General features: G+C 38.2%; 2 protein-coding genes across 2 annotated transcripts; both read left to right on the top strand.

Annotated features, from left to right (window-relative positions):
* Positions 1-29,082: 29,082 nt before the first annotated feature.
* Positions 29,083-31,307, top strand: LOC137247928 (glucose dehydrogenase [FAD, quinone]-like). The gene is made up of 2 exons (XM_067778854.1): positions 29,083-29,414; positions 29,483-31,307. Exons 1-2 carry the CDS (start codon positions 29,118-29,120, stop codon positions 31,010-31,012), a joined length of 1,827 nt encoding a protein of 608 aa, XP_067634955.1. The 5' UTR covers positions 29,083-29,117; the 3' UTR covers positions 31,013-31,307.
* A 32,253-nt stretch (positions 31,308-63,560) lies between these two features.
* LOC137249818 (glucose dehydrogenase [FAD, quinone]) lies at positions 63,561-123,523 on the top strand. The gene is made up of 3 exons (XM_067781771.1): positions 63,561-64,544; positions 121,686-121,936; positions 122,004-123,523. The coding sequence occupies exons 1-3, from the start codon at positions 64,105-64,107 to the stop codon at positions 123,371-123,373; spliced, it is 2,061 nt and encodes a 686-aa protein (XP_067637872.1). The 5' UTR covers positions 63,561-64,104; the 3' UTR covers positions 123,374-123,523.
* The last annotated feature ends 13,077 nt before the right edge of the window (positions 123,524-136,600 follow it).

The following is a 136,600-nucleotide window of genomic DNA, read 5'->3' as shown; positions in this document are numbered from 1 at the left end:
ACTCTCTAAAACCCAATCAGTGTATTTTGTGTGCTTAAATTATATTAAAACCTGTGTTAAAGTTTGTGGTGTGGTGGAAGTGACCTACTAGAATTTTGTGAAGCTCCGCTTCTTTCCACCGAAGTTCGCGCATGCAACATCTTAGTGTTTCAAAAATCTGTGGTGCCAACTAAATGATAGCTCATTGACGCAATGACTCGAAGTTTTTACGCTGCGCAGTAGCAAAGTTGATCGAAGAGTAAAGACAAAGATTATCGAAAATATATTTCGATAATCTTTGGTAAAGATGTTGCAGGCGCAAACTTCGGTGGAAAGCAGCGGATCGTAACAAAATGCTAGTAGGTCACTTCCACCACACCAAAAACTTTAACACAATTTTTAACATAATTTAAGCACAGAAATACTCTGATTGGAGTTTTGGAGTGTAAAAATTTGAATTCTGAACACTTTAGCTGAATAAAAAGTGTACAAATATTTATTAAATAACAAATACAGACAGTGGTAGTTTAACAAATTCTGCTGTGGTAAGTGGTGAATGTGACCTACTGGAATTTTTTGAAGCTTGCTTCACACGATTTTTCGTCCCTGCAACTTCTTTACTCTTCGATCAATCTTTGGTATATATTACTTGCGCTACTGAGCGAAACGATTTTTGTGTCACTGTTGATGGAGTTGATGACGGTAGTTCAGCTTTTAAACCAGAAAAAACAATGATGGTCTAAGTTGTATGTAATATAATATGGCTTTTGCTATTATTGGTTGTGACTTTGAATATTATCGAGTATTTAGTCCCTAGCTGGATGCCAATAAGAATACCTCCGGGAAGGAGCATCTTAATTAAATGGCATAACATTACCTAGGTAGGGTTTTAAATTGCTGAATTATGTCGGTCCTAATAAATCTTCTTCGTTACTCGCAGCGTGAAGGTATATTGATTGTGGCTACAATTTCTGAGAGGATTGCCCGAACAAAAACGTCCGTAATCTTTGCTTCATCTTAGCAGGCACTTAGTCTTTTTATTGTTTACTACGAAAAATATTATTCTCGTGAAATTTTTAATTTAAAGTAAGCTTGAGAGCTTATACGGGGATTTTAAGATCAATGTAAACGTGCATGACTCGATGAAGTGCACATTTAAGAGGTAAGGTTAGGCTGAATTGGTCGGTCAGTAAGAACCTCACATAGACTGAATAAGTTCGATCTAACTAAAATATACTATCAAGAAGCAGGACCTATGTCATAAAAAAAGACAGTGTCAATTTCTATACGTTTTTTAAGCGCCAACCATCATATGTATATATTATTTCTAATTGCTATTTTTATGTACGGGTCCCTTTTTTGCTCTTATTTGGAGTCCAAATCTATAAATAAAGTTTTGGTTGTAAAGATGGAGATTCGGGCTATTAGCGAGCGTTGGGCAATTTTGGTCGTAGTGCCTTTGTTTAGCTATATTTTATTAAAATAATTTCTTAAAAATAAACGATTGAGAGTACACAAAGAAATCTATTTGTACTATGGCACTATTGTGAATATTTGCACTGCATTACCAACAGTTTCTACCATACGACCGATGGCAGCGCAAGCTGTAAGTTTTAATTGATTGATAGAACAACTGATTTCTGTTGATAATTGATAAGAGACTTTTATATTGGTTGCGCAAGATACGCACGGGTCCGGCTCGTACTTGCTTATTCCTTAATTTTTATTTGTTTAAAATACTGTTTCCTCGATAGTATAGCGATTAGTATTCGCCCATTTTAGCAAATTAATTTTTCAATCTTGAAACTGCTACCAGCGTCCACGTCTCGACCACTCTAATGATGAATGACCTATTAAACCGTATTGCCAGTTTTAGTTCAAAACGCTCACCTGAAATGAAAAAAACAAAGGGGAATCGTCCGTTTTAAAGAATAAAAATGTTTAATTTAACAACACTTAACATTATAAATACACAATAATAGTATAGCAAGGATGAAATCAAATATACGACAATCCAAAAGTATTGTGCGAATATTAGCAGTTTGATTCGTCACTATGCTGCTAGTAAACAAATGCACAACAACAAAGCTAAGAGCGAAAATAATATTTCACGTAGAGCGAAGAAGAAAGAGAAATAGTCACATATAAATATAATCAGCTAAGAGCGAAGATAACATTACTCACACATATACATGTATACAGTTAAATAACCAACGATGTGATACACAAACGAGAAATAAACAAGCCAGTGTTCGAAGCGGCTGTCCGCGAAAGGTCTGGACCCCAAGAGAAATAGGCGAAAGAGGAAAATGAAATTATAAAAGCGGCGCAAGCTGAGGAATAATGAATCCGTTTTATTTTAACACGTTATAAGTGAAATACGCGGGTAATTTTATTGTGAAGCACTATTACATTAGAGCTGTACATAACGAACATTTTGGAATACTGAATATTTTAGTTATTTATTCGACAATTCAACGATTCGAACGATAACAGAAGGTGCAAAATAGTTAAGAATTCTGAAAACTCGCTGCAGTGTAAAGAGTACTGACCAAAATAATAAGAAGCACTGGCTTGAATATATTCCCAACAGTTATAAAGACCTATTATCCTACGCATTGCGCATATGCAGTCTATCTTTTGACGACAAAAGTTTCTACCTCACATTCAATCAGTGGATTTAGGGGCTTAGGATATTGCAGCGGTAATGTATGAGTGTTGTAAGAGTATATTTAAATACACAGACACAAGGGTTCTCGAAAAAGAACTGACGATATCCGTAACACTCCCCTTAATCATCATCCAGTGTTCTAGACGTTGCAACGACAACATTCTCATTCACTGTTATAAAATAAGCTGGAATATCAACTAAGAAGTCGTAAAATTTCTTTGGCTTAAACCCCAGTAATACCTAAACCAGGGCCCGTACGGTGTTATACGATCACGTATCGAAAACTAATTTCACTCAAAAGATAAGTATGATCTGTCAAGCCTTTCGTAGAACATTATGAGGCTAATAAGTACTTATATCCCAAGCACTGTTTTAGTGCTATGGCGATTTAAATAATCGAATTCGTGGATCTTAGAACACGACACAGGCCCAGTTTTTTTTCTCTCTTTTTTTAAATTGCCAATATTTACTCAAATAAAGCTGTTAGTACTAATAAATATACCAACAATTGAGTAAAAAAAGCTATTTTTGAATTGATAAAGTTCACCGACATCCGGCACACGTTCGCTCTTCTTTACTTTAGCTTAGTTGATTTTGTCAAGTGTTCTTAATGAATTGACATTGTTATGAGTGCATCGTCCCTGTTAGCAAATCTTGACTGAAAGTAAAACGGGCAAGCCCGAATTTTTTATTTCCTTTATATTACGTCGGTTGAATATTTGCCCGCATTTTCAATACAAATCTTGCAATCGATTTTTAAGTAACTTCTCATTGAACTACAAACATGAAACTTCACAGATAGGTTAAGACACCGGGACAATGCAACAAAAAGTAAAAAAAATTCCGTTAGGTGGCGCACTGATCGAAATAATTAGATGAGAATTTTGAAATTTGAATTTGATGAACTAGAGACTTGAAACTTCAAACTTAATTCAGAGGCCGATGACAGTATAAAACATCATACAAAAAGTTTCGATTGGGTGCGCGCGAATTGTGATATTAAGAAAAATCGTAAGGAACGGGGTTGCGATCAATTTTCAAGAGAGCCACAATCTTGGAACTTTATCCATATACTCACTTATAGTAATTCAAGCTTGGCATATATGAACAATTTTCAAGTAGCTTAAAAACTAATGTAGTTTGACGTATTTTTCTCATATGTACTATATTGTATACATACAAGTATTGTATGCATTCAGAATTAATGAAAGTAAGTTTTTCCCCTTGTGATAAATAAGGTACCACTCTTTTCCACCTAGAACTACAAATTGGATAATAAAAAGAAAATAAAAAAATTTAAGCATATCCTTTATATAAATGGACAAAATCAGCTAAAAATGTTTCCTTATAAAAACACATATTCTTGCTGAACTATGGTTTTAAAATTTTGACACAGAAATTGTAAAAATATTTATGACGAATAAAAATATAAAGGTGGAGCGCAAATCATTGACTATAAATTGATCAGTTCACTCCTTTTCTGCCAACTCCAATCCAATTAATGTGCGCTCCACTTTTATATTTTTATTTCTGATAAACTTCTATATGAAAATTTTAAAATCATAGTTCAACAAGATATGTCTTTATTTAATGACACATTTTTCGCTGATTTTGTCCATTTATATAAAGGAAATGCTTAAAATTTTTTTATTTCAAGTCAATCTTAATCTGTAAAATAGACAGATACATAAACTGTTATCTAAAATCTTACGAGTGAAAATTAAAGAAAACATCACACATAACGAGAGAGTGTGCTTTCTCAATGGAGGTGGCTATATTTTGCCCGACCTTCTCACAAAACTAACCAAGTCTGCCGTGTGGCTCTTAACCAAGTTATAGTCAAGTGTGTCAGTTTTGAAACTAATTAATAAATCCGTAGTATTCTTACTGGGTTGGTTGAACCTTAAAAAATAAACCCATGAAAGCAACATGTAGCATGCAAACAAAGCTAAAACAAGTCCAGGGGATGAATTTACTGTGGAACGTTACCTAATATGTTGAAAGTGTGGTGTAGTGCAGGGAACTGATTTGAGTACTAAAAAAGTTATTGCACTTAGTCATGAGCCAAAAAATTGTGTCTAAATGTGTACTTAGTCAAGTACAGAAAAATACTAGCACATAAAATAGAAAATACATACGAGTGCCCCGCAACACATATGCCCCATACATATATGACATTGTTGAGTATAAACTGAAACCATAGTCGCTTTAACTCAGTAGCACGTTGGTTTCGTGTGTAATACACTGTATACTTCTTTTATTATCGGTTTTTTTAGCGCTGTATTCAGTTTAGTTTCGTGTACATCGTTGTGTTGCTAGCATCAGAAGACTGATATGACTATATTCATTTTATTGCACTGTTAGTCTTATTTATTCCAATTAGTGTTTTCGTATAACACAGTTGACTTTCTTGCTCAATAAGACAATTGAGTACTGAACTGCTTCGTGGCTTATGAGCGGTTATTCATTTTACGAAGCATGACTATGTAAATGTGTTTTAGTGGATATAAGTTCTTAATATTCTTTGTTTTGTACGTACTAATACTAATTTTTCAGTTAGTTCACTAATAGCCTTAAAAGATGAATAATTGCAGCTCACTGGTGTAGTGTCGCAAATCACCTACCCAGATTGCGCATTCACGAGTTCAAAATTGCTTCGTTCTGCGCATCTACGTCACTGTTGACCCTTGAGCGCACAGCTGATAAGCTGTTCTATAGTTTTTCATACAAAATAAAAAAAAAAAATAAATGTAAGGCGCGATAACCTCCGAAGAGAACTAAGGCCGAGCTTCTCTTCCAATTTGCGTCGTCCTCCTCTTGATTTTCCCTACAAATTGGCCGGACGGGACCTACATGTTTTATGCCGACTCCGAACGGCATCTGCAAGGCAGATGAGTTTTCACTGAGAGCTTTTCATGGCATAAATACACCCGGAGCGCTTGCCAAACACTGCCGAGGGGCGACCCCGCTTAGACAAATTTTCTTCTAATTGAAAATCCTTATTTCTAAAATTTTGATTTTGCTTTGCCCGGGAGTTGAACCCAGGGCATACGGTGTGATAGGCGGAGCACGCTACCATCACACCACGGTGGCCGCCAAAATATACATACAAAATACAAGAGCATATTTTGTGAGATGAGTGTAAAACCAGGAAAGTATTGGAATCCAGCTATAGTCGTAAAGCTATCGAAGAGGCTGCAAAATGACTAAAGCTTGATCATGAAGATGGAGACAAAATTCTGCCACAGCTGCACGTCCATTCACGTCGAAAGTATTTGGAGAAACGTAAAAAGGACAAAGTTGCTGAATTAGAGGAAGACAGTTTAGATGATGAATGTTCATTTGATGATAAAATGTAAGCCTTAATAATTGTACATTTATTCAATCCATTTACTATACCATGTTACAGAATATCCACACGAGAACGGGAATACAAAAAAGTTGCCCTTTTCATCATACTACATATTTATTTTTCAGCCGACTATTAGGAGAAGCGTTAAACAATATGTCGTGGACGTATTTCCTCCGCCACAACTAATGAATTTACATACAACATCAAAAATTACTCGTGAGTAAGACGCGTCGTGTTTGGACCCTATAAGATATCTATGATAAAAATATTGATATTAAAAATAAATTATATAATAAAACTATTCATTTGAATAAATGTATTTAAACTTTTTAGTTATTTTTTTTAAATTAAAATAAATAATATCTAAGTACTTTTCTCGAAGCTGAGTCACTTTCACTGGAATGGGAAGCTATTTCTTAGCCACTATTGCATCCTTCGGAAAATGCAAAAATCTCCATTTGTTTTCTCTGGTTTTATTGTTGTTGTTATTACACCCAAACACAGCACAACACATTATTTATATCATTATTTAATTAAAACTCTCAGAAATAATACCAAATATGTGTACATAAAAGCGCGGCTAAATGAAAAGGGTCAATTCATACGTCATGAAAACAGCTGATCTAATGTTTACATGCGCATTGCGTAATCTTCTTTGTGATTTGTGGTGTAGTGTGTTTAACTATTATACCGAAAAATGGCAGATTTTAGCATCCGGAACGAAAATTCTTCAAAAAAGGCTGTTGAACCAGTGTATACAAAAATCTACAAACGCTAAGTTAATATGTAGTTTTTGATTACAAATCGACTTTGTTGGTAAATAATTGTGTTTCTGAACGGCTCGGGCTTCGATGGTAAGTTAGTGGTAAATGAAATATCTCATACTCTTTGTCAATATTTTCTTTCTGACTATACATATGTACATGCGATTGGTGTGTTACTAGTGAAATTATTCCCGCAATATTTTCTTGGAATACAAGGAATTTGGGGTTCGATAAACAGTAATCCTTTCCGTGGATCTAGCTGATTGTCGAGCAGCGGCCACGTTAGCCTTGCGCTTAAGGCAGTTGCATATTGAAACAACAAGACCACAGGCAGAGGTTTCAGCCATCATGGAAGCCGCAGTTTGGATCGAGATATACAATGTCGGCAAAGCAATCTTTATTTTCAGCAGAAGACAGGCTGCCGTCAAAATCTCTTGGCTCCTACTCCTTTAATTCTGAACTCACACTTAACTGTCGCCGATTTCTTCAAGATATGGCCCAACAGAATCATGTATACCTCACATGGGTCCCGAGACTTCGAGGGAAACGCATTGTAGATGAGCTCGATAGGCAGGGTACAACCAGGATGACCAAGAACGCTTAGTCAAATAAGAAATACTCGCATCCGTAGGACCCTAGCGGGCTAGAGGGCTTAGGATATACACACCTGCCCATGGCGAATCCTGTTTATTTAGCAGGCGAGTCTGAGGCAACCCAAAGTTTCTCACGGAAGGAGGAGGTTACACGACCTATAAAGTTTAACGGGACCATATCAATATCGTTCCAAAGATGGTCGGGTTCCTTTTCGAAACGTACAAGATCTATAAATAAGGAACCGTCAAAATCGCTAAAACTCCCCAAAACCGTCGGATGTCTCTTTATCGCTACTAGAAGAAGAAGATGAAGTGCGCGAACAGGGGATGAGCGAAGTACATTAAGTGAGCCAGTACCACTGACTGCGAGGACGAAACGTCACCACAGTTTAAATTATTTTGACCATCGTGAGCTCAAGGTTGAGGGAGGCTCACCGCGTCATGGCAACGAAACGCCTTCTCCTAAGCCCTAGCTTTCGTCATATTTCGTTGAGTATTTAGGTCTTTTGCTATGGAACAAAAAATAGATTTTTACACCCGAAAGACCGATAATACCGAAATAATGATTGATCTGCTCTTTACGAACAGTGAATCCATTTCATGTGAAAAATTGGAAGAGCATCAGATTTCTGATCACGAAACCATACAGTTCAAAATCAAGTTAGACAGAGAATTTCAAATGAGAGCTAAAAGAACCATAACTTCTTGGGAATATTATGCATGTGATAGTCTTGTCAGCCAATTACGACAGGTTAACTACTCTGGCTTTGAGAATCTCAGTGTCGAAAACAAGGTCTCATTCCTAAACAATACATTATCGAATGCAATGACTACATTAACATACTCAAAAGAAATTTCTGTGAAACTTATGAACAAGTGGTACGACTCTGAAATAGCGAATCTGCGCAAATATAAATTCAATCTATACAAAATAGCTCAAAGAACAGGTCAATGGAACGAATACAACCTTATAAAGCATAGGTAAAAACGTCTTATAAAGATTAAAAAGCCAAGTATATGGAACAAAGAATCACACATAATGTTGGGGTTAGTAAGGCAATGTAGAAGCATTTGAAGAAAAGCATATGTATGTCCAACGAAAATAATGAAATCAATAAAATATTGATAAACGACCAACTTATACTCAGGAGAATAAAATAGCCCATTCCCTCAATAACTATTTCATTGACAGTATAGTCGAAATCAGCTCGAATATTCCAGTTAATCACAATAACGTAGCATTTTCGGCTGTATCCCTCTTACTTTCAAATTTCAGAAGGTATCTGCAAGCGATATACTACAAATAGTAAGTAAATCCAAAAATAAAATAGGAGGAAAAAACTTATAACTGAAGGAGTCATAAGGGACTCTATAAGATACACGGGAAACTTTTATACTCAAATTTTAAATGAAAGGCTAGACAAAGGGGTAGTTTCCAAACTATGGAAAACTTCAATTGTGGTGCCAATAGAGAAAGTCTTATAGTAGCTCATGAGATAATACCAATTAACACGTTAGCGTGTGATGAAAAGATACTGGAAACTGTAGTTAAAAACCAGCTAGTGAAGTACCTAGATGATAATAAAGTTATTATACCGCAGAAATCAGGTTTTCGGAAAAAACATTCTTGTGAAAGAGCCTTGAACCTTGTTTTAGCTAACTGGAAAGAAGATCTGAGCAGAAATAAACATATGTATAATAGCTGTATTCCTAGACTTAAAACGTGCTTTTGAGACTATTGATCAAAATTTATTGCTAAAAAAACTTTATAGCATAGATGTTACTGACGGAGCTAAAATGGTTCCAAGACTTTATCATGAAGAGAAGTCAAAGAACTGTAATTGGATCATCCCTGTCAGAAAAAAGAGAGGTGCCTGTTGGACTTCCGCGAGGGTCTGTCCTGGCACCTATATTGTTTAATATCTATATTAATGATATAACCAAATCTCTAAAGTACTGCGATATTAAACTTTTTGCTGGCGATACATTGCTGATGCTTAGTGGAGATAATATCACTTAAATATATAAAAAAAAGACTTAAATAGAGTATATGATTCTCTTCTCCAGTCCAATATTATAATAATGGCCGCCTTTTTTTTGCCGACCTCCCCGTTTCCAACTTTTTTCAACACCTGTTGTCCATTCACAATAGACAACAGGGTTGCACCAAGTGGGAAACAGGGTAAGATCATAAGGCTGCTGTTACACCATCCCCCTTTTCGAAAAAAGGTTGAAGTTGACAAGTTGATCAGGTTTTGTTATGATTTTTTTTCGATTTTGCCAATTCTACTCAGTAAAATAAAAGTTTATCCTAAGATACAGCTTTTTGCTTTGTTTACAAAATATGTACTCCTAATATACATAAGGATAACCTTCGTCGACATTGCGAGCGACGCACACAATCGCTGTTGCTGCACCAAATCCTCAGCTACTACCAAATATTATCAAAAATAAAGATGTTGCAGGGACGAAAAATCGTGTGAAGCAAGCTTCACAAAATTCTAGTAGGTCACATTCACCACTTACCACAGCAGAATTTGTTAAACTACCACTGTCAGTATTGTATAATGTGTTCAGAATTTTAACTTTTACTCTCTAAAACCCAATCAGTGTATTTTGTGTGCTTAAATTATATTAAAACCTGTGTTAAAGTTTGTGGTGTGGTGGAAGTGACCTACTAGAATTTTGTGAAGCTCCGCTTCTTTCCACCGAAGTTCGCGCATGCAACATCTTAGTGTTTCAAAAATCTGTGGTGCCAACTAAATGATAGCTCATTGACGCAATGACTCGAAGTTTTTACGCTGCGCAGTAGCAAAGTTGATCGAAGAGTAAAGACAAAGATTATCGAAAATATATTTCGATAATCTTTGGTAAAGATGTTGCAGGCGCAAACTTCGGTGGAAAGCAGCGGATCGTAACAAAATGCTAGTAGGTCACTTCCACCACACCAAAAACTTTAACACAATTTTTAACATAATTTAAGCACAGAAATACTCTGATTGGAGTTTTGGAGTGTAAAAATTTGAATTCTGAACACTTTAGCTGAATAAAAAGTGTACAAATATTTATTAAATAACAAATACAGACAGTGGTAGTTTAACAAATTCTGCTGTGGTAAGTGGTGAATGTGACCTACTGGAATTTTTTGAAGCTTGCTTCACACGATTTTTCGTCCCTGCAACTTCTTTACTCTTCGATCAATCTTTGGTATATATTACTTGCGCTACTGAGCGAAACGATTTTTGTGTCACTGTTGATGGAGTTGATGACGGTAGTTCAGCTTTTAAACCAGAAAAAACAATGATGGTCTAAGTTGTATGTAATATAATATGGCTTTTGCTATTATTGGTTGTGACTTTGAATATTATCGAGTATTTAGTCCCTAGCTGGATGCCAATAAGAATACCTCCGGGAAGGAGCATCTTAATTAAATGGCATAACATTACCTAGGTAGGGTTTTAAATTGCTGAATTATGTCGGTCCTAATAAATCTTCTTCGTTACTCGCAGCGTGAAGGTATATTGATTGTGGCTACAATTTCTGAGAGGATTGCCCGAACAAAAACGTCCGTAATCTTTGCTTCATCTTAGCAGGCACTTAGTCTTTTTATTGTTTACTACGAAAAATATTATTCTCGTGAAATTTTTAATTTAAAGTAAGCTTGAGAGCTTATACGGGGATTTTAAGATCAATGTAAACGTGCATGACTCGATGAAGTGCACATTTAAGAGGTAAGGTTAGGCTGAATTGGTCGGTCAGTAAGAACCTCACATAGACTGAATAAGTTCGATCTAACTAAAATATACTATCAAGAAGCAGGACCTATGTCATAAAAAAAGACAGTGTCAATTTCTATACGTTTTTTAAGCGCCAACCATCATATGTATATATTATTTCTAATTGCTATTTTTATGTACGGGTCCCTTTTTTGCTCTTATTTGGAGTCCAAATCTATAAATAAAGTTTTGGTTGTAAAGATGGAGATTCGGGCTATTAGCGAGCGTTGGGCAATTTTGGTCGTAGTGCCTTTGTTTAGCTATATTTTATTAAAATAATTTCTTAAAAATAAACGATTGAGAGTACACAAAGAAATCTATTTGTACTATGGCACTATTGTGAATATTTGCACTGCATTACCGACAGTTTCTACCATACGACCGATGGCAGCGCAAGCTGTAAGTTTTAATTGATTGATAGAACAACTGATTTCTGTTGATAATTGATAAGAGACTTTTATATTGGTTGCGCAAGATACGCACGGGTCCGGCTCGTACTTGCTTATTCCTTAATTTTTATTTGTTTAAAATACTGTTTCCTCGATAGTATAGCGATTAGTATTCGCCCATTTTAGCAAATTAATTTTTCAATCTTGAAACTGCTACCAGCGTCCACGTCTCGACCACTCTAATGATGAATGACCTATTAAACCGTATTGCCAGTTTTAGTTCAAAACGCTCACCTGAAATGAAAAAAACAAAGGGGAATCGTCCGTTTTAAAGAATAAAAATGTTTAATTTAACAACACTTAACATTATAAATACACAATAATAGTATAGCAAGGATGAAATCAAATATACGACAATCCAAAAGTATTGTGCGAATATTAGCAGTTTGATTCGTCACTATGCTGCTAGTAAACAAATGCACAACAACAAAGCTAAGAGCGAAAATAATATTTCACGTAGAGCGAAGAAGAAAGAGAAATAGTCACATATAAATATAATCAGCTAAGAGCGAAGATAACATTACTCACACATATACATGTATACAGTTAAATAACCAACGATGTGATACACAAACGAGAAATAAACAAGCCAGTGTTCGAAGCGGCTGTCCGCGAAAGGTCTGGACCCCAAGAGAAATAGGCGAAAGAGGAAAATGAAATTATAAAAGCGGCGCAAGCTGAGGAATAATGAATCCGTTTTATTTTAACACGTTATAAGTGAAATACGCGGGTAATTTTATTGTGAAGCACTATTACATTAGAGCTGTACATAACGAACATTTTGGAATACTGAATATTTTAGTTATTTATTCGACAATTCAACGATTCGAACGATAACAGAAGGTGCAAAATAGTTAAGAATTCTGAAAACTCGCTGCAGTGTAAAGAGTACTGACCAAAATAATAAGAAGCACTGGCTTGAATATATTCCCAACAGTTATAAAGACCTATTATCCTACGCATTGCGCATATGCAGTCTATCTTTTGACGACAAAAGTTTCTACCTCACATTCAATCAGTGGATTTAGGGGCTTAGGATATTGCAGCGGTAATGTATGAGTGTTGTAAGAGTATATTTAAATACACAGACACAAGGGTTCTCGAAAAAGAACTGACGATATCCGTAACACTCCCCTTAATCATCATCGAGTGTTCTAGACGTTGCAACGACAACATTCTCATTCACTGTTATAAAATAAGCTGGAATATCAACTAAGAAGTCGTAAAATTTCTTTGGCTTAAACCCCAGTAATACCTAAACCAGGGCCCGTACGGTGTTATACGATCACGTATCGAAAACTAATTTCACTCAAAAGATAAGTATGATCTGTCAAGCCTTTCGTAGAACATTATGAGGCTAATAAGTACTTATATCCCAAGCACTGTTTCAGTGCTATGGCGATTTAAATAATCGAATTCGTGGATCTTAGAACACGACACAGGCCCAGTTTTTTTTCTCTCTTTTTTTAAATTGCCAATATTTACTCAAATAAAGCTGTTAGTACTAATAAATATACCAACAATTGAGTAAAAAAAGCTATTTTTGAATTGATAAAGTTCACCGACATCCGGCACACGTTCGCTCTTCTTTACTTTAGCTTAGTTGATTTTGTCAAGTGTTCTTAATGAATTGACATTGTTATGAGTGCATCGTCCCTGTTAGCAAATCTTGACTGAAAGTAAAACGGGCAAGCCCGAATTTTTTATTTCCTTTATATTACGTCGGTTGAATATTTGCCCGCATTTTCAATACAAATCTTGCAATCGATTTTTAAGTAACTTCTCATTGAACTACAAACATGAAACTTCACAGATAGGTTAAGACACCGGGACAATGCAACAAAAAGTAAAAAAAATTCCGTTAGGTGGCGCACTGATCGAAATAATTAGATGAGAATTTTGAAATTTGAATTTGATGAACTAGAGACTTGAAACTTCAAACTTAATTCAGAGGCCGATGACAGTATAAAACATCATACAAAAAGTTTCGATTGGGTGCGCGCGAATTGTGATATTAAGAAAAATCGTAAGGAACGGGGTTGCGATCAATTTTCAAGAGAGCCACAATCTTGGAACTTTATCCATATACTCACTTATAGTAATTCAAGCTTGGCATATATGAACAATTTTCAAGTAGCTTAAAAACTAATGTAGTTTGACGTATTTTTCTCATATGTACTATATTGTATACATACAAGTATTGTATGCATTCAGAATTAATGAAAGTAAGTTTTTCCCCTTGTGATAAATAAGGTACCACTCTTTTCCACCTAGAACTACAAATTGGATAATAAAAAGAAAATAAAAAAATTTAAGCATATCCTTTATATAAATGGACAAAATCAGCTAAAAATGTTTCCTTATAAAAACACATATTCTTGCTGAACTATGGTTTTAAAATTTTGACACAGAAATTGTAAAAATATTTATGACGAATAAAAATATAAAGGTGGAGCGCAAATCATTGACTATAAATTGATCAGTTCACTCCTTTTCTGCCAACTCCAATCCAATTAATGTGCGCTCCACTTTTATATTTTTATTTCTGATAAACTTCTATATGAAAATTTTAAAATCATAGTTCAACAAGATATGTCTTTATTTAATGACACATTTTTCGCTGATTTTGTCCATTTATATAAAGGAAATGCTTAAAATTTTTTTATTTCAAGTCAATCTTAATCTGTAAAATAGACAGATACATAAACTGTTATCTAAAATCTTACGAGTGAAAATTAAAGAAAACATCACACATAACGAGAGAGTGTGCTTTCTCAATGGAGGTGGCTATATTTTGCCCGACCTTCTCACAAAACTAACCAAGTCTGCCGTGTGGCTCTTAACCAAGTTATAGTCAAGTGTGTCAGTTTTGAAACTAATTAATAAATCCGTAGTATTCTTACTGGGTTGGTTGAACCTTAAAAAATAAACCCATGAAAGCAACATGTAGCATGCAAACAAAGCTAAAACAAGTCCAGGGGATGAATTTACTGTGGAACGTTACCTAATATGTTGAAAGTGTGGTGTAGTGCAGGGAACTGATTTGAGTACTAAAAAAGTTATTGCACTTAGTCATGAGCCAAAAAATTGTGTCTAAATGTGTACTTAGTCAAGTACAGAAAAATACTAGCACATAAAATAGAAAATACATACGAGTGCCCCGCAACACATATGCCCCATACAAATAAACTGAAACCATAGTCGCTTTAACTCAGTAGCACGTTGGTTTCGTGTGTAATACACTGTATACTTCTTTTATTATCGGTTTTTTTAGCGCTGTATTCAGTTTAGTTTCGTGTACATCGTTGTGTTGCTAGCATCAGAAGACTGATATGACTATATTCATTTTATTGCACTGTTAGTCTTATTTATTCCAATTAGTGTTTTCGTATAACACAGTTGACTTTCTTGCTCAATAAGACAATTGAGTACTGAACTGCTTCGTGGCTTATGAGCGGTTATTCATTTTACGAAGCATGACTATGTAAATGTGTTTTAGTGGATATAAGTTCTTAATATTCTTTGTTTTGTACGTACTAATACTAATTTTTCAGTTAGTTCACTAATAGCCTTAAAAGATGAATAATTGCAGCTCACTGGTGTAGTGTCGCAAATCACCTACCCAGATTGCGCATTCACGAGTTCAAAATTGCTTCGTTCTGCGCATCTACGTCACTGTTGACACTTGAGCGCACAGCTGATAAGCTGTTCTATAGTTTTTCATACAAAATAAAAAAAAAAAAATAAATGTAAGGCGCGATAACCTCCGAAGAGAACTAAGGCCGAGCTTCTCTTCCAATTTGCGTCGTCCTCCTCTTGATTTTCCCTACAAATTGGCCGGACGGGACCTACATGTTTTATGCCGACTCCGAACGGCATCTGCAAGGCAGATGAGTTTTCACTGAGAGCTTTTCATGGCATAAATACACCCGGAGCGCTTGCCAAACACTGCCGAGGGGCGACCCCGCTTAGACAAATTTTCTTCTAATTGAAAAACCTTATTTCTAAAATTTTGATTTTGCTTTGCCCGGGAGTTGAACCCAGGGCATACGGTGTGATAGGCGGAGCACGCTACCATCACACCACGGTGGCCGCCAAAATATACATACAAAATACAAGAGCATATTTTGTGAGATGAGTGTAAAACCAGGAAAGTATTGGAATCCAGCTATAGTCGTAAAGCTATCGAAGAGGCTGCAAAATGACTAAAGCTTGATCATGAAGATGGAGACAAAATTCTGCCACAGCTGCACGTCCATTCACGTCGAAAGTATTTGGAGAAACGTAAAAAGGACAAAGTTGCTGAATTAGAGGAAGACAGTTTAGATGATGAATGTTCATTTGATGATAAAATGTAAGCCTTAATAATTGTACATTTATTCAATCCATTTACTATACCATGTTACAGAATATCCACACGAGAACGGGAATACAAAAAAGTTGCCCTTTTCATCATACTACATATTTATTTTTCAGCCGACTATTAGGAGAAGCGTTAAACAATATGTCGTGGACGTATTTCCTCCGCCACAACTAATGAATTTACATACAACATCAAAAATTACTCGTGAGTAAGACGCGTCGTGTTTGGACCCTATAAGATATCTATGATAAAAATATTGATATTAAAAATAAATTATATAATAAAACTATTCATTTGAATAAATGTATTTAAACTTTTTAGTTATTTTTTTTAAATTAAAATAAATAATATCTAAGTACTTTTCTCGAAGCTGAGTCACTTTCACTGGAATGGGAAGCTATTTCTTAGCCACTATTGCATCCTTCGGAAAATGCAAAAATCTCCATTTGTTTTCTCTGGTTTTATTGTTGTTGTTATTACACCCAAACACAGCACAACACATTATTTATATCATTATTTAATTAAAACTCTCAGAAATAATACCAAATATGTGTACATAAAAGCGCGGCTAAATGAAAAGGGTCAATTCATACGTCATGAAAACAGCTGAACTAATGTTTACATGCGCATTGCGTAATCTTCTTTGTGATTTGTGGTGTAGTGTGTTTAACTATTATACCGAAAAATGGCAGATTTTAGCATCCGGAACGAAAATTCTTCAAAAAAGGCTGTTGAACCAGTGTATACAAAAATCTACAAACGCTAAGTTAATATGTAGTTTTTGATTACAAATCGACTTTGTTGGTAAATAATTGTGTTTCTGAACGGCTCGGGCTTCGATGGTAAGTTAGTGGTAAATGAAATATCTCATACTCTTTGTCAATATTTTCTTTCTGACTATACATATGTACATGCGATTGGTGTGTTACTAGTGAAATTATTCCCGCAATATTTTCTTGGAATACAAGGAATTTGGGGTTCGATAAACAGTAATCCTTTCCGTGGATCTAGCTGATTGTCGAGCAGCGGCCACGTTAGCCTTGCGCTTAAGGCAGTTGCATATTGAAACAACAAGACCACAGGCAGAGGTTTCAGCCATCATGGAAGCCGCAGTTTGGATCGAGATATACAATGTCGGCAAAGCAATCTTTATTTTCAGCAGAAGACAGGCTGCCGTCAAAATCTCTTGGCTCCTACTCCTTTAATTCTGAACTCACACTTAACTGTCGCCGATTTCTTCAAGATATGTACCAACAGAATCATGTATACCTCACATGGGTCCCGAGACTTCGAGGGAAACGCATTGTAGATGAGCTCGATAGGCAGGGTACAACCAGGATGACCAAGAACGCTTAGTCAAATAAGAAATACTCGCATCCGTAGGACCCTAGCGGGCTAGAGGGCTTAGGATATACACACCTGCCCATGGCGAATCCTGTTTATTTAGCAGGCGAGTCTGAGGCAACCCAAAGTTTCTCACGGAAGGAGGAGGTTACACGACCTATAAAGTTTAACGGGACCATATCAATATCGTTCCAAAGATGGTCGGGTTCCTTTTCGAAACGTACAAGATCTATAAATAAGGAACCGTCAAAATCGCTAAAACTCCCCAAAACCGTCGGATGTCTCTTTATCGCTACTAGAAGAAGAAGATGAAGTGCGCGAACAGGGGATGAGCGAAGTACATTAAGTGAGCCAGTACCACTGACTGCGAGGACGAAACGTCACCACAGTTTAAATTATTTTGACCATCGTGAGCTCAAGGTTGAGGGAGGCTCACCGCGTCATGGCAACGAAACGCCTTCTCCTAAGCCCTAGCTTTCGTCATATTTCGTTGAGTATTTAGGTCTTTTGCTATGGAACAAAAAATAGATTTTTACACCCGAAAGACCGATAATACCGAAATAATGATTGATCTGCTCTTTACGAACAGTGAATCCATTTCATGTGAAAAATTGGAAGAGCATCAGATTTCTGATCACGAAACCATACAGTTCAAAATCAAGTTAGACAGAGAATTTCAAATGAGAGCTAAAAGAACCATAACTTCTTGGGAATATTATGCATGTGATAGTCTTGTCAGCCAATTACGACAGGTTAACTACTCTGGCTTTGAGAATCTCAGTGTCGAAAACAAGGTCTCATTCCTAAACAATACATTATCGAATGCAATGACTACATTAACATACTCAAAAGAAATCTCTGTGAAACTTATGAACAAGTGGTACGACTCTGAAATAGCGAATCTGCGCAAATATAAATTCAATCTATACAAAATAGCTCAAAGAACAGGTCAATGGAACGAATACAACCTTATAAAGCATAGGTAAAAACGTCTTATAAAGATTAAAAAGCCAAGTATATGGAACAAAGAATCACACATAATGTTGGGGTTAGTAAGGCAATGTAGAAGCATTTGAAGAAAAGCATATGTATGTCCAACGAAAATAATGAAATCAATAAAATATTGATAAACGACCAACTTATACTCAGGAGAATAAAATAGCCCATTCCCTCAATAACTATTTCATTGACAGTATAGTCGAAATCAGCTCGAATATTCCAGTTAATCACAATAACGTAGCATTTTCGGCTGTATCCCTCTTACTTTCAAATTTCAGAAGGTATCTGCAAGCGATATACTACAAATAGTAAGTAAATCCAAAAATAAAATAGGAGGAAAAAACTTATAACTGAAGGAGTCATAAGGGACTCTATAAGATACACGGGAAACTTTTATACTCAAATTTTAAATGAAAGGCTAGACAAAGGGGTAGTTTCCAAACTATGGAAAACTTCAATTGTGGTGCCAATAGAGAAAGTCTTATAGTAGCTCATGAGATAATACCAATTAACACGTTAGCGTGTGATGAAAAGATACTGGAAACTGTAGTTAAAAACCAGCTAGTGAAGTACCTAGATGATAATAAAGTTATTATACCGCAGAAATCAGGTTTTCGGAAAAAACATTCTTGTGAAAGAGCCTTGAACCTTGTTTTAGCTAACTGGAAAGAAGATCTGAGCAGAAATAAACATATGTATAATAGCTGTATTCCTAGACTTAAAACGTGCTTTTGAGACTATTGATCAAAATTTATTGCTAAAAAAACTTTATAGCATAGATGTTACTGACGGAGCTAAAATGGTTCCAAGACTTTATCATGAAGAGAAGTCAAAGAACTGTAATTGGATCATCCCTGTCAGAAAAAAGAGAGGTGCCTGTTGGACTTCCGCGAGGGTCTGTCCTGGCACCTATATTGTTTAATATCTATATTAATGATATAACCAAATCTCTAAAGTACTGCGATATTAAACTTTTTGCTGGCGATACATTGCTGATGCTTAGTGGAGATAATATCACTTAAATATATAAAAAAAAGACTTAAATAGAGTATATGATTCTCTTCTCCAGTCCAATATTATAATAATGGCCGCCTTTTTTTTGCCGACCTCCCCGTTTCCAACTTTTTTCAACACCTGTTGTCCATTCACAATAGACAACAGGGTTGCACCAAGTGGGAAACAGGGTAAGATCATAAGGCTGCTGTTACACCATCCCCCTTTTCGAAAAAAGGTTGAAGTTGACAAGTTGATCAGGTTTGTCGGCTTCAAACCTTTTTGGATGGTGAATGAAAAATGAACAAAATGGTAAAAATATGGACTTTGATGCCGGTATATCTAAGTTATATTATTTGATTTAGTTACATTTATTTATATTTTAACCTACATATTTACGTATATGAATAGTAGTAGTTTAAATATTTTTTTCGTGTGTAAGTTAACTTAGTTAATTTAATTGCATTTAATGGTATTTACATTTATTATGCTTATTTATTCATTTATCGTAAGCCTACCTATTTACATATATGAATATTAATAACTAAAAAAGTTTGCCTGTTTGTAATTCAAATTCATTTTAATAGGTTTTTGTATTAACTTATGCGTACATTTTCTTTTTGTTTATTTTACTTACATTTTTATTTATTTTACTTACATTAAATATTGTTTTTACAGTGTGACATATTTTTATATAAATTTGCTTTTACTTAAATTAAGTATGGTTTTAGAGTATGATAAATGTTTATTTGCTTTATTAGCGCAATGAAATAGTAAAAAAAATTTGTTTGACTATCTCAAAATGAAACTGGGTACATCCGATTTTATTTATCTAGGTACTCCTCTTATGCGGTTTCTATGTACCGTTTTGTATATTTTGTTTTCATTATCAAAAATGGTTACATTTACACCGTCTATATTTGTTACTAGGTATGGACCCTGATATATGTTTTTATGTTTTTCCCGTGGTTCTTTTTGAACTAAAACCATATCGTTTATGTTTATTATTATTGGTTGTGCATTTTTGTCGTATGCATCTTTATTTCGCATTTTGTGTTTTTCTACTAACTCTTTAGCCAAGGCGTGGCATTTTTGCATTCGGTACTTTACTTCTTTTGAATAATTTTCGATATTATAAATGGGTTCGATTGTTTCGTTCTTCAATTCCGATGGCACAATGGCCTTTTTAGTTCAAAAGGAGTAAGTTTATTATCGAATACCGTATTTGGCGTTGTGTTGTGCCAAAACGTAAAGTATTTCAAATATGTATCCCAATCATCAAAGGAATCATTTAAGTACGCACGTAGGTACTCGTTAAAAACTCTATGGTTTCTTTCGACAGTTCCTACGGTTTCATGATGATAAGGTGTAGAAAAGTTGTGATGAATATTTAATAAACTGGTTGAATTTGCAAAAATTTCATTTTTGAATTCAGTGCCTAAATCCGATTTAATGGATTTCATAGCACCGTATATTAAAATAAAGCCTTCGAATAGTGCTGACGCGATGGTTTTTGCACTTTTATCAGGTATTGATATTGTAACTAAGTATTTTGTCAGATCGCAGATTATGGTAAGTGCGAACTTATTACCATATCTCGATTCTGGCAATGGGCCAATGGTATCAATTACAACAATGTCAAAAGGTTTATTAGGAGTAGGAGTTAGAACGAGTTCTTCTTTATGTCCTATTTTGACTTTGTTCAAAAGACATTTTTCGCATTTCCTGATATAACTAGCTATGTCTTTTGTCATGTTTTTCCAGTAAAATTTGTTTCGTAATTTGGCGTATAATTTTTTCGTTCCACAGTGACCTCCAGTGATGGGATCATTGTGATAAATTGCTAATAATTTTGATTTTTGTTCCTGATCAGTGATTGTTTCAATTGGATCCATTAAAAAAATGTTTAAAAATTGTAGAAGCTTATTTCCTCTTTCTTTAAAATTTGTAATTGTAATGTATTAGAAAATTAAATCGTTTTTTGGTCATTCTATTTTCTTAATATTAAGTTTTCCGGCTTCTTTTTCTAGCCTCGAAAGTAAAGTATCGAAATTCTTTATTTCGTTGGAAAATTCAAAATCAAGTGAAATTGTTCTTTTATGCTTTATATGCGCGCATATTCTTAAAAATTGTTTACTGTTTTTATCATGAAATATTTCTGATCTAATACGAGGAATTGTTTTTGAAAAGTTATGAGTGAATTTATCATAAACGTTTAATGTTTGTATATTTTCACATAAGTCTATATTTTCGATAGAACTACATTTATCGGCAATACCTTCCATCGATACGCTCCGCGATCAGTAGAAAATGAGGTTATATCGCGTGAATTTACGTGTAATGGTATTTGGTGAAATCCAGAAAAAAGGTCTAAGTTTGAGAAAAATTTGGCTCTGTCAAGATTGTCTAAAATATCATCGATTCGTGCTAATGGAAAATTGTCTGCTATTAGCTTCTTGTTAACTTCGCGAAAGTCAACGCACATTCTGTAGGCTTTTTTCCCATTTATTTTCATTTTAGGAACTAGGATAAGGGGACTGTTGTAGTTAGAATAGCTTTCTCCGATTAAATCATTTTCTAGTAATTTTGTAACTTGGCTGTTAATTTCTTCCCGCTGCGAATAGGGTAGACGATAATTCTTTATATACACTGGTTGGTTGCCAGTTAACCGCAATTTCTGCTCATAAAAATTATTTAACGTCATTTTATCGTTGTCAAGCGCGAATATGTCGGCATACTGTATGCATAAATCTAAAAGTTCAGATGGTGCATCATTGGTAATTTGATTTTTTAAGATTGAAGTTATTTCATTAATTCGCTTCTCATCTGACTTTGTTTTGTCGATTACATATACGTGATAATTTGATAGATTTTCTGTCTTAATAGAGGTTTTGTTTACGAATTGCACATCACTTGTGGTATTGATTAATTTTATGACTGGGTTATTGGAGTTTGTAATGCATCTTGCGGTAAATACGCCTTTTTGTATTTCTTGAGATTCAACGAAAAGTGGAGTTGTTGAGTGACCTAAGTCGAAAATTCGAAAAACTTCGCATTTTGGTGGTATAATACACATATCTCTTTCTGTTCCGTGTAGGATTGGCATAATGACTTCCTTTATTTGCCCAGAATGAGATGCTACTATTTGAATAATTCATTACACATTTGTTATAATGAAGAAAATCTTTACCCAATATACCGTCTGATGGGATATTGAAGTCATCTTTTACCACATGCAAGCTGTGTTCGACTAGATTATTAGAAAAATTTAGGTCTATGTTTATTTTGCCTATGGTAGGAACAGAATTTGCTGTAACGCCAGTGATATTAACTATATCGTCAGAATTAATTGGAATTTGCTTATTTAAGCTTGAAATTTTAATCAGAGAAATATCAGCTTGTGTATCTAGTAAAAATGTACGTAATTTTTTAGATCCGGTTATATAAATTTCGATAAAATCTGAGTAATTTAGGTTTAGACAAAAAATATTTTTAATATCTATTCGCTTATCTCCTTGTCCCTCAGTGTTCGCTGCTGAGGGGCGTCCAGGTTTAAAGAGCGAACGTTTAGTATTGGTTCTGTTTTCTAGCCTATTTTGACTGTTGCTAGTGTTACGCGAGTTACTATTGTTTCGATTGTCGTTGTTATGCCTATTTTAATTGTTATTATTGTATCTACCGTTATTATTGTTGTTGTACCTATTGAAATTATTATTGTTATTAAACCTATTGAAATTACTATTGTTGTTGTAGTAGTTATTGCGAAAGCTGGTTTGATTGTTAAACCTTGATCGAAAAGCTAATACCTGTCTTTCTTTAGCCTGATTGTTTTGTTCGACTATCATTTTTGCTACGACGTCTTTTGCGTCACTAAAAGAGGTTGATGCGAGAATTGCTTTGACTAAGTCTGAGCGCGTATTTAGGCTACAAACGTTTACTGACTGTTCGACTGCCATCTCGTGCGCTTTGGCTTTTGATATGCCCTTGATAATTAGAGACCTCTCTAAAGCATCAGATAATTCCTCTACTCGTTTAGCAAACTCGGTTAAATTATTGTTTGTAACTTTTAGTGAAGCTTTTTTCCCTGCAACGACTTTTGAATTGTCTGGCTGTGTTCGACTCTTAAGTGCATCTTTAATTTCTTGAATAGATGTTATATTTGTCGGAATTGCTTCTCTTGCTTTCCCTTCGATTTAACCAATGAAATGAAAGTTGGCATAAGATCTAGATCTATACAACCTTCTACTAGTTCAATTTTATCTATGAAGGAGTCTAGCGCTAAGGGGTCACCGTTATAGTTTTCCCTAAATAAGGGCGCCCACGACCCAATAAACTGTCTCTTTTGCTCTGGTGTAGCCATTATTGTTGGTTCTAGAAAATTAGTACGAGATTGGTTGGAATTTGAGAAAGTTGTTAAAAGCCCTAAAGAATTGTTTGATGTAACAACTGGGTTATCGAAATCACAGAAGTTTTCTTGCAATGAAATATTTTCAGTATGAGGTAAAGAACAACTTTTTTCACCGATACGACTGTCGAGTGTTTTCGGCTTTGATGAGTCAGAGAGTTCTTCTTCCTCAGATTCGATTTTGTATGCGTCGAAGGACTCTTTTTCTTTTTCACAGCAATTGGCCTAGGTCGGTTTTCAAAATGACCATTACCTCTACTAAAATGTTATTAAAAAAAAATAAATGTAAGGCGCGATAACCTCCGAAGAGATCTAAGGCCGAGCTTCTCTTCCAATTTGCATCGTGCTCCTCTTGATTTTCCCTACAAATTGGCCGTACGGGACCTACATGTTTTATGCCGACTCCGAACGGCATCTGCAAGGCAGATGAGTTTTCACTGAGAGCTTTTCATGGCAGAAATACACCCGGAGCGCTTGCCAAACACTGCCGAGGGGCGACCCCGCTTAGAAAAATTTTCTTCTAATTTAAAAACCTTATTTCTAAAATTTTGATGTTGCTTTGCCCGGGGTGCGAACCCAGGGCATACGGTGTGGTAGGCGGAGCACGCTACCATCACACCACGGTGGCCGCCGAATGTTATTATATGCCTCAATTAAAGAATTTTTATATTCATCTAACTTGTCTTGCCTTGTCGGTAAGGAACGACCTGTATGCGAAACACGTTTTTTAATTTTAAAGAAATTTTCTCTCAATTCTTTGAATTTTGTTTCGATATTTGACATTAGCAGAAGAAAGACTCATACACTTGCAGCTTTGTATGCTTGGATATTAAGAAATTTGAATGAAAAAGAAGGTTGAAATGATTTTATAATCTAAATCGAATTGTGAAAAAGTTGCAAGTTTGAGGTATGAATATGAACGATTTTGAATGAAAAAGAACCTAAATTGTTTTAGTTACGAATATGAACAAATTTGAATGGAAGAGAGATATCAAATGGTTTTGTAACCTGAATTGTATTACCCTAAATTGAACTGTTGCTGAAGATTTGAGACATGAATTTGAACAAGTTTGAATTGAAAGGGAATTTGAAATGATTTTATCACCTAAGTTGAATGAGAGAAAGTGGCGAGTTTGTGTTATGAATGTGAAAAAAAAAAAAATTTTATTGAAAAGAAATTTAAAATGATTTTATAATCTAATTTGAAACCGCTCTACTTGAACTGTGTATTGAATTATGGAATAAATTTGTTAGGGTTATTTGAAGTAAGAATTGCTTGAAAGTGGATTGAATTGTATTCCAGATGAACCGTCAATTGAGTTTTGTCTTTGAAAAATTTTGTTTTGTACCGGATGTGCTACCATATACGACCTACAATGGAAGACTGATCTATTTTTTCCAATTACCGCAAGGCGATATTAATTTTAAACGGGAGATGTTTATTGCAATTTAGTATTTATTTCAATATTGTTTAATGTGACGGCCACACCGTTGCACAAAAAAAAGAATTAATTTTAGAATTTTTACGGACGCACCGTTTTTATCAAGAAATATATATTCATTGTTTAACGTGTCGGCCGCACCGTTTCACAGCAAAATGTTTTTTTTTTTTGTGTTAAAATTTTTTGTATTAAATTTTATTTTGTTTTATCATTTTCTTTTTTTTTGATTTTTTCCAAAGTGTAGAACGTATTACGAATTTTATAAAGTTTTAAATGAAGTAAGTTTTTAAATTTTTTAAAAGTAAATAGCTTGTAGTACTTTAGCACTAAGTTATACTTTAGTTTGTACAAATCAATTAGGTATTTTTGTTTTTCACACGAACTGAGTGTTTTTCTTCTCCAGTCCAATATTATAATAATGGCCGCCTTTTCTTTTTTTGCCGACCTCCCCGTTTCCAACTTGTTTTAACATCTGTTGTTCATTCACAATAGACAACAGGGTTGCACCAAGTGGGAAACAGGCTAAGATCATAAGGCTGCTGTTACAACTCAACTTTAGTGAGCACATCGATTACACGGTTGGGAAAATAGCCAAAAAGATATATTTCATGCAAAGAACCTACAAGTACTTAAGCAGACGGTACAAGGTAATGGTTTACAGATCGATAATCGAACCTCAATTCATATATTGTCCAACATTATTCTTCATTATGAGAGATAACCAAATTTACAAGTTGCAAGAGCAACAGAACCAAGCTATGCGATTTATTCTTAGGAAACGCTATGACACACCTATCAGAGATATGCTCGCCACTCTAAATTGGCTAAGCATTAAACAGATACTGTTTTATCATACGATGAAGTTTATTAGAAACATAATAGAAGGAATGCCTGATTATTTGAAAAGTAACATAAAATATGTATGAAATGTTCATTCCGTAAACACAAGAAGAAGAAATTATTTTACTTTAGCCGCTTATAGAACAGAAGCAGACAAATGTAATTTGTATTATAAAGGATTAAAATTCTACAATGAATTACCAAATGATGTTAAATCTAGTAACATAAGGGAATTTAAACACAAATTGTACAATTACTGTAGAACACTGCCATTCTAGTGCAAGATGGGCAAACTTTCGAATCATCAATATCATTTCATACATCCCGATTACTCTACGCTGGCACTAGGAAGCTTTCCCACGTACGCAAAAAACAGCCGAAGCTCATACTGTAACGCATCACTCAACCTAATAAGTGCATCGCCGTTCAGATGTTGCCTTCGCACTTTAAATACGTTAACAGCTTCAGATACAACTGGCAAAATCCTTGCATTGGTGTCATTCGTCTGCTTCCCATCCCTCACTCCATTTGGGCAGTCAATAGATGCATATAAATTACTTTAATTACATTATATATTAATTACTATATAAAGGTATAAGCTGTAAGAAATAAATAAATAAATAAGCGATATTAAGAAGGTACCGCTGTGCCTGTAGGGTGCTCTTCCCTCAGTAGAAAGATCGGAAACCAGAGAGGCGGTGTTATCTAGCGAGCAATAAATCAATCTCCGTGACGCCCCTTTCATCTTCCCAGCTTCGTTACTGTTACTCACTCCGTAGCGTATTGCCGCCACTGACATCAATCATCTTTTTAATGGTAATTTGGAGCCAATGTTTCTAACAGCAACATCACTACAACCCCACCCTGTTGAAACTGGAGTTTCTTTGGACTCCCGTTAGAGAACTTGTGATTACAATTTCTGAGAGGTCGCCGGATGAAGCAATGTTAGCTGTTTTTAACAAAATACGTGCAGTGCGACAGTCACATGACTTACCAAAACTTTTGTCAATAAATACCAACTGGTAAAGCTCACTGCTATTCAATAAACCCTGCGTTCGGATAATGAGTTTCCATAAACAAATGCTGTTTACGTGTGATAAATATTGGTTAAGTAAATAAAGCTAAGTAAACATAACTGCGCCAGTGATGGAATTTTTGATACACTCGTACTTTTCCTAATACAGGCGTTTTTTCAGATGGTGCGGATATGTTTGCGAGCAATTAGTTGTTTTTTAATAAAACATCTTAAATGTTAAGTTTTCCGTTTACGATTTCACCCGAAATCACCTTGGGCATTCTTCTAGCTGGATTACATTCAGATCAAAGCTTCGTTATGTTAGGTTAGGTGGTAGCTGCCCTGGTAGGGGACTTCACAGCCATTTGCTCATACGCCATCGCCATGCTGATGCTCAAGCACATTAGCTGTGATGGTTATTAGCCTGCCGTATCCACCTGTTTCAATGCCGATGTATGCAATCGTTGATAATGACAACCCTTTTCAAACTTTCCAAATAGGAGTAACAAATAACAAGCTATATCAAATATTTTTGTCTCTTCTCTTCCTTGTCACGAACCTGAGACTAAGTAAGCATCATGATGGCTTTTGCAAAATTCATAACATCATCACCGTGTTAAATGCCGTAAATTAATACTAAAAGCCCCTAACGACAAGAAGGCCTTGGGAGTACTTTATCTTTCAAAGACTTTCGACAACGGGCTCAATCGTTACCTCATCCAACCCGCACTTCCTATATCTGCTATCTCTGACCAATCCTGATTTAAAGGCATGTGAAGCTGGAAGGCAGTGTCCAGTCAGAATACCCGTCATGAGTCTACAGTCCTTTTTTAAGTAGAATAGAAGTAACTTTGTTAGTCCAAGGTTGTAAGGCCTAAACATGATCTTCGACACTTTGCAGCACTTGGGCCTTTTCCGCTTGGCCGATCATGTGCACCTCTCGCCTTCTCTTAATCTCGCCCACTCTAATTGGGACGTATACGGAGCTACTTTTAAGCTACTTCATCCGCTATTTCATTCCCATCTTTCCCATCCTTAATTGCTGCTTGGTTGTCAATATTAAATGCGCGGTTGCAGTTTAAACTATTTTCGACGAGTGCATCAACTGATTTGGTTACAGCTACAACTTCCACCTGAAAAACACTACAGTGATCTGGCAGCTTGTAGTATCTGTTTATTTCCAGATCAACGCAGTATACCTCAAACCCTAATCCTTCCGCTACTTTGGAGTAATCGGTGTACACGTGTACCGCCTCGACCGCCACTTGGGCACCCTTGCGCCAACCAACCATCGTTATTCTGGATCTAAGAGCCCCTTCGAAGCTCAGATACGAAATCACGTAGTCGGCTCGTCCTGTAATTAATTACGCTATACTATTATGACCGTATGGACTGCGCTCAAGCTGCCCGAGGCAGTGAGCCTCGTTGCAGTTTTTAACGCGATGTTCTTTGCCACCAGGTCTGCAGGTGGAATGTACAGAAGGGCATAAGGGCATGCAGCCATCGGGGTTGTTTTCAGGGCTCACGCAATGCTAAGCATTGATAGCCTGAAATTAGAGCCAATTTTATGATGTAGGTTCTTTTGTTTGGCTGTCCACCAAACAAGAACTCCATAGTATGGGACAGGCTTTACAATCGATATAATAACTCAATGGAATAGAGAGGGCCGCAATATCAATTCAATCAGTAACTTAAATATTTTAAACACGGTTGCCGATTCAATTACGGAAAACACGATTCGAGCCCAGGTCTAAGATGGAGTTTGCGAGACTTTTGCACCATAGACGTATAGCAGTATTTATGCACCAAAACCTATTAATCTGACAGTCCTAGTACAGGTGGGTTCTGTTAGCTCCATTTTTGAGGTCCAGCCATTCTGGTCAACTAGTACTGAATACAATACGTAAGTATCCAGCTAGAATTTTTAAATTAGTACAGCGTGGACGTATACTTAGCACATACATATTCTAATTTCTATACCTTACTTTAGAGAGCGAGTCCCAACACTGATCTGAATGATAAGAAATGACGTATATGCTAATATATAAAAAATGCCGAAAAATGCGGACACATAAATAAAAGCGCTCAGACGTTGTAGGCACTTTACAGTTCATGTCGTGTGGGCAACTAAAATGTCTACTACCATAGGAGTATTTCCCACGTGTGCCGCACCAAGTGTAGGCCCAGCTAACTTATTGTTCACTAATTTGCTACAGACTCTGTTTGTGGCTAGATGCGCGCTCTCTCCGGATGATAACTGGCCTGAGGATTATGCCGATCAAGCGATCAAGAACGGCCTCGATACTTATGACTTCGTTGTGGTTGGTGCGGGTACAGCAGGATCTGTGATTGCCTCACGTTTAAGTGAAAATCCTGAGTGGAAAGTTTTACTTTTGGAAGCTGGTGCCAATCCACCGCAGGAATCAACGGTAAACTTACTACGCATGAGTTACAAAAGCTATGTAAATTGAGTGCTCGCTTTTTTATTTATTTGCAGATACCAGAGTTGTACGTTACCCTGCAGCACACAAACTATACATGGAACTACCAAACCGTTTACACGGATAAGGCCTGCTTGGCACAAGCAAACCAGCGCTGTTATTGGCCGCGTGGTAAGATGATCGGTGGCTCCAACGGTATAAATACATTGCTGCATATACCAGGTCTTCCAAGAGACTACGACTCATGGATGGAACAAGGAAACACAGATTGGGGCTGGAAATATGTAAAGCCTTATTTTGAGGGTCTGCTATACCCGAAAGGACCATTGAAAGTAAGCCATTTTTTGAACGGCACCGAAGAGGAATATAAAGAGTTGATCACTGCTGCAGCTGAAGAATTGGGCATACCACGTGTAGATGCTATTACAGAGGGCACAGAGATAGGATTCACACGCTTACTGCGTGCTATTGATCATGGGCGACGTCAAAGTACTGCTGTAGCTTACTTGGGTAAGGCATTGAAAAGAAAAAATTTGCACGTGATTAAAAACGCTCAAGTCAAAGAATTGAATTTTGATGAATCCAATAAAAAAATACAATCAGCAACATTTGTCGTGCGTAATCAACAAGAGCTTACGGTAAACGTAGGCAAGGAGTTGATACTCACTGCTGGGTCGCTTGATTCGCCCAAATTGTTATTGCTGTCTGGTGTGGGACCTTCGCAGCACTTGCAGTCACTAAATATCACTGTAAGACACGATTTGCCTGTAGGTGAGAATCTGCAGGACCATGTATTTTCAATAATTTTCTTTAAACTTGACGAAGGTTTGGCATCAATTGCTGAGACAGCAGACTTGGACATAATTTATAACTATTTGATACACTCAAGTGGTGAACTCACTGGTGATGGTCTACCCTCTTTATCTGGATTTTTTAATACACGCAACGATTCTAGCCAACATCCGGAAATACAAACTCTACATTCCATTTTTCAGCGTAATAATACCGCCGGATTTCAAACATTTCTCGATACATACGCCATACAGGAACCGTACCGCACAACTTTACAAAATCAAATCCTAAAATCAAAGATTTTATGTGTTGGTGTAATATTATTAAAACCCGAATCCAGAGGTCAGGTACAGTTGCAAAGCAACGATTATAATGATCCACCAAAACTTATTTCGAACTACTTTGAACGTCCAGGTGATCTGAAGACACTTGTACGCGGTGTACAAGTGAAGCAAAGTTTTACTCAGACTGCATCATATCGTGCTCGCAATGTTCAGATGCTGCATGTGCCCATCAAAGAATGTGATGCCTATCAGCTTTGGAGTGATGATTATTGGCGCTGCTATGTGAAATATTTTAGTTTCACATTGTATCATCCAGTAGGCACAGTGAAAATGGGTCCTACTGCGAACAAAACAGGCTGTGTGAGCACACGTCTAAAGCTCAAAGGTGTTGATAATTTGCGTGTTGCTGATGCAAGTATTATGCCAGTCATTCCTGGTGCAAATACGAATGCAGCCACTATGATGATTGCTGAGCGTGCCGCTGAATTCGTTAAGGCAGATTGGGCCTAAAAATCGAAATAACCGAATTCCCAATACAGCAGTTTTACAAAATTATCTTAATAAAAGAGCAGTTAGCCAGACTATGGTTATCCCACACGGCCTAACTGATATATTTGCCAGTCTGAACGTGTGCTTTTTTAACTTTTTTGCAGTCTTTGCTAGAATACAACAACCCAGGAATGATGAATATTATTTTTAAAAACGATATTTTGTGTTCTTGTAAATAAAAAATTTGATTCAAGTCATGTTAATAATAATGAGCTTAAGGGCCGTGGTTAAATAAAACACAATGTTTGAAATTGCATTGGTTTTTTTAATTTGTCAATATTTCGGCTTCAATCTGACTGATCATATGTTCGAAAAGCAAAAGTAAAATAAACATCAAAAACGTCAGGCATGCTTAACCATCGAACCGATATCATTTCGTTACGATAATTAATGTTAATAAACGAAACAAAGTCATTTCGTTTCGTTTATTAACGTTAAAAATGTCAAATTAACGTTAATTTGACGTTCTTAACGTTAACAAGCGAAACGAAATGACTTATTATTAACGTTAATTTGACGTTCTTAACGTTAATAAACGAAACTAAATGACTTTGTTTACGTTAATTATCGTAATGAAATGATATCGGTTCGTTGGTTAAGCATGCCTGAAAAATGTATACAACATTGTGAATCAAACTATGTGTGATATCTTATCTGTCAACTGCTTGACAGGATGTTCAATATGGCTATTTTTTAGCGTTTTGACAGGGTGTTCAATATGGCGGCGCCTATCTTCAGCGGGTTATAGAAAGAGATACAGAATGAATCAGTGATAGACAATTACAAATCAGGTGATCCAATCACTTTGGAATTTTGACGTCTACGCAGAAGATATCACACTTAGTTTGATTCACAATGGTATATAATTTAAAGTACCGTAAGTGTAAACAAAAATATGCACAAACAAATATATAGGGATACAAACAATAGAACAAAGAATATGTCGTCATCCAACATTATGATTTGTTGATCCTAAATATGCTGCTAGCGGAATAATTTCTGAACGCTGCTTTCTTTCATGTGCGCTGTGAGATTTGCATTTTGTGTTGTTGTTGCTTAAGCAATAAATTGCTATATGCATATGCGCATTGGTCTGTGTCACTTTTAAAATTAATTCTCTTATCATTAGGCGTGTTCATAATGTGGAGCATTTCCATGGTGAAGCGCTTATTATATTGTTTCTCTATGTCAAATATAGTGCATTCTGGAAATCGGGATAGTGGCCCGTATCCTTACAGTGGGCCGTTAAAGCCGTTTTATTTTCCGAAGCGTTGTTCCTAAATTTAATATTTGACTTATGGCCGGAAATCCTTGTCTTTAATTTTAATTTCGTTGTCCCCACATATACCTTCTAGCATTAGTGAGACCCGTCACCGTTGCATGGGATTCTGTATATTACGTTGGATTTCTCATCCTTTGGAATTCTGTCCTTTGTATTGCTGTAAATATGTTTCAATGTATTGTTGTATGTGAACGCTATTTTGACCTTTGGAAACTCATTTTCCTCTAGAGTTTTTTTGATGATCGTGATATTCTTCTTGTGGTACATCCTGTCCCTTATTGTAAGTACCCGTCTTATGAAGCTTTTGGCGGTATTTAATATTGTACTTTTTTCAAGTTTTGAATAAAAGTTAATTAGCCTTCCCGAAGCTGTGGGTTTTCTGCACCAGTCAATATATATTTTGTTGTTTCTCCTATTGATTAACGTGTCCAAGTACGGTAGCTGACAATCTTTTTCAACCTCTATTGTAAATTTAATGCTTCTGCTGTAGCTGTTGAGTTCAGGAGAACGTTTTCAATTTATTCAGTTTTTACAATGGCAAATAAGTCATCTACATACTTTGTAAGTAGGAGTGGTTTGCTAGTAGCTTCCTTTTCGAATCTTGTTAGCAGCTCCTCCATGACAATTTCAGCTATGACTGGGGAGGCTGGTGAGCCCATGGGCATTCCTGTACCTTGATCGTATATACCTTTCATGAAAATGAAATGGTATATTAATTTCGTTACGAAACCCAAAATTGTAAGTCCTTAAAGGAAAATAGATAGACCCACCATTAAGTACACCGAAATAATCAGGATGAAGTGCTGGGTTGATTTAGCCATGTCCGTCTGTCCGTCTGTCTGCTTGTATGCAAACTAGTCCCTCAATTTTTTAGATATCTTGATAGAATTTGGTGAGCGGGTGTATTTGGGTGTCCGATTAGACATTTGTCGGAACCGGCCGGATCGGACCACTATAGCATATATCCTCCATAAAACCGATTTTTCAGAAAAAGAGGACTTTTGTCATATCTTCCTCAATTTAACAGATTGAAGCTTCAAACTTCACCATATACTTTCGTATATTGAACATATTGTTGTCTGAAAAAATTGATGAGATCGGTCGTATATATAGTATATATCCCCCACAACCGATTGTTCAGATAAGAAACTTTTCGCAATTTCTACCCCATTTTAACAGCTATAAGCTTCAAATTTCACCCATTGCTAACGTATATAGTATATATTGTTGTGTAAAAAAATCATAGATATCGGTGATATATATAATATATATATGATGGTATATATAGTATATATATATTTTTTTTTTGCAATTTCAACCCCATTTTAATAGCTAGAAGCTTCAAATTTCACCAAATGCTTACGTGTATAGCATATATTGATGTCTGAAAAAATCATAGAGATCGGTTGTATATATAGTATATATCTCATTCAACCGATTGTTCAGATAAGAAACTTTTCGCAATTTCTACCACATTTTAACAGCTAGACGCTTCAAATTTCACCCATTTCTTACGTATATAGTATATATTGTTGTGTAAAAAAATCATAGAGATCGGTGATATATATATAATATATATATGATGGTATATATGGTATATATATTTTTTTTTTGCAATTTCAGCCCCATTTTAATAGCTATAAGCTTCAAATTTCACCAAATGCTTACGTGTATAGCATATATTGTTGTCTGAAGAAATCATAGAGATCGGTTGTATATATAGTATATATCTCATACAACCGATTGTTCAGATAAGAAACTTTTCGCAATTTCTACCCCATTTTAACAGCTATAAGCTTCAAATTTCACCCATTGCTTACGTATATAGTATATATTGTTTTATAAAAAAATCATAGAGATCGGTGATATAAATAATATATATATGATGGTATATATAGTATATATATATTTCTTTTGCAATTTCAGCCCCATTTTAATAGCTAGAAGCTTCAAATTTCACCAAATACTTACGTGTATAGCATATATTGTTGTCTGAAAAAATCATAGAGATCGGTTGTATATATAGTATATATCTCATACAACCGATTGTTCAGATAAGAAACTTTTCGCAATTTCTACCCCATTTTAACAGCTATAAGCTTCAAATTTCACCCATTGCTTACGTATATAGTATATATTGTTGTGTAAAAAAATCATAGAGATCGGTGATATATATAATATACATATGATGGTATATATAGTATATATATATTTTTTTTTGCAATTTCAGCCCCATTTTAATAGCTAGAAGCGAGACGCCTTTTCAGGAAGAAAAAAGCAGAAGCAGAAAGGCGTGAGTGCGAGGAGCTTGAGCTGCTAGCCACCAGGAATAACGCCCGAAAATTCTACCAAAAAATACGGCGACAGACGGAAGGTTTTAAGACCGGGGCAAACTCCTGTAGGAATGAAAACGGCGACCTTGTAACTGATGTCCAGAGAGTGCTTAGATTATGGAGGGAACACTTCTCTGCTCTCCTAAATGGAGGCAGCAATTCACCGCGCAGAGATGAAGAACCCGATCCCGCAATCGATGATGATGGAATATATGTCCCCCCGCCCGATTATGACGAAGTTAGAATAGCAATAACCAGATTGAAAAACAACAAGGCCGTGGGCGCTGATGGATTGCCTGCGGAGCTATTCAAGTTCGGCGGCGAGGAGTTGGTAAGGCGCATGCAGCAGCTTCTTAGCAAAATATGGGCGGACGAAAGCATGCCCGACGGTTGGAATCTAAGTGTTCTTTGCCCAGTCCACAAGAAGGCGGATACTGCAAAATGCACCAACTATCGTGGAATCAGCCTTCTTAATATCGCATATAAGGTCCTTTCAAGTGTATTGTGCGAAAGATTGAAGCCCACCGTGAACCGGCTGATTGGACCTTATCAGTGCGGCTTCAGACCTGGTAAATCTACCATCGACCAGATTTTCACAATGCGCCAAATCTTGGAAAAAACCTGTGAAAAGAGAATCGACACACATCACCTCTTCGTCGACTTTAAAGCCGCCTTCGACAGCACGAAAAGGAGCTGCCTATATGCCGCTATGTCTGAATTTGGTTTCCCCGCAAAACTTATACGGCTGTGCAAAATGACGTTGAGCAACACCATCAGCTCAGTCAGAATTGGGAAGGACCTCTCCGAGCCGTTCGAAACTAAACGAGGTTTCAGACAGGGTGACCCCCTATTGTGCGATTTCTTTAATTTGATGCTGGAGAAAATTATACTAGCTGCAGAACTTAACCGCACTGGAACAATATACTATAAAAGCGTGCAATTACTGGCATATGCTGATGACATTGATATCATCGGCCTAAACACCCGCGCTGTTAGTTCTGCTTACTCCAAGCTGGAAAAAGAAGCGGTAAAGATGGGTTTGATGGTGAATGAGGACAAAACGAAGTACCTGCTGTCATCGAGCAAAGAGTCAGCGCATATGCGCCTTGGCAACCACGCTACTGTTGGCAGCCATAATTTCGAAATAGTAAAAGACTTCGTTTATTTGGGAACCAGCATCAACACTAGCAACAACATCAGCACTGAAATCCAGCGAAGAATCAATCTTGCCAATAAATGCTACTTTGGACTAGGTAGGCAATTGAAAAGTAAAGTCCTCTCTCGGCGAACGAAAATCATACTCTACAAGTCACTTATCGTACCCGTCCTGCTATATGGGGCAGAAGCATGGACCATGACAACAGCAGATGAAGCGGCTTTGGGAGTGTTCGAGAGAAAAGTTCTTCGAAAGATTTATGGACCTCTACGCGTTGGCGATGGCGAGTACCGAAGAAGATTTAATGATGAGCTGTACGAGCTATACGCAGACATCAACATAGTCCAGCGAATTAAAACGCAGCGGCTGCGCTGGCTAGGCCATGTTATGCGAATGAAAGATGATGCTCCGGCCAAGAAAGTGTTTCTATCGGAACCCGCCTATGGAAGCAGAGGTAGAGGGCGGCCCCCACTCCGTTGGAAGGACCAGGTGGAAAACGATTTAAACTCCCTTGGTGTGACCAATTGGCGCCGGTTGGCGGAGCGAAGGAGCGACTGGCGCGCCTTGTTGGACGGCCATAACCGTTTAGACGGTTAAGCGCCAATTAAGTAAGTAAGTAAGTAAGTAAGTAAGTAAGCTTCAAATTTCACCCATTGCTTACGTATATAGTATGTATTGTTGTGTAAAAAAATCATAGACATCGGTGATATATATAATATATATATGATGGTATATATAGTATATATATATTTTTTTTTGCAATTTCAGCCCCATCTTAATAGCTAGAAGCTTCAAATTTCACCAAATGCTTAGCATATATTGTTGTCTGAAAAAATCATAGAGATCGGTTGTATATATAGTATATATCTCATACAACCGATTGTTCAGATAATAAACTTTTCGCAATTTCTACCCCATTTTAACAGCTATAAGCTTCAATTTTCACCCATTGCTTACGTATATAGTATATATTGTTGTGTAAAAAAATCATAGAGATCGGTGATATATATAATATATATATGATGGTATATATGGTATATATATATTTTTTTTGCAATTTCATCCCCATTTTAACAGCTATAAGCTTCAAATTTCACCCATTGCTTACGTATATAGTATATAAAAAAATAAAAATATATAATATATAAATGATGGTATATATGGTATATATATATTTTTTTTTTGCAATTTCAGCCCCATTTTAATAGCTAGAAGCTTCAAATTTCACCAAATGCTTACGTGTATAGCATATATTGTTGTCTGAAAAAATCATAGAGATCGGCTGTATGTATAGTATATATCTCATACAACCGATTGTTCAGATAAGAAACTTTTCGCAATTTCTACCCCATTTTAACAGCTATAAGCTTCAAATTTCACCCATTGCTTACGTATATAGTATATATTGTTGTGTAAAAAAATCATAGAGATCGGTGATATATATAATATACATATGATGGTATATATAGTATATATATATTTTTTTTTGCAATTTCAGCCCCATTTTAATAGCTAGAAGCTTCAAATTTCACCAAATGCTTAAGTGTATAGCATATATTGCTGTCTGAAAAAATCATAGAGATCGGTTGTATATATAGTATATATCTCATACAACCGATTGTTCAGATAAGAAACTACGCAATTTCTACCCCATTTTAATAGCTATAAGCTTCAAATTTCACCCATTGCTTACGTATATAGTATATATTGTTGTGTAAAAAAATCATAGAGATCGGTGATATATATAATATATATATGATGGTACATATAGTATATATATATATTTTTTTTTGCAATTTCAGCCCCATTTTAATAGCTAGAAGCTTCAAATTTCACCAAATGCTTACGTGTATAGCATATATTGTTGTCTGAAAAATCATAGAGATCGATTGTATATATAGTATATATCTCATACAACCGATTGTTCAGATAAGAAACTTTTCGCAATTTCTACCCCATTTTAACAGCTATAAGCTTCAAATTTCACCCATTGCTTACGTATATAGTATATATTGTTGTGTAAAAAAATCATAGAGATCGGTGATATATATAATATATATAGGATGGTATATATAGTATATACATATATATTTTTTTTTTGCAATTTCTGCCCCATTTTAATAGCTAGAAGCTTCAAATTTCACCAAATGCTTACCTGTATAGCATATATTGTTGTCCGAGAAAATCATAGAGACCGGTGGTATATATAGTATATATCTTATAAAACCGATTGTTCTGATAAGAAACTTTGCGCAATTTCTGCCCCATTTTAACGGCTAGAAGCTTCAAATTTCACCAAATAGTTGCGTTTACGTCATATATTGTTGAAATACGTGATTCTTAGTCATAGTTTTTACATGCAGACCACAAAAAACCTGAAACTTTGCATCCTCAGACAAAGTACCTACCTACTTTTTATTTTATATTTATCTTAAAAATCGTTTAGGTATGTACATCTGTTCACTATATATTTCTTATCTTATACATCCGATTATTTGGAGATTACGAACGGGATAAGATTATTGTTCAGCCCCAATCATGAAAGGTATGAAGTTTTCGGCACAGACGAAGACAGTCCCTTCCTTACTTGTTTTTCATGGTATTTAAAATATCAATTCTCTTTTATGCAAAATTTCACCATTGTGATAAATAGTTCCCTTGTTAAGGATGTATATTCTTTTATGTTTTCCCACTTTGCGGATATGATTTCAATGGCTAAGTCAACCGAAATGCTTGGGAACAAGGAGACTACGTCCAAGGAATCAAGGCTTTCGTCATCATAAATATATGTGCCACTGACCTTACTCTTAAACTCTGTTGAGTTCTTGACATTATATTTAGAAGAACAAGTGATATTTTTGAGTATTCTCACGACACATTTACAGAGGCTCTATGACGGGAGTCGATAGATGAATAAATAGGTCGAAGTATACCTTCTCTATGAAGTTTTGGTAATCCATAGATTCTGGGAGTAATAGCGTTTTTACACAGTAGGTTGTTATTTTCCTGGATATCTACGGCACCGCTGTTGAACATTCTTTGAATTAAACACCAACCAGTTACACGGAACTATATCCGCACCCCTGAAAATGTGAGTGCCGCTGCGTAATTATTACGTATAAACAAATAAAAACATTTGGAATAAAATAATATTGCGACTATAAACTGAGATATAACCTATCCTATATTTCAAGTTAGATCAAACTACACACGGAGTGCAAAACAAATTCAAAATCGGTTCAGTAGTTTAGGAGTTCATTGGCCCCAAACATAGTGACACGTGATTTTTATATATTAAAATAAGCCAGAAGTTTTGGAACAAGTTCTGCGCAACGAAAAATATATGACTGTTTAATTTTATCCTTATGTAAAAAATGTTCCATTCACGAAACCTAGTACGAGTATATAAACATACATAGGTAGTGCAATTAGTAGTACTTAGGCTATGAATAAGCTTAGGCAAAGATAGTATTCTTTGACACCACTCAACTGTATTGCAGAACAGTCGATTGGTCTGCATCGGAACAACACCTCACAAGTGAAAAAACGTATGTTACTTATTCAAGCATGAAAAATGCTAACTTACCCTGCAAAAATCGTGTGACCAAAAACGGCACGATCACATTAATAGGAAAGAAACAGAAAATTTGATCAAAAATCTACTCTCGCCAATGCAAATGTGACTATGAATATGACTATTACAATGACCGTAAAGTACTACTTAGTCAGATGACGTGGAGGGGTTTTGCAGGGTATGAACATTGACACTTCAAGCCAAGTATAGTACGTTAAAGGCTCCAAAAATAGTACTACAATGTATAAATGATGTTAAATATATCGCAAAAAACCCAATACAACAGCTCCCACACAGACTTTTCAGTTACCTTTTCTGAATATAGCCCTCTCAAATATTTTCTGATAACATTTTGTTCACAGATACCTTTAAAATAAGATAGCGCTAGACAATGCCATTGAGGAGAATTAAACGGATCTACAATTTATGTAAGGACCACTCAAGCTTTGGTTGTACATTTCTGTTATAACACCCTACTAGTCAAAACTTTAACTGAGATGCCTTCTCGAAAATTAGGCTAAATCGGCAAGGAAGACTAGGGTGACATTGAGAAAGACGTTAATAAATTAGCATTTTACGGTAAATGCGGCGATTAAACCTAAATCTCACACTTTACTTCTTAAAGAAGTGTCGTAGAATGCAAACATGCATTGGGGAGACTTCGCTCAGGTCGGACCTTACTTTTGTGCTGTGTTCCTCGTCATAAAAGGACAGAAGGTAACGAAATGGCCAACAGGTTGACAATGGACGGTGCAGCACTCGATAAATCTTCGGTAGACGTCAGAATCTGTTTGGGAGAAATGAAGAGAAAAAAGGAGTTGCACATGATGCATCAAGTTGGAAGTGCTTGGATAGAAGCGCGTGCCTGTAAAATATCTTAGATCATGTCAAATCCGATGATATTAGACTTAGATTAGTTGCTCATATACTTAGAGAGAGAAGACTTAAAGAAAGTGATAGGCATACTAACTGGACACTGCCTTCTGGCGTCAAATGCTTATAAACTAGGCCCCGTCAGTAACAGCAGATGTAGGAAGTGCGGGTTGCGGGAAGAAACGGTTGAGTAGGTTCTATATTCGTGTCCAGCACTCATGAGGCCAAGGCTTCATCTACTATGGACGACAAAGTTCCCAGATCTTCGAGCATTTGCCAAGGTGACGGAGTTATTTTAAAGCATAAGTCCTCGTCCGTTTGGTTGTCAAACACATTGTGGTAATATTTCATATTGTCACGGATATTAACATCACTAAGTTATACCATCACTAAGGCGATGCCAAGGCCACGATAAGCAGTATTTACGTCAATAATCAAATCATGTATACACATATATAAGGCAGCCGAAAGATGTCACACACAGATGCATTTACTTATACGCCTATGTGCGCGCGAGAGACTGTAAACTACAAACATTCACATCAATAATTCAATCTTTATGTATCTACATAAACGAATAAATAATTGCGTCTACACATATGTACCATGTACGAATACGAGCAGCGGAGAGTCAATGCGCAAACACATGCATATAGCTGAGAAGTTTGAGCCTAGAAGTATGCAGCGTAAACTATAAAAGCGGGACAGGCGAGTAAGAAGTGATTCAGTTTGAGTTGAGCTATCAATCAGTTGATTAAGCACGCGATCTGGCGGCCAATAGTAGAGTTTCATTTGAGTTATCAATCAGTTTGGTTATTAAGCCAGCGAGTAGCAAAGTATAAGTGTTATTGTGAAGTACTTAATAAAGGCCATTTTTCCATCATTCAATTTGGAGTACAGTTTAGTGATTCGAACTTAGCAGAGGATTGCAAATAAGAGGATTTGCAGCAAATTCGTTACAATTGGTGTCAGAAGAGGAATTGTTGAATAAATTCCAAAGGACAACAAGGACATGGCAAAGTTCAGTGAATTGAAGATCCAGCAACTAAAGAAGGAGTTTGAGACCCGTGGATTGAATACAAGCGGCGTTAAACTTGAACTTCAGGCACGGCTACGAGAGGCAATGGAAGCAGAAGGAATTGATGTGGAAGAGCATGTCTTTCATCTTGATGGTGAGGAGACAACAAAAATTGAAGAGAAAAACGAAACGTCGCAAACGGTTACCAGCACAGACTTGAACGTGATATTGGCTGCAATATCTGCACAAACGTCGACAGTAACATCGAAAATTGAAGCACAAGAAACACGTATTTCAGAAATGTCGACACAGATTACATCCAAGATGGAAACGCAATTGGAAGAACAGAAGACATATATGGCATCCCAACTGGAATCGCAGGAGACACGCATAACATCAAAGATGGAAGAACAAGAAGAGCGCTTATCATTACAGGTGGCACAAATGGCTTCACAGTTAGAAGCACAGGAAGCAAGGGTAGCATCAAAGCTGGAAGCGCAGGATGCAAAAATCGCTCAATTTCAGCCAGAAGTCGATGATTTGAAGGGTCGTATGGAGCAGTTACAATTAAATCGTCCAGCAGTTTCAGCGAGTAATCCAAAGGTAAAAACACCATCCTTTGACGGTTCTGTTCCTTTCCAGGTCTTTAAGCTACAGTTTGGAAAGACCGCAACAGTGAACCACTGGAATGCTGAAGATAAAGTTGCTGCACTGTTCATGGCACTGGAAGGGCCTGCAGCTGAGATTTTACAAACCATTCCAGAGGGCGAACGGAACTGTTATGAAGCATTGATGGGCGCTCTAGAGAGACGATACGGAACTGAGTATAGGAGGCAGATATACCAAATGGAGTTGGTGAACCGCTTCCAGAGGCCTGGTGAAACATTGCAAGAGTTTGCGTCGGATATTGAAAGGCTAGCACATTTAGCGAATGCGGACGCACCCGTGGAGTACACCGAGAGGGTAAAAATCCAGAGTTTTATAAACGGCATACGGGACGTAGAAACGAAGCGAGCGACATATGCAAACCCAAAACCCACATTCGCAGAAACGGTATCGCATGCTCTGATTCAGGAAACAGCGTCGCTTCTGTGTAAGCCAGTTTTCAAAGCACGCCGTGTGGAAGTACAAAGGCCAGAGTGGGTAGAAACAATTTTGGAAGCACTGAAGGGATCTCAACAGAAGAATGCCGGAGTTATTAAATGTTTCAAGTGCGGCAACCCAGGTCACATTGCACGTCATTGCAATCTTGGTCCTAATAGTTCCAACAATGTGGGTGGCCATAAACGCAAAGCTGGAGGAGTTGAGCAAGAGCAAGTAAGATGTAGAGAGCTAGATCCAGCTATTGAATGCCCTGTGATATCTGTGTCGCAAATTGGTAGAAAATCGAGCAGTCTTACCGTCAGAGGGAATGTGGATGACAAAGAACGAGTACTGACTGTAGATACGGGCGCATCTCATTCCTTGATCCGATCTGACTTGGTCAACAGGAGAGTAAAACCGTTACCTGGAGCAAAGTTGCGTACGGTCACTGGCGAGTATAACCAAGTTCAGGGAGAAGTGATATGTGAAGTATTGATTGGGAAGGTCATGGTTCTACACAAATTTGTTGTGGCGGAGATTGTTGATGAAGTTATATTGGGAGTGGATTTCTTGGTTGACCATGACATCAAGATCGATATGCAGAGAAGGGTGATGCGTTATGAGAACCAACATGTGCCACTTAACTTTAGTTTGGAAAAAGGGTTCAGCAGTAATCGGGTACTGGTGGAGAAGACTCGACGAAGGCCACGAAATTCAAAGGTAAAGGTTGATGGAACAAATGGGCCAAACAAATCAAAACCGAAGGTACCTGTGAGAGAAACACTGGCATTGAAAAGCCCTAACGGACGTACTAAAACGAAGAAAGAATGCAAGGGTGGTTTCAAGCCAAGGCACACTACTGTTGTGAAGCGTCGGAACGATACTGATTATGCAAAGCAAATCCGTCCAGCGCAAGCTCTGCGAAGTAGTTCTTCATTGGCCGAGCAACAGAGTGCGAGGGAACGATCGAGCATAATGAGTAGTAAGATGAAACCCAGGTACGACAACGAAAATAATTCGGAAGGTTTCCGGCAGGGAAATTTGGTACTGTTATACAACCCTCACCGGCGGAAAGGTGTTCCATCCAAATTTCGGTGTAGTTGGGAAGGCCCGTACAAGGTTGTGAAGAAGATCAGTGATATCATCTACCGCATACAAAGCATTGAGAAACCACGGAGTAGAAGAGTGGTACATATGGCGATGCTAGCAGCGTTTAGATCGAGAGATTTGTCTGATCGGGACGATCAGACTTAGGTGGAGGGCAGTGTCACGGATATTAACATCACTAAGTTATACCATCACTAAGGCGATGCTAAGGCCACGATAAGCAGTATTTACGTCAATAATCAAATCATGTATACACATATATAAGGCAGCCGAAAGATGTCACACACAGATGCATTTACGTATACGCGCGAGAGACTGTAAACTACAAACATTCACATCAATAATTCAATCTTTATGTATCTACCTAAACGAATAAATAATTGCGTCTACACATATGTACCATGTACGAATACGAGCAGCGGAGAGTCAATGCGCAAACACATGCATATAGCTGAGAAGTTTGAGAGCTCATGGACAATGCTAGTAAGTTCTGGAAATCGAAGAGCCTAGAAGTATGCAGCGTAAACTATAAAAGCGGGGCAGGCGAGTAAGAAGTGATCAGTTGATCAGTTGATTAAGCACGCGATCTGGCGGCCAATAGTAGAGTTTCATTTGAGTTATCAATCAGTTTGGTTATTAAGCCAGCGAGTAGCAAAGTATAAGTGTTATTGTGAAGTACTTAATAAAGGCCATTTTTCCATCATTCAATATTGGAGTTATTTATTCAACAGTTTAGTGATTCGAACTTAGCAGAGGATTGCAAATAAGAGGATTTGCAGCAAATTCGTTACAATATGTTAGGTCGCTATTGGCCGGCCAAATGAACGTAAGCTAACCTATTTGGCAGTTAACCATTTCAAAGATCCTGCTCGTCTACCGAATCGTGCAAGCTACTCTTTTTTCTGTCATCTGGTATTAATTGGGGTTCCCAATGGATCGTTCGATCGTTCTCGATTTGGTCCATAGGCGAATTCGATAAGACTACCTTTTAGTCCAAAGCATCTTCACCCTTTCACACAACATGGCCTAGCTAACTCAGCTGCATTGATAATGTTAACGTTATGCTCATACAGCTCATCGTCGTTTCCAGATACACGAGGTCCGTTACTATTTCGAAACAGTGCGTGGGGGATGATAGCTCATTGACGCAATGACTCGAAGTTTTTACGCTGCTCAGTAGCAAAGACTGATCGAAGAGTAAAGATGTTGCAGGCGCAAACTTGGGTGGAAAGCAGCGGAGCGTAACAAAATTCTAGTAGGTCACTTCTACCACACCAAAAACTTTAACACAATTTTTAACATAATTTAAGCACACAAAATACACTGATTGGGTTTTAGAGAGTAAAAATGTGAATTCTGAACTCATTAGCTGAATAAAAAGTGTACAAATAATTATTAAATAACAAATACAGACAGTGGTAGTTTAACATATTCTGCTGTGGTAAGTGGTGAACGTGACCTACTAGAATTTTGTGAAGCTTGCTTCACACGATTTTTCGTCCCTGCAACTTCTTTACTCTTCGATCAATCTTTGGTATATATTACTTGCGCTACTGAGCGAAACGATTTTTGTGTCACTGTTGATGGAGTTGATGACGGTAGTTCAGCTTTTAAACCAGAAAAAACAATGATGGTCTAAGTTGTATGTAATATAATATGGCTTTTGCTATTATTGGTTGTGACTTTGAATATTATCGAGTATTTAGTCCCTAGCTGGATGCCAATAAGAATACCTCCGGGAAGGAGCATCTTAATTAAATGGCATAACATTACCTAGGTAGGGTTTTAAATTGCTGAATTATGTCGGTCCTAATAAATCTTCTTCGTTACTCGCAGCGTGAAGGTATATTGATTGTGGCTACAATTTCTGAGAGGATTGCCCGAACAAAAACGTCCGTATTCTTTGCTTCATCTTAGCAGGCACTTAGTCTTTTTATTGTTTACTACGAAAAATATTATTCTCGTGAAATTTTTAATTTAAAGTAAGCTTGAGAGCTTATACGGGGATTTTAAGATCAATGTAAACGTGCATGACTCGATGAAGTGCACACTTAAGAGGTGAGGTTAGGCTGAATTGGCCGGTCCGTAAGAGCTTCACGTAGACTGAATAAGTAATTCTAAAGAAGTTTGTTCGATCTAACTAAAATACCCTATCAAGAAGCAGGACATATGCAATAAAAACACTGTGCTCTTCTCAACTTCTATACGTTTTTTAAGCGGCAACCATACTTTCTTATTCCTTAATTTGTATTTGTTTAAAATCCTGTTTTCTCGATAGTATAGTGAATAGCGTTCGCCAATTTTATCAAATTAATTTTTCAATATTGAAACTTCTACCAGCGTTCACGTCTCGATCACTCTCATGATCTATTAAACCGTATTGCCCCTTTTAGGTCAAAACGCTCACCTGAAATGAAAAAAATAAAGGGTAATTGTTCGTTTTAAAAGCATAAACATTATTATACCCAGCTGTACTTGTACACAGGGTATTATAACTTTGATTGGATAACGGTTGGTTGTACAGGTATAAAGGAATCGTGATAGATATAGACGTCTATATATCAAAATCTTCAGTATCGAAAAAAAATGTGATTGCGCCATGTACGTCCGTCTGTCCGTTAACACGATAAGTTGAGTAAATATTGAGATATCTTCACCAAATTTGGTACACGAGCTTATACTCAGAATATATTGGTATTGAAAATGAGCGAAATCGGATGGTAACCACGCCCACTTTTTATATATATAACGTTTTGGAAAACACAAAAAACCTGATTATTTAATAAATAATACACCTAGAATGTTGAAATTTGACATGTGGACTGAGATTGAGACTCTTGATAAAAATTTTAACATTTTTTTTAATTGGGCGAGGTCCACTTGTGATAAAATCAATTTTACAAATATTATTAATCATAAATCAAAAACCGTTAAACCTATCGTAACAAAATTCGGCAGAGAGGTTGCCTTTATGCTTCAAAGAAAAATTAACGAAATTGGTGAAAGACCACGCCCACTTTTATAAGAAAAGAGTTTTAAAAGGGTCGTGGACGAATAAAATAAGCTATATATTTGCAAAAAAGAACTTTGTATCAATGGTATTTCATTTCGCAAGTGGATTTATAACAATAAATATGAAAAACAAAACTTCAAATTAAAAAAAAAATGGCGTGACACCGCCCCTTTTATGACACTAAGCAACTTTCTATGTTTCGGGAGCCATAACTCGAAAAAAAATTAACGGATCGTAATAAAATTGGGTACACAAATTTTCACTCTAGCGGGAAATATTTCTAGAAAAAATGGACGAGATCGGTTAAAGACCACGCCCACTTTTATATAAAAGATTTTTAAACGGGTCGTAGGCCTGTATCAATCGTATTTTGTGCCATTATAACAATAAAGGGAAAAAATTCAAATATTGAAAAAATGGGCGTGGCACTGCCCCTTTCTTCCAACGCATTTCCCAACGTTTCTGGAGCCATAACTCGACGAAAAATTTTTAACAGGAAATATTTTCAGTAAAAATGGACTAAATTGGTTAAATCGCCTTCTTTTATATAAAAGATTTTGTAAAAGTGTGTGAATGCAGGTAATAAGCTATTTCTAGTAAAAGTTGTAACATTTAATAATGCTTTTTAGTACAATGGCACTTGTGTGTTTATGTTTATTGTTCTGTTATATTTTTATTTCAAAATAAACAGTAGGGAAATCCCCATATCTGAAGGAAAACTGCATTATTACCTGCTCAAGGTTATTGGTGTTATGCTCTGTACCCTTTTTGCTTCTCTTAAACGAAAATTAGTTCACAATAGAACCATATGTATATGTATTATTGCGTAGCCTTGTAACAATATTAAGCACACAAAACAAACAACAGCATTTCAAGTGTACAGCTGGGTATGTAATGTATATAGGAAAATACAGTTTCTGGATTTCATATATTCGGAAATCTCATATCCCAGAAGAGAGGTTCTCCACGCAGAAATATGGTCAAATTTATGCAATCCATAAACATATAGGGAAACGTGGTTAAATAGAACGTCTATTTTATGAGAAGAACTAGAATCAAGTCTACTATATACTAACTCAGAGTAGGTAATAATAGGTAAAATCACCTGTCCCGTCAGATGACGCCTAATACTAAGCGGGGTGAAATGTGCAGATTGTCTCAGGTTCCTAAGAGTGGCATAAACTTTGCGCATAGTCGAGGCGATATGATCTATGCAGTTAAGAGTAGAGTTGATTACGAATCCCAAGTTGGTAATTTTACTGACCAGCTTTAGTGCATAATTGTTCAGTATAACAGCTGGAATGTCTGCGACCATCACTTTCCGACTATGTATGGGTAGGACATATGATTTTGCTGCATTTAATCCCGAAATATTTTTTTGGAATAGAGGGATGTTGAGATTCGACAAACAGCAATCCCTTCCGGGGATCTAGTTGGCACATTAGCTGTGATGGTTATTAGCCTGTCCGTATCCACCTTTTTCAATGCCGATGTATGCAATCGTCGATAATGACAACCCTTTTCAAACTTTCCAAATAGGAGTGACAAATAACAAGCTATATCAAATGTTTGTGTCTCTCCTCTTCCTTGTCACGAACCTGAGACTAAGTAAGCATCATGATGGCCTTTGCAAAATTCATAACACCATCACCGTGTTAAATGCCGTAAAGTAATACTAAAAGCCCCTAACGACAAGAATGCCTTGGTAATACTTTATCTTTCAAAGACTTTCGACAGCGGGCTCAATCTCTTCCTCCTCCAACCCGCACTTCCTATATCTGCAATCACAGACCACGCCTGATTTTAAGGCATGTGACGCCAGAAGGCAGTGTCCAGTCAGAATACCCGTCATGAGTCTACAGTCCTTTTTTAAGTAGAATAGAAGTAACTTTGTTAGTCCAAGGTTGTAAGACCTAAACATGATCTTCGACACTTTGCAGCACTGGGCTTGTAGCCACGCTTTTCCCGCTTCGTCGATCATGTGCACCTCTCGCCTTCTCTTAATCTCGCCCAATCTAATTGGGACGTGTACGGAGCTAATTTTAAGGTACTTCATCCGCTTGGTTGTCGATATTAAACGCGCGGTTGCAGTTTAAGCTATTTTCCACGAGTGCTTCAACTGCTTTGGTTACAGCTACAACTTCCACCTGAAAAACACTACAGTGATCTGGCAGCTTGTAGTATCTGTTTATTTCCAGATCAACGCAGTATACCTCAGACCCTACTCCTTCCGCTACTTTGGAGTCATCGGTGTACACGTGTACCGCCTCAACCGCCATTTGGGCACCCTTGCGCCAACCATCCATCACTATTCCGGATCTAAGAGCCCTTTCGAAGCGCAGATACGAAAGCAGGTAGTCTACTCGTCCTGTAATTAATGACGCTATACTATTATGACCGTATCGTCTGCGCTCAAGCTGCCCGAGGCAGTGATCCTCGTTGCAGTTGTTAACGCTATGTTCTTTGCCACCAGGTCTGCAGGTGGAATTTGCAGAATGGCATAAAGTGCAGTCGTCGGGGTTGTTTTCAGGGCTCACGTAATTCTAAGCATTGATAGCCTCCTCTAATTTTATGAGGTAGGTTCTTTTTTGTGTGGCTATCCACCACAGACTTGGCAATCCCTGTAATTACTTAATGAGATAGAGAGGGTCGCGATACCAATATTGCCTCTCATTCAGTCAGTAACTGAAACTTTTTAAATACGGAAAACTCGATTCGAGCCGAGGTCTATGATGGAGTTTGCCCGACTTATGCACCAAGACTATTAATCTGACAGTCCTAGTACAGGCGGGTTCTGTTAGTCGTCCATTTTTGAGGTCCAGCCATTCTCGTCAACTTGTACTGAATACACTACGTAAGTATCCAGCTAGAATTTTTAAATTAGTACAGCACATACATATTGTGACGAATATTAGTAACACTAAGTGATACTCACATCTCTAAGCCGATACTAAGCAGTGACTCGTATGCACATCAAGCACGGCTACGAGAGGAGAGTTGGAAGGAAATAATGTGGACGAGTATTTCTTTTATCCTGATGTGGAAGAATCAATATATCCAATATACATAGGAACGATTTTCCGTCATCCCTTGTCATATTTGGTTTTGAGACAAACCGGTTTCGGCGCTGTGCCATCATCAGTGTCGATTTTCGTTCTGATCTCTTGTTGTCGTTAGTCCTGTATTTATAGTTCGTAGGTACATGAGCAGGTATTGTCAACACTGTTTAATACAACATTAACACATCGTTTAAAACATAGAACAATCTAGGGCGGACACTAAGAACTAACACTAACTCAGAGGATCCGTTTAGCAGCCATGGCGTATACAAGCTTACCTGCGGGTTCAAACATAGTTACATAAGTCAAACAGGACGGCAAATAAGAACGAGGTTCAGAGAACATATTAGAGATTACAACAAAAAAATACGGAATCCAAACATTATACCCGAGTCTGACTTTGCGAATCACATAGTCAAGAATGAATGTTCCCTAGCAAACATCAATAAAGCAGCCGACGTCTCAACGTACTCGAAAATATGGAAATCTACAAACAGAAAAAAATCGACGATAGAATAATAAACGAACAGATAAACACAATTTTTGACACAATATTCGAGCCTTTAAAACTTGTTTACAAGAAACAAATTAATCACACAGATACAACAGACAAACACACAACACCAAATAAACACAAGACAATTAACACACCAAAACAACAAACCCACAAAGAAGGTCAATCGGCTAAAATTACGGGTTTTTACCTGCCAAAGTCAGCCACACAAATCGATCAGTAAAAACCACCCTCGGTTCTAAATGAACACACAGCACATACACATAACTAAATATACACAAGCATCAATTTTGACAATACCTGCTCATGTACCTACGAACTATAAATACAGGACAACGACAACAACAGATCAGAACGAAAATCGACACTGATGATGGCACAACGCCGAAACCGGTTTGTCTCAAAACCAAATTTGACAAGGGATGACGGAAAATCGTTCCAATACACATCATTTATACACCCTGTCGGAAAATCAACAAAACAAAATAAATTTTTTTTTTTAAGTCAAACGGTTTTATTGAAAACAATACTTACATGAAATAATAATAATACTAAACGCTAGAAAATAATTAGGTTAGTCCTAGGTACTAGTAATCATACTCCTCATCAATCTAGAGCGTTTATATAAAAGCGTTGGACGCGTAAAATTTCTATTGATAGTGATATATAAGATGTTTGCGCCTAATTAGCATCTCTATATGTAATCATATCAAACGTCAATTAGTGGCATTGGCAGCACTGACTGTCAGCTGTCAATGGCTACTTCCATTTATCTTAAAAGTAATTAAACAAAGAAAAACAAGTGGAAGTGTTTTTATAATCGGCTATAATCCTCGCGTAAGTAAAACTTACAACCCGCAACCCGCATTTTAACGCTAACATTTTGATCCATCGACCCGGATCGCGCAATATTTCCGCAAAATGCAGTCCACATCGCTTTAATTAAAACATTTCATAAAAAACCGCAAATAAAAAATGTCTTCTTTGAAAGTTCGCGATTCTGCTTTAAATGCATTAAAGCGGCATTTGAAATCTAGCAAAGCCGATTCGCTTGCAGTCGATGTAGAGGCTGCAACCACATATTTGCAATTGCTAGAGGAGCAGTGGGAACGTTTCTGCAAAGCACAAGAAGTGGAGGTTTCGTGTGGCGACGAAAACACAGCAGTAGATGAGCAGGCACGAATTCAAGGTGAGGAGTGGTATTTGATCGCTAAATCAAATTTTAAGCGCATTCTTGCGCCACAAAAGCAACCAACCCCTACAGTAACTCCAACTGCACCTGCACGCATGCCGCTACCGAAGCTGCAGTTACCATCCTTTAGTGGCGATCCAACAAAATGGATCACTTTTCATGACGCATTCTGTTCACTAGTGAATTCCAATGCAAGTTTGTCGGACGGACAGAAGTTGCAATACTTGCGCAATTGTTTAAATGGTGAAGCATTGGAATTAGTTAGTAGTTTTGCTGTAAGCGACAGCAACTACAGTGAAGCTTGGGATATGCGGACAGCACGCTATAAAGTTATGCGTATCATAGTGGATAGCCATATAAAAGCATTATCATCGATCGAAAAGGCATCGAAAGACTCCGCAAAAGCAATTAAAAATGTTTTAAATTTAACATTGCAGCACGTTGGTGCGCTACGTGCCCTCAAACGCCCTGTTGAATTTTGGGACGACTGGCTTGTCCATTTGACTGTTTCGCAATTAGCCTATGAAACGCGAAAACAGTGGGAATTATCGCTTGTAGCCGACGATGTGCCATCGTTTACATCGCTTCGAGATTTTTTGGAAACGAGAGCCCGCTCTTTGGAGATGCTGCCCGCTGCCGCAAACGCACGTACAACTGCAACGAACGTTTTACATACAACATGCAACCAATTAGTACCAAAAAATCATCCATCATCAAAAACCGCTAAAGCCACATCGTGTACATACTGCAAAGGTGAGCATCGAATCTACACTTGCGAAAAATTCAACCAACTCGACACGAGAGCAAAGCTATCCACAATCAAATCAGATGGTGCATATCTAAACCGCCTTAGTAAAGGACATGTTTTCGCTAACTGCCGCAGGTCGTCATCGTTCCGCATATGCCAACACGGCCACCACACGCTTCTTCATGCTGGTCTCAATACAAACGAGGCAGCTCCTGCTATGCAAAATGCCGTCCAAAACAACGTAACATCGCACTACGCCGATGCTGAACGCGTAGTATTACTAGCTACTGCTGACATTTTATTGCAGCTAGCCAGGGCACTGTTCGACAACGGCTCACATGCTTCGTTCATCACGGAGCAATGCGTTCAACGACTTCGTTTACCACGAAATACGTCATCAGCTTGCGTCACGGGTATTCGATCCGTACAAGGAGGTCGCACAAAGGGTGAGGTCAAGTTATCCATAGCGCCAGAATCACTAAACTCTAAATTTCACGTGAGTACGCTTATTTTATCTAAAATTACTAACGACCTACCAACAAACGCCTTGTCCGAATCACGGTGGCCGCATGTCAGTGGCTTACCGCTTGTTGACCCTAACTATTTCAAACCTGGTCCGATAGATGTCTTGATTGGCATGGACGAAATGGACAAGTTTTTACTCGACGGCCTAAAAAAGGGTGAAAGTGGCACTCCGATGGCACAGAACACCGTGTTTGGGTGGGTGCTGTTTGGGAACGCGACTCACTCACAAATAAAACCCCGGGTAATCTCCGAGCTCCGGAAGTGGGCAACAAATTGCGAGCCATTGAGACAACTAATGCCGCATGCGTCTACACAGGTGTCCCATCTCTTGGCTGATGGAAGCGATATCCGAACTCTAGAATGTATTTGGCACACGGATACCGACTCTCTTGCGATAGCCTTCAATATAGAGCCACGCCAGTGCGAATTAACAAAACGCATTTTTCTCTCCGATACCAGCAAGATTTTCGACCCTCTCGGCCTCATATCTCCATGCACCATTCGCTCAAAAATTTGGTTGCAAAGAATTTGGCGTTGTAATGTCGATTGGGATGAGTTAGTTCCGCCTGAGATAGCTACAGACTGGTTAACGCATAGAAAGGAGCTGGCCATGCTTTCATCGCTCAAGCTAAATCGCTGGCTTGGTACTAGTCCAAACGCCGACGCAGAGTTCCATGTTTTCACTGACGCATCAGAGGCTGCCTATGCAGCCGCTATCTACTGTCGCACTCAGTCATCGGACGACGAGATAAACGTCGTGTTCATTGCTGCGAAAACTAAAGTAGCTCCTCTAAAAACAACTTCGTTACCTCGTCTGGAACTCTGCGCATCTCATCTAGGCGCTAAATTCGTCCGCCTAATTCAACAATGTTTTGGTCACAAACTTGAAAAGCTGTACGCGTGGTCAGACTCAACGATAACGTTGGCATGGCTGCAAACAAATCCAAATCGTTGGGCAACGTTCATTGCAAATCGTGTAGCCGATGTACAAGAAGTCTTGCCGTCGTCGCATTGGAGACACGTCATCTCAGAGCATAACCCTGCAGATTGCGCTTTTCGGGGTCTCACACCTGCACAGCTCCTCGATCACCGCTTATGGTGGCAGGGGTCACACTGGTTATCCGAAACCGATCGTTTTTGGACGCAGCACATAACGAAACATACTACGAATTTGGAATTGAAATCAATCAAAGCTAGTCCTCATGTAACGCAAACGCACGAAGATTGGGATTTACTAACGAAATTTCACTCTTACAACAAACTCAAACGAGTGACCGCACATATACTTCGCTTCATAAACAACGCTCGCATATCTGCTCAGAAGTCGAGTGCACACGAACGGCTGTCCGGACCGTTAACATGCTCTGAAATCCGCAAAGCCGAATTATCTTTGGTAAGGTATTCCCAAGCTAACGTTTTCCAACAAGAAATTTCTATTTGCAGGTCAGGGAAGCCAATACCGATACGTAGTAGCCTCGTTCGTCATCAGCCGTTTTTAGACGACGCAGGCATTTTACGAGTAGGAGGTCGAATTAAGAACGCATCGTGCACGAACGATATAAAACACCCGATTATTTTGCCTAAAAGTTCACCGCTCGCTAAAGCAATAGCCGCTGAAACTCACATCTGTATGTTGCACGCTGGCCCGCAAATGATGCAAGCTGCTATACAACGTAAATTTTGGATCCCTGGCATTCGCAATTTAGTTCGGGGTACATATCGCCATTGCGTACGATGCAAACGCTTGAACCGCAAACCGCTACAGCAGCAGATGTCCGATCTACCACCTAGTCGCGTTAAGAGTACGCGATGCTTCTTTCAAAGTGCGGTCGATTTTGCCGGCCCATATAACGTAAAATTTACTCATGGTAGAGGCGCGAAATCAACAAAGGCGTACATATGCTCATTTATATGTATGAGCACAGGCGCCATGCACCTAGAATTGGCCGGAGACCTCACGTCTGCAAGCTTTATCGCCGCATTCAAACGTTTCACCAACCGAAGAGGACATTGTCAGCATATGTTCTCCGACAATGACACGAACTTTGTCGGTGCCGAAAGGGAGCTACGTGCCGCGTTTGAAAGGTGCGTTAACGACGACAAGTTGGCATCTTACTTCGCCAACACCCAAGTCACCTGGCATTTTAACCCTCCAAGCGCTCCACACATGGGCGGCTATTGGGAGGCTGGAATTAAGCGCATAAAGCATCATTTAAAACGCGTTCTAGACTCCGCGTTACTATCTTATGAAGAGTTTTCAACAGTCCTAACCGAGGTGGAAGCATGCGTCAATTCTCGACCACTCTGCTGGATACCTTCTGACATACAAGACTTCGAAATGCTAACAACTGGGCACTTTATGATCGGCGAACCAATAAGGGGTTACCGGAGCTTGACACAGAACCTTTCAAGGGCAACCTTCATCAGCGGTGGCAAGCAATCACAGCAATAAGGCAGCACTTCTGGAAGCGATGGCGAGACGAATATCTCGCGAATCTTCAGCGACGATCGAAGTGGGTTCGTCCAACGCAAAACCTACAACGAGATGATGTCGTAGTTATACACGACAACAACGCTCCGCCCACTAAATGGAAACTTGGTCGAGTTCTCGACAGCTATACCGGCTCAGATGATCGCGTACGAATTGTCAACCGAACATCCGAAGGAGAGCTGCTAAGACCTATTGCGAAGCTATCATTATTACCAATAAAAACAGACATTTTTTCACTTTGAATTTTATTGATGTAAACTTTAAATACTTTGTACCTTTTTCTAATTTTGAACGGTCGTTCAAGGCGGCCGGCATGTTTGCGCCTAATTGGCATCTCTATATTTAATGCATATCAAACGTCAATTAGTGGCATTGGCAGCACTGACTGTCAGCTGTCGATGGCTACTTCCGTTTATCTTAAAAGTAATTAAACAAAGAAAAGCAAGTGCAAGTGTTTTTATAATCGGCTATAATCCTCGCATAAGTAAAACTTACAACCCGCAACCCGCAACCCGCATTTTAACGCTAACATAAAACCAACTGAACCTTAATCAGGTTATGCTACGCCTCACATTTTTAGAAATTTCACGCGCCCAACGCTTTTATATAATTGTCTGATCAACGCCCTAGATTGATGAGGAGTGTGATTACTAGTACCTAGGACCTAATTATTTTCTAGCGTTTAGTATTATAATTATTTCATGTAAGTATTGTTTTCAATAAAAATGTTTAACTTAAAACACAAATTTTTATTATTTTTTTAATTTTCGTAGGTGTCGTAGGCGTCGTAGGCTGGGCACGCTACCATCACACCACGCCATCACATACGCTTCATTACTGTTATCAACCAGGTGTTTATATCTCTTACCACCAAAATTTCTCGAAATTAGGTAATAATTTAAAAATATTTATGACGTTGGAGATCAACTCTTAACTTTACAAAATTTCTCAAAGGTTGGATAGTGATTGGAGAATGAAGTTGGATATCAACTCGAGAACTATCTGGTTTAGGAATAAGTAAATAATGATGTTGGATATCACTTCTGGGACCAGATATATATTTCGCTGGAGAATTTGTTTTCCATGTTTGTTGGGTAAACAGAATCCAGCTGTTGCCGTATCTACAAATTATTTAGATAATTGCCGTACAAAAAAGCATACCCCAAAGGCGGCTTTAAGATGTGGCTGAAAAATTGCTCAGTAGTTTAATTGGAGTTTAAATTTGAATAGAGTTTAAGCAAACTTTGTTTAAGCTTAACCAACTACTGAAAAACGAGGCGTATGTAAGTTAAGGAACGGACTGCCCTCGAATTCCAACAATCGCTAACGCTAAAACTCCATCGCCATAAAAATCTAAAACAGTAACAAGTGCACAGAAAAGTATGCAGCATTTAGAACCATTGGCAGTTAGGTTGTTATTCCTTATGACCATATGGTTCTAAATGTTGCCCACTTTTCCGCGCACTTGATGCTGTTTCAGATATTTTTGTTATGGAGTTTTAGCGTTAGCGATTGGTAGCATTCGGCGGCTGGTCTTTATAACGGCTTTTTCTGTAATCAAGAAATTTTTAAGCTCTTTTCTATATACATTTACTTAGCTGTGATTGTTTAAACTTTGCAATATTTCCTCGATAGTAAAGTGGTTAATATTCGCCGATTTTCTCACACACGAATCTAAACTTTTTTATTGCACGCTTACAGACTAGTCTGTTTATCAGCACCTTAGGATGCAGTAATTGAAAAAATTTCCAAAATTAATTTTCATAACTGATAGTTTTAACGAAAATCCATCACATCCTTTTAGTTAATTGTGTGGTTGTGTCCGTGAGAGTTAAGAACTCCAGCCATGTCAAAAGCTCACCTGAAAGAAACAAAAAGAAGACTATAATGCAGTAAATCTTTATAATGGTAAAAACTGTAAGTTTTAGAAAGCAACTATGAATTTGCATACACGTAAATGGATGTTATAATAGCCGTGTTTTTTGTTTTACACGCGTATACGTTTACGTTTGCGCGTAAAAACAAAGCTTATCCTAGCTTAGATAATGCTTAGGATACCCATCTAGCGGCAGTGGTTAAATAACTAGCTACAGAACAGGGTGTACCTAAAATCGGAGACACAAACCTCTGGTGGCCAAAATGTATAACAATAGCTGAATCGGTCGCGATGATTTTTAGAGGTGAAACATAGAATTAGTGTTGAGGTGAAACATAGACCCATCTGAGTATAATGCGTATTGAAATTTAGTAGGACAAATTTTATGCGCAGCAATTTCAGAGGTGTATTTAAAGTTTGACACTTAGCAGTCCATAGAAAGATTAATCGTATACGTCTATAGATGTAAAAAAAATACGGCTAATAAAAAGATATAGATGACTCTTTTTCGGGCTCTTGTTAAGTCGACGGATCAAATGCAAAGTGCTGATTTAGTACACATGTATTTAGGGTATCGTTCTAAATACATGGTTACCCGATAATATCAAAACAAGAATACTCAAAATTAAAAATATCGTTATTTATTTACAAGATGCGGCAGGGGCATTAAATACAATTCTTTTAGCAGCCCACGCATACTGTAGGGAATAAAAGAGAAGGACCTAGAACCACAGCCTGAAAGCCTCAACCTATTGAGCTGCATGTAAAAGGATTAGTTACTGCTGCTTTTAAAGAGCCAAATACTTTACGGGGCTCCTACCTGGCATAATTCCACGGACTACCAATCATATTTCGCGGGGTAAAGTCAACTCACCAACTGTGCCTGCTACGCGTCTGTAGCGCCGTTAAAACTGTATCAGATGATGCAGAACTGGTCATAATAGTGTAACGAATTTGGGAAATTCTGATTATTTTGCACCTTCTGCTATCGTTCGAATCGCTCGTTCACCTATTTCTCCTAAGGTCTATACTTTTCACCAACGGGCCTTCTGGAACAGTTGTATCTCATACTTGGTTATTAAGCTATATGCTTATGAACGAGTATGCGTGAGCAACAACTTCTGCTCTTGGCTGATGATAACATGATGTGTATGTGAAATAATCTCTTTGGTTCAAGCTGCTGGTTATGTGTATGTGTGACTTCTTCCTTTAATGGGTACATGTACATAAGTGTGACTGCTTGCTTTAATGTGTAAGTGCACATAAGTGTGGCTGCTTGCTTTATTGTTGTTGTGCATTTTTTTAGCAGCAGCATAGTGATCTATAAAACTGCTAATATTCGCCACAATAGGAATGTGTCCATTGACATATGCCAGCACAGATGAAATACCTTCATAAAGGGACGGTCGACATACAGATGTTGTAGAGAAAGCACGTGAATGTAGATTTCTACCTCTATGCTACATTCTATAGGTCTAGACGCAAACTACGCATTATTTTTTTAGAGGACTACACAATCAAATCATTTATGACAATTGGCTACGAAGTCTAAAAAAGCTCAGAATTAACAGCGAGAATTAAGTAGCCGAGATTTGCGGGTGCAGAACAGACTGCAAATGTGGAGAGGACTGAACTAAGCACGGATTGGACACACGGCTTCTCGTACAAATAGCTGAATCAGAGGAAAAGGCCTAAAAGTAATAGAAGACCAGGGAACGGATTGACGACAAGACCTCTTTAACCGTTCGGCAACGGGATAATTAAGGCAACAAAAACGGCTTTCTAACCTTGTTATAGAGAGATCTGAGCGAGAATCACTTGTAAAAAGAACAAGGCATGGATTGGCAACAAAGCCCTTTTTACCGTGCCTTCAGCGGAAGCAGACTCATACACTCGATAGTGAAATACGAACAAAGTGTAATAACGCAAAAGAAAAAAACAAGACGGATCGAGGACAAGGTCTCTTATGAAGACATTAGCATGCGGGATTTAGCCCCAGCTTACTAAACTTCATGGGACTAAAGTTCAGAAACTTGACCCCAACAGAGGTAGAGCCCAAAGCCCATCCCTCCTTCCGATGGAGAGAAATAGTACTTATGTAGACGGCAGAAGTTTTAGTGCCGGTTAAAGTCCCTGACGCTTTCCCCTCTGAAAATAAAGGGTGATGATGAACCTCAATATTGTGGCGAATATTAGCATCACTATGCTGTTAGTAAATAATCACAACAACAAAAAGCAGCCATACTTATGTACATGTAAATATTAAAGCAAGCAGCCACACCTATGTACAAGGTAATGAGGAATATTCCATACACATAACCAGCAGCTTGAAGCAGAGACATTATTTCACATACGTATATGTAGCCGGCCAGCTAAAAGCAGAAGTTGTTACCCACACATATAACCAAATAACCAAGTATGAGATATAACTGTTCCAGAAGGCAAGTGTAGTACTACTGCCAAAGTAGTTTAAATAAAGACCATTTTGCAATACTGAATATTGGAGTTATTAAAATTCGTTACAATATTATAAAGATTTCATTTTGGAACACCGAATCAGCCTCTCTCAATATAAAATTAGAGTTTAGAATCTTGATAAAGAGACCATTGAGAATGAAAAGTCCTTGACTAGAACGCAGTTGCAACTGATTTCTCCATTCATCTCGATAATATACTCGATCTCTGAAAATATCGATAATATGGTAGAGCCACCAATATCTATATGGTACCGTATAGTATCAATATTCGAGTTTCTACTTTCCATTGAAATATATTACAACATAGAGGCTGGATTTTCTGAGTGATGGACTAAACTCAAACTTTGGGAAAAATATCCAATCATGGTTATTGTGTCGTAGATCTACTAATAGAAAGGACTCTTCAACGTTTTGTAATCGTCATCCGTATAAACGAAGATAGTCCAATGTGAAGTACGTCTTGTTCGTAGTTGTGAAGCAAAGTTTCTTTTGCAACGCTTTACCAGACAGCCCTTCTCAACGCATTTCTTGTAGTGCGAAGTTACAAAGAGACCACCGACACCTTTCCTTTTTTGGATGCGAATATTGTAGATGCAAGATCTCACTTCAAATTGTATGGTAAGCTTGCAGTAGTCGTCATCAATATGAGAAGGATTTTGTATGTCTGTGTTCCAGTTTTGAGTTACATCTCCTTGGGCACGGATGACAAGAGCTTCAGTTAGCAATATATTGGACTATAGCTACTTTGGTGTTTGTTAAAGCGGGAAAGCGGTGAGTTTATTCGTGCTATGCGGCTAATTTCCACATGTATTGGGGGTGTCTTATTAGGTAAGAGTTAAGTCCGCTAATACTGTAAGGTACAAAGCTTTCGTAAAGGAGATGCACTACCTGCATCCTCACACGTAGAGTACATGTGTAAGGAGTTGTCAAGGAGTTATTTTCGAATAAGAAAAGGGGCACCATTACCTACAAATTCAGCCATTTTGTAGAGCGCTAGGTCACCTACTTCAAAGGTTAGAATTCTGAACTCTTGAATGAGGGAAACCTTTTTTTCAGAAAAGAAAACGCCATTAGATATACCCTGGACGTTGCCATACAAATAATTACGATATTTAACAAAGCGAAACAAATGTTTGATTCAACTAAGACCTTCCACATTTTGCTCAACATTAAACCACAGCCAAGCACATAACTACTGTAAGTAATTAAAAGACAAGCAAAAACTAATAAAAAGGCGCACCGTAATATTAACAGTGGAGCTTTGTGTGGACAAATAAATACATGTTGCATATGTATGTACGTGCGCATGCGCAAGCTTTTGTACCTAAAGCGACTTACATAATTATACTGACCTAATGGGCCATTTGAGGGCAAGTGTTATGAGCTCTTTTAGTTGTTTTTTGTTTTTTTATGATGGTTGGCGTGATTTTTATGAGGAATGTAATTTGGCGAAATATATTGTTGTTGGAAGCTGATATGATTCGATTTGTAATAATAAAAATAAATAAGTCGAAAATGAGGTTGTGGAAAAGCAATGACAGTATTTAACTGACCAGGTAAGGGTAAATACACGATGAAATTGTTTGCAATTTTGGACGGACAATTCATTAAAAGGCGATAAATGCGTTGCTTCCGGAGGCAGCTGGTTTTATTTACCGGAGGACTCGAAATTTTTCCCGGGCTGTAATTTTAGCATAACCCCATTTAATTTGTCGCATCCCTCCCACAAAATGTCATCATAGGAGCAGGACCTTGCAGTTTACTCTCTTGCTCCGGGCAGGTGTTGAACTCAACCACGGCCCAGATCAGTGGTTTTGCTGCGCTCTTGGCTGTATCCCAGCATTCGTCGATCCATTCATGAAGCGGCCAAACATCCGCTTAGCTGCGATACCAGAGACTAAGCTTAAGCTTAACCCTTCTCACTGGTGAAAAGCGCTTAATTTTAGGTTGCTGTAGCGATAAAGACCCTACTCGAAGCTATTGGGGTGTGCTATCTATGTTGATGTTCCTTTTTCCTGACATAGATCCGGCACGGTCCGGTATCTACGGCCATAAAAGTCCAAGCCCCACCATTTCGGGAACGATTATACATGAACATATTCAACGGTTTTATCTTGTAGAACTTAGAGTCGTCAGAGCCTCGTCTGTTAAAGGAACAGTATTCGCCACGGCTAGGTGCGTTGAAAATGGGGTTGGAGGGACTATAAATTGCGCTGGCAATAACCAGAATGCCACATCTCTATCGTTAGCGCCGGACTTGTCAAATGGCAGTCGGCGCTGACATTAGTATCCGAACACCTAACCATACTTCTCTATTTTGAGTAACCAGGCGGATTCATCACTAATGAGCGACGGACTTCCATCTACTTCAAAAACGGAAATTGAGTAGACTACACAGCTAAAATGTACAATATTATTGCATCAAGGGGAACGGACTTTTTGCTGGGTCATTACCGGTGGAAAATGTATAGAATTTCGGCCAAATTTTTCATAGGGGCTGCAACTTGGACGACTTGTGCATCAGACAGACAGACAGCTTGATGATAAACTCAAGTGCTAAGAGCTAAAGAATTACTACCGGTGCTGGTGAGCTATGGTCAATAGTCAAATCTGACAAAACCCAATGACAATAATAGCATGCAATAAAATGCTTTCGGATGAAAGAAATGCGCAAGCGGTTTCTGTCGGCAATGTGTATTGCGTTCTTCGGTTGGAAAATTCACACGGCAGGCCAACCAACATAAGTGCAAAAATACATAGACATAGAGCGTCTGCCATTACCATCACCACCAAAGAGGTTAAACGGACAATTAAACATGCAGAACCATTAAAAGTCAGATAGAACTGGCATGTCTGTTCTAAAAAACCTTGGCATTAAGTGGTTCAGTGACCTGGCGATTGTCTCTGTTCCCCTTTATCATCCCTGAAAAATGGAAAATGGCGAGGGTAGCACAGCTACTACAGCTTTGGAAACCAGCTAACTGAAGCTCATAACGTTTGGTCATGTCCTAAATTTTGGCGAGCCTGCAATAAAACTCGCACGTCTTTCATCTATAGCGCTGGAGGCAAAAGAAAAAACTCTTAAAGCCGCTTATGAAGCAATTGACCGGCCGATTGTGTGCTATGCGTCTCTGATATGTTCGCTGAGCTCAAAACGAACACACTAGAGGAAACTGCAGGCTCGTCAAATCACCGCGCTCAAAACTGAAACGAGATGTCTTCTCATGTCAAAAGAACAACACAGTGAGGCGACAATACTCTCCATAAAGCAGAGAAACGAAATGCTGTACAAAGATTTTCTGTTAAATATTTAGAAACCTGGACATCCTAATAGACAACAGATTGATGAAGTCGTGCCTCCCAGCGAAATAAGGCGACATCTCCCCAAGCACACGAAATTAGCCGTTTGAGCCAGATTAACATAAACCGGCCCACGGCCCCATCCTAAAAGAGTCGACAAAGTAAATGTCCGGCGAACCCCGTCATCATAGTCCGATAGCAGAAACTTGCAGTAGAGGAAAGCAGACTTTCTGGAAAGACGTGCGCCACTCTGGAACAACTTCGATGTGTAAACTCTAACAAGTTAAACTCTCACTTATACCTAAACCATCCGACGCATACAATATATGTCCTGCACGTAATGCGTCTCCACTTCTTTGTAATTGCAATGTGGAACCAACATTTCTAACATCCATGTATGTTTAGCCCAACCCTATTGAAACTGAAGGTCTCCTTGAATTTCCTTTAGAAGATATCGATGACAATCTATGAGTGTTCGCACTTCTGGGAGGGGGCGAAGCACTATTACAAGAAGAAGAAGAAGACGATATTATCAAACACAGTTTTCAATGGCAATCGCGAAAGTGAAATGAAGTTAAAAACGTAGGTAAAATAAAATTTAAAGCCACCACCATTGCATCCCCTAAACAGTCAAACTAAACATAACCCAAACATGTTAAGCGCTCTTTAACAGTTTCACGGTAGCAGTGAACCGATTGGTGAGCGGCACAATGCGCGAGCAAAACGAGTTCCCAGTATGCGCAAGCGTGCAGTGAGCACAAATTCACGTTTATTAGTCAGGCTACAAGTTTGTTGGCCAATTCAAAATCTCTCTGTGATTTACCATGTATGACCATCATTTCAGTTTCAGAAGCAAATACATTTTTTGGCGCAGAAGTGAAACGGCACTGCAATACTGCAGACCTATTTAACGGTACAACGGCAATTTTGACGAAAATTTTCTATGCGAAGAAAAAGAAAAAAAGTTTTTTGTGAAGTAGACAAGTGGCAACAAATTTATGCTTGCGTGTATTGCACAATTGAAAAGCTAATACAAAACAAATAAAAATTCCAATTGTTTAAAACGAATCAACTGGACGCCTGCGTCAAATTAGTCGTCATTAACTAAAGGGGAGAAATGGTTTGAAAAGCGTATACGTGACACCAGGGTCTTCTTGTGAGTATTCGTTGCACGCATTGTTTAACAAGCACGCCGCGATATGTCGACACCGCTGCAACAATAACAAACAAACGACGGTATGTGAAGTGAAGTAGAAGTGAAAAAGAAAAAATAATAATTCAAGAAAGTTTAAAGCCATTTGTGGATAAGTGAAATGTGTTGGACGACGCGCAAAGTGTAGAATGCTAAACACAGTAGCACATATTGCACACCATAACAACAATTTTTATAAATTAAACTAGTAGAAAAGAGTATTGAATTTTTATATTCGAAATGGTAATTGGTCTTGGCACTGCTGCCGGTGTCATCTTCAAGGCCAGTGCTGGCTCAAAAGCGGCCGTCGTCGCTGGTGCAGCTGCGGTGGGCGCAACCAAATTGGGTGTTGCTATTGTTGGTGCTGTAAAAATCGCCACTACTATTATAGGTGTAGGCAAATTGGCTATCTTGCCATTTCTTATAGCTGCCATTGCCTACTACAATTATGATCTTTTCGATCCAGAAAATCGTCCTTTTAATGTACCCGAAGTATCGCTAGCTTATGACTTCATCATTGTCGGCGGTGGTTCAGCGGGATGCGTTTTAGCGTCACGTTTATCGGAAGTGCCGCACTGGCGTATTTTACTACTTGAAGCGGGTGGGCATGAGACTGAAATTTCAGATGTACCATTGCTGTCGTTGTATTTGCATAAAAGCAAATTGGATTGGAAATATCGGTAAGTTATGATGTTGATTCAGGCGAGCAAACTAAAGCTTTATGCGCGATTGAGGTATTAATTTCTTGCAAATATTGGCTGTAATTGCGTTAGACTTTGTTATTGATTATTCTTTGATTTCCATCATATGTAGTTGTACACGTGACGACGTTAACGCAAAACCGACGAGCGGTCTAGTCAGTGACCAGCCATATTGCATCGTTATGACTAGTTGCTGGCTCCGCTTGTCATTTTTACTCTGATACCATTATGATGTCCAAGTGATTTCGAATTATGTCTTTTAATATTACGGGGCAGAAGGAATGGACACCAAATATAAACGCTCCGGAACTGGCACCTTAGAATACTTCGTCGACTAGTCGCGAATTGTTATCAAGTCCTTGCAGGACAATCCAACCCCCAGCTGTCACCCTTCCGTTGGCGAAGGAGGAGTCAATTCAACTGGAAATGAGATATATGAAAATTTTCCAGGATGTGCTCGGAAAAGGCTACTATCGACAATCAATAAATAATAATAAATAAATACTTGGAGCGATTTACCTCCAAGGAGATATAAGCCGAACTTCTTTTCAAGTTTGCGACGTGCTCCTTTTCAAATTTCCCTACAAATTGGTGAGACGGGACTCGGGAGTGTTTGCCAAACCAGTGCTGATGAGTTTCAGGGGATTTCAAAAACCTGCAAAAGAAAAAGAGAATATGACGAGAGAAAAACGGAGGAGAAAAAGTTGTAGAGAAAAGAGAGTGGAGTTCGAAGGCAAAGTTTAACAAAAACTAAAAGATGTCTCTGAAAGCGAATTCTTAACGAAATCCAGATGTTAAATTTTGATTGAATGTGAATTCGAGTGGAAGTCAGAAGGAGTATTTTAAGGGTGACTTCGCACACAAACTTTTAGTCGAGTTTGAAACAAATTTAAGGATGAATAAGTCAACGAATTGTTAGAAGTGCGAAAAAGAGTTCGACGGCTAATGTAAAGGCGGAGACGAGTTCGTAGGAAGGAAACTGAAGGAAAAGAAAGAAATGGGCAGAGCGGGAATAAATAGAAAATACCACAAACAATATTTAAGGAATACTATTCACCTCTTGTTTGGAGGATCCATGTTTTTAATATTGCCAGTGATGTTCTTAAGCAAAGTCAATTGTGTTTTAAAGTTCTTTTTGTACAACCATCAACATTGTGCCCATCAGATTTCCGCCCTTTGATGACAGAAGTTTTAAATATACACGAATTTTGTTATGTTGAATGTCTCAACGAGACCAACCATAGAACTCCAAATGAGAATATGACACACTTTTCATTTGAAAACTTTTAGGTCTAGTGCAAATAAGCCACCAATAATGTGGAGATCATATGGGTGAAACAATTTATATACTCAGCTGTGAGGTTTTCTGGTAAAGTTAATTTTACATCAAGTCTTTCACCATAAGTGTTATGTATCCGTTTTCAGATCAAATAAAACTTTTTTCAAGTGAAATGAAACTTTTTCTAAGTCAAATCAAACTTTTTTCAAACCAAATAAAACTTTTTTCAAAACAAATGAAATTTTTTAAAGTCAAATGACACTTTTTTCAAGTCAAATTAAACTTTTTTAAATCAACTGAAACTTTTTCAAACCAAATTAAACTTTTCTCAAAATAAATGAAACTTTTCTCAAATCATATTAAGCCTTTTTTAAATTAAATTAAACTTTTTGCAAGACAAATTAGACTTTGTCAAATGAAACTTTTTTTCAAGTGAAATACAACTTTTTTCAAGTTAAATTAAACTTTCTCAAATCAAATTATTTTTTTTTTTCAATTCATACATTTTTTTAAATTGTTTGGCTTACGAAGTCTTAAGCTTTTGGACTTTGCTTTTATACTCTTGTCTATAGCTTTCCGGGAATTGACTATGAAATCACATGCAAGCTTTCCCAACTTGAACGAATATTCTACACATCTCGATCCGTTTGGCACGCAGCGGAATTTTTCTGATCACTATCACCGGGATCTAAGCTTTGGGTTGGGTTGAAGTGGCTATCCGAGGGCACACATAGGACTGACGTTTGGCCCGTTGTGATACCACGAAAAGAACCATTTCTCTTCGAACCCTTTGAGGACCTGATAACGGCTACAAAGTCATTGATGTCGCACTACATAACCTGACGCAGATTATCCGGAAAGGAGGAAGCGCTGCCTTGCGCCACTCAGCGCCGGGCAGTTGCAGATGAGGTAAACCACCGTTTGTTTCCTACTCTTCATCCTCTTTAGAACTCCCGCAGCAACGAAGATAAGGCGCTCCTAACCACTCTGCATGGCTACTTAAAAAAGGCCGTGCTCAGTTAGTACTCCTAAAAGTGTGGATATTTAATCCCTACTTTGAGTGTAAACTTGACGGTATATTTTAGGATCCCATTTAGGCAGGTTTTCTTTCCGCCACCCCTGTGTTAGTATACATCTTTCCTCGGCTTGTCCGTGGATATGCTTTTCAGCATTGACTTCCATGTGGAAAGGGCATACCTAAGCGTTCTTCGTCGGAAAGAACGGCTGGTCGTAACCTGCTTAGCGAGTTCTTCAGCAATGAAGTTTCCCTCGATACTCTGCGCTGCGGGACCCATGTGAGGTGCACACGGTTCTGTTGAGCTATCTCTTGAAGAGATCGTAGACAGTTTATTGTTAGTTCAGAATTGAACGAGTAAGATCCAAGCAATTTCATAGTAATAGCTTAAAAAAATATTTCGCTAAAATAAAGATTTCGTCGATTTAGTCGTCACTATTTCGCATGCGCATTTCCCTGCGCTCCCTTTCAACATTCGTCAATTTCGTCATAACTATAAAGGCCATCTTGCTCACAGCAGTCTAACAACCTATTTGTCCGCACATTCGGGAATGGAACAAAAACTTTGTGTACAGAGAGTCTTTCGTCGTGAAAACGAGGGCAGTGAAATATTACATGTTCTGCGCTTTCCAATTCGGAGGGACAATGTGGACAGAAGGGTTCCTCCTCTATCCCACGCTTATGTAGATATTCCTTGAAGCCGCCGAGCCCACTCAATATCTGTGTGAGGTGGTAATTTAGTTCGTCGTGTTTTCACTCGTACAATTCCGCTATATTCCCGATTCTTCCCACCGTTCTTGCCACCTAACTATTGTTCGTGTCCTTGCGCTTTTCTTAGTATCTTCAGATGGTCGACTGATTCCAATGCCATACAGATCGGCCACTTCACCTGAGAGTAGATCTACTGGGATTTTCCTAGATAAAACATGGATCGCGTCGTCGGACACCGTCCGATAAGCACATACTATTTGTATAGCTGTAATATGGTAGACTGCTAGTATATCTTTTTGGTGGACCATTTTAGATCCGTGCCATACTGGTGCTGGATATAATATTATCGAGGATAATAGCTGACGGGTAGCTTCGCTTCGGCCGCCGATGTTGGGTATTATTCGCGTTAGGGCTCCACTAACTCTAGAAACTTTCTGCCCCACCGCACTGAAGTACTGCTTAAAAGTTGGTTTTGAGTCGATATTTACTCCTAATATTTCAGGAAAGGCTTTGAATTAATTTTATAATCTCCTATGATTAGGACTAACTCATCCACAGTCCTCTTTGAGCTCACCAAAACCACTTTTACAAGTTTCTTGGCCACTGCTACTATGACCATATCATCTGCATAGCCGACAACTTCCGTGCCTCCGGGAAGGTCGATTTGTAGTACACCGCCATCCATCATATTCCATAGCGTTGGACAAAGAACATATCCCTGAGGGACACCGCTCGTAGTTAGATGTCTAGGTCAATTGACTATACTCCATTTCCAACTCTGTCATTTAGCTTAGAACCATCGCTGTATATGGAAATGCTGCCCTCAACAGCAAGATACCTATCCGACTCCGCCAAAACATACCTGCGGGGAATGTTTACCATAAAGTTGCTTTTTGCAACTGTTGTTGTCGCACAGCGATCTATGATGGAAGGAAGAAGGCTTGTATTTGTTTAGTATGCTAGAGTGTCCTATAGTTTTAGTGTTCCAATTGGACAACTCTCTTAGACACAGTGCTGTCGTTGCGGCTGCTAGATCTAATCGTAGGTCTGTGCTTTAAATACTAAATACATTTTTAGGAAGGCAGTCCCTCTTTGGATGCTAGCAAATATATTAAAGAAATTCTTTAGGATAGTCTTTGCGTTTTAGCTACACAGCTACAAAAGATTACGGCTGCTGCTTGTTTCATAGTTTACTCAAGCACGTTTTTGTATTGTATCGGCATATTTTCCATTAATGGCTCATTCAAGTTAAATATAGTAAATAAAAAATTTTTATATACAAATTAAACGAATTAGACAAACTCTCCCCTGCTTTGAATGGGTGACAGCGTACCAATATTTGTGAAGTAATGAAGCTTATTTGTTGATAATTATGATCGCACGATTCATACGGCAACACAGCTGAAATGCGAAAATGAGCGAATGAAAGAAAATGAAAGTTGGCTAATAAAAAGTGCAAATTCATTAACACTTTGTGGTGGGAGATGAAGTTGAGTCACAATGGAAAATGTGAATAATTTGTAATAAGATTACTTAAGAAGGCATTTAGCTAAATATGTTAATTGTTGATATGCAGTATTCATCTTAAAGACGTGCTTTAGCAGAAATCGAGGATTTTTCGGGGAAATTCACAGAATATCTCAACCCTCCTACGCTGAGTTAAATTGCGCAAAAAATTTACCTTTTCTTTTATGATAAACTAAACTATCTTCCGTGTCATCTCCTAAACGTAAGTCACGATTTACATAAATAGTTGTTACATAATCGCAATAAGTTTTCGCTTCGCTATTAATATCAAATTTGATTTCACTGATGACTTTAAGTTGATTGATATATGATAAAATTCACAAAGACCGCCCGTTTGCTAAAGAAACCCCTGCCTACTGGTCTTAAGTTCGTCTTATGCAACTTTCTTCACTCTTTTTGATCGAACTTTTTAAAAATTTCAATCGTTGTGCCGTTTGGCGGAATCTCTATATATTGAACTGATGCTGGATTCTGACGGCTCTATGGTCAACCTAGCTCTCTGGGAATTTTCTTAAAAATACATTCAAAATCTAGATCATTTACAGAAAAAGTTTCTTTACAAAAATCCCTTTAAAGAACAACGTTAAGCGAAATCCCAAAGACTGCGCTTAACAGGCTGCATACGGAATCAAGCGGCCTTAATGTTAACCCAAGCAAGACAGTACTGGTAATCTTCAGCAACAGAACCAAAATACCTCAATTTCTTCATGGACGTCCCAAATGTCGACCATTTTGAACATCCACGTCAATGACACTACGCTACCGACTGTCTTACATCCCAAAATCTTGGGTGTAACATTAGATCAGGATCTACATTTTGGTGAGCATGCAGCCGCAATAGTACCGAAGATACAGAGTCGCAATAAAATCCTCAAATCTCTTGCTGGCAGTACTTGGGGTAAAGATAAAGAAACGCTCATTACCACTTACAAAGCAATTGGCTAGCAGATTGCATGCTACGCGCCCATTTGCATATAACATATAAATTTTGGATTTTTGATATAACGGTGGTTTGTGAAAAACCAATTAAGATTTTTTTGATACATGCGGTGGTTCCGTGAAAAACCAATTGAGATTTTTTTGAACAAAGCGGTGCGTACGTGATTACCACATTTTGAGATTTTTATTTACATACTTTTGAGCCATTTTAAATTCAATTGCATTTTTACAGATTTTTCATACAAGTATACTGCAGTTTCAATTAATTCTTCCAATAAATTGTTAAATATTTCTTTAGCGAGTATTCACCAGTAAATCCGTTCCCTTTTACAATTTTTTTTTTCTCTTTTTCCTCAACACTTCAGCTTCATATATAAATTCAGACATTCAAATAAGTAAATAAAAAAATAAATGTAAGGCGCGATAACCTCCGAAGAGATCTAAGGCCGAGCTTCTCTTCCAATTTGCGTCGTGCTCCTCTTGATTTTCCCTACAAATTGGCCGGACGGGACCTACATGTTTTATGCCGACTCCGAACGGCATCTGCAAAGCAGATGAGTTTTCACTGAGAGCTTTTCATGGCAGAAATACACCCGGAGTGCTTGCCAAACACTGCCGAGGGGCGACCCCGCTTAGAAAAATTTTCTTCTAATTGAAAAATCTTATTTCTAAAATTTTGATGTTGCTTTGCCCGTGAGTTGAACCCAGGGCATACGGTGTGATAGGCGGAGCACGCTACCCATCACACCACGGTGGCCGCCACATTCAAACAAGTGCTTCATTAATTTCATAGCTTCAACTTAATTCTTTTTGCTATACTCATAAATACATATGTACAACCTTAGAAGTGGTAAGCAAGTGCAAAAAACTTCAGATTCGGAATCCGATTCCGATAAATCAGCCTCAAGCTACGAAAGTTTAACTTCATCTTCGACCGAAAAAGTCACAAACCAGGAAAATAGATTACCTTTGCCAACAGATTTCCCAGGCTTCGAAGATTCTTCTAGCTTTAACTTCTAATTTAGATTCAAATCCCAACGATTCAAATAGTGCAAAATTAACTTCAACTTCTTCTAATTTAAAATCAGATCTTAACGATCCAATTAGTACAAACGTTGCCTCACCTTCTTCTAATTCAGCTGCAGATCTTAACGATCAAATCATGGCAACATTTGAGGAAAAGAAAACTTTCATTAACACGTGTGCTATTTCTATTAGAGAAAACTACAGCGGTGATCCTCTAGCACTTGAGACTTTTATAGACAAAATTGAATTGAAGGTTTTAGCTTTTCGATCGCGAGGCAACAATACATTCAGAAATTCACGTGGTAGTTATCGAGGCTTTTACCCAAACCGCGGCTATACTGGTTATAGAAACAATAGTCCATTTGCATACAACAGCAACCGTAACGGTAACAATAATCAGAGATATCGAAATTATAACGGAAATAGATACCCGAATAGCAACAATAGTAATACACGTCCAAACTCCAATTCAAATACAAATAGCAGTAACAATAGAAGTAACAATTCAAGATCATCAAACGGTAGAAGTAGAAATGCAAACGTCCGCGCTTGCCCCTTAGGAGCGAACACTGGGGGAGGACGAACTAAGCGAGTAAGCGAACTTCCCTCACCAATAGGCATCTATTGTTTAAATTTAAATTACTCAGATTTCATAGAATTACAACTTAAAGAGTCACAAAAATTTTGTTCTTTCTTAGTAGACACTCAAGCACACATTTCTTTAATAAAAATATCATGCATAGACAGTAATATTTCCTTAAATACAAACGACATTATTAACATTATCGGTGTCACTTCTAATTCAGTTTCCACTTTAGGTAAAATTACCGTAAATTTAAATTTTTCAAACTTTTCTCTTAAACATACTTTACATGTAGTAAATGAAGCCTTTAATATTCCATCCGATGGCATACTGGGTAAAGATTTTCTGAAAATTAGCAAATGCATTATTAATTATGAAAGAAATAGTATTTCCTTTTGGGTAGATAATGAGAGTCGCGATACCAATCCTGCACGGAACAGAAAGCGACAGTTGTGTCATTCCTCCCAGATGTGAAATCTTCAGACTTTTTGATTTAGGAGATTCACCCGAGCCACTGTTCGTGGACTCGCAGGAAATTGAAAAAGGCGTTTTCACAGCTAGGTGCATTGTTAATTCCAGTAACCCAATAATTAAAGTCATAAACACCACGGATGATGTAAAGTATGTGAAAAGAAACAGTATTCGGACAGAAAAAATTTCAAATTATAATGTTTATATAATTAACAAGACAGAAACAGAAGACAAACGTACGAAAAAACTAATTTCAATTTTAAAAAACCAAATACCTCAACATGCTCAAAGTAAATTAATTGACCTTTGCATAGATTATGCCGACATTTTCGCTCTTGGCACGGACAAAATGACTTTAAACAACTTCTACGAGCAAAAATTAAAACTGACAGACAACGAGCCGGTATATGTTAAAAACTATCGACTGCCATACTCTCAACGCGAAGAAATAAATCGCCAAGTAAATAAATTGTTAGACAACGATTTGATTGAACCGAGTTACTCTAATTACAATAGTCTTTTGATTGTAGTCCCAGAGGAGGATACTAATGGTCAAAAAGCTTATCGTATGTGCGTAGATTTTCGCGCAGTAAACAAAAAACTCATTGCTGATCACTAGCTATAGTTGAAGGTAACAGACCAACGTGGGGCTAATAATAATGAAGCGAGAATACTCCCCATTAGGAAGAGAAATGAAATGCTAGCCAAACAGTTTCTGTTGAATACCCATCCCAACAGACATCTGATTGATGAACATACACCGCCCAGGGGCTTAAGAGTCATTTCCGCAAGCATTATGACGAAATGCGGCACCTGAGAACACAGCCGTATGACGCTTAAAAGCACTAAGAGGCGTCGGACCTCTATGCCAGGAATTGCCTGGTGAATCCTGTCCTGACAGAACAATACCCAAAACTAGCAGAGGAGGAACGCACTCTTCCTAGGGAAACGAGCGTCACTCTAGCTCAACTTCGATCTGGATACTGTAACAGGTTAAACTATTACCTATCCAGAATCAACCCCGAAATACAAAATATATGTCCTGCTTGTAATCTGTCCCCCTAACATGACACCAACCATCTCTTTAACTGTATTGTGGAACCAACGCCTCTAACACCCCTCTCATTATGGTCCACCCTGTTGAAACAGCAAGTTTCCTTGGACTCCTGTTAGAGGACATTGATGACAATTTGTGATTGGTCGCAACTAGTGGATGGGGCGAAGCACTGCTACAACAAAAACAACAACATGCGGCTCTATATAACAGTCATAAGGCCCATCTTATCGTACGGAGCGATAGTGTCGTGGTCTGCCCTGGACAAGAAATCCAACCAAACAAAGTACACCGGTAACAGGAGCAATTAGGTCGTGTCCAACAGACCCTTCAAATGTTATCCTTAACAAGATGCCACTAGATCTCCGCATACGCCTTACAGTTACTACCTCTGCTATCAGACTGAGGGAGTCTAGATGCTGGAACGCGAAGCAGTATGGCCACAGCGTTGTATTAAGAAGGTTACCTGAGTTAGATTCGACAACAGATTATCTTTCACCTACATTGAACTTTGACAAGATTTAAGGTTACGATGCCCTCGAGAAGGGATTGGTCAGACGACATAGTATTCAAGAAGGGTGCCAAATCGACCTTCACTGACGGGCCAACAATGGACTGCGGTGTTGGTGAAGGGGTGTTCCCTGAGCAGATAAAAGTCCACTCTCAATTCGTCTTCCAAACTTAGCTAGTATCTTCCAAACACCGCCTATAGGAATAGAGAGGGCATGTTGCTTCCTTCTATAATCGGTAGAGAGGTTGGCATATTCTGTTGTTGTTGTTGTTGTATTAACGATAAAGACACACCCCAAAGGCTTTGAGGAGTATTATCGATGGTGATGGTCGTTTGCCGGATATAGATCCGATACGTTCCGATAACAAAGCACCATTAAGGTACTAGCCCCACCATCTCGGGAACGATTTATATGACCATATTAAACCTTCTAGGTCATGCCGCCCTCCCCACCCCCTAGTTACATGAGGAACTTGGGGTTTGCCAGAGCCTCGGCTGTTAATGAAACAGGATTCGCCACGGGTAGGTGAGGCTGACAATTGGGTTGGAGAAGCTATACATATATTACGCTGGTAACGCCTAGAGAGGGTTGCGCTACACAGCCCCTTGAATCAATTTGGTATCTTAGTCGCCTCTAACGACAGGCATACCTACCGCGGGTAAATTCTAATCCCCCTAACCCGCTGGGGGTGGCATATTCTCAAACAGCCAGTAGCGCTCGTGGAGTTGGATCCACCACTTACGTCCTCCAAAGCCGGCAATAAGAAGGTGCTGAGAAATGCAGCAAGCTCTATTACACCATCATGGATACCAGGTCACAGGAATGAAGACGGCAATCAAATAGCGGATGAAGTGGCATCCGATTATGGGAGCACTGGGAAGATAATTCTGTATGTATCAATCCTTACGTCATTGAGTGAAATGTTTTGATGTTTAAAAGTATTGTCTAATCCTTTTAAGCCTTTACCTTAGCGGGAAGTTACTTAAAAAACGATGGCAATATTCCAATAATTTTCACGAATATAATAATAACCCAGCAGAATTGTTTTACTTACATTACATTAACATCAGATAATGAACCATATTCCAAGTTTCAAATCCTCGCCGTACCGTTGCAGGCAACACGAAAATCCTTCCACATCGGTTACTGACTCAAAATTAAGAACTGAGTTCAGAGCGTAGATTAATGCCCAAGAACTGATGGAGTTTGGAAAATTTCAAGATTACACGATGCGCGAGAGTGATTCTAACGGAAATTTGCCATTTTGAAGTTTTGAGAAAATTGACATCTACAACGTTTTTCGAGTCGGACTCAACTGACAGATGTTCGTTAATGAAGCAACTTTTTGTGAATGAAAAGGAAAACTTAATTGTTTCATTAAAACATTTTGTGATTTAGGGGCATATTATGTATAACGCAACGAGCCATATTTTCTCGTGTGAACCAGAATTCTTATAATATAAGAGCACCTCAGAGAGTAACAGTAAACCTGGTTGCCTTTATTAAATTTTTATTGTTATAAAGTGGCGAATGTGAATGCCAGTGAATGCGACGTAAAGAGTCACGTCGTCATACATAATCTGTCCCTTAATAAAGCGTGAAATTGGTATTAGACTCATAAAAAGCTGTGAAGTGCTTTAAAAGTAAAAATTTGTGTCACTGGAATAATGGCGTTAAATTATTTTGTTTTAAAGTAAAATAAGCCTTTTGAAATCCGAATTTTTTATTGTAATTAAATTCAATGCAGTGTGACTTAACAAAATTTTAATTTATGCAAGATTTTTGTTTGGGCTTTTTTTAAATTTATGCGCACAACAATCTCTAAGCATGAATTTATATATGAAAAGAGGTTGCTTCCGCTCAGAAGCAACAGCTGGTCGAACGACGACTTCAAATACACGCGCATATTGCCGTAATGCAACAAATTATCAAAACAAATTTCAAGTGCCATTCAAGTAGTAAGCGCACATTTTTTGCGCTCGTTGGCTCTCTCACTCTCACAGAGCGAGCATTTTTCAAAAAAATCCAAATGATTGCAGTTCATCTTGTTGAACCGGCTTTTATGTGATTTGTAATTTGCCGTTAGCTTGTGTCTTTATTGTTATTGTTCTCATTTGGTAAAAATATTGCATTTTGATTGAAACGTTGTTTTTTTTTTTGCTTGGCACTTTATGTTCCAAGCATTTCTTGCTGTCCATTTCAAACACTTCGCGCTATTAATATTTTGCCCTAGATTGTTGTTCTCTGATAGTTGGTTTGATTTTGTTGTAAACATTGAAATTTCGCCAAGTTTGGTTTTTGAGATTACTGCTATTATTACCTGTAGCTTAGCGGTTTTTCGCTCATGTGTGAAATGTTTTTGTATGTACACTCGCGGTCACTTTTAATTTCACAATCTAACAACTTTGATTGAGGATTAAAAGTGACCTAATTATTTTGTGCTAAAAGCAAAAAATAATTTAATCTAGCAAATAATGTGTTCCAAATACTCTCCCCTTGCATTTTCTTTGTTTACATATTAAAAAATACAATTTTTTTCCTTAGTACATCGCTTTTGTTGACAATTTGCTCATCGAGTTCGCTTCTTAAGTCTTTCGTTGGTCATGTCATTTGTATAAATTTGTATTACCACAAATTAGTGCTTTATGAGGCCAATCATATTTGTGTTTACATTTTGTTCAATACCTCGCTTAACTCGAATAAATATCAATAAAAGCAACAGGAAAATTGAAGGTTACGATTTGCATGAATGTAAATATGTAACTTGTGGCGTTAGTAGTGATGAGTGAACACCATAGTTGATGTTGGCTACTGAATGAATTAAGCTAATTTCATATGTAGGTAACGTTATGACAGTGTAAAAGCGAAAATGAATTTAAAACGCCAGCAAAGTACACCGAAAAGGGAATGCTTCCGACCCGGGCGGTCCCTAACCTATCCGACGAAGCCATAGCGCATTCAGTTACCGCAATATTTTTTATCTGCGTACCCCTTGTACTGCGCATAATTGGAATTGCAGAATATCTCCCCCCCCCCCCCCCCCCCCCCCAACCACGTTTTCGAATATTCTTGGTAGAAAGCGAAAACATCAACAATGGTCAGCAAGAATGATGCATTGGCTGTGCATGCCTAGGCCACTGTATTAATGTTACTGAAGAAAGACCCGATATTCTGCTCCTCGAATTATATTTTCCAGCATCAGGTCAAAGAAATTGCGCGACAACGTGACGCTCTATCTTCTGAATCCTAATTTGTATTGAAATAGCTAGGATACTTCCTTTCCAGTCTGGGTCAATCTGCTGGTGTTCCTCAAAGTCATTGAGCCTGGCCGCATTAGCTTTGTAAATATCTCCAATTGAACAATCACAAAAGGTGCTTTCTAGTCGACAAAGAGATGGTGCTTGCCGGTCTTCAAATTATGAATATTATATCATACACATTTGGTCGATCGTATATTTCGGAGGCCTGAAACGGCATTCATAAGGTCCATCATTTCGTTGAATGCGGGCTACATTCTTGGTTGATCTTTAGAACCATATTTGGTGATATCGAATTTCTTATGTATTGGGCAGATTGGACTTAACTGTCAGGCCACCAATATGGATTGAGAAAATTAGACTTAAATGTCTAGCCAGCAACTTGGACCCGCAGCAAGCGTCTTTCTTATCAATTTCTTATCACACAAGTGGCAAGTGCTTGCTGAGTGAGAAAAATGATCCCCCTGCTCGGTTACATCACTTGATGGAAGATTGCACTCGGAGTATTGGTACGGTAATCGAGTAGAATAATTATCGGGTGCCTTATGCGGAAGTAGCATCTCATTAGGAACTTCGTTAGGCTACTCTGCATACGTTCTGCCCTGCACAGAGGCCTCAGATGATGTCAGAAGCGATATTTTTTACTCGCATAGAATGCTGCATCGACGTCGATTTTGGCGCAAGACTACTATTTAAAGACTATCTGAACAAAGCCAAGCCGTTTACGATTTAGGATCTTACTTAATTACTTAATTGGCGCTTAACCGTCTAAACGGTTATGGCCGTCCAACAAGGCGCGCCAGTCGCTCCTTCGCTCCGCCAACCGGTGCCAATTGGTCACACCAAGGGAGTTTAAATCGTTTTCTACCTGGTCCTTCCAACGGAGTGTGGGCCGCCCTCTACCTCTGCTTCCATAGGCGGGTTCCGATAGAAACACTTTCTTGGCCGGAGCATCATCTTTCATTCGCATAACATGGCCTAGCCAGCGCAGCCGCTGCGTTTTAATTCGCTGGACTATGTTGATGTCTGCGTGTAGCTCGTACAGCTCATCATTAAATCTCCTTCGGTACTCGCCATCGCCCAACGCGTAGAGGTCCATAAATCTTTCGAAGAACTTTCCTCTCGAACACTCCCAAAGCCGCTTCATCTTCTGTTGTCATGGTCCATGTTTCTGTCCCATATAGCAGGACGGGTACGATAAGTGACTTGTAGAGTATGATTTTCGTTCGCCGAGAGAGGACTTTACTTTTCAATTGCCTACCTAGTCCAAAGTAGCATTTATTGGCAAGATTGATTCTTCGCTGGATTTCAGTGCTGATGTTGTTGCTAGTGTTGATGCTGGTTCCCAAATAAACGAAGTCTTTTACTATTTCGAAATTATGGCTGCCAAGGCACATATGCGCTGGATCTTTGCTCGATGACAGCACGTACTTCGTTTTGTCCTCATTCACCATCAAACCCATCTCTACCGCTTCTTTTTCCTGTCTGTCTGTCTTGGAGCAAGCGGCTCGCTATATAAACGTGCCAAGTAATATTTTCATCCCCGCTGAGTGGGTTGTGCGCTGGGCTTGGGACCCGACACGTAAAACCATACTCCAATGAAATATAACAACAAGCCTCGGACGATTTAGGATCGCACTAGCCTTAAGTACGACCGAAGCGATCTCTTGAACTAATATTTTTTAGGTGCTAATCTGTGAAATTCAATAATTTTACAATTTTGATGTCTTAGTCGACGACGAAAAGTTACCAGTGAATTGATTATTGAAGGTCGAATTTCTCCCTACACCCTTTGATTGGAGGGCTGGTATCAGCAGACGAATGTGAGTGCGCCACTTAAATGGGGTTAAACTGAGATTGCACGGTGAATCCCGTTCTTAAAGCCAAATACCCGGAGCTTGCAGTTGTGGAAAGCAACCTCTCCAGGGAGACGCACTCTAGCTCAACTTCGCTCTGGATAATGCAAAATGTTAAACTCTTATGTTTGTCCTGCTTTTAACGTGTCCCCACATGACACCAGCCATCTTTGGAATGTGGAAGCAACGCCTGCAACACCTCTATCTCTGTTGAAACCGCAAGGTTCTTCGGACTCCCCTTAGAGTATATTAATAACAATTTGTGAGTGAAAGGGACGAGTCACTGCCACAACAACGTGTGCCACTTTTGAAGTGAGGAAGCTATGTCACATGACGTGGTTTGTGCCAGACCGTGGTTACACTAATTAGTTTTATCAAAGTGACCTTCACATTTTATGGCTAGGAGGTAAATAAAAATTGGTCCAGCTTTGCATCCAAACAACCAGCATCGATTCTGACTGCTTTTAATAAAGCTGATCGCTTGCACGTCAAATTATGTTATCATATAATTTAGGCTATTGTACATACAAATACGCACAATGGTTGTAGAAAGGGTCTATGAAGAACCACGCATACTGAAAACTGTAAAATAATGTAAATTAGGTCACGATATTATTATGCATCTAATTGAAAGAGAAAACTGGGACAAACCAATCAGATGCTTTCAAAGATGGAAAAAAAAACGCCTTAAAATTTTTATATAAAATCCCACACATGTCCATGTATGTGTGTATGTGTGCATAAACCAAACCTATTAGTATGCACGTACTCTACCAACTTACTGCATCTATAAATACTTAAACAATAAATGTTAACAACTTCAAGCAGCTGAGCTCCAACTGGATGGTTGAGTTTTCTAGTTACGGAGTATGGAATGTTTTTGTGGCTCAATCAACAGGTTGTTAACAGCCGGGAATAGTAATACTAGTCGTAGTAATATGAACACAAAAATGGGTCATTACGCTAGAATCCTTACGAGAAAGTTGTTGTATGCAAGAAGTTCACTTTTATTGGTATTTCAAAAAATTATGCTAAAGGGAGATATAGTCGTTAATTTCATATAACCTACTTAATTTTTCTTTGCCTGCAAAAGCTAGTTTACAAATAGAAATGTTCGCGTCTATCTAAACTTTGTAGAGGTATTTCTTGTTATTCTTGTTGAATGGAATTCATTTAATTTTCACGTTAATTAGTTGTGTGAGCGGTATACTGATAGTCCTTTCAAAACTTAAGCAACGAACTTGGCACAAAGATTTTCAGGGGTACAGTTACTTCTGGTTAAATTAATGTGAAGATCGAAGCATTGGATCACTTGCACTATGTATTAAGAACTATATAGGAACGGAATATCAATAATCATCTCTCTCCGAAATTCAATAAAGCATAATGATTGCGGAATAAGTCGTTAAAAGGTTTTCGCTGGCCTGATGCTACCTTTCTTTTAATCAACTGTTGCGAATGCTGCTGTATGTTACCGAACTGCGTAGCCATCAACGACGATCTACAAGGCACGCGCCATCTTCTATGAAAAACTATAACTCTGCTAATTGTAATATAAGATCATTCCACCTACAGGGACGCCTACAGCATACTATACAGCAGTTAGCTATTTCCTGAAGTCCCGGCTGTATATGCAAGAGCTGATCATTCAAACAGTTAGTGTGCAACGGTCACTTTGCTGCCCTCGTCACCGCAGCAAATGTTGTTAAAATTGAGCCTTATTCTCTCAGCATGGAGGACAAGCAACCAGTGTCCCGTAATTGTGACAGTGTTTGTAAAGACTTCTTCTCTGCCCTATTTATTAAGTCGTCTATCTCCCTACTGTCGTAATTCGGCCAGATTTTTTGGCTATCTTGCGTCTGTGAGGTGTACCAGCCTTTCCGACTTCGTCTGCCTTCTCGTTGCACTCAATGCTTCTGTGACCAGGTAACCAAACAAGAATCATGTTTGAGAATTTAACTGCGGCTTGAAGCCGTCTCTTGCAGCTGCTGATGGCCTTAGACAAAATGTTGGGGGAGTTAAGCGCCATGAGCACTGTTTGGCTACCTGTGTAAATGTATTCTTCTTGCCCTTCTCTTTATCCAGAACTTCCGCTTGGCAGATACTAGCAAGTTTGGGAAGACGTACTGACAGCGACACCTCATGATGCTCACAGAAGACATCCGCTCTCACGTCGCAATCCATTTTGGAACAGTCGGTATAAAGTGAATTTGCACCCTTCGATGTACCCGCCGTGACGCAGCTAAGAGTGAGCGTTGCGGCGTGGCTACCAATCTCGGCTTATGCTATGGATGTCTGTACGTCCTGCTTGCGCTGTGTGCTCACATGATACAAATTAGCTTTTTAACTGCTATATGGAACCAATGCCTCTTTACGGCCCAACTCTATTAAAACAGCTACTGTACCTGGGCTACCGTTAGATGATTCCGATAACAATTATGAGTGATAGTGTCAGGCAAGTTCGAATGTGAATGCATCATTTGATTCATACAAATACAGGTATTCAAGGTTGATAAGCGCAATTCAAAGTTTCATAGCTTCGCAGCTTCACAACCCAACTGTTAACTTCAACTACGAGAGGGGAATCCTATTACAAATATGAATGCATCACACACATATTTAGCAGGCAAGACTCTGGCGACCGCAAGTTCCTTATGGAGCTAGGGAGTGCAGCGGGGCCGCCCTCCGCCTGTAAGGTTCAATATAGTAATATTAGTACCTGCTTATAATGGTGTTTGTTACAGGAACGTGCCGGATCTATATCAGGCAAAGTACTCCCAAAACCTTCACCTTATGCTACTACTACAACTACAACAGTGATAGTGCCTATTGAAAGTGGTGCAGCGCTGTGACTAAAACAACATCTATACTACTTTTGTGGGTCAACAGTTTTTATTATCGAAGAACGTTTTAGTAAAGAAAATTAAAAACAAAATTTTAACGAACTGCTGGCACCTCATTGACAAAATTGGCGGAATTTATGATTGTCATAAACTAAAAAATAAAAAAAATCTGCATTCACCAATCACTTAAAGCAGGTCTACATAACAGCTGCTGCTATAACAATAGCCAGCGCCAGTGAAGGGCTAATACGTCTAAGCGTCCAATCGCCCGGTCAACGTACAGATAAAGCGAAAGTTCTTGTGTTTACTTTTATCAAGCAAACGCTAAGTAGCATAACAAGCCCAAAAAAGCTAGACAAAAGACTATAATGGAAAGAATCACTAGCCCATTTATGGCATACCTGCATAAGCGCATAAGTTTACTTTAAATAATTTATATCTACCAACAGTTACTTAAGCTATTTAAGTTGAATATATTTGCATATTCTATTTGATTTTGTGCTGCCTATAAACAATTTTGTGTTTTATGATTTCAAGCGTCTACGGTGCCATAAAAAGATGATTTTCATTGTATGCGCTTTATGCTGTTTGCTGTTTTCCTAGCGAAATGACAAGTTAAATATTTTATATTTGACTAAGTGTACAGAGGCAAAGTGGAGGAAAACTGATGACAAATGCAAATACACCGACAATTTACAAAGTGTGTGTAGATAAACGTAAATAGGCTCGTATGCATACATACAGATAATAATATTTCGCACACTTAGATAAAAAGGGAGCTAACTCAAAAATCTAAAATTTTTCAGTTATGAGTACCATCAGTCTACCCGATTCAATAGCTACCGAACTGTATACGCGATTTATTATTAATACCACCACTAATCGGTGAGAAAAGGCTTTGAAAAATAAAAAATAAAAATTCCATTGGCGCATATGCGGGCGGCAGACAGTTTTTCGCGTTTTCTGAATATTGCTATATTTTGAGTTAATCGCTGTTTTGATCTAGGTGTGCGATATATAAGTTCATATATGTATGTATGTATATGTGAGCACACATGTATCTCTACTTAAAATAAATTAAGTAGGCTTGGTAGTAACAGACACGAGAAAAATCCTAAAACTATTTAAACTAACAGCAAAATTAAATAGGAAAAGTGAAAATGCATATAATTTCTAAAAAGATAAGGCTAAGCTGAAGCATGCACATATAGATGTATGTATGTATGTATCCACTTAATTACCTACGTATTGCATAAAAATTTCGGATCATATAACAGATACGCAACACAAAAGCACAGCAACCTAAACATGCCAAAATTTGACACAATTACACGACCCAGTTGACAATAAGTGAAATTTCTCCAAAACTAAAAAAAATCTGTTAAATAATCGAGGTCATCGTGTTTTCTTTACAAAGAAGATAAGAAAGACTAGTTTAGAGTAAACAAAAACAAATAAGTAAAGTAGCACATGAAATTTGTGGAGGATTGGCGTAAAACTTGTTCGCCTGTGCAATGTATTACGGTGGATACCATGAGATAAGTATCGATTTAGCTGCTAGCAGTACATTATAGTTTGCAGTCATAAATGCGAAAGCAACAAACGACACATCGAAACCTTAAATTATAGTTTAGAATAGTCAGTTGTAAATGATAAAGCATCAAATGAAAATTACGAAATGTTACTGATCAAGTTCTGTTGAACGAACCTAAAAATATTCCACACAATTTGGGAATTGAAACATATAGTATATATGAACAAAATTGGGTATAAAAGGAATAGCAACAAAAAGGAAATACTTGCAGACAATTTCAAAGCATGCAGCTTCAGATGGCTGAGTGGTTAGAGGTTTTTGCCATAACACCATTATGAATGCAGGTGAAGTTAAAATCAAAACTCAGCACCCGAAAAGCTGGCTGATGAAGAAGTGAAATTTAGAAACATGTCCTGACAACCATCGCTAGGTTCAAATTTTGAAATTTTTAAATCAAACAAAACATCGAAAGCGTCAATTATATTCGAGAATAATCAAATAAAAAATTTATTTTAAAGGAGGAAGTTGAATCGATGCAATACTTCCTTCGTAACACGGAGACAATATACACAAGAGTAATCATGACAATTGTTAAAGCTAATCGGTTTTGGCTCAAGGTGTTGCGCTTACATATTTACTGTGTGAGAAATTTCACTTATCGCGATATAATGATTGTATATCATTGCTATTACCACATGTTTTTGCTTTCCAATAAGATGTGATTGTTTAAACAAGAACAAAAGCACAACTCAATTAACATCCGTGTTACCCAATTTGTAGAAGTTTGTTGACAGTTTTGTAATTACAACTAGGAAAGAAAAACCGATATGATATCAAGTGAAAAAGTGCGTGACTATCGATCGTGTTTATCGCCTGGAAACAATTAATGTAGACGCCATGTAGAGATTAATAAAATGAAAAATGACATCAGAGGAATAAAAAGAACTTAATTTTTTTAAAACCAAATAAACATATATGCTGATGAAAAATGAAGGAGAAGCGGGGTAGCATAACAATAACTTAAGACCGTGGCACAATGACATTTTTCATATAGATGCGTTTAGAACAAGCTTATGCATTCCAATAACATCGCCACAATCAACCAAGATGTTGCGTTCGTAAATATGAAGGAACTTCAGACTTGGCAATTGAAGTTTATTACGCCTTGGCCCATTCACATACAAAATTTCGCGAAGCACTGTTATAAACATTCTCCCTATACAATAAAAATACTTCCTAACATATTTTGTGTCGTACTCCATTGTTATTTTGCAGTTTTTAATTGCGAAAAATGTTAGAAAATTTACCAACCAGTGGGAAAAATAATTTCACTTGCGCAGTGTGCCAACACCCTTAGCCATGGCAAATGTCAAATTCTTCTTCTTATGTGTGGCTTGTAACAAAATTTGGGAACTGTCTACTTTTCAATATCAGATGGCGCCAGTGTCGCTTATTCTACCGTTCTCCATAAAAATACATGCCATCTACTCAAAATGCATAAGCATGCGTTAAATTCATCTATATGAAAAACTGCTTATGTGACGAAGCTATTAGGATGGATGATAACAATTAATTGTATAATAAGTAGATTGAATCTGGGATTGCGTGTTCGCACAATTTTGTGAGATTTTATATAAGGATTTCTTCTTTGTCTTGCGAATGGCATATAATTTATTATATAATAGCAGTCAATTCCATTTCAAAAATAACGCCTGTCGCCCTTGTTACCTAATTATAAGATCATGTAAATATCGAATGGCTTACATCTAAATATTACTTGATCATAAAATAAGCTAAAATTAAATAAAATAAAACGAAATAGAATGAAATAAAAAATAGATAAAAATAATAAAATATAATAATATATAATGAAAAGAAACAAAACAAAATAAAGTAAATCAAAATAAAAAGACATAATAAAATTAATAATGTAAAATGAAAAACAAAAAATAAATAAAATAAAATAAAATGAAATAGGTCAAATGAAATTAAAATAATAAAATAAAGTAAAATAAACTAAACGAAAATAAAATAAGATAAGAAATATATTAAAAAAATAAGATAAAATAAAATAAATTAAACTTGAATAAAATAACCATGAAATAAAAAACAAATATAAAATAAAATAAAATGAAAAAAAAAAGCAAAATAAAGTAAATTGAAATAAAATAAGACAAAATAAGAACAAAATAAAATGCAATAATGTGAAATGAAAAAAAAAAAATTAATAAAATGAAAAAGAGGTCAAATGAAATTAAAAAAAATAAAATAAAGTAAAATAAAATAACGTGAAATTAAATAAGATAAGAATATAAAAAAAATTAGACAAAATAAAATAAGATCAAATAAGATAAATTAAACTTAAATAAAATAAAAAACAAATATGAAATAAAAGAAAATAAAATGATGTAAAAAATAAGTAACACAAATAGAATTTTTTTTAATTTAAATAGAAAATAAAAAAGAAATAAAATAAAAGAAATTGAAATAAAATAAGTTAAAATAAAAACAAGTAAAGGTGTCTAAGTTCGGGTGTAACCGACATTATATACTCTGCGTGAGCTTCAATTGTATATTTCATTTCAGATAAATTACTTTTCTACATAACACGTGGCACCGCCCGTTAAAAAAAAAATGTCTCCCCATTTCCTCTTACAATAAAACTTGATAAGTGAAATATCATTGATTCAAAACTATTTTTTGCTAAGTTATAGCTTATTATTCTAGTCTACGACCCTTTTAAGCTTGTATTATATATAAGTTGCCGTGGTCTTTAACCGATCCCGTCCATTTTTACTAGAAATATTTTCTGCTATAAGGGAAATATCTGTACACAATTTCACTACGATATGTGATTTTTTCGGCCTTAGATCTCTACGGAGGTTATCGCGCCTTACATTTATTTTATTTTATGTGATTTTTTTCTTCCAATTATGGCTACCGAAATATAGAAAATTGCTTGGTCATAAAAGGGGCGGTGCCACACCCATTTTCAAAAATTTTAGTGTATTCCAATTTAATGTTATAATTCAATTTAGAAAGTAAAATTCTATTGGTACAAAGCTCTTTATCGCTAAGGTATAGCTTATTATTTTCATCTACGACCCTTGTAGAAATCTTTTATATAAAACATTTTTCCTAGAAATATTTCCTGCTATAGGGGAAATTTGTGTCCCAATTTTATTACGATCCGTTCATTTTTCTTCGAGTTATGGCTCTTGAAACATAGAAAATTGCTTAGTCATAAAAGGGGCGGTGCCACCCCCATTTTCTTAAATTTGAAGTTTTTCCTATTTATTGTTATAAATCCACTTGGGAAATGAAATATCATTGATATAAATCTTGTTACGTGCGGTGTTTCTGCAAGGCGGACGCATGTTCTCCCGATTGCCTCACCATCATGTTGCATGCCCCAGTCGACGTGCAGGAAACAAGAAAAAAAATACATACCTGATACTCTCCATATTCACTCTAGGGATACCACGCTGCTCTGGAACCCCCCCCCCCCCCCCCCCCCCCTTTGGCCAAAGATGACGATTGGCCAGCCATTCATAACCCACCCATCCTTGGTCGACAATGGCTAATGATGTTGTTGCCGACCCCAATATGAATGCCAGTATCCGCCCCCTTAAGATTCACCCCCCCCCCCCTCTTAATGTCATGTCCGTCCGTCTCCCCCGCATCTAAAATAATATTGACACCAAATCTGCAAAATGAACAATTCATGTTTATTGTATCAATAGGTCATATAAATACGTATGCTATCATATGTAGCTATGATTCAAAAAAAAAATTCACAACTAATTAACCTTAAAAACTATGTACATGAACATGCCTCCCCTTGCCTATGACCATGCATGCGTGCATATATATATACTTAGGTATGTATGGTGTGGGATCTATGGCAATGCTAGCCGCTCTTTATATGAGTCCTTATACGCGCCTTAACTGGTGTAACCGACAACTATTCCCCACGCCCACCACCTTATATATATGCACTCATGCACGTGGGTGCCTTACCATCGGGCACTACCTCTATTTCGTTGGAATCTTACGCTCTACAATATACATTTAGTTTGAAGTCTAATTCAGTGACCGACATTATCTATATTCTGTGAACCACTCGGCTTATATAAATGTTCGACCGGTTCAACCGGGTTTATCTTAAGTGTACATAAATGTAGGATTGACACAGGAACGGACAACAAGAAGTGGACAGACCTATTAGCTACTAGATAATACAACTCTACTGACATTAGATACATACGAACGAACACTTGACGAAAAATACATGACGCTGATTTAAAACGAACGAAACGGAGTGAGTTACCGATTGACTTTCAACGACTGCGCGTTCTTTTCAATACCACTGATTAAAAATAATTTGAATAAAATATAAACTATATTTAATTGTTCAAAAGAACTTAATGCGTTTTATTTGGACCCACATTTTTGGGGAACTCAACCGTGATTGAGCCGTAACAATAATTAAGGTGGAAATCTATGCGCGAGCGTGTTAAAATCGCTCATAAAAGAAAGTGTTCGTTGTGAAAGTGCATTAAACCTATGAAAATATAGTTATTTTTGAAAAAACAAAAGAAGAAATTTTCATATTGAGCCACATATTAAATAAGAAGTTACTTTCTAAAGTTTGGTTCATTGAGAAGCAAAAGAAATTGCATAAAAACTGTATCTTAAAGTTACAGCCGAAAATCACAGCGTGAAAAATGGTCTGTAGCGTCAGTTGGCTACGAAGTTTAAATTTGTGAAGCCGAAGTTCAGATACGAAGAGTTATAGTATCGCACTCGTGAAACAAGAGAGATAATGTTTGGATTTGAAGTCGTTACATCAATTACGTCAGGTGTATAAGCCGCACAGCTATACATCAAAGAACACTACGGAAAAAAACCAGCTACCATATTGGAAAAGACGAAATTCGGTTGCATAAAGCACGAGTATTACACTCGTGAAAGAAGAAAAATTGAAGCCATAGCGACAATAAAAGGTGTATAAGCCGCACAGCTATACATCGAGAATTTTTTGGAAGCTACACAGCGAAATTTTTATGTGAATAGCTCAAGTACAGAGTTGGCTAATAAACTAAGAAACTTAACAAAAGTCGAAGTACCAAAAGTGATGTCAGTGAAAGTCGCACAGCAACACTGAGTTTAAAATTTGAAATCATTGCAACAGTCGAAGCTGGTGTGAGAGCAGCACAGATATACATCGAAAGCTACAAACACTTCATAATTTATGAAAGTTACTCATCAACATATACATATCTGCTGGGAGAGAACTCAGCTACAGACGAAATAAAAACAGACCGATATCCCAAAAGTCGAGACAGTGAGAGCCGTACAGCTATACACAACGAGACAGGTGAATTTCACAAAAACAGCAGAACATAACCAAGGCCAACGAAAGCAGAAGATGATCAGTATACCCTAACAGCAAAAAATTCTGGAGGTACCACTATTTTCCATGTACGTAAGTGAGAAACTATTTATGTATGTATGAATACGAAAGCTGAAAATCGCAATATTTTTAGCAAATAGTAGAAACATATAAATGTACATATACATATGTATATACATAGCAAAGGATAAAATAGATTAGTGAATGATTAAATGTAGTAAAGAAATCATTAAACATTACATTTTTAAGTTCATGCATGGGAACAAGAACATGATTACAATATATTTGTGTGCTGCAAAAGGTAATTATTCCAATTACGAATGTTAAAGAACATTTCTGAGTATTTTTGATTTGTATGAGAAAATATATATTTATGTATATGTGTATGTGAAAGCTGGCAGTTTTATATTTTAAGAAGAGGATGGCAATATAGCCAAAGGGCATAGGTAGAAAGTCTAGTTACTAAAGAAGAAAGTTAAAAAGAAGCAAGCCTATGAATATTGTACGTAGAAAGAATATAAGGCATTGCTTTCATATCTAGAAACATAGATCAACTTGTGGGAGTGAAGAGCAAATAAATCTTGAAAGATCATAAACTTAAGAATTTAGTTCGCAGCACACGAAACATTTTATGTCAAAATAGAATGCGTACAAGTAGGTACACATACATATATGTTACTTAGTAAAACACGAATATCATTTAAAAGTGGAAACAGGAAAGTACTACTTGTCAAAATCACTAATTTAAGAATATAGAAATCAAAACAAACCAAAAGAATTGAATGATTTTGTTTTGTTAACTGCATGCATGCAAACAAGCAGGAATTTAATTCAGAGACAACGATTTGTATGTACACGACAATAAAAATAAAAATAGAAGTTAAATAAATACACAAGCAAATGAAATCAAATGTTAAAAATTGCATGCTAAAACGTTACTATTAAACATTGCCAGTTTAGCTATTTTAATACTACACTCTTAGCTGATAGATTAAACATATTTTTCACCATATTTTAATATTTACCACATTTCCAAGACCATGGACGCTCAGACAATTTTAGCTATGACAGTAGAGTCATTAAAAGAAAACCTAAGAAGTGTTAACTTAAGTGTTCAAGGACGTAAGAGTGACCTTAGGGACAGACTTCTTCGGCATTATCAATTAGTACAAAGCGATGAAGAAAGTGATGCAGAAAGCGATAAAGAGACAACTTATGAAGAAGCCGTCAGTCCCGCTCCACAAACTTTAGTAATGAGGCCTAACTTCACTTTAAAGGACATTCAAGATAGCCTCCCGTCATTTACAGGGACCGACACATTGGACGTTTACGACTGGGTACAGGAGTTTGAGGATAATGCTCTAACGTTAGGTTGGAGTGAACTACAGAAGTATGTATACGCTAAACAGCTACTCAAAGGAGCAGCAAAATTATTCTTGCGCAGTCAGACCGGTATTAGGGACTGGAATTAATTAAAATCATCTATAATTGACGAGTTCGGTAGGAAGTTATCCGCGCTTGATATTCATAGAATGTTACAAAGTCGTCGTAAGAAGGCCACTGAGTCTTTCAAAGAGTATCTGTATACTCTCATGGAGATAGCAAAGCCAATAAAACTAGATGAAGTAAGTTTAATCGGGTATTTTGTAGACGGTATCCCTGATTCGAGGACAAACAAAATCATACTATACCAAGCACAAACTATAAAAGAGTTGAAAGAAAATTTAAAGGTCTACGAAAGGGTGCATGGTTCGCGGCTGTCATCAAGCAGGCAGAGCTATGGTCAAAGCATGCCAAAGGCGTCGACCTCACAAAGTAGCGCAGATAATTCGAGAAAATGTTATAAGTGCTCATCAACAGCACAACTGGCAAAAGATTGTAGCAGTGGGGCTAAGCAGTATACGTGTTTTAAGTGTGGTCAAGCAGGGCATCGTAGTTTTGAATGCAAGGGAATGCAGCAAAGCCAATAAAAACAGAAAAGGGGACAGTTAATGCCATGCTTAATTCACCCCGAAATCACTGCAGCGGTTTAATCTTCAAGAAAATTAAAATAAGAAATGTATCCGTCGATGCTATGGTCGACACCGGATCAGATTTGAGTTTGATTAATTACAGCACTTTCCATAAGTTGAACTACCCACAATTAAGTGACGAAAAACGAAGATTAGTTGGTATCAAAGAAAGCGAATTAAACACAATAGTCAGTATAACTAAACAAATTAATGTAGATGACCTTGCAGTAGAAGTTACTTTTCATGTTACCAAATCTAATGACTTGCGCTACGAAGCCGTACTAGGAAATGATATACTGAGAGATGTAGATATCTCGTTTTCCGAAGGAAACGCCGAGTTTAAATCAAAACCCAAAAAAGGCAGTGAGGTATAAGCGGATAGGAAGAGAGATATATCAGATAATTTTCTTCTGCTTGAATTTACAGCACTTTGTTCAGAAAACGGATTAGTTAATATTAAAAACGATTTGCCTTTAGACTTAACACATTTGCCAACAGATAAACGAGCATTAGTAAGCACGATGTTAGAGCAGTACGTACCAGTACCGAAGTTGCAATCGCCAGTTGAAATGAAAATTATTGTCTCCGATGATTTACCTATATATCAAACACCACGTAGAGTTTCGCATGCAGATCAACGCATAATTGACGAACAGGTCAACAATTGGCTTAAAGATGGCATTGTACAGCCAAGCAACTCCGAGTACGCATCGCCCGTGGTTCTCGTTTCAAAAAAAGATGGAACCAAGCGATTGTGCTGTGACTACAGGAAATTGAACGAAAAGATTCTTCGGGACAATTTCCCAATGGCACTGATAGACGATGTATTAGAAAAGTTGCAAGGGGCCAAGATCTTTACCACCCTGCATTTAGCTAACGGATTCTTTCATGTTCCGGTTGAATCAAACTCAAAGCGATATACCTCCTTTGTCACACAGGGTGGGCAATTTGAATTTAACTTTGTACCTTTTGGTATATGTAACTCACCTGCTGTTTTCTGTAGGTACATTTCAGCTATTTTTCGTGACTTAGTTCAGGAGGGAATCATCGTAATTTATATGGATGATATTATTATCCCGGCCAGAGATGTAGACGATGGTTTGAAAAAACTTAAAATTGTTTTAGGAAGAGCAGAAAGTTATGGGCTAAAGATAAAGTGGCAAAAGTGCCAATTTCTAAAGAGAAAAATACAATTTCTTGGTTACGTTATTGAGGATGGGGGTATAAAACCATCAGAAGATAAGATTAAAGCTGTGAGTATGTTTCCATTACCACGTGATAGGAAATCCCTTCAAAGGTACTTAGGGCTCACTTCCTATTTTAGACGATTTGTGGAGGGATACGCGGTAATCGCGAAACCATTGAGCGATTTACTCAGAAAAGACACCGAATTTAGGGTCGAAGAGAAAGAAAACTTAGCATTTCAGCAACTTAAGTCAGCGCTTGTTAAAGCACCAGTTTTAAAACTCTACAATCCTAATGCTGACACCGAAGTACATACGGATGCTTGTATGTATGGCTATGGGGGAGTACTACTTCAGAAAGACATAGATGACCAACGATTCCACCCCATCCAATATATGAGCCGAAAGACTAGGCCAGAAGAACAGAAGTACCACTCATATGAGTTGGAAGTTCTTGCGATCATAGAGGCCTTGAAAAAGTGGCGAATATATTTGCTGGGAAAAAAGATCAAAATCGTAAGCGACTGTAATGCTTTCGCTCAGACGGTGAAGAAAAAAGAAGTACCCCTTAGTGTTGCTCGTTGGGCCATGTACCTACAAGACTTCGATTATGTGATTGAGCATAGGCCAGCAACGAAGATGAAGCATGTTGACGCACTAAGTCGAATGTCGTGTGTGTTGCTAGAAGACTCTTTAAGCTTTCGCTTGAAAGAGGCGCAGCAAAGAGATGATTGGGTGAAGGCTATTTCTAAAGTTCTCGAAAACCAGGCTTATGAAGATTTTTATATGAAGAATGGTGTTTTGTATAAGGACCCAGTTAACGAGTTAGTAGTGGTTCCGCAAGCAATGGAAGAGGAAGTTATTCGTGCGGCACATCGTCAGGGGCATTGGGCAGCAAAAAAGACCCAAGATTACATAGGAAAACATTTTTATATACCACAAATTGTACCGAAAGTAAGCAAAATAGTAAAAAGTTGCGTAGAGTACATTATTGCAGAAGCGAAAGTAGGAAAAAAGGAAGGATTACTCTCACCTATCGACAAAGAAGATAAACCTCTTGCGACGTACCATCTGGATCACGTAGGTCCAATGGAATTAACACACAAAAAATACAATCATTTGCTTGTCGTAGTAGACGCGTTTAGCAAATTTGTTTGGCTCTATCCTACCAGAAGTACTGACTCAGCTTCAGTCATAGATCGATTAGAAAAACAGGCTTCAGTGTTTGGTAACCCTAGACGAATAATAACAGATAGAGGTACTGCTTTTACAGCAAAAAGCTTTGATGAGTATTGCGACAAAGAAAATATTCAACATCTGTTAATTGCAACAGGGGTCCCTCGCGGTAATGGACAAGTAGAACGAATACATCGCATTATTATTCCACTTCTTACGAAACTATGTCACAATAGCCCAGAAAACTGGTACAAATATGTCGAAACAGTCCAACGTTTTATCAATAATAGTCCAACAAGAAGTACCAGTTATACACCTTTTAAAATACTAACGGGGTTAGACATGCGTGTAGCCGAAACCATAGAACTGCGCAAGTTACTGGAAGATTCGTTAGTTGAAGAATTAAATAGCGAACGTGAAGATGTCAGGCAACATGCAGTAGAAAATATTTCAAATATTCAAGAAGAGAATAGACGTTCATTTAATTCAAAGCGAAAAAAAGAGACCGAATATAATGTAGATGAGTTGGTTGCGATAAAAAGGACGCAATATGGTCCAGGCTTAAAACTTAAGGCCAAATTCTTAGGGCCATATGCTGTAAAACAAAGGCTACCCCACGGCAGGTATGAAGTAGAAAAAGTAGGTGACCATGAGGGTCCCCATAAAACTACAACAATATCCGAGCACATGAAAGCCTGGAACCTATCGTTCGGGTCGAACGACATATCAGGACGGCCGAATGTAGGATTGACACAGGAACGGACAACAAGAAGTGGACAGACCTATTAGCTACTAGATAATACAACTCTACTGACATTAGATACATACGAACGAACACTTGACGAAAAATACATGACGCTGATTTAAAACGAACGAAACGGAGTGAGTTACCGATTGACTTTCAACGACTGCGCGTTCTTTTCAATACCACTGATTAAAAATAATTTGAATAAACTATAAACTATATTTAATTGTTCAAAAGAACTTAATGCGTTTTATTTGGACCCACATAAATGCTTAACATATCAATTACTTTGACATAGGAGTATGTAAACGTATGATTCCTAGCTCTTGTACTTATTCTCGATTGTTTATCTACAATATTGGATTCAATTTAATTTTCATTCATGGTTACATTGGTTATCAACCAACTAACAAACGTTTATATATGATACCCACATTTGGCTTTATCGTCCTGGCGACCTTGCTGAGTGCAGTCACTGCTATATCAACGCAATGTCACGAATACATGCGAACGTCGGTTCGCCCTCCCCAAGAAACAAAAAACACAACACAAGAGAAGCCCGAACGGGTTAGGTTCCCCTAGGAGAACATCCGACGAATAGATCAAATTCCCACCCAGCCCTACAAGACGTCTTGTATCGAGAATACTCTCAGGGTAATTGGATAACTCCCGCGGTGGCGAATTATTACTCTCTCTTGGGACCCCTCCCTATAATTATTATTCACTCAAACTTAAATTTTTGATGGGTATTTCGAGGGACGAACCTACGTCATTCGCGGTGCTACCGAACACTGCGAAAATTCACCACCAAATATATGGCTGTGTACAAGAAAGTATATGTGCTTCTATCCGGATACTATATATAACTTAAACTAGTAAAACCTGTACACCGTCCGACCAGGGTGCTGCTTCATTAGTTTTAGGCTTCCTTAAGCGCTCTTTGGAAGTGGTTTGGGTATGGCCCTAGATGCCCGGTGATGTGACGCTCTTACATCGGTCGCAGATATGCGGCCATTTGCCTCCCGCCTTTTCGCGTCGGCCGATCAATGTACTCGTAGGTGCCGTGGTTGATTTACCAACCGCGTGGCTCCTATCGTCCTGGCGACACGGCAGCTGCTTCGCCCGGTTGGACCAGACTGCAGCTATGGAGACGAGATATTAATTAACTACCCGCGTATTAGTTACACTACCTTACCTCTTTCCCACGCCGCTGAAGAATCTTGCACACTTTATAAAAATGTAAGTATTGATACAGGATAGCCAAAAAATTGCCGTACAGACACGTATAGGCCGTGTTGAAGAAAGTAGATTCTGCCCCAAACAATTTCCAAACTCAGTGACCAGTCGGGCGACGTGATACGCTTAACTTTGCGATCACTGGATGGCTTCCAAAACCGAACGTAATGATCAGATAATTTTTGTGGGAAGAAATTTTCCTTTTTTTTCTTCTTTATTTGACGCGTGAGTTCGCCTACGCTGCTGTCGATTAAAAGGGAAGTTGGCCGCGGAAATTGCACCGATGAGCGTGCAACTGACATTTGTCATTTGCTGACATGGCACGGACATGAGGTTGCCAGATTTTATGATCAGATCCGTCGCACAGGGTAACCGCAACAAGCTCTTTTTTGCAAAGATATAGCTTACTTTATTCGTCCACGACCCTTTTAAAAATCTTTTATATAAAAGTGGGCGTCGTCCTTAACCGACGTCGTTCTTTTTCTTCAAAGCATTCCTTATAGTAAAGGAAACCTATCTGCCGAATTTTGTTACGATAGGTTTAACGATTTTTGATTTATGATTAATAATATATGTAAAATTGATTTTATCACAAGTGGGCGGTGCCACACCCATTTAAATTTTTTTTTTTCAAATTTTGATCAAGAGCCTCAATACCAGTCCACACGTCAAATATCAACATTCTAGGTGTAGAATTTACTAAATTATCAAGTTTTTTGTGTTTTCCAAAGTTTTTATATATAAAAAGTGGGCGTAGTAATTATCCGGTTTCGCTCATTTTCAATACCAATCTATTCTGGGTCCAGATAAGCTCGTGTACCAAATTTGGTGTAGATATCTCAATATTTACTCAAGTTATCGTGCTAACGGACGGACGGACGGACGGACATGGTTCAATCAAAGTTTTTTTCGATACTGATGATTTTGATATATGGAAGTCTATATCTATCTCGATTCCTTTATACCTGTACAGCCAACCGTTATCCAATAAAAGTTAATATGCTCTGTGTGCAAAGCACGCTGAGTATAATAAATAATAAATAAATAAAAATAATAAATAAAATAAGATAAAATAGAATAATATAAAATGAAATTAAAAGAATATAAAAAAAAAATAAAATAATAATAAAAGAAAGATAATATAAAGTAAACTAAAATAAAATAAGAATGAAAACAAAACAAAATAAAGTAAATTAAAGTCAAATAAGACCAAATAAAAACAAAATAACACGAAATGAAAAAATAAAATAAAGTAAAATAAACTAAACTAAGATAAAATAAATTAAACTTAAATAAAATAATCATGAAACAAAATAAAAAAAAAAAAAAACAAAACAAAATAAGATAAGATTAAATAATATAAAATGAAATTGAAATAATATGAAAAAAATATTGATAAAAAACAAAATAAAGTAAATTAAAGTCAAATAAGACCAAATAAAAACAAAATAACACGAAATGAAAAAAATAAAATAGAGTAAAATAAACTAAACTAAGATAAAATAAATTAAACTTAAATAAAATAATCATGAAACAAAATAAACAAAAAAAATAAAATAAAATAAGATAAGATTAAATAATATAAAATGAAATTGAAATAATATGAAAAAAATATTGATAAAAAATAAAAGAAATTTAAATAAAATAAAATAAAAGAATCATATGTATTTAATTAGCGAGACTTGCTCATATTGCTTTATACAATGTTTTTTTTTTCTCTAATATCAATAAAATGAAAAAAAAAAGTTGAAATAAAATAAATGGAATAAAATAAGATAAAATAAAACAAGTAAGGAAGGCTAAGTTCGGGTGTAACCGAACATTACATACTCAGCTGAGAGCTATGGAGACAAAATAAAGGAAAATCACCATGTAGGAAAATGAACCTAGGGTAACCCTGGAATGTGTTTGTATGACATCTGTATCAAATGAAAGGTATTAAAGAGCATTTTAAAAGGGAGTGGGCCATAGTTCTATAGGTGGACGCCATTTCGGGATATCGCCATAAAGGTGGACCAGGGGTGACTCTAGGATGTGTTTGTACGAAATGGGTATCAAATTAAAAGTATTAATGAGGGTTTTAAAAGGGAGTAGCCCCTAGTTGTATATGTGAAGGCGTTTTCGAGATATCGACCAAAATGTGGACCAGGGTGACCCAGAACATCATCTGTCGGGTACCACTAATTTATTTATATATGTAATACCACGAACAGCATTCCTCCCAAGATTCCAAAGGCTTTTGATTTCGCCCTGCAGAACTTTTTCATTTTCTTCTACTTAATATGGTAGGCGTCACACCCATTTTACAAAGTTTTTTCTAAAGTTATATTTTGCGTCAATAAACCAATCAAATTACCATGTTTCATCCCTTTATTCGTATTTGGTATAGACTTATGGCATTTTTTTCATTTTTCGTAAATTTCGATATCGAAAAAGGGGCGTGGTTATAGTCGGATTTCCGCCATTTTTTATACCAAGATAAAGTGAGTTCAGATAAGTACGTGGACTAAGTTTAGCAAAGATATATCGGTGTTTGCTCAAGTTATCGCGTTAACGGCCGAGCGGAAGGACAGACGGTCGACTGTGTATAAAAACTGGGCGTGGCTACAACCTATTTTCACAGGAAACAGTTAATGTCATAGAATCTTTGCCCCTACCAAATTTCAGAAGGATTGATAAATTTTTGTTCGACTTATGGCATTAAAAGTATTCTAGACAAACTAAATGAAAAAGGGCGGAGCCACGCCCATTTTGAAATTTTCTTTTATTTTTGTATTTTGTTGCACCATATCATTACTGGAGTTGAATGTTGACATAATTTACTTATATTCAGTAAAGACATTCAATTTTATGTTAAAATTTGACTTTTAAAAAGTTTTTTTTAAAAAGTGGGCGTGTTCTTCATCTGTTTTTTTCTAATTTTTATTTAGCGCTTACAGCTTGCAAAACTTTTAAATTACCTTCTTTTAAAAGTGGGCGGTGCCACGCCCATTGTCCAAAATTTTCCAAATTTTCAATTTGCGTCATGAGGTCAACCCACCTACCAAGTTTCATCGCTTTATCCGTCTTTGGCAATGAATTATCCCATTTTTTCGATTTTTCGAAATTTTCGATATCGAAAAAGTGGGCGTGGTTATAGTCCGATTTCGTTCATTTCGTTTCATTTTAAATAGCGATCTGAGATAAGCGCCCAGGAACCTACGTTCCAAATTTCATCAAGATACCTCAAAATTTACTCAAGTTATAGTGTTTACGGACGGACGGACGGACGGACGGACGGACATGGCTAAATGAATTTCTTTTTCGCCCAGATCACTTTGATATATAGAAGTCTATATCTATCTCGATTAGTTTATGCCGTTACGGATTACCGTTATGCGAACAAAGTTAATATACTCTGTGAGCTCTGCTCAGCTGAGTATAAAAACTAAACTAAAATATACACTGACCGTACTCCTGAGCATAGAATCAATCCATGCAACTATAGAATCATAGCTTTCACTTCGTTTATGTGCCAATGGCCTTCCTTTTAGAGGGAGCACGCTTTACAGTTCAGTGAATTCTATATGACGTTGACTACATCGTGAAGGGCGATTTCAGCCGCTTTGCTTTAGCGGTATGCGTCTTGAGCTGCATTCATCCTGCAGAAGTAAGCGTTGTCTCTTATATGCAGATCAATAATCCCTCTAGTGTTTTAAGAAAAAAGGAGGAAAGGCTTATTGGCCTTTAGTTTCCCTACTTTGGGTATGAACAGAGGATAGTCCGGGTCGGCGAGACAAGGGCGAAGCAACGTTATGTTGGTTTCATCATAAACGAGGCTTCTCTCCCTTGGTTTAACGAATGAGGTGGAGTTTTAAGCTACGGCTTCTATTCCATCACGGTGAAAGTTCGAAGGGATGGTGCGAAAGAAGAAGCACCGGACGAGGGTTAGCTTGTACCTCAGGGCGAGGAGATAGACAGAAACACCCCGAGTGGATCTGCTGCCCCTGGCCCTGGGGTGGGAACCGCCACCGCGCCGGAAGATCTGGAGATTGGGGACACGGCCTCGAGCGAACCCGCAACTGCCATAACGAATCTTGAGGACCCATGCAACAGCTTGAGTGGACATGGGGCCGATATCGAACTGGCACGCAGCACTCCGTATGCCGAGAGCGATATATTCTAGGTATCTGAGTTTACGGGCCAGTTCTTTACTGGCATGGACGAGCAGCTTCTGCTGGAATCCAATCCGTCGGAAGCCGATTTCGACGATACTATCGTAGAGGAGGCATCCGACGATGCGGATCGGTAGAGGATGGACGTCAATGCCGAAACCGACCTTTAACGGGCCTGCGCCACTCAACATATGAGGACGTCGTTCTAGTCCAGCTTGAATCTACCAACACAAACGAATCTTGCGTGTCATCAGGCAAACGCGATGGTTTAGCCTCACTGGGGTCTATAAACATTCTTCTTCGCAAGCACGGAAATATAGGCCCGCGCGTGGTAGCACAACGGACCACAATGGCCTACGTGAGTCTCCGCTTGGACAGCGGAGGCAGCCACTCCAACCTAACCTAACCTAACCTTGGGTATGAACACCATTTCGGGAACAAAACCATGTTGTAAGAATCTTGACAGGATACCATAAATATGTTGTTTTTGTGAAGTCGGTTACTGGAGCATAAGCGCAGCTTTCTGGAATAAATGCTGAGGTAAGACGTCTTTCAAACACCAATTGAGATAAATTTATTAATTTCGTTTATAAAAATTACTTTTCCAAAAACACGATTCTACAACAAATGGTACAGCTTAATAAGGCTGTTTATCTTTTCCGATATTGCTAGTAAATGAATGATGGGAACTGAATTTTTCACAGTCCAATAATTCATGCCCCAACTCAGTAAGTTAAATTAATGACTGCTTAACGACCTTGACTCATTATCATGTAAATATACACACAAACAGTACATGAAAAGGGTTATATAATTAAGATATTTTGTAACTTTCTACACAACAATAAACCTGTTTTGAACTTAGCCACTTGTTAAAATTCAAGCGTTAAATATTTCAATTTTATGAAGGCTAGTGCTTTTGGTAAAATTTAATTTATCTTCAGAGAGTTGCAACCGAATGTGTCAAAACAAAAGATTTAAACTTGACGTGCTGACTTATATGCGACAGCTGTCAATAAATGGCCTCTAATAAACATAAGAAAATAAAAACAAAATTGTTAGATAAACTTGAAACATTCATCATTTGCTCTTTTGCCACTTCATTTTGAGCTTAAGTGCGCGGTGTGGCGTAAAGAAAAGGAAACAAAAGAGAGAAACAATAAAGATCGTCCAACTGACGCGCTAATTTAACTTTGTGTCGTTTGTTTTATTTTTGATAGTTATATGAGTATTTACAGTTGCTGACGGTAGACCGAATATAATGAGACAATTTTTTATAATTTTTTTTTTTAATGAACAGGGGATCAAAGAGCAAGTTTTTATTAGTTGTTTGTAGCAGAGTTGGTTTTTTTACTAAGAGTTTTTTCTTTTGAATTTTGTATGGCGTTGGAGAGCATATCTTGAGCCATAGAGTTGAAAGTGATTGACGACGTTCTAGTAGGGCCACAAGAAGCGCCCAGGGCGGACACAATTAGAAGCACCCGCTGATGGAACGTGTCGAAACTAAACACTGGAGACCTAATTGCTGCCATCGACAGAAACTCGCTAAACAAGCTCGTCTCATCAAGTGCTGAAGAGCGTGCTAAAGTTATCATGCTGGGCGTCCAACAGTCATGCGAAAAATCTATGCCAATGCTACCAAGTAAACAGCATCAAAATCCGTTAACTGGTGGCCAAAAGAAATAGCAACGATAAGGCGAAAATGTCTCCGCTCAAGGCGTGATGCTTAGGACAAGCAAATGTCGAAGCAGAGTCATGCAAGAAAGAGAAAAAGCACCTGAAGGCTGCTATTACTAACAGCAAGAAGCGAAAATGAGAGTAGCATCAAGAAGATGTCAACAGGGACCCTTGTTGCCTGACAACACCGGAGCTGGATATAGCTGGAATGGAGAACATAGTAAAATCACTCCTCCCTGCCCACAAAATAAGGGAACATATTGACGTCCACATAATCATGCTAGGAAGAACATTCGCCAGAAGAAGGCCTCAGCAGAGCTACAACTCGCAGTAAGAAGCTTGAAAAACAATAGGGCTTCAGGGTCAATTTGGTATTCCAGCAGAAGCCATTAAAGAAATTGAAAAAATGTGTCCAGAGGCCATGCTAGATATGTTTAGCGCATGTCTTAAGGATGCATTGGTTTCCAAACATGGAAAAAACAGCAGCTAGTTTAATAATTTGGGAAAAATTTAAACAACGTGACATCAGGACGGAAAAGGCGACAGCTGTTTCGATTATACCTTGTGAATCTCTTCAAAGCCTAGTTTTATTTGCGCCTCAGGAAAAGAAGTTCTAGCGATAGCAATCCTGTTAAGCTAGAAGTAGGCAAGGTTCGAAAGGACCTCGAGAGCCTTAAAACAAGGAGAGGACGTAGACGTCACGGCCAAAGCCTTAGGAGTGAATAAACACAAAAATTATGCTGCGAGTCTTACAAAGAAAACCTTCAACATAGTAAAGTCCAGGAGATACCAATGTTGTCGAAAGCCTTAACCAAAAGGGCAAAAGGGTGAAGGTGTTGGAGAGGACTAACAGTCCAATGGTGCTGCGAGCCTTGCATACCGCCCGTTATGCATAGCCGAACAATTTTTTTTAAAGATTCCTAAATGCAGTTATCGCAGGGTTCGTAGAACAAGTTGGAGGGATATCACTCAGCCCACATCGCTTCAGACCCGGAAAATCCACTTTAGCACAATCGAAGACGTCCTTACAATCGTAGAAATATTATAGCGAGGTAAGGCAAAATCCAAGTGAGTTATCCTCCATGCAATCTTATAGGTAATGGCAGCCTTAGAGCAGCGATTCCAAATACCATGCTACCTACAGTGTGTCATCAGAAGCTATATCAGTGATAAAGCCTCATATATCAAGCTTCAGGGGGTTCAAGGACCATGAAAGTCACATGCGGAGCAGCACTGGGATCAATTTTCGTTCCATACCTGTGGAACGTCACTAACGATGTAACTTTCAAACGAAATCGCCGCAATAATAACAGTCTGAAACACAGAAGCGTGCATAAAGCTCAACCAGGTTATTGTAGACACAAGTGCGTGGCTAGACCCACGCGGAGTTCAGTTGTCAGCAGAAAAGAAAACAAAGTTGATCCTCATAAGAAAAAAGCATATACCGCTAGAAGTTGGCTTTTAACTGGAAATGTAACATTAAAGAAGGTAGTCAACTATGGGGAGTAAGGTTAGACTTCCGACTAACGTACTGGACGCAAATTCAACATGCGACCGGGAAGGCATCAGAACAGTATCGCTGCTAAGCAGGTTGAAAGCAAATAATAGAGGACCGCAGAAAGCAAAAGGAAGCTAATGATCCTATCCACGTTACTATACATCTCCTTACTATGGGCAAGTACACTTTTGAAGATGAATAGCTGTAAGCTTCTTACAGCTGCGCATCGAAAATCACTTTATCAGCACCAGCCATACAAGTGATTAGCGAAACAATACGCACCGAACCATGGGCGCTAGAAAGAAGAAGGCTGAAGGAAACCAAATAGTAGAAGGATCAAGAGCACATGAAGGACGTTAGCAAAGGGAGCAAGGAAGAAAAGTTTGGGCTATGGCAAGAGCGATGGGAAAGTGAACAACGCGGAAGAAGGACAGCGAAACTTATGAAAGATGTTGAAGCTTGGAGTACTACAAGCTTTGGTAACAAATGAAATGGGGTTACACTGAAATGGCAGCCCTTGGTCGGGAAAAATCCTGAGTCGCTCTGGTACGTAGAACCGGCTGCCTTGGGAAGCGTAGAACCTTCCCCAAAGTCTTAAAAGGTGGACCGCAAATTATTTGTCTGGTCGGCAGGCATCAGTGCAATTCAGGAACATAACATCTAAACCAAGAAAAATTAAACAAGGGGTGCCACAGTGTGGTGTCCTATCCCCACTTCTGTTTAACTTCTATATATCAAAGCTACATTCACCATCAGAAGGAGTCATTATCGTTTCTTACGCCGATGACTGCACAATAATGGCCACAGGTGCAGGCCCACAGATCGATGAGCTTTGCCACAAAATAAACGGCTATCTCCCTGATCTCTCAAGTTTTTTCGCCACCTGAAACCTGACATTATCACCGACTAAATCATCAGCGACCTTATTTACAACATGGACGTCCCAAATGTCGACAATTTTGAACACCCACGTCAATGGCACTACGCTACCAACTGTCTTACACCCCAAACTCTTGGGTGTGACGTTCGATCAGGATCTACATTTTGGTGAGCATGCAGCCGCAATTGTACCGAAAATCCGGAGCCGCAATAAAATCCTCAAATATCTTGCTGGCAGTACTTGGGGTGAACATAAAGAAATGCTCATTACCACTTACAAAGCACTTGGCCAGCCGATTGCATACTACGCGTCCCCGATATGGTCGCCAAGCCTAAAGACTACTCACTAGACGAAGCTACAGGCCTGCCAAAATACCGCGCTCAGAACCGCCACGGGTTGTCTTCTTATGTCCCCAGAACATTATCTACATAATGAGGCGAGAATACTCCCCATTAGGGAGAGAAAAGAAATGACAACCAAACAGTTCCTGTTGAATACCCAGAAACCTGGGCATCCCAGTTCATCTGATTGATGAACCTATACCGCCCAGGTGCTAAGGAGTCATCTCCGTGAGCATTATGAGGAAATACGGCACCTGAGAACACAGCCGTATGAAGCTAAAAAACACAAACAGGTCCTTGGTGAACTCCACAAACAAGCGTCGGACCTTTATGTCTGGAATTGCCCGGTGAATCCAGTACTCAAAGAAAAGTACCCAAAACTTGTCGAAGAGGAACGCATACTCTCCAGGGAAACGCGTGTCACTCTTTCTCAACTTCGTTCTGGATACTGTAACAGGTTAAACTCTTACCTATCCAGAATCTACCCCGACATACAAAATATGTCCATCTCTTCAATTGTAATGTGGAACCAACGCCTCTAGCATCCCTCTCATTATGGTTCACCTCTGCTGAAACAGCAAGTTTTCTTGGACTGCCGTTAGAGGTTATTGATGACAATTTGTGATCGGTGGTACCTATTGGATGTGACAAAGCACTGCTACAACAACAACAACAACAACAAAAGGCTCTGGTGAGGTAAATTACTAAGTACGTTACCAAAATAATCTCTGCACACGGGTACTTCAAAAAATACCTGCACAGGTTAAAAAAGGCTGAACACACTTTCTACAAATTTTCGTGATTGATTTAAAGCCAACAAATGCTCGAGGAAAAAGCAGGCCAAAACACACTCGATAATATTATAAAAAAAATCATAAACCTAGTAGTTACATAGCAAAAAACCGGGTCCTGGATGCAGGAGCAATACAAGGCTCTTAAAAGAAATATTGAATGCCAAACTAAAGTATTGCGAAAGCGGTCCCAGGGTGGACTACAGTTCCAAGAGTGGTGGTTTTTAGCAGAAAGATACATGGTTGAATTTTCTATACCAAAACACAAAAAAAAAATTTTATTTTTAAGTTTGTATGTTTTTATTTTTTAACTTAGTTGAGTTTTTCCATCGAAATGCATTTCATGAAAATTCAAAAAAAAACTTTTAAGTTCTAAACGCTTTAATATTTGTTATATTCCGCATTTACATTTGCAATCAGTGTGCATTACGCCAATCGCAGCGCAGAGGTATTCTTGAAAACCTGTACGAAAGACTTAATGCACGAACTTATTGCACGTGGTCTTAATACGCACGAACCATTTCCTATTTACATGCGCTTATATGCTTACGCTACCTACTCTCACGTGTGTGTGATGCTGAGTAGTTTTCAATGTTAACTACTTTAACAATAAGGAAAATCAGTAAATGTTGCTGTGCATGTTGAAGGCTTATCGTAGCATAGGTGAATTGGGTTTATTGCTGTGTGGCAGTCTTCATTGCGCAATTTCGTAATATTTCGGCAGATGGGTTTTTTTCGTTTACTAAAATTTGGAGTGGAATTTTTCAAAAGAGTTTACAGTTGCCTTATTACTTAATACAGATTTTTTCAAATGTGATTTTAAGGACACATAAATATATCGATAAAATTATAAATATTTATGTTATGGGCTTATGAGTAATCAATTTTTAGCTGAAGCAAGCGATTTTTAATTAAAATTTAATACTAGTTTATGTATTCATATTATTTTGAAATATCTGAAAAGGTAAGATAAGGTTCAAGTGGCTGCGCGAGGGCACATATAGGCCAGTGACAATTAGGACCGTTGTGATACCACGTACGGAAACCATTACCTTATCTCTTCGAACCATTTCGAGGACCTCATAGAGACTACCAATTCCTTTATGTCGTATCAGAAAGGGAGCTTCCAGGCAGCGCTATCTACCACCACTTTACGCTTAGATGATGCACCGCTTCTTCTTCGCCATCCTTACAACTTCTACAGCATTGACGATACTGTCATCAATTTTGCATGCCTACCAATAAGGCAATGCTTTTTAAGTGTAAAAATTGTAGACCTACTTAGGGTGTAAACGTGAGGAGATCTTTTAGAGTCCCATTTTGGCGAGGTTTGCTTAGATGTCTTATACTCCGGTGATAATAGCTATCTTTCGTCGGCTTGACTGTAGATGTGCTCTTTTAGCATTAGCTTGCATTGCGCAAGGAGCATACGTAAGCGTTCTTTGTCGGAAAGAATCTGCGTGGGCTTACCCTGCCTAGCAAGTTCGTCTGCAATGCAGTTTTCCTCTGATGTCCCTGTAATCCGGGACCAATGTGAGTCACTGTTGGGTCATCTCTTGAAGATATTGACAGCTTAGTGCTAGTTCAGAATTGAACGAGTAAAAGCCAAGAGATTTGATAGCCGCCTAGCTGTTGCTGAAATAAAGATTTCATTGTCGATATTGTATGTCGCTATTCTAACTACCGTTTCCATAATGGCCGATACTTCTATTGGTAACACACGACAGTGATCGGGCAGCCTGGCGGAGAGTTGGAAGTCTAGGTCCCTTGAAAAGTATTCTCCTGCCATTACGTCGTTAAGCTTAGAGCCGCCGGTGTTTATGGAAATGCTACCATCAACCGCAAGGCACCTATTTGAATCCGCCCAATCATATGTGTGTGGAATGTTTATCATAATGTTACTTTCCGCAACTGTTATGGCCGCACAGCTATCTATGCTTGGAGGAAGAAAACTGTATTTGTTTAGTATGTTAGAGTGTCCTATGATTTCAGTGTTCCAATTGGACAACTCTCTGAAACGCAAGGCTAACGTTGTCGTTGCTGGGTAACCAGTTAGATCTAAGGGAAGAATGTAGATAATGAAGATAGATTAAGAGTTTGTTTTCGCAAATGCGGTAAGAGTCAAAAATGTTGGAATTTGGAAATTTTTTATTCAAGTCAAGCACAATAGCCGTCCTATTTTTAACTTTTTACTGAAATATTTGCACAACTTCATTTATATGTAAGTAACTGTACCTGCATGTGTATGACACTTACGCAATGTTGCTTAAAAATACTAACAGTAAATTTTATTCAAGACTCATACCGACGTAATGTATCATTGTTTTCACTAATTACAGCTAAAAATAAAGGGGCTTAAAGCATCTATTATTGAGGGTAATTTATCGTGAGGTCACACACATATATGTATGTAGGTATGATAACTGTACAAAGATATAATTACATAATCTTGGATATTGTCTTTAAATGTGCAAATCATCAAAAGCAAGTGAACATGTGCAAAACCGAAATTGAAAAAAAAAGTTAAAAAAAGAAAAAAAAGTTAAATTTTTAGGATTTTATCTCTAATTAAAAAAAAAAAAACGTTACTCATACATGACAAAAAGGCGTGAGTACCAAGTAGTTGTGAAATTCTATACAGCAGGTGGTCGTAGTAAGCTCCAAACGGTCGGCAAATGAGTTAGTTCTAACGGTTGGGGATCATCAAATCACTTCAAAGGATTCCCTAAAATACTTAGGAGTGCACGTTGACTCTAAGTTAACTTTCAAAGAGCACTTCAGAGCGGTGGAAGAGAAAATTGCTAAAGTTAATGGAGCACTTATGCGAATAATGCCTAACATTGGTGGTCCAAACGAAACTACCCGTCAGCTATTGTCCACAGTAACCAGATCAATAATACTATACGCAGCACCAGTGTGGTACGGATCTAAACGGACCCAACAAAAAGATATGGGCAAATCACAAAAACTTTAACTTTTTTGGATACTCGGGTTTTACACACGGGCATACCACTTAAGGCCAGAAAAAAGACCAAGGACATTAAGTTTGACTTTTTGACTCTCCGATCTGATGATTATAAAATTCAAGAAAGTTGATAGTAAGTTTTTGCAGAACTTCGAAACGTAAAAAAAGTCGATTTTTACACTTTTTCAAGCGATACCCTTGATTTTTTTTTTTTTTGAATTTTTTCGCTAAAATTTTGAGGCATCGCTGAAACGCTATGGAATTTAAACTGAATGTTGTTTTTGAGACGGAGAGCAAAATTAATGTGCCCCTCCAATACTCAAAACTATCATCAATATATGATGAATTTCATATCAAAGGCTGAAAAAAATGTACATTTTGAACCCGACCCCCTCAGAATTTAATGAAATTTTGCATGGGGTTACATCTTATCCACCCAAACACAACCTCATTTTTAGAAATTGCATTTTCGAAAAATTGTGGGCGTGGCAAGGTATCGAAATATCCGAAACAATTAGAAAAATGACGATAATAGGTACTTTTAAAGTGTGATTACTACGGAATGGCTTTACCGATTTCAAAGATCTTCATACCATTAGAAAGGTATTGAAATAAGCTTTCAAAAAAATACACTGTAAAAATTTTTAGTACACTGAAAAAAAAATTTTTTTAAATAAAATTTAAAACTGAAAAAACACTTCAAAGATCAAGCGATTTTGAAAAATAAAATTTTATTTTAGAAAAGTCTATTATATATATTAACATATCTGAAAACTAAAATGGGTTTTTTTTTTTTAATTTTTTTAAGTAAATGCATCTCTTGGTTACTTTCTCATATTTGGATATCACGCGTAAATTAATCAACCAATTTGAAAATTTTTTATACCGTTAGAAAGGTATTAAAATCACCTTTGAAAACATATACTGTAAAGATTCTATATTACACTGAAATAAAAAAAAATTTTTAATTTTTTTCTACATTTTTTTTTTCAAACTGGGAAAACACTTCAAAGACCAAGCGATTTAAAAAAATTTTTTTTAGAAAGGTCGATTTAATATAAGAACTAGAATGGTGTTTTTTTTTTTTTCTTTTAAAAAAATGTATAAGTAAAACCATCTCTTGTTAACTTTTTTTTTATTTTGCTATTATTGTTTGACAAAAATGGTACCTAGCTATACTTTGGAAGTTACACAGATACAGATACTATGACTAAGTATTCTAATAGATTCGAACAAGAATCGTATTATCAAATTTTTCAGACACGCACAATAAATAGACATACACTTGATAAAGTTAATTTTTTATTTTTATTTATTTAGATTTAATATAAAACTTTGCGCAGCTCATACTGCTGACTTTAGGAATAGGGATAGGTGCAGAATTTTGTGCTATTTATGGGCTCGATAGTTCCAAAAACGATTCGTTTTTTTGAGAACTTTTAATGTTTTTTTTTAAAACATCAAAAGTGGTGGGTACAGCTGGACATCCAGCTGGACCCCCCCTCGTAAGCCCTAGGCCAAACAAAACAATTTAAATGTGGGAATTATGTGCTATTTACGTCCTCAATAGTGCCAAAAAGAATTCGGTTTTTTGACAACTTTTAATGATTTTTTTAAAACTTCTAAAGTGGGGGGTCCAGCTAGACCCCCCCTTGTAAGCACTAGACCAAACAAAACAATTTAAATGTGGGAATTATGTGCTATTTACGTGCTCAATAATGCCAAAAAGAATTCGGTTTTTTTAAAACTTTTAATGATTTTTTTAAAACTTCAAAAGAGGGGGGGGCCAGCTGGACCCCCCCTCGTAAGCACTAGACCAAACAAAACAATTTAAATGTGGGAATTATGTGCTATTTACGTGCTCAATATTGCCAAAAAGAATTCGGTTTTTTGACAACTTTTAATGACTTTTTTAAAACTTCTAAAGTGGGGGTCCAGCTGGACGTCCTGCTAGACCCCCCCTCGTAAGCACTAGACCAAACAAAACAATTTAAATTTGGGAATTATGTGCTATTTACGTGCTCAATATTGCCAAAAAGAATTCGGTTTTTTTGACAACTTTTAATGATTTTTTTAAAACTTCTAAAGTGGGGGGTCCAGCTGGTCGTCCAGCTAGACCCGCCCCCCCCCCCCCCCCCCCCAAGCACTAGTCCAAACAAAACAATTTAAATGTGGGAATTATGTGCTATTTACGTGCTCAATAGTGCCAAGAAGAATTCGGTTTTTTGACAACTTTTAATGATTTTTTTAAAACTTCAAATGTGGGGGGTCCAGCTGGACGTCCAGCTAGACCCCCCCCCCTCGTAAGCACTAGGTCAAACAAAAAAGTTTAAATGTGGGAATTATGTGCTATTTATGTGCTCCAACATAAGCTACGGTCTGTCCAGAAAAACAGCGGGTGACAAGAGGGGAGCTGGGGCATATAAACCCAGAGGAAAAATCGAAACGGGATAGGTGCAGAATTTTGTGCTATTTATGGGCTACCGAATTCTTTTTGGCACAATTGAGCACGTAAATAGCACATAGTTCCCACATTTAAATTGTTTGTTTGGCCTAGTGCTTACGAGGGGGGGGGTCTAGCTGGACGTCCAGCTGGACCCACCACTTTTGAAGTTTTAAAAAAATCATTAAAAGTTGTTAAAAACCCGAATTCTTTTTGGCACTATTGAGCACGTAACTAGCACATAATTCCCACATTTAAGTTTTTTTGTTTGACCTAGTGCTTATGAGGGGGGGGGGGTCTAGCTGGACGTCCAGCTGGACCCCCCACTTTTGAAGTTTTAAAAAAATCATTAAAAGTTGTCAAAAACCCGAATTCTTTTTGGCACTATTGAGCACGTAAATAGCACATAATTCCCACATTTAAATTGTTTTGTTTGGTCTAGTGCTTACGAGGGGGGTCTAGCAGGACGTCCAGCTGGACCCCCCACTTTAGAAGTTTTAAAAAAATCATTAAAAGTTGTCAAAAAACCGAATTCTTTTTGGCACTATTGAGCACGTAACTAGCACATAATTCCCACATTTAAGTTTTTTTGTTTGACCTAGTGCTTATGAGGGGGGGGGGGGGGGAGGTCTAGCTGGACGTCCAGCTGGACCCCCCACTTTTGAAGTTTTAAAAAAAATCATTAAAAGTTGTTAAAAACCCGAATTCTTTTTGGAACTATTGAGCACATAATACCCACATTTAAATTTTTTTGTTTGACATAGTGCTTATGAGGGGGGGGAGGTCTAGCTGGACGTCCAGCTGGACCTCCCACTTTTGAAGTTTTAAAAACATCATTAAAAGTTGTCAAAAACCCGAATTCTTTTTGGCACTATTGAGCACATAATACCCACATTTAAATTTTTTTGTTTGACCTAGTGCTTATGAGGGGGGGAGGGGGGTCTAGCTGGACGTCCAGCTGAACCTCCCACTTTTGAAGTTTTAAAAAAATCATTAAAAGTTGTCAAAAAACCGAATTATTTTTGGCACTATTGAGTACGTAAATAGCACATAATTCCCACATTTAAATTGTTTAGTTTGGCCTAGTGCTTACGAGAGGGGGTCTAGTTGGGCGTCCAGCTGGACCCCCACATTTGAAGTTTTAAAAAAACATTAAAAGTTGTCAAAAAACCGAATTATTTTTGGCTTTATTGAGCACGTAAATAGCACATAATTCCCACATTTAAATTACTTTGTTTGGCCTAGTGCTTACGAGAGGGGTCTAGCTGGACCCCCCACTTTTGAAGTTTTAAAAAATCATTAAAAGTTGTCAAAAAAACGAATCGTTTTTGGAACTAAAAAAATATAAATGTAAGGCGCGATAACCTCCGAAGAGATCTAAGGCCGAGCTTCTCTTCCAATTTGCGTCGTGCTCCTCTTGATTTTTCCCTACAAATTGGCCGGACGGGACCTACATGTTTTATGCCGACTCCGAACGGCATCTGCAAGGCAGATGAGTTTTCACTGAGAGCTTTTCATGGCAGAAATACAATCGGAGCGCTTGCCAGACACTGCCGAGGGGCGACCCCGCTTAGAAAAATTTTCTTCTAATTGAAAAATCTTATTTCTAAAATTTTGATGTTGCTTTGCCCGGGAGTTGAACCCAGGGCATACGGTGTGATAGGCGGAGCACGCTACCATCACACCACGGTGGCCGTTTTTGGAACTATCGAGCCCATAAATAGCACAGAATTCTGCACCTATCCCGTTTCGATTTTTCCTCTGGGTTTATATGCCCCCGCTCCCCCTTGTCACCCTCTGTTTTTCTGGACAGACCGTAGCTTATGTTGGAGCACATAAATAGCACATAATTCCCACATTTAAATTTTTTTGTTTGACCTAGTGCTAATGAGGGGGGGTCTAGCTGGACCCCCCACTTTTGAAGTTTTAAAAAAATCATTAAAAGTTGTCAAAAATCCGAATTCTTTTTGGCACTATTGAGCACGTAAATATCACATATATCCCACATTTAAATTGTTTTGTTTGGCCTAGTGCTTACGAGGGGGGGTCTAACTGGACGTCCAGCTGGACCCCCCACTTTTGAAGTTTTAAAAAAATCATTAAAAGTTGTCAAAAAACCGAATTCTTTTTGGCACTATTGAGCACCTAAATAGCACATAATTCCCACATTTAAATTGTTTTGTTTGGCCTAGTGCTTACGAGGGGGGTCTAGGTGGACGTCCAGCTGGACCCCCCACTTTTGAAGTTTTAAAAAAATCATTAAAAGTTGTCAAAAACCCGAATTCTTTTTGGCACTATTGAGCACGTAAATAGCACATAATTCCCACATTTAAATTGTTTTGTTTGGCCTAGGGCTTACGAGGGGGAGTCTATCTGGACGTCCAGCTGTACCCACCACTTTTGATGTTTTAAAAAAAAAAACATTAAAAGTTGTGTCAAAAACGAATCGTTTTTGGAACTATCGAGCCCATAAATAGCACAAAATTCTGCACCTATCCCGTTTCGATTTTTCCGTCTGGGGTTATATGCCCCCGCTCCCCCCTTGTCACCCCTCTGTTTTTCTGGACAGACCGGAGCTTATGTTGGAGCACATAAATAGCACATAATTCCCACATTTAAATTTTTTTGTTTGCCCTAGTGCTTATGAGGGGGGGGGGGGGGTCTAGCTGGACGTCCAACAGTGCATTTTTTTGAAAGCTTATTTCAATACCTTTCTAATGGTATGAAGATCTTTGAAATCGGTAAAGCCATTCCGTAGTAATCACACTTTAAAAGTACCTATTATCGTAATTTTTCTAATATTTTCGGATATTTCGATACCTTGCCACGCCCACAATTTTTCGAAAATGCAATGTATAAAATGAAGGTTGTGTTTGGGTGGGTAAGATGTAATCCCATGCAAAATTTCATCAAATTCTGAGGGGGTCGGGTTCAACGCATATTTGATTTGATATGAAATTCATCATATGTAAGTAGCGATACTTTTTTTGTCATTTTCAATATGGAAAGTTTTTTGCTTATAGCTTTTTGAGGCAACTGAGTATTGAAATTTGGATTATGTACGATAATAGCCTATTAGGGACTAAAAATACCTGGGGCTTCAAATTCGATGTGCCCCATTCAGTTTTGAAGGTAGAGACAGAAAAGTGGAAGCACTTGGTTGCGTAAATTTTTTTTCAGGAGCATGTTTTTTTGTGGGCACAGCTACAATTTTACTTTTTTCACTTCATACCCGTTTGTTAATTTTTTCTCTACACCCCAGTGGTATACCATCAATTGACTCATCTTGGAATATTCACGCAAGGAAAGTTATTGATGTTTGTACATGGGGTAAATATACGAAATTTTCGCCAAAAATTGGCAATCGTCAAAAAGTGTAGAAAAAATGTTTAAATTTTTTTAAACCAGGTTTTATTTAAAAGTTAATGAAAAGAAACACAAATTTGGTACAAAAATTTAACAAAAAAAAAAAATTTTTTTTTCTACACTTTTTGACGATTGCCAATTTTTGGCGAAAATTTCGTATATTTACCCCATGTACAAACATCAATAACTTTCCTTGCGTGAATATTCCAGGATGAGGCAATTAATGGTATACTTCTGTGGTGTAGAGAAAAAATTAACATTTATGGAAGCGTAGGATAGAGGAAGATCCTCTTTGCCCAATGTGTACCACGGAGTTAGAAAACGCAGAACACTTCATGTTCCACTGACCCCGTTTTCACGGGGAAAGGCTCACTTTGCATTTTGGGGAGGAACCTAGCACGAGAAATTTGGTATCACAAATGGCCAACAGGAAGATATATATTGGACTGCAGTGGGCAAAATGTCATTTATAGTCATGACACGCCTGATGGATGCTGATAGGGAGCGCAGAGAAATGCGCACCGAAGCAGTGGCGATTGCGGGAACCTGGACGCAGGGACAACAGTAGGCTCTTAAAAATGAGAAATTTGGAACGCCACCCTGTAGTGGTGCAAAAGTGGTACTGGGGTGGGCGACGGTTCCAAAACGGGGCTGCTTTTTAGTCTACGACCACACGGTTGCTGCGACGGCAGCAATTATGGTGCATTAGGCATTCTTCAGCCTCCCGCAAAAAAAATGCACTACAGCAGTACGTCTAGGAAACTAATAATCTTAACTTAATTAGAGCTCGCCCAGGGGTTGAAGTTAAACACAACACAACAGGGTTTTTTTAAGAAGAGCTTCGTCGGCTTATAATAGGGAATAACTGATACGCACAGCTTATTGTTTTACTACTTCTCTGCCAGCAATTTTGTGATAATTTTGCCGTCTTTCGTCAAGTTGTAGCTCATTCGATACTTTTTGTAGTTACTAATGCGATATAAATTCATTTCACAAAAAATATTTTTTTATAATTATTAAAAAGGTTAGCAAATACCATTAGTTTTCTTAAGTCTATTATCTTGCAAGAACATATTTCGTAGTCTTGTTTATGGGCCGCAAATTCATTCGCATTTTTGGACTATTTGGCTTCCTAGTGGCGCTTCCTGTTAACCGTTTTTTGGCAAGGCATTATTATAAAGCTTCTTTGCCAATTTTAACTTCACAAAGTTACATACGTTATTTTTGCAATCAAAAATACTATCTACTTCGAAACTTATCGTTTAGCTACTTCTATTCCTATCGAAATAGTTTCTAAACGCTGTGTATCTAAATGTCGTTTTGCATTGGAAGGCTGATAAGAATTCGAAATAACGACCATATCTTCTGGGATCATTTCTTCAGAAATGTTATATCGATTAAGCGACTTGCGCAATAGAAAATTCTGGCAGGGTTATCGATTTATTATTGGCAGCGAATTATTATTATCTTGTTATCATTGTATGTGTAATCGATTAACATTGAAGTTTTGAAGGTATGTGTTTCATAACGGATGAGTCATCGTCAACAAATCTATAACGTGCCGATAACAAATTGGGAACACTCGAACAAGAAATCGATAACACGTCGATTACAAATTAGTAACAGTCCTGTTACAAATCTACAAGTTTTCGAAACTGATATCCTTTTGAAAGCATATCGATAACTTTTCGGAAAGTAATCGATAGATTTTTGAAAAATCGATAAGTTCTCGATAAGACTCCGATAAAAGATTGTTAACTATTTGATGACAAATCGATAACATGTTGATAACAAATCGATAATAAATCAAATATTTCGATAACAATATGATAACTCGTCGACTAAAAATCGTTTTAATCAAAATCAATTTAAATTAATAATGTATAATTTAGTTTGTATTGTTTTATTTTAATTTATTTTTGTCTATTTTATTTAAATCTTTTTTTATTTAACTTTTTATTTCAATTATTTTATTTTTTTCTTTGTTTGCAATTAATTACATCATATAAACCTTACCAAACAATGTAAAGAGGTGGTACAACCAACAAAATCCTAAAAAGCAACAAATTTTTACATAAACCTGCATACCTAACCACAAGCTTTGTTTTTGTAACATTCTCTGGCTCTTTACTTACAACAAAAGAGCAGTGTATACTTTTCTTCGTGCACTTGCATTCATAAAAATTGTGTATATGCTCAGACTTTAATTTACAAATAAAGACATCAGTAGGGGACGTGTTTGCTTTGCATAAAGTATACCAATAGCATACACTAAGTCAACGCTTACTGTTTCATGTACAAAATCAACCCCGACATAATGTATGTCCTACATGCGAAGTGCCCCCACATGACACCGAACATCTTTTCAACTCTAATGTGGAGTATACGCATCAGACAACTTCGCTATGGTTCACAGAAAGCTCCGATTTGAGAACTGTTTTTTGCATTTCAAAGCTTAGATAAGTGAGACGATTATTTTTAGTATAATGTGAAGAAATCTATAAAAGGGCGGTGTATACTTGCCAAAATGTGGTGAAGAATCATAACGTTATTGTTAACACAGTTGTAAATCGAAAAAATAACACTCCATTCAAATATTTCCCTTTTCGATTAAATTTGATACACTTACTTTAGTTGCGTAACAAAACACAAGTTTTTGTGTTTGTTCGCTATGAACCAAAAGTTCAAACACGCGTTCAGCGGGAGCGCACACATGTATTTTTGTTGCATTACAGCGAATGGTGAAAAAGGCCCGCATTCGCTAGAATAGCTACATAAGTATGTAATATTTATGCAGTTTCGTTTCACTTCGTTTTTTTTTGCAACAAAACTGATTAAAGCTTTTAACATATTGTGACGAATATTAGCAACACTAAGGGATACTATCATCTCTAAGCCGATACTGAGCAGTGACTTGTATGCACATAACCAAATTAATCATTATGTCTACACATATGTACAAACAAGTAGCGGAGAGCTACGGACGAACACATGCATATATCTGAGATACTCCCAAAGTAGGCAATTATTTGTGCAAGTATCACTCACATATACATGCGCATATGAGAAGCTATACACGTGCATCTGTAGTTATAATTTTATAGCTGGTAACTAAGTAAATTCTGGAAACGCCTAGAAGTATGGAACGAGGAAATCGAAGAGTATAAAAGGGCGCAATCTGAGCAATCGGCTATCAGTTTGATTTAAGCACGCTATCTGTTGAGCAGTATAAGTGTTATTGTGATAAAAAAAAAAAAAAAAAATGGAGTTATTTATTCAACAGTTTAGTGATTCGAACATTAGTAGAAGATTTGAAATAAGCAGAATTGCACAAAATTTGTTACAATATTTTGAAACATGCATCACCAGCTATCCCAGTTTTGCGATAACTGACGCCAGTGGCGAGCACTTAGGGAAGTCAAGTCTTCCTCCACCTACCTCCCCCAACTCAGTGGAAGTCTCCTGCTTCCTCTGTTTCGAAACTGCGGTGTCGACTGAAACACTTACTTGAACGAAGCGTCTTCGTCAATTCGCATTACATAACCTAGCAGCCAGCGAAGCCTTTGGGTCTTTTTTTTCGCTGCACTATTGTCATACCTGCCTAAAGCTCGTACAGCTCATCATTAAACCTCCTTTGATACTCGCCGCCGGTATCACGGACAGGAACACAAATATTCCGGAGAACTTTTCTCTTGAACACTTCTAGAGCCATCTCATCTTCTTTCGACACTGTTCATGATTCCGAACTATACATCAGGACAGGTATGGTGAGCGACTTTTAGAGCGTGATTTTTCGAGAGAGTAATTTACTTTTCAATTGCCCATTCAGTCCAAAGGAGCACTTGTTGGGAAGAGTTATTCTTCGTTTGATTTCCAACGTGACATTGTTTTTACTGGTTCCCGAATAGACGAAATCCTTCACAGTCTCCAATTTATATCCGTGAACAGTGCTGCTAAGGCCTATGCGCCAATTCTTTCTGGATGACAGCAAGTTATAATACCATTAGTTACCTTTAGGCAACCAAAAGTGTAAACCGTCATATATTGTTACTGCACCACAGATGCGGTTGATATATCAGTTCGCTCTACAAGAAAGCCCCACACTAGCTTATACCAAAGGGCAATAAGACTACTGCTTTGGAGGTAATACACAGACGGTTCCCCTCAACTCTCCTGAGTTTTGAGAGTGTCACAGACTTAATTTGCCATCGGTTGGACGATCCCCTTTATATGCAGTTTCCTAAAACTTGGATAATTCGGCCATCACCCTGATACCACATATCAAATTATCAAGCTAAATTGGATAAGACAACCTCAATATAACTAAGGTACTAAACACAAAATTTGATTCCTATTAAATTTCGCTCACAGCGAAGCAATAAAAATAGTTAATAGATCAATTTGAGATGACCTTGACAAATTGCTGTAATTGAAATGAAAAATTTATGTTTGTGTGACTGCAGGGCTTGAGTTGTCTTAATGATGACAGATGATTGCAGTAAACAAAAAAGTTAAATATCTAACAGTTGAGTTACCTTAATTTATGCTTAATGCCCTTAACTACTGTACGACTAAATGAACTTAACACCCAACGAAATTGTAATCAAGGTTTAGGCGCGGAGTTAAATGAAATGAAAAAAGAGTAGTTAGCAGACGGCGTATTTAACATTCGTTTACTGTATTTGTTATTGTTGTTTTTCCAGCAAACAAAGACGCATTTGAAGAAAAACAAATAATAATAACATTAAAGAAACTTGGCGCGATATAGCTAGGAAGAGATTTAGGCCGAGCTTTTTTTCCAATTCAATTTGTGGTGTGCTACTTTTCAATTTGTCTGCAAACTGACGGATTATGGCGATTCTGACCCCAGCGGGTTAAGGGGCTTAGAATATACCCGCGGAAAGTATGCGTGTCGTAAGAGGCGACTAAAATACCCAGCTGATTCAAGGGAATACCGGCGCAATTTATAGAATCTCCAAACCAATTGTAAACCTCACCTACCCGAGGCTCTGGCGGACACAAGTTAATCATTGAGCCCTACCTCCTAGGCGCGATGGCCTACAGCGTTCAATATAAAATAAAATAAATAAATGAAAGGCGCGATAACCTCCGAAGATATTTAAGGCCGAGCTTCTCTTCCAATTTGCGTCGTGCTCTTTTTAATTGGCGGGACGAGACCTACTTATTTTATGCCGACTCCGAAAGGCATCTGCAAGGCAGACGATTTTTCACTGAGAGCTTTTCATGGAAGAAATACACTAGGAGTGCCTGCCAAACACTGCCGTGGGGCGACACCGCTTAGAGAAATCTTCTTCTAATTGAAAAAAACGTGTTTCTAAAATTTTGATGATGCTTTGCCCTGGGCGTGAACCCAAGATCTTCGGTGTGGTAGGCGGAGCACGCTACCATCACACCACGGCGGCCGCCAGAGGGTTCAATATGGTCATATTAAATCGTTCCCGAGATGGTCGGGCTTATACCTTAATAGTTCTTGTTACCAGAGCGTACCTGCTCTATATCCGGCAAAGGAACGTAGAATCGATAATATTCCTCCAAACCTTCGGAGTATCTTTATTGCTACAACAACAACAACACCATGCCGTGTCCAAACGTCACCTCTTGAAGGAGATACATTTTTGCTGAGAATTTTTTTTTGACAGTTATTCGTCCGAGTACGAAAACAACTGTCTAGGGGCAACCACGATTAGGAAACTGTGTTAAAGAATTTGTGATGTTAGTTGTTCAATCACTTGAACCTGGAATCTGTGGTATGGTAGACCAGCACACCAATTGCCTCTACACAAAACAGAAAAACTGAAAAAAAAAACAACAACATTCACCAACTGTCGTTAAATTTTCTTCTTCGAATTAAACTAAACAAAAGCTGAGCTCATTAACGCATCCAACAGCTGTTGGGTTTTTTTCAAAACGTTTTGTCCGCTGCGTGTGGTGAATTGCTGATGGCTTGCGTGTTGTCTCACATGCCAAAGCGTATATTTTATTACGACGTTTCATTTTTAAATTTTGCTTCCGATTTTTAAATGAAATGTTTCAAATTGTGATGAATGAGAAACGTGATTTAGTTTAAACCTACCGGCGTCGTCATTAACTGGCGCTTAGCCGCCTAAGCGGTTTTAGCTGTTTCGTAAATGGTCACGCCATCTAATCATGTTTTGTGATAACTGACGCCAATTGGGAGCACCAAGGGAGGTCATGTCTTCCGCCACCAGTCACCTCCAACTCAGTGTAGGTCTCTCATACACATACAAATTTAGGAGTTTTTTTTTTAGAAATTCAGAAAAAAAAATCTGAGCGGAGTCGCCCCTCGCCAGTGATTTTGCAAAAACTACGAATGTATTTGTAACGCAAATTGATAGAGAAGTTCGGCCTAAATCTCCTAGGAATTATATCGCACCAAGTATTTGTTTATTAATACATGGCTTCAGGCTACATGGTGATTGTAGTGTCTTCCCAGCAGAAGTATCAGCTATTAAGGAAGCTGCAGTTTCCTCAATAGACCCGTGTACATCTCACGTGGCCTCGGGGTACAAATAAATTGAGGAAAACTGTATTGAAACTAAAAGAACGCTTGGGTATACCCTTTGTTACATGCAAGCTAAGACAAAAGTGAATACACCTACCGTCAAGCCGACGATAGATAGATACGAGCCCAAGTATGTCGTGCATCTAAGCAAACCTGTCCAAAATGAGATCTTACAAGATCCCGTCACTTGTGCATCCTAAGTATGGATACAATCTCGGGTTAATCTACGCCAGGTCGTCGAGTACGACATCACGGATTTGATAGCCTTTATTGGGCCACGAAATGGTTCGAATAGGAGAAGTAATTGTTGTTGTTGTTTTTTTTTTTTTAATTTTTTTTTTTTTTTTTAATAATGTTTATTTATTTAATATTCGTGAGCTTAGATACTAAAATAAAAAATAGTTTCAGTTGCCCTGTTTAATATAGTTATACAATGACTCTAGACGAGTTCTCATGTACTTGACGGTCTTCATATTGATATAATATAACATTTTATTAATTTATACAATTTAAATGTTACTGCTTTAACTTAAAGCTTTTTAGGTCCTTTATAATTATATTGCAAAGAAAAAAACATGTAAAAACAATGCCTGATTAGCTATTTATGGGAAAAGATAAAATGATTGTTGTTGTTGTTGTTGTTGTTGTAGCGATAAGGACACTCCCCGAATGTTTTCAGGCACCATTAAGGAACAAACCCGACCACCTTAAGAACGATTTAATATGACCAAATGAAACCTCCTGGACCATACCGCCCTACCAGCTACTAGTTCCATAATGAATTTGGGGTCACCAGCGTCTCGGCTGTTTATGAAACAGGATTCGCCATGGGTAGGTGAAAAGCTATAAATTGCGCTGGCAAGCGCTTGAATCATTTGGATATTTTAGTCACCTCTTACGACAGGTAACGGTGTATTTTTGTGGTATTACAAGGACCTCCCGACTCTGTCCTATGTGCACTTCCGCGGCAGACACTGAAACCTAACCTGGTGTTACCTAATGCTGGATCTGCTTTTTATGGATATAAAAACCAAAGGCAATCTTTAGGCTGCTCTCTTTCAGATTTAGGCATAACGATTTGAGCTCGGTTGGACTCCCTCGGCAATTACATAAATATGATCAGAGTCTTTCATTTTCGAAAAAGGTACACTCCCAGCATCACTAGAAGAGATCTGTATCTAATGCTCCTCTGAAACCTGCGGACGCACTTTCAAGATTGTCACAAAAGCAAGTCGGAAACTTGACAATGCCAGTGGCTGACCACACAATTCACGACCTGAAGAAAGGGGATGATGCTAGAATTATGCACGAACGACTATGGAACTAAACTATGACCCTAAACTCTTAGGTATTACCGTCTACAATACTGAACATACAACTGCTTTTATTACCACAGCCGCAAAAAAAAAACCCGCAAGTAACTTGTCGGCATTAGCTACGGAAGGGACAAAAACCTCGGAAGCATTCGGAAAGCTAATTCTAGAGTTTGGCACCATTAATGCGGATGCCGAAAAATTTCTCGGACGAAGTTGGGCGCCAGAACGTCAAAGCGAGGGGCAAATGCGGATAGCTGAAGAGCGCAATAAGGCGTCGGCCTAACTAATAATTGTTTGTCACAGAACAGTCTCGCAAACTTGGTTAAAGAGGAACTTTCATGGATATAGCAGTTGTAATAGGAAAAGGTTGGCCTTGACCAGGTGATTTTGCTTTCATTCGACTATATTTTAATGTGGGAGCTTCAAACGCAAAACCTTACCCGGATTGCGGGGTTATACATTCATGCGAGAAGCCTCGTGGTATATACGCAAATGACTCCAGCGGACCCTATTCAGAGACAGATGCTCTATATCTCCAGCTTAGATCTTCACTATTCCTTGTCAAATTCGAAGCATGACCTACGCGCCAGAGTTTTAAAAGTCGGTTTGGAGAATATTGTTTCTTAACTCAGTCTTAATTTTGGAAACGTTGAAAAAAGGGCTTTATTTGAGTTTCCTTAGCGTTAGAGCTATTTGGGGGATTATGTAGTTTCCAAAGTTTTTTTGACTTATTAGACTTATTTTAAACTCTCCTTTCTTTTCATTTCAGTACACAACCCCAAGATACTGCATGTCAGGCAATGAAAGATCGTCGTTGTTGTTGGACGCGAGGCAAAGTAATAGGAGGCAGTTCAGTGCTTAATACAATGCTCTACATACGCGGAAATCGACGAGACTTTGATCAATGGGCATCATTCGGTAATCTGGGTTGGGCTTACGAAGATATATTGCCATACTTTCGCAAATCTGAAGATCAACGCAATCCATATCTGGCGCGTAATAAACGTTATCATGGAACAGGTAAGAATAGAGCTGACTTGCCTATGAACCAACGATCTTAATAGTAGAATTTGTTTTTTTTCACTAGGTGGGCTCTGGACAGTGCAAGATTCACCTTATAATACACCACTTGGTCCAGCTTTCCTACAAGCTGGTGAAGAGATCGGTTACGATATTGTCGATGTAAATGGTGAGCAACAGACCGGTTTTGCTTTCTACCAATTCAATATGCGTCGCGGCTCACGCGCTTCCACCTCAAAAAGTTTCTTGCGTCCCGCACGCCTACGCAAGAACTTAGATGTCGCACTATTTGCGCACGTCACCAAAGTGATAACGCATCCCGAAACAAAACGCGCACTTGGTGTACAATTTATACGCGACGGACGTTTACAAACTGTATACGCTACACGTGAGGTTATTCTCTCGGCTGGTGCGATAAGCTCGCCACATTTGCTGATGCTTTCGGGTATGGGACCAGCAGATGAATTACAGCGTGTGGGCATACCCCTGGTGCAACATCTACCCGGTGTGGGGCAAAATCTACAAGATCATATTGCTGTGGGGGGCATCGCATTTCTCATCGACTATCCCATATCGATTGTTATGAAACGCATGGTCAATATCAATACGGCGCTACGTTACGCCATTACCGAAGATGGACCACTTACGTCGAGTATCGGCTTGGAAGCAGTCGCTTTTATTAACACAAAATATGCCAATGCTAGCGATGATTGGCCAGATATGAATTTTATGATGACCTCTGCATCGGTTATGTCAGATGGTGGCACGCAAGTGAAAACAGCGCATGGCTTAACCGACGAGTTTTATAACGAGGTTTATAGCGAAGTGAACGATCGTGATGTGTTCGGCATCTTCCCCATGATGTTGCGTCCAAAGAGTCGAGGTTTCATTAAGCTGGCCTCGAAGAATCCGCTACGTTATCCACTACTCTACCACAACTACCTCACACATCCAGATGATGTGAATGTATTACGCGAGGGCGTCAAAACGGCCATCGCCATGGGTGAGACTCAAGCGCTAAAGCGCTTTGGTGCGCGCTTGTGGCATAAACCTTTGCCGAACTGCAAGCATTTGCCAGCTTTCACCGATGAATATTGGAATTGCGCCATACGTCAATATACAATGACAATTTATCATATGTCGGGTACAGCGAAGATGGGTCCACCCACAGATCTTTGGGCAGTGCTTGATCCGCAATTGCGTGTGTATGGCGTGCCTGGTTTGCGTGTAATCGATGCGAGTATTATGCCCACAATCACAAATGGTAACATTCACGCGCCGGTGGTAATGATTGCCGAAAAGGGCGCCGATATGATTAAAGAGCTGTGGCTGAGTAGTACGCAGTGGCGCACGAAGCGTCAAACGCTGAACTTGAATCCAGTTTGTAATATAACGGAGGCAGCGGGTAACGCTAAGGAAAACAGTAGCATACGCTAGGGTGGAAGTAATAAGATTTAAGTCAGCTTAATTTAAAAAGTTTGGTTGGCAATACAAAGAGTGAAATGTTTTAAATTTACCTTCTTTAAGTCATACAAAATTTGTTAATTAGTTAAATAAAGTAATGTAATTTTGTTATATTTTTTATAACTGAGCCAAAATAATAGCATAAGTAGAATAAGAGTTTAAGCAATCCGAGCACATAAAACTATATCTAAGCCCTCTTCCCAGCTTGCTTTCTAAAGCTCTATGTATAGGTAAGGTTAGGCTGAACTGGACGGTCCGTCAGTCCCTAGTTTTACCAGAAATTTGTTGAATGATAAAACTACAAAGCCCTATCAAAATCAAGTGGAGAGGATCTACATATTTTATAAAATAGCTTAGCCCTCTTGGCAAATACTAGAAGCTTTCTAGAACCTGCTCTGCTGTCTGCTTCTAGATCTGATAGCTGTACTACACCTTATAGTTGCAGCCTTAGCCTGGCAAGCGCAAGGCACGATCACAAAACTTGCTCGATCGTTTCCTTCTCCAAACCGCACTTCCTACATCTGCTACCGCTAGCTAGGACTTATTTGAAAACATGTGACGTCAGAAGGCACTGTCTAGTGAATACCCGTCATAAGCCTACAGTCCTCTCTTTTTAATGATCAGTGTAACTTTGTTGGTCTAAGGTTGAAAGCCTGCACATGAGCTTCGACACTTTCAGGCCCCACTGTTGCGTCCACGCCTCGAGGAATGCGCTCCTTTTAGCTAGTTCATTCGTGTTTCATGCCCATCTTCTCATATGTTCTGGTACCCAATATAGATGCTTGCTTCTTCACATCACGATTCTTTCCAGGGATTGCTTACAGTTGAACGCACTTTTAGAAGTTGTGCAATGCGAGATTCCCTGTATAGGGTCCGTATGATAAAAATAGCTGCGCCTTAAACCAGGCAACTATGAAGCCCCAGATACCGTCATTCATGTAGTCATAGAAAACCCAGCTTGTTAAGCATTGCCTAGACAAAAGGGAAATTATGATCCCTAGTGAAGTAAAATTTATCGGTACTATTCGAGACTCGAAAGTTAATTACAGAATTCATTTCGAAAGCATTTTAGAGCCACCTACGACTGAACCAGTAAAGAACGTTTTCCAAAGGTCTGCAAGGGGCGGCAACGACGGCGGGAAATGACATTGCAGGGAACAGGGAACAGGGCAATGACATTGCAGTACATGTGCACAGCCGCCTGTTTAGATCGATACTTCACAGAGTACTCCCAATTTTCGTCTATGTTGAAGTTTGATGTAACCTCAGTCAACTTTTCAAACAACAACGCAGAGCTTCGAACACAAGCGCAACAATGCTTTTAGTAGTATGTGTGTACATTCTAAAAAGCGAAATAGTTTCAGAATAGAACTTCCGAATAAGCTGTTTGCTGCTTAAGGTGAAACGAAGTTTGCTTTGCAGAATCAGAAATCACTCGACATGTATGTAGGTGAATACCGAACAGTTTTCCGTTGCTCGATGAAGCCTTTAAGAACATCTCTGTTTTATATACATACTAGCAGACCCGGCAGACGCTGTTCTACCCTAAATTTGGTCTATCTGCAAAAGTTTTAAGAATTTTTTACCTCTTAATCTCCCTTCCCCTTTTTCTTGACCTTTTATTCACTCCTCCCTCTGCCTTTCTCTTTCTATGTGTCTCTTTTTTCTCTCCGTCTTTTCCGTCACTTATTTTCCGCTTTATCTTCGTCTAAGCTAATATCTTTTTTAGTCTCCGTTCCGTTCCTCTTCTCTCTAGCCCTTATTCTTCTCCATCCCTTATTCCCAGTCCCATCCCAAAAGTCCCCGTCCAAGTCAAAGCCCCATTCCCAGTCCCTCTCCTAGACCCAGTCTTTCCCTGGTCCATTTCCCGGAAAAACAAATCTCTTAAATACTAATCTAGGCAAAGGGCTACTTATATACCGAATTTTAGGCAAATCGAAGCCTTTTTATAGTTCGAACAGATCGGTCCCTGCTCCACTTTCCGGGAATAACTTCACAGGAACGCTTTTCTGTTCGCCATGAAGCGACCCTGAAAACTTGAATAAAATTGGGGGAGTGGTCTCGGTGTCCATAAGCTGCATACAAACATATATCCTTCTTCATATGTATAGAGATAGATAGTGCACAAGCATTAGCATAAACATACAAATATACCAAAAAATAGAACTTTTTAAACGAAATGTCTAAAATTTTTAACGAAAGAGTATTTTTCAAAAGATGTTTGAATTCTTAACAATTTATGTTGCATCCACTGCGCAACACGCATAAATATGTACATACATATGCCAAGCTGATATGAAAGGAAAATCCATACATACAAACATACATACCTATAAATATACTACCGAAGTTAAATAACGATAGCGAATGTGGCTTTCTTTACTATACGATATAATTTAACATGTATGTATGTGACTCATAATGTGATGTGAATGCCCCACTCAAAGCAAGTTTGCTCGAGCAGTTCACAGCGAACAAACATATGCACTGCATTTTTCGGTAAAAATGCTACTTTTGTTTAAAAATTTTTGCTCATATTAGAAAGGAATGAAGTATTTTTTTGATGCAGAACGAAGGTTAATATTACAAAGTTTTACTGCAAGGAAGAAATATTCCAGTCGATCCATCCGTTTTGAACTTATATCTGTGTAATAATACCTTCAAACTATATTGAAAATATCCATCTCATGTAGCTTTCAAATCCAAAAAAACGTTCTGTGTGACGTGAAACAGAAACAATATAATATAGAGACATTGCATAGACGAAAAATCGTGTAAGGCAAGCTTCACAAAATTCTAGTAGGTCACATTCACCACTTATCACAGCAGAATTTGTTAAACTACCACTGTCTGTATTTGTTATTTAACAATTATTTGTACACTTTTTATTCAGCTAATGTGTTCAGAATTCACATTTTTACTCTCTAAAACTCCAATCAGTGTATTTCTGTGCTTAAATTATGTTAAAAATTGTGTTAAAGTTTTTGGTGTGGTGAAAGTGACCTGCTAGAATTTTGTTACGCTCCGCTGCTTTCCACCGAAGTTTGCGCCTGCAACATCTTTATTTTAGAAAATCTTTGCGTGAAATGACATTCAGCGCCTTTATTTTATAAGATTTATAGATAGATTTGTGTGACATGACTCTGAAGTACTTATGAAACAAGAAGTATGACCCAAAAGAATGAAAACAGTGACAGACAACACACATCGTTTGTTGCATTATTTTAGGCGCATATGCACGAAATTTGATGTCGGAGTTTGAGCGATGATAGGCAAACTCGGATCTCAGACCCCGCGTTTTGTTTCAAATTTGAAGTATAAAAAAAAATAAAATAAATGTAAGGCGCGATAACCTCCGAAGAGATCTAAGGCCGAGCTTCTCTTCCAATTTGCGTCGTGCTCCTCTTGATTTTCCCTACAAATTGGCCGGACGGGACCTACATGCTTTTTTTTTATGCCGACTCCGAACGGCATCTGCAAGGCAGATGAGTTTTCACTGAGAGCTTTTCATGGCAGAAATACACCCGAAGCGCTTGCCAAACACTGCCGAGGGGCGACCCCGCTTATACAAATTTTCTTCTAATTGAAAAACCTTATTTCTAAAATTTTTGATGTTGCTTTGCCCGGGGTTTGAACCCAGGGCATCCGGTGTGGTAGGCGGAGCACGCTACCATCACACCACGGTGGCCGCCAGTATGAAGTATAATAATCATAATGATCGAAGCTAGTGAGTGAGTTCCTTTGTTTTAGTTTTCAGTTTTAAAATTTATTGTAAGCCTAAACAAATAATATTTTAAACATATTTAAAGAAGGTGTAAGAAGGATAACGTTTGTTGTACATATCGAGTCAGATTTTAAGTTATTTTAAGAATAGTTTTTCTAACTGACCAATGTTAAAAATTGTTAAATAAAATGCTTTCCAGATCCAATGCTATATTAAATTTTTATTTAAAAGAGAAACAAGCTACAAGTAAGATAGGCATGGGGTTTAGCCATGCAGCAGGTGCCGTAGTGGGAAAATGGTCTCTGATACCTGCTGTCATCAAGCAAAGAGTCAGCGCAGTTGCGCTTTGGCAACCACGCCACTTTTTGGCAGCAATAGTTATGAAATAGTAAAAGACTTCGTTCATTTGGGAACCAGCATTAAGACAAACAAAAAAACGTGCTTTGAAATCCAGCGAAGAATGAGTTTTGCCAATAAATGCTACTCTGGACTGGGTATGCAGATCGCCGCCTTATTGCTACCCCACCCCTTCCACTCAGCCATGGCTCCAGCCGCCCTGGTTGTACAGTTGCGAAGCGTTGGTGCTTCAGGCCCGGATTTATCTCGCAGCCTGTGCACCGCCAAGTGCAGAGCTGGTGCACCGCTCCCTGGCACTTGACTTTAGTGTGCGAACATGGGATGGGCTTGCCCAGCGAGCAAGCCAAACCTACCACCAAAGTGGAAGGGGGTGCCGTCATGGCGCTGGTAACACTTCGCTTGCGGGAGCAACGGGCCGCGCATTTTTGGTTATCACATTCTCGCCCAAGCTGAGCGATGGTGGCTCGCCGCCTTTTGTCCATCCGCCCTGGCTCCGAGCGTAGACCGATTAGTCAGCTAAAGGGGATACGGCTGTGCCATTACGTGCATTTTCCCTCAGCCCACGGATCGGCCTACGGAGTTCCGGCTAGTACAACTACGCATCCAGCAGCTAGCGAGCCAGCACTAATCATTACTCGCAGTCTCTTTGCAGATATCTACCCCGCATCCACCCTTTTAGAAGCCGCCACTGCTGACAGTATCGCTGCAGGTAAGGTATCATAAGGTTACGACTCCGAAGAAGCATGAACCATGACAACATCAGATAAAGCGGCTCTTGGAAAGTTCTTCGAAAGATTTACGTCCTCTACACGTTGGCGACGGCCAGTACCGAAGAAGACTTACTGATGAGCTATACGTTCTTTATACAGACACCAACATAGTCCATTAAATTAAAATGCAGCGTCTACCCTGGCTAGATAATGTACAGATGATGAGAGCAGGGGAAGAAGGCGGCTCACACTCCGCTAGAAGGACCTGGTGGAAAACGATTTAAATTCTCTTGGTGTTATTAATTCGCGCCAGTTAGCCCAACGAGGAAGCGACTGGCGCGTCTTTTTGGGCGGTCATAACAGCTTAAACGGTTAAGCGCCCACTAAGTAAGGTTTGCGTAATGTGAGTGGCTTAAAATCTTATTAACTTTACTTGAAACGTTACACTGTACTGCAGTTTCGGTTCTTGCAACCATCGCGTTTATAAATTATTAAACAAATTTTTGAGCTTAGTCGTAGCAAATAAACGGTGCTTGCCAGACTTCTATAACACCCACCTTTGATCGTTATCAGAATATTGAAACACATTACATGCGTTCTGCTCGTTTAATTATCCAAATCAAAAATTTAAATCCCCATTTTTAATTTATTTATTAACTAAAAATTAAAAAAAATAAGCAAAAAAATAAGCAAAAAAAAAAAAGCAGAAAAAATTAACTTGTAGTTTTAAATTTCCGCTTTCATTGTGTGTTCCACTAGTGCAATAATGGCCATACATTATTGCAGCAAAGTTTTGCACCTTATTGTTGGGAGCCCAGGGTGGTTTATAGTAAACACCACCACAATTTATAGCAAGTTTCTGCAATCCGAAATACATGGGACGTAAAGTAAAAAGTGACAAAATTGTATTGTATAATATTCTTAAACCTCGCGTGCACACTGTAGTATAAATAAGTTTATAAGCTTTTCATGCACTCTGTAACTTATTGTAGATGTGATGAAAACCACTATGGTGGAGTTGAACATGGTGAAGTTGTAAGGCTCCACAAGTTGCTTTTTTTTGCAAGCGAGCTTGAAAAGCGCTTCAAGTTTCATTATGGCAAAACCATACAGATGGTGGAAGTTTATCAGCTAATTGTTACTTTTTATGACATTTATACTTCTAGCGCAGTATGTTTTTGACACTCAACCGGAGAATAACAAAAACAAAATACATGAAATGCGTGTGTTTGTTTGTATGTATGTCACCCTGCCGCCACGCTGTTATTTTGTTATTTTTGTTTATCTGCACATTCGTATTTTCATTTCATTCGCTCGTTCACAATAGGGGCACTATTGAATCAAGGCGAATCCATACTAGGTGGTGGCAAAGCGAATTCAACCAATTCGCGGTGCGGAAGAATGTCAAGTCAAAAGAAAATTTTCATTGATTTCGATTAACTGACATGTTGTAGTACAAGGAGCTGTATGGAAAATTATCAAGAAGAAGCAATCAGCTTTTGGGATAACACCACCTGTAATGAATTCGCCTTGCTATTGAATATGCAACACTATACAATCAATAAGGTCGACAATTACCTAAGCGGTTTCAACTGTTTTAATGGTAATAGTAAGCACCGAAATACAGCTACTGTTAAAAGAAAATTAAATATTTGATACTTTGATTGCAAACAAAGTAATGTTTAATTTCGTAAAATAATAATCCAGTGCTTCTTAAATAAGAGCTAACGAAAATAAACTGGTGGGCCCAAACGAAATGCTGCTTAGAAATTTCAAATAAAAATTTCCGATAAGAAACCAAGTGTAATTCAGGATGTTATGTGAACTGTTGGAGTTGCGAATTAACGGAGGGCCACATCACGATGCGCTGCTAGGGCGGACTTTTCTTTTTCCACATATATTCGATTGCTGACCCCGGCTTCGCGATAACAGGAAACTACAGTCATAGGAATTTGTGGGGCATGGTAGCTGCAGTACTTCACAATTAGATTACTAGCGTGCCTCAATTACAGCATTTAAACTGACTGATTATTCCTCAGCTTGCATTGCTTTTATACTCTCTGTTGCCTCGTTCGCCTATTTCTCTATTTCCTAGGGTCTAGACTTTTCACAAACAGCCTTCTCGCACAGTTGTATTTCATTGTTGGTTATTTAGTTACGAACATGTATATATGTGAGTAATGTCAGCTTCGCTCTTAACTGATGGTTACATGATGTGTAACTGTTTCTCTTTCTTTGTAGCTCTTAGCTGCTGAGTACATGTATGTATGTGAACTATTTTCTTCACTCTAAACTCTTCTGTGTACATGCATGCATGTGGGGCTGCTTTCTGCTTAGACAGCGGGAACTAAAAATTAGCGGTAAACGTATAATGCTGAGAGTATTGCAAATAAACCGACGCAGTAAAGGGGTGTCAATATGGCACTGGAATAGGTGCCATAGCTGTCATCAGGAGAAAGAGGTTCTGGGTTCCGGGATCTGGAGTTTACTACGCTGATGAAGCGATGCACGTGTACACCGACGGTTCCAAAGTAATGGAAGGGGTTTGGTATGTGGTTTACTGTGCTGAAGTAGTAACTGTGACCAAAGTAGTTGAAACACTAGAAAACTAGCTTAAACTGGAGCCGTGTCACCTTTTATATTAATTAAGGTATAATATTGTTAGGAATATTAGCAACACCAAGGGTACTGCCATCTCTAAGCCGATGCTAAGCAGTGCCTTGTATGCACATCCATAAATCAATCACTATGTATCTACATAAACGAATCAATCATTATGTTTACACATATGTACGTATACGCAGCTGAGAAGCAACGCATAACCACATGCATATATCTGAGATACTCCCGAAAGTATGCAATGAGAGAAGCTATAAAATAGTGCAATTGTAGTTACAGCTGAGAAATTTGATAGCTGATGGCCAACTAGTAGATTCTGGAAATAGAAGCGCCTAGAAGATGCGAACGAGGAAATCAAAGAGTATAAAAGGCAGCGACAGATAGAGGCGCTAGAGTCAGTTTCAATTAAGCACGCTATCTGTCGGGCAATAGTAGAGTTATTTATTGTGAAGTACTTTAATAAAGGCCATTTTGCAGTATTAAATATTGGAGTTATTTATTCAACTTTGATGGTGAATAAGGACAAAACGAAGTACCTGCTGTCATCGAGCAAAGAGTCAGCGCATATGCGCCTTGGCAACCACGCTACTGTTGGCAGCCATAATTTCGAAATAGTAAAAGACTTCGTTTATTTGGGAACCAGCATCAACACTAGCAACAACATCAGCACTGAAATCCAGCGAAGAATCAATCTTGCCAATAAATGCTACTTCGGACTAGGTAGGCAATTGAAAAGTAAAGTCCTCTCTCGGCGAACGAAAATCATACTCTACAAGTCACTTATCGTACCCGTCCTGCTATATGGGGCAGAAGCATGGATCATGACAACAGCAGATGAAGCGGCTTTGGGAGTGTTCGAGAGAAAAGTTCTTCGAAAGATTTATGGACCTCTACGCGTTGGCGATGGCGAGTACCGAAGAAGATTTAATGATGAGCTCTACGAGCTATACGCAGACATCAACATAGTCCAGCGAATTAAAACGCAGCGGCTGCCCTGGCTAGGCCATGTTATGCGAATGAAAGATGATGCTCCGGCCAAGAAAGTGTTTCTATCGGAACCCGCCTATGGAAGCAGAGGTAGAGGGCGGCCCCCACTCCGTTGGAAGGACCAGGTGGAAAACGATAGGAAATTAACGTGGAAGAGTATGTCTTTCATCTTGATGTCGACGAGACAACAAAAATTTAAGAGAAAAATGAAACATCGACAGTTACCAGCACAGACTTGAACATGATATTGGCTGCAATAACTGCTCAAACATCGACAGTGGCATCTCAGCTGAAATCGCAGGAGACACGTTTAACATCCAAGATGGAAGAACAGAAGATATATATGGCATCCAAGATGGAAGTTCAACTGGAAGAACAGAAGACATATATAGCATCCCAACTGGAATCACAGGAGGCACGTATTTCAGAAATGACGTCACAAGTGTCATCTCAACTGGAAGACCAAAAGACATATATGGTATCTCAATTAGAAGCGCAAGAGGTACGTATATCTGAAATGTCGGCAGAAATTTTGCAACAGGTATCATCAAAACTGGAAGCGCAGGATGAAAAAATGGCTCAATTTTAGGCAGAAGTAGATGATTTAAAAGGTTGTATAGAGCAGTTATTACTAAATCGCCCAGCAGTTTCAACGAGTAATCCAAATCCTTTGACGGTTCTGTTCCTTTCCAGGTCTTTAAACTACAGTTTGAGAAGACCGCAGCAGTGAACAACTGGAATGCTGAAGATAAAGTTGCTGCACTCTTCGTAGCATTGAAAGGACCAGCTGCCGAAATCTTACAGACTATTCCAGAGTACGAACGGAACAGCTATGAAGCATTAATGGCCGCTGTCGAGAGACGTTATGGAAGCGAGCATAGAAAATAGATATTCCAAATTGAGTTGCAAAACTGTCACCAAAGAGCGAATGAGACTTTCCAGGAGTTTGCCTCGGATGTTGAAAGGTTGGCACATTTAGCAAATGAGGACGCACCCGTGGAGTACACCGAGAGGGTAAAAATCCAGACTTTTATAAATGGCATACGGGACGTAGAAACGAAGCGAGCGACATATGCAAACCCGAAACCCACATTCGCAGAAACGGTATCCCATGCACTGATTTAGGAAACAGCGTCGCTTCTGTGTAAGCCAGTTTTCAAAGCACGCCGTGTGGAAGTAGAAAGGCCAGAGTGGGTAGACGCAATATTGGAGGCGCTGAAAGGATCGCAAAAGCGGAGTGAGAGAGTTATCAAATGCTTCAAATGCGGGAAGCCCGGTCAGATTGCACGTCATTGCGATGTTGATCCTAGTGGTTTCAACAGCATGGGTGGTCTTAATAACAAAGCTGGAGGGGATGAGCAAGAGCGAGTAAGATGTAGAGATCGAGAGCTAGCTCCAGATATTGAATGTCCTGTGATATCTGTGTCGCAAATTGGTAGAAAATCGAGCAGTCTTACCGTCAGAGGAAATGTGGATAGCAAAGAACATGTACTGACTGTAGATACGGGCGCATCTCATTCCTTAATTCGATCTGACTTGGTCAACAGGAGAGTAAAAACGTTACCTGGGGCAAGGTTGCGTACGGTCACTGGCGAGTATAACCAAGTCCAGGGAGAAGTGGTATGTGAAGTCTTGATTGGAAAGGTCACAGTTCTACACAAATTCGTTGTGGCGGAGATCGTTGATGAAGTCATATTGGAAGTTGACTTCTTGGTTGACCATGACATCAAGATCGATATGCAGAGAAGGTTGATGCGTTATGAGAACCAGGGTGTGCCGCTTAACTTCAGTTTGGAAAAAGGGTTCAGCAGTAAGCGAGTGCTGGTGGAGGAGATCGAGCAAAGGTTGATAGATCAAATGGGCCAAATAAAGCAAAATCAAACGTACCTGCGAGAGAAACACTGGCATTGACAAAACCTAATGGACGCACAAAAACGAAGCAACGAATTTCCCAGAAAGAATGCGAGGGTAGTTTCAAGCCGGAGCGCACTACTGTTGTGAAACGAGGGAACGATACTGATTATGCGAAGCCAATCCGCAAGCGCAAGCTCTACGAAGTAGTTCATTGGCCAAACAACAGAGTGTGAGGGAATGGCCCAGGGTAATGAGTAGTAAGATCAGACACTGGCATGACAATAACTTTAATTCGGATGGTTTCTTGGAAGGAGATTTGGTACTGATATACAACCCTCACCGGCGGAAAGGTGTTCCATCCGAATATCGGTGCAGTTGGGAAGGCCCGTACAGAGTTGTGAAGACGATCAGTGATGTCATCTACTGCATACAAGCAATTGGGAAACCACGAAATAGAAGAGTGGTACATTTGGAGATGCTAGCAGCGGTTAGATCGAGAGATTTGTCTGATCGGGACGATCAGACTTAGGTGGAGGGCAGTGTTACAAATATTAGCAATACTAGAGGTACTGCCATCTCTAAGCCGATGCTAAGCAACGCCTTGTATGCACATCCATAAATCAATCACTATGAACCTACATAAAGGAATCAATCATTATGTCTACACATATGTACGTATACGCAGCTGAGAAGCAACGCACAACCACATGCATATATCTGAGATACTCCCTAAAGTATGCAATGAGAGAAGCTATAAAATCGTGCAATTGTAGTTACAGCTGAGAAATTTGATAGCTGATGGCCAACTAGTAGATTCTGGAAATGGAAGCGCCTAGAAGATGCGAACGAGGAAATCAAAGAGTATAAAGGCAGCGACAGATAGAGGCGCTAGAGTCAGTTTCAATTAAGCACGCTATCTGTCGGGCAATAGTAGAGTTATTTATTGTGAAGTACTTTAATAAAGGCCATTTTGCATTATTAAATATTGGAGTTATTTATTCAACAGTTTAGTGATTCGAACTTAGCAGAAGGTTGCAAATAAGGGGATTTGCAAGTAAATTCGTTAAAATATCATATTGCACACATAAAGCTGTGTTAGAGCGTAAACAATTCCTAACAAGGAAAGCGAGAAATATACATCTATTTTGGGTCTTCGGGCATATGAACATAGATATAAATGAAAATCCGCTCGCCAGATTAAGGCTTCCGCTTTAGAATTGAAGCAGCTATCAAATCTAGAAGTAACTATTGGATAGTATAGGTTCTAGAAAGCTTATAGAAAAGACGTCGGCCGCCATGGTGTACTACCACCACAGTCAAGGACATGGGTTCAAGTCACGGGAAAAGCAGCATCAAAATACTTAAGAAAAAGATTTTCTAAGCGAGGTCGCCTCTAAGTAGAATCTTCGCTAACACTCCGATTTTGCCATTAAAAGCTACTCAACGAAAACTCGACTGACTCACAGATACCGTCGACATAAAACGTGTAGGTTCCGTTGCGTCAATCGTCATTTCATAGAATAAAAAAAAAAAAATAAATGTAAGGCGCGATAACCTCCGAAGAGATCTAAGGCCGAGCTTCTCTTCCAATTTACGTCGTGCTCCTCTTGATTTTCCCTACAAATTGGCCGGACGGGACCTACATGTTTTATGCCGACTCCGAAGCTCATATTAGGCCTTTAATGGCAAGCATATTCAAACTAACTTATCGCATATCGACCAGAATGAGTAATAAATAGACAGCACAAAGATGTGAGAGATGTCTAGGACTTTCAAGTAGGCAAACTCTTGGCTTGCCAGGCGAGGTAGTGAGATAAATCGGCTGAAGTTGGAGGAAGGCGCTGTACAGTGAAATTAAGTTGGAGCTAGACTTAGGAGTGCAGTTCCAAGGCGATTGCGAGTAACGAATTAAGTAGGGTCACAATTCCAGCGATTGGAGCACTGGAAAGTGTTATCGAAAAATTAATTAACTATCGACAAAGTAATACTTACACATGTATGTGCTTCGGATTGTAATTGGATTTGTTTAAATATTACCTGGAAAAAGAAAAAACATTTTATTATAATTTGATTGATATATAAATAAAAAGGTGTTAAATCTTATGCTTAATCTATCTATATCTATATATTGTAGCGAATTTATTGCAATTCCCCTTAATTGCAATCTTCTGCTAACGTTCGAATCACTAAACTGTTGAATAAATAACTTAAATATTTAATAATGTAAAATGGCCTTTATTAACGTACTTCACAATAACACTTATAACTCGCAACTAATAGCTTGCTTAAATGAAACTGATAATACTGCTATTGCTCGCTAGATTGCGCCTTAAATCCAAGTGATTGTCGCGCCTCTATTGTTGCTGCCTTTTATAGTGTTTGGTTTCCTTGTTGAAATTTCGAGGCGGTTCTGTTCTAGAATCTACTAGTTGGTTATCTGCTATAAGTGTCTCAGCTATAACTACAGATGCACAATTTTTATAGCTTCTCTCACAGCTCATGCGCGTGTGTTTGTGCGTTGCTTCTCCGCTGCGTGTACGTACATATGTGAAGACATAATGATTGACTTATTGATGTGCATACAGTCACTGCTTAGCGTCGGCTTAGAGATGACAGTACCCCTTAAATAAAATAAATGTAAGGCGCGATAACCCCCGAAGAGATCTAAGGCCGAGCTCTCTTCCAATTTGCGTCGTGCTCCTCTTGATTTTCCCTACAAATCGGCCGGACGGGACCTACATGTTTTATGCCGACTCCGAACGGCATCTGCAAGGCAGATGAGTTTTCACTGAGAGCTTTTCATGGCAGAAATACACCCGGAGCGCTTGCCAAACACTGCCGAGGGGCGACCCCGCTTAGAAAAATTTTCTTCTAATTGAAACCTTATTTCTAAAATATTGATGTTGCTTTGCTCGGGGTGTGAACCCAGGGCATACGGTGTGGTAGCGG

The sequence above is a fragment of the Eurosta solidaginis genome, chromosome 4 (genome assembly GCF_040869045.1).
Source record: "Eurosta solidaginis isolate ZX-2024a chromosome 4, ASM4086904v1, whole genome shotgun sequence".
In the NCBI taxonomy this organism is placed as follows: Eukaryota; Metazoa; Arthropoda; class Insecta; order Diptera; family Tephritidae; genus Eurosta; species Eurosta solidaginis.
This window is presented reverse-complemented; position numbering and strand designations above follow the sequence as displayed.

Bases quoted from the DNA above. Each gene is read 5' to 3' on its own strand.
- LOC137247928 (XM_067778854.1), top strand. From the start codon at position 29,118: ATGTCTACTACCATAGGAGTATTTCCCACGTGTGCCGCACCAAGTGTA. The intron at 29,415-29,482 runs GTAAACTTACTA...ATTTATTTGCAG, and splicing joins ATCCACCGCAGGAATCAACG to ATACCAGAGTTGTACGTTAC.
- LOC137249818 (XM_067781771.1), top strand. From the start codon at position 64,105: ATGGTAATTGGTCTTGGCACTGCTGCCGGTGTCATCTTCAAGGCCAGT. The intron at 64,545-121,685 runs GTAAGTTATGAT...TTTTCATTTCAG, and splicing joins AAATTGGATTGGAAATATCG to TACACAACCCCAAGATACTG. The intron at 121,937-122,003 runs GTAAGAATAGAG...TTTTTTCACTAG, and splicing joins TAAACGTTATCATGGAACAG to GTGGGCTCTGGACAGTGCAA.